Source organism: Monodon monoceros, unplaced genomic scaffold (assembly GCF_005190385.1).
Source record: "Monodon monoceros isolate NGI ecotype Baffin Bay Population unplaced genomic scaffold, NGI_Narwhal_1 Super_Scaffold_18, whole genome shotgun sequence".
In the NCBI taxonomy this organism is placed as follows: Eukaryota; Metazoa; Chordata; class Mammalia; order Artiodactyla; family Monodontidae; genus Monodon; species Monodon monoceros.
This window is the reverse complement of record NW_021703774.1, coordinates 44,675,114-44,819,292: the sequence shown is the minus strand read 5'-3', so window position 1 is coordinate 44,819,292 and position 144,179 is coordinate 44,675,114. Positions and strand designations below refer to the sequence as shown.

Below are 144,179 nucleotides of genomic sequence, written 5' to 3'. Positions count from 1 at the left end.
TGAGTCATGCCCCTACCTCAGGGTCTTTGCACATGCTATCTCTCAGTCTGGAACACTCTTACATGTATGGTCGGCATCCACTCTTACTTTACTTACTTTTCACTGTGCTCAAAATCACCTTATTAGAGAAGGCACCTACTATAGATAACAATCCAGAACTTTTGCATTCCTGATACACTTTCTTTTGATTTATTGTGAGCCTTGGCAGTTATTATTATATGTTTAATTGTTTATTGTTGATCTCACCCAATTACTTATCAGCCACATGAAGGCAGGGACTTTAGTTGTTTCGTTCACTATAATATCCCCAGCACCTCAAACAGTGCTTGACACTATTAATGAATGAATGAATGATGTTGAATCAGACTGTTACCTATCGCAGGCGTACTTGCAATTAAGATTTATCTCTCATTGCAAAAATAAATGCATCTCTCCTCTCAAGGAACTTCATGATTTAAATATGGTGAGGGTGAATGTATCCATGAAATTATCTTTTTGCGGTCTCCGACTGCCGTCATATGGATCTATCCTGAGTACTGTTTTCTCTAAGAATTCACTTCAAAATTAAAATGAATGATAAAAGGGTGACTGTATTGCATAAGTTTGGGCAGGGTTCTTTCAGGCATTAAAATGAGTTCATCATTATGGCCACTGGCTTGGCTCGAGTCCTTGTGCCACCTATGTGCTGTGGGAAGTCTTTTTTTTTTCCCCTCCACATCCTTTGGGGAAAAACCTGAAGAACTGAAAGTACAATGGCCACAGCTATTCTCTGAGAACAGACTTAGGACTGTGTCCCTTCCTTTGAAAAGCACACCACACATACCCACTCCCAATATAAATACAATAACCATGAGTCTGACTGCCATGGAGACCCAGCTGCATCACAGACCTCATGCCAGATGAACAGAAGGTTAAAAGAAGGAATCTGCTGAAGAGGCCAAAAGTTCGGTTTGCTTGTGGACTGTTTTTTTAACCTTTGCCCATTCAGCAACTGTTAGTAACTGTTTTGTCTCTCTCCTCACCCCACAGTATTGTGCAGGGTCAAGCTTCCATTAGAGAGCACCTGACTTATATTACCCTTCTTCTTTTTTGATGTTAATATGGTTGGGCTTGATTAGAGTAAACAGAACAGGAGATTTGAATGAGTTCCTGTTTCCAAGGAAAAGAGGATCTGTTGATGCCTCACCCATATCCCCTCCACTTACCCTGGAAGTCAACTGCCTGTGGTTCCCACACACTCTGATGCATTCCTGTGACTCTGCCTGATGGCTTTGTCTAGCTGCAGGACTAAGCTTGGCCGTGCTCTCTTATGCTCTAAGGAATGGAGTAGCCAACAGTGCTGAGGGCCGATGCCCCAGGTGCAGCACTCGGCCAATGAGGGATGGGAGTAGGTGAATAAAGAATTCAGCTTTCTATTCCTCCTACTCCTGAGGAATAGTTCTCAGGTATGTTCCATCCATTTTCTTAGAATGTCCCCAATAGTATTAAGCCCCAGTCACCCACAATTCATTAACTCACAATTTATTGTCTTTATCCCCTTTATGACTCAATTTCTTATTCTCTCAATGTCCATCCTGTAATCACCTCCCAAATAAGTTACTTGTACTGAAATTCTTCTTTCAGATTCTGATTTTGGGGAATACACACTGAGACAGAGGCATATTTTGCTACCTGAAATGGCTTGGGCTGAAGCTTGCTCTTGAGGAGAACAAGCACCTGGAGCTACAGTGTCTGAACTAGCAGCTGCTGCCGCCCCCTAGACATTGTCACCGAGCTGTGTGAAGCTAGATGGCAAGGCTGAGTCTGGTAACATATTTTATCACTTGGATAATAATAAGGTTACTTGGTTAGTAAATACCAAAGAAATGATACTCATTTCTTCACTTTATTGACTTAAGCATACAGGTGTAAGTTATCAATATGAATAACATAGTAATGCATGTTATCATTTGATGATCCGTTAGTTGTTTGTTATGGTTTATTATTAGTTGTCTGTAATAGTTACATTGTATGTTTGTTATGCATGTTTAAGAAATAATAGTCATTTATGAATTTAAAAAACATGTTTAGGAAGCTCCAGAAATGAGGAAGATTTTTTTTTTTTTTTTTCTCGTGGTAGGCGGGCCTCTCACTGCTGTGGCCTCTCCCGTTGCGGAGCACAGGCTCCGGATGCGTAGGCTCAGCGGCCATGGCTCACGGGCCCAGCCGCTCCGTGGCATGTGGGACCTTCCTGGACCAGAGCACGAACCCGTGTCCCCTGCATTGGCAGGCGGACTCTCTACCACTGTGCCACCAGGGAAGCCCGAGGAAGCTTTTAAAAAGAAACCCTCCAGAAATCTACATTAAGGTCCCTTTGAATCTTTGCTAAGTACTGACCTACACAGGCACAGAGTGAAATTATACAAAGCTGTTCAAAGAATGGTGGGGAGTTGTAAGCTTGCACAGGGATGAATGTGTTCAAACTCTGATCATCCACAGTGGAGGATCGTTGGGATCACCTGGGGCATTTAGTGGGGATTCCTGAGAGGTCACACCTTAGAAGTAAGTATGAAATATTCCTGGAGTAAAAACTACTTTAGCACTACTTACAAAAGCTTAAAAAGAGTTATCAAGAAGATTATTTGGGTCTTCCCTGGTAGCACAGTGGTTAAGAATCCACCTGCCAATGCAGGGGACATGGGTTCAAGCCCTGGTCTGGGAGGATCCCACATGCCATGGAGCAACTAAGCCCGTGTGCCACAACTACTGAGCCTGAGCTCTAGAGCTCGCGAGCCACAACTACTGAAGTCCACATGCCTAGAGCCCGTGCTCCGCAGCAAGAGAAGCCACCACAATGAGAAGCCCACGCACCACAACGAAGAGTAGCCCCCGCTCGCCGCAACTAGAGAAAGTCCGCACACAGCAATGAAGACCCAACGCAGCCAAAAATCAATAATTAAAACAAATTTTTTTTAAAAAAAGATTATTTTGATCTTTTAGTGACTTAAGTGTCTACAAATATAAAACCCAACCCTCTTTAAAAGAACACAATGAAATCCAGACACTTAACAATGTAAGATTTACAAAGTCCAGAACCAATAAGTTTTTTTTTTAAACTAGATGTGACAAGAAAATGGAAAACGTGTCCTCTAACCAGGAGTAAAGACAATCAGTAAAAACAGATCCATAAATTACAGTGATGCCAGAAATTACAGGGTGATAGAACAGTTATTAATGTAATATTCAAGTATATAAAGAAAGACATAAACATAGTGAGAAGAGAAATAGAACATATAAAAAAGAATCAATGAGAATGAAATTCTGGAGTGGAAAAATAAAATATTTGAAATGAAAAATTCACTGGAGGGGATTAACAACAGATTTCACACTGCAAAAGAGGAGGCTAATGACTTTGAAGACATAGCAATAGAATCTATCCAAAAAGAAACAGAGAACAATGACTTTAAAAATGAACAAAACCTCAGTGACCTGTGAGACAATATCAAGAAGTCCAAGATGCATGTAATTGGAGTCCCAGAATAAGAAGAGTGAGAGGTAGGGAAAGCAAACATATTAGAAGACTCAAGGCTGAAACATCTCCAAATTTGATTAAAACTATAAACTCACAGATCCAGTGAGCTCAGAGAACATCAAACAAAATATCACACACACACACAAATACCCACATACAGAGTCACACAAGGCACATTATAAAGTGCTGAAAACCAGTGATTAAAAAAGAAAAAAACTTAGCAGCCACCAAAGAACAAAGATAGTTTATAGAGAGAAACAAATAAGAATTATTGTATACCTCTGGGCAGAAACTGTGTAAACCAGAAGAAAATGAACTAACATCTTCAAAATACTAAAAGGGGAAAAATCCATATGCAACTAATATATTCTTCAGAGATATGGTAAAAAAAATTTTCAGACAAACAAAAGCTATGACAATTCATCAGGAGATCTATATTACAAGAAATGTTTTTAAAAATCTTGCTCATAATCAATGAATTTGGTAAAGTAGCAGGATACAAAATTAATGCACAGAAATCTCTTGCATTCCTGTACACTAATGATGAAAACTCTGAGAGAGAAATGAAGGAAACACTCCCATTTACCATTGCAACAAAAAGAAGAAAATACCTACGAATAAACCTACCTAAGGAGATAAAAGACCTGTATGCGGAAAACTATAAGACACTGATGAAAGAAATTAAAGATGATACAAACAGATGGAGAGATATACCATGTTCTTGGATTGGAAGAATCAACATTGTGAAAATGACTATACTACCCAAAGCAATCTACAGATTCAGTGCAATCCCTATCAAACTACCAATGGCATTTTTCACAGAACTAGAACAAAAAATTTCACAATTTGTATGGAAACACAAAAGACTCCGAATAGCCAAAGCAAACTTGAGAAAGAAAAACGGAGCTGGAGGAATCAGGCTCCCGGACTTCACACTATACTACAAAGCTACAGTAATCAAGAGAGTATGGCACTGGCACAAAAACAGAAATATAGATCAATGGAACAGGATAGAAAGACCAGAGATAAACCCACGCACATATGGTCAACTTATTTTTGATAAAGGAGGCAAGAATATACAATGGAGAAAAGACAGCCTGTTCAATAAGTGGTGCTGGGAAAACTGGACAGCTACATGTAAAAGAATGAAATTAGAACACTCCCTAACACCAAACACAAAAATAAACTCAAAATTGATTAAAAACCTAAATGTATCAAACTCTTAGAGGAAAACATAGGTAGAACACTATGTGACATAAATCACAGCAAGATCCTTTTTGACCCACCACCTAGAGAAATGGAAATAAAAACACAAATAAACAAATGGGACCTAATGAAACTTAAATGCTCTTGCACAGCAAAGGAAACCGTAAACAAGATGAAAAGACAACCCTCAGGATGGGAGAATATATTTGCAAACGAAGCAACTGACAAAGGATTAGTCTCCAAAACATATAAGCAGCTCATGCAGCTCAATAACAAAAAAGCAAACAACCCAATCCAAAAATGGGCAGATCTAAATAGACATTTCTCCAAAGAAGATATACAGATTGCCAACAAACACATGAAAGGATGCTCAACATCACTAATCATTAGAGAAATGCAAATCAAAACTACAATGAGGTGTCACCTCAAACCGGTCAGAATGGCCATCATCAAAAAATCTGCAACCAGTAAATGCTGGAGAGCATGTGGAGAAAAGGGAACCCTCCTGCACTGTTGGTGGGAATGTAAACTGATACAGCCACTATGGAGAACAGTATGGAGGTTCCTTAAAAAACTAAAAATAGAACTACCATACGACCCAGCAGTCCCACCACTGGGCATATACTGGATGTTTGAATGCTAAAACACCATGAATTAATACAAAAAAGACAGAAAGAGAGCAAGTAAGTAAATAAATAAGTGGTGGATGGGTGAATAGAAAAGAATAACAAAATTGTAAGTTTAAACCCAAACAAACTGAATATTTCATTCAATGTAAATTGTCCAAATGCCTTAATTAAAAGATTCTCAGATTGAATAAAAAGCAATATCCAACTATATGCTATCTATAAGAAACCCATTTTACACATAAGGGCACAGATAGGTTAAAGGAAAATAATAGAAGGTTTGATACAAAGAAACAGAAGAAAAAATAGATAAATTGGACATCAGCAAAATTTAAATTTTTCTGCTTCAAAGGACACCAGCAAGAATGTGAAAAGACAACCCACAACATGGGACAAATATTTGCAAATTGTATATCTTATAAGAGACTTATATTGAGAATATATAAATAACTGTTACAACTCAGTAATAAAAGATAAATAATCCAATTTTTAAATGATTAAAGGATCTGAATAGACATTTCTCCAAAGAAGTTATAGAAATGGCCAATAAGCACATGAAAAGATGTTCCACATCATTAGCCATCAGGGAAATGCAAATCAAAACCACAATGAGATACCATATCACTCCCACCAGCATGGCTGGAATAAAGAAGACAGATAATAACAAGTGTTGATGAGAACACAGAGAAATTGGAACCCCCATACACTGCTGGTGGGAATGTAAAATGGTCCAGCTACTCTGGAAAACAATCTGGCAGTTCCTCAAAATGTTAGACATTGAGTTACTATATGAATCAGCAGTTCTACCCCTAGGTGTATATCCAAGAGAAATGAAAACATATATCCACACTAAAACCTGTACATGACTATTTGTAACAACATTATTTATAATAGCCGAAGTGAAAACAACTCAACTATCTATCAGCTAATGAATGGATAAGTAAAATGTGAGAAATCCATATAGTGGAAGATTATCTGGCAATCAAAGGGAATGAAATAGTGATACATGCTACAACATGAATGAACCTTTATAATATGCTAAAGGAGTCAGACACAAAAGCCTACATATTGTATTATTCCATTTGTATGAAATGTGCATAATAGGAAAATCCATAGAGACAGAAAGTAAATTAGTTGTTGCCAAGGGTTGGGTGGGTAGGGAAAATGGGGGTGACTGCCAGAGGATATGTGGTTTCTTTATAAGGTGATGAAAATGCTCTAACATTGTGGGGATGGTTGCACAACTGTGACTATGCCAAAAATCACTGAATTGTACATTTTAAAATGAATTAATTGTATGGCATGTAAACTATATGTCGATAAAGCTGTTATTTAAAAAAATAAAAATGATGGGAAAAGTTATGTCAAGCAAAAACCAATAAAAGGAAGCTGAAGCAGACTTCAGAAAAAATATTACCAGGGATAAAGTGAGACATTTTATAATGATAATGAGTCAATTTACCATGAAGATATAGCAATCCTAATGCATTTGCACCTAAAAATAGGACTCCAAAATACATGAAGCAAAAGTCAACCAAACTGAAAGAGAAATAGGAAAATCCACAAATATGGTTGGAGATTTCAAATTTTCTCTCTCAGTAATTGAGAGAGCAAGTATATAAAAATTAATAAAGATATTAAAGTCCAGAGCAACTTTGTCAATTAACTTGACCTAATCAACATTTATAGAATACTCCACCTAATAACAGTAGAATACACATTCTTTTCTAGTGCATTTGGAACATTTATTAAAATAAGCCATTTTCTGGGCCATAAAACAAATCTCAATAAAGTTTAAAAGCATAGAAATCATACAAGCCATGTTTCCTATCCAAAATAGAATTAAATCAGAAATCACAGGAAGAAAGTATTTAGATATTGGAAAATAAAGCAAATATTTCTAAATGATCCATGGGTCAGAGAAGAAGTCACAAGAGAATTTAGAAAATATTTTAAATTGAATAAAAATGAAAATACAACATGTCAAAATTTGACACAGCTAAAACACTTAGCTGTTTAGTTTGTAAATCACTCTTGGAGAAAAATTTAAAGCTTTAAAAGCTTGTATTTAAAAAGGTGAAATGGCAAAAAAAATTATTTGAGCTTTCAATGTGAAAATCTAGAAAAAGCATAGTAAATTGAAATGAGTTATGGAAAATACAAGAAAACTAGAGAAAATGAGATCAAAAGGAAGTTCCTTAAAATAATCAATAAAATTGATAAACCTCTAGCTTGATATATCAAGATTAAAAAAAGGGGGGGAGGGGGCTTCCCTGGTGGCACAGTGGTTGAGAGTCCACCTGCCGATGCAGGGGACACGGGTTCGTGCCCCAGTCCGGGAAGATCCCACATGCCGCGGAGCGGCTGGGCCCGTGAGCCATGGCCACTGGGCCTGCGTGTCCGGAGCCTGTGCTCTGCAACGGGAGAGGCCGCAACAGTGAGAGGCCCGCGTACAGGGAAAAAAAAAAGGGGGGGGGGGGGTAATCACGAGAGTAGACATCACTACAGGTCCTTCAGATACTAAAAGGATAACAACAAAAAACTTTTTAGAAGGAAATATAGGAGAAAATCTTCATAGCCTTCAGATAGTCAAAGATTTTTCAGATAGTTCAAAAAATGTAAACCATAAAAGAAAAAGATAAAGTGTACTTTATCAGAATAAAAAAAAACTTCTTTCAAAGACACCATTAAGAAAATGAAAAGGCAAGCCTCAGACAGGGAAGAAAGATTTACAATGCATATATCTGACAAAAGATTTATATCCAGAATATGTAAAGAACGAACTTTTTCAAAATCATTCAGTAGGAAGAAAACAACTTTAAAATGGAGCAAGATTTGAAGTCACTTCACTCATATCAAAATGATGCAACAGTCCTCAATAAGCACATGAAAAATGCTTAACACCAATAGTAAAGAGGAAAATTAAAATTAAAACCACAATGTGATACCACTACAAATCCACTAAAATGATCCAAAATACTGACAAGTGTTGGTGCAAATGTAGAACAACTATAATTCTTGTACTGCTGGTGGGAAAGTAAAATGGCACAACCACGTTGGAAAGCAGTTTGGCAGTTTCATATAACTTAAATATACGCTATCACACAAACCAACAATTCTATTTCTAGATATTTCCTTAAGAGAAATGAAAACATGATTCACAATATACAAACGTACACAATGTACACAAATTTTCATGGCAACTATATTCATAATAGCCTAAACCTAGAAACAACCCAAAATATCCATCAACAAGTGAATGTACAAACAAATTGTGATATATTTGCACAATGGAATACTACTCAGTAGCAAACAAGAATGAGCTATTGATATATACAGCAGCATAGATGGTAAAGATAGTAATGAATATCAGTTTTTTCATCTGAGATATATCAGTGTATATATCTGAGTGTATATATCTGAGATATATCTCAGTGTATATATCTGAGATATATCAGTGTATATATCAGTATATATATCAGTATATATCTGAGATATATCAGTGTATATATCTCAATATATACATTTTATTGAGAAATAATTGACATACATCACTGTGTAAGTTTAAGGCAGACAGCACGATGGTTTGATCTACATGTATTGTGAAATGATTACCATGATAGGTTTAGCTAACATCTATCTTCTCATATAGATACAATAAAAAGAAAAGAAAGAAAAAAAGTAGGAAAATATTTTTCTCCTTGTGACGAGAACACTTAGGATTTACTCTTTTACCAACTTTTCTATATATCACACAGCAATGTTAGCTGTAGTCTTCATGTTGTACGTACATCCCTAGTATTTATTTATCTTGTAACTAGAAGTTTATACCTTTTGACCACCTTCCTCCAATTCGCCATCCCCCTACCCTCTGCCTCTGGTAACTACAAGTCAGATCTCTTTTTCTATGAGTTTGGGGGTTTTTGTTTGTTTGTTTGTTTTTTGGCTTTTTTTTTATTCCACATATAAGTGAGATCATACAGTATTTGTCTTTCTCTCTCTGACTTATTTCACTTAACATAAGGCCCTCAAGGTTCATCCACATTGTCACAAAGGGTAGGATTTCTTCCTTTTCATGGCTGAATAATATTCCATTGTATATATACACCACAACTTCTTTATCCATTCACCCATCAATGGACACTAGGTTTTTTCCATGTCTTGGCTATTGTAAATAATGCACAGCAGCATAGATAAATCTCAAAAACATTATTCTGAGTAAAAGAAGCAAGACACAAAAATGAACATCTGTTTGATTTCTTTTTAAAACTTGGTATATGCTTTGAATGTCTTTTAATCTACAGGTTACTCCTCCATCCCTCTGTTGAAGAATCTATGCCATCTTTTTATCTATGTCATTTGAACTGTAGTTTCCCATAATTTGGATTGCCTACCCATAGTGCAGTTCAACAAGACCCATATATTTCTGCAAATTGGAAGCTGGATCCAGGGGCTTGATCAGATTCAGGTTTGATATATTTTGAATCAAAGGATGGCATGTTCTTTCATCAACAAACACGTAATATCTGGTTATTGTTCTTTTATGACATTAGCAAAATGGTAATATTCTAATTCTATCATTTTACTGGCCTGAATAATTTTATAAAGAGAAGAGTCTCTTCATTTGCTATTCAGTTTTTCCAGTGGTACAGTTCTCAAAGGAAAGCAAGGATAAATGTTTGATTTTTTCCTTTTATTTAATCTGTTTTCAAGATGATTCAATTGCTTATCATCCAATTTTTAAAATATCTCTAGAAATGCATGGACTTAAAATATTTGATGGTTTCAACCCATTACAATTCTCATCCTTGTTGAAATTCAAATTGTCTTATCTTTGGAAGTAGAATACAGGAATGGAATGGAATGGAATTGAATAGAATAAAGTGGGAGCGTCTTTAAATTGGCTTCTGAGTCCTTTTGACATAACCCTAGTGGTCTTTAATAGTTTCCTTGATATCTGACATGTTGAAACATATGAAGAATATGTTATTTCTTTTAATAGGAAATGGCATTTCAAGACCACATTCTGAATACAGTTTTGCAGGATATCACTGGTTAGTCATTGCTTCAAGGCCTTTTCAGTGGATATATCTAATATATATATTAGATAGATGATAGGTAGATAGATAGATACAAAGATGATAGATAAGTAAGTAGATTGATACAAAGAAAGAATATGTTGCATGTTTATGATATTTATTCTGATATTTCCAATTAAATTCAGAAATACAGGATTTGCATTTAACCTCTTCTGGATTACATCTCTATCTCCTTTCTTCCACATTGAGAATCCTTATTCTCAACAATACAAGGGAAAATACAATTAGAACATCCCACAGTTATTCATTTGCTTTATCTCATATGACACCTAACAGTCACAAAAAGGCAATGCTAATACTATCACCACCAATTATTATTACTAAAAAACAGTTTAAATTTTTTGCATATAGAATCCTATTTTCCCTACAATTTTTTTATGCATATACATGCAACCTTTTCATATACCATCTGGGTTCATATCTGTCCTGAAGCTGATATATGGGTCTCAGTGTAAGAATGACTGCCATTCATTTAGCTCTCTTACTATCTCTCCTCATCGAGAAACAGATATGAAAAAAAAAAAAGAAACAGATGTGATTAAGATACATTTTCCTGGTGCAGTCCCACTTGGATCTCTTTTTGTTTATTATCATGCACCATTTATTGAATAAACCATCTTTTTCCCAGTGTCTCAGTGCTACCTCTATCATATATCAACTTTCCATATATGTGAGCATCTGTTTCTGAGCTCTGTTAGTCTAGTCTTGTGCCAACCCTACATGATCTTATTTACTATAGCTTTATAATAAGTATCATATCTAATAGGGCAAGTGTCTCTGGCTACAAGAAACAAATACAAATTGTTTCCAAAGAAGTAAACTTGACAAGCAAGCCCCAAAGAAATACCATAGTTAAAGTTCCATGTTCCATATACTCACCAAAATACCTCTACACACATACAAAGCATACAACTATGAATAAGATTCAAAAAAACAGCAAAACACAGAATCAGACTTATAAAGACTGATGATATTATGATTATCAGATACCAAACATACAATAAAAATAAATATGTATAAATTAATATATAGAGAGAAATAGAACTGAAAAAGGGGTTCTGGATGGATCTGTAAAAATAAAAATTATAATAGTCGAAAGTAGAATCTGGATGAATGGATTTACCATTATATTAAACACAGTTAAAGAAACAGTTATTTGGAAGGTAAAGTTGAAGAAGTTACACATAGCGTGAGACAGAGACAAAGCAAAGAGAAATATGAAAAAGAGATTAAGAAATATGGAAGAAAGACTTAGCAGGTCCAACATACATATAATCTGAGTTCTAAGAAGAAATGACAATTGGGGACATTCAGTGTTAAACGACATGAGTGAGTGTTTTCCAGAAGACCATCAATCTTCAGATTAAGGAAGCTCCCCAAGTGCCAAACAACAGAAGTAAAAAGAAATACATAACAGAGTGAAAAATTCAGAATAATAAAAACAAAGAGAAAGTAACAGATGCAGCCAAACAGGGAAAAAAAGTTGGGGGTGGAGTGGGTGGAGACACATCTGCAATGACTAACTGATAGGTGACTTCTCAGAAATGAGAGTGGAACTCAAAAGAATTGAAAATGCATTTTCAAAGTACTGTAAGAAAATAACTCTCAACCTAGAATTGAATATTTATTAATACAATCTATCAAAAATCAAGGCAAAAAAAGACACTTTCAGACACAAACCTGAGGACTTACCACCAACACATCTTCACATAAGGAACTTCTAATGAAGATACTTCATGTCAAAAGGAAGATTTGCAATACATGAAAATGGAAAGGATAAATATTGACTGTGTATAATGGTAAAGTTAATGTCTAATGTATGAGGCTAAATATCAAGAGAGAATAACATATAACTTAGGGAGGGTGATGACTGGCATGGCAGTATTCTAGTATTCTTACATGATTCAGAAGAAGATTATAATTATTAATATTGAACTCTGTTAATTATGTATGTTAAAATTTCTATGGCAATCACTAAAGGAGTAGAGATAGCTATAAATGTTAGCTATTTTTATTATTGTTATTATGGTTATAATTATTATATTCCAGTAGTATTATAGAAAGAAAGAGAAAGAGAGAGGGAGAAAGAGAGAGAAAGAATTCTGTAGTCAAATCAGTTTTGTTTAACCAAGTTAAATATATTTCCTGCTTGATTTCTGTTTTTTCTCAAGTAATGTGCTTCATAAATCCCTAGAGATTTGGAAGGTTTGCAGCGTTTCTTTTTATTATTTGACATCACTTTATCTCGTGGAATATCTATTAACATCTTGAGAAACTTGACATTCTGGGGAACACGTTTTAAGTTGAATCTGAATCCCCTTGGGCTTGGATTTGCCTGTTTAAGAGGATAATATAGCCGTATAGGCTTGAAGAGAATAACAGACTAGAATAACAAGGTCAGTTTCAGAAAGACCTTAGGTTTGGGAAAATAAGACATAAGGAAGAATTGAAAATACGATTGTCCAGTGATACCAGGAAGGGTGGGACATATTGCAGTCTGTTAAATGGAAGGAAAAAAAATAAAAGCTCTGCCTAGCAAACGGGTTGCAAAGCTTCTGCTACAAGACTGTTGGAACATCTGGGAACACTGCCAAGCAATTCTAGGGAACAGACTTGGCACTGACTGTGGCCTTGTGTTCTGTATGAAAGAAAAAAGATTAATTTATTTTATGTCATAATACGCTACCTAGAAGCCAAATTGCCAGTTAAAATTCTATTTGCAAGCAGGTGTAGGATTTCGATATAGCTTTCACCTAACATCATGGAATGCTGCTTCTCCATGATCAAACATGATGCAAGCTGTCTTTTCAACTACATTTTCAGTGTTTCAAAATGTTTAGAAAAATGGCAGGTTAGTAATGTCTGTAACTATAATTGAATCTTATGCATCTGCTCTAAATGCAGCTGTTTGGTTTATACAGTGTGGAGGAAATAAATCACCACATATAGAAAGGAGTGTTTGCTCTTATCCATCCAATTAATTTTTTCCTCTAGAAGTTAACATTTTAAACGTGTCCAAGCAAAGAGATGGGTAAAAGGTATTTGATGGTTAGTTTTTCTAATTCCATGCTATTAGGAATATAGGATGTTACCTTTTTTTAAGTCCAGAATACTTTAATTGCAATTGATGTAATGCAACCCCATTGATGCTTTTTTGTAACTCTGTGTATATACTTGTTTTCTCTGAAGACTCAAAGATATCTGCAGGCATTAATCTTCACAGTTCTCATGGTGGAAGACTACAAGGGCAAGCCAGACCTGAGCTGACCTGAAAAGATTTTGATAGGCGGAAAGATGGGAGGACTTTCATCCACTTCTCCACCACTGGAATGCCCTCAGAACTTCTCTCTTTTGCTCTCCAAATCCTAGTAAGTTCAAAGCCGGCCTCCTCCATGAAGCTTCCCTTGATACCTCCGGTCCACCTTAATCTTTTTTCCTTTTTCTGAAGGAAAAGCCCATATCTCTAGTTCTCCTCAAGGTAGCACTCAGATCTTACTGCCTTGCATTGTCCCCTAATTATCAATCTGACCTTCTCTCTAAACAATGCATTTCTTTTTTTTATTATTTTGTTGAAGTATAGTTGATTTACAGTGTTGTGTTAATTTCTGCTGTATAGTGAAGTGATTCAGTTATATGTATATACATTCTTTTTCATATTCTTTTCCATTATAGTTTATCACAGGATATTGAATAGTTTCCTGTGCTATACAGTAGGATCTTGTTGTTTATCCATCCTATATATACTAGTTTGCATATGTTAATCCCAAACTCCCACTCCATCCCTCCCCCACCTGCCCCTCCCCCTTGGCAACCACAAGTCTGCTCTCTATGTCTGTAAGTCTTTTTCTGTTTTGTAGATAAGTTCATCTGCATCATATTTTAGATTCCACATACAAGTGACATCATATGGTATTTGTCTTTCTCTTTCTGACTTACTTCACTTTGTATGATAATCTCTAGTTCCATTCATGTTGCTGCAAATGGCATTATTCCATTCTTTTCTATGGCTGAGTAGTATTCCATTGTATATATGTACCACATCTTCTTTATCCATTCATCTGTCGATGGACATTTAGGCTGTTTCCATGCCTTGGCTATTGTGTATAGTGCTGCTGTGACATAGGGGTGCATGTCTCCTTTTGAATTATAGTTTTGTGTGGATATATGCTCAGGAGTGGGATTGCTGGATCATATGGCAACTCTATTTTTAGGTTTTTTGAGGAAACTCCATACTGTTTTCCATAGGGGCTGCATCAAATTACATTCCCACCAAGAGTGCAGGAGAGTTCCCTTTTCTTCACATCCTCTCCGGTATTTGTTATTTGTAGGTTTTTTAATGATGGCCATTCTGACCCATGTGAGGTGGTACTTCACTGTAGTTTTGATTTGCATTTCTCTACGAATTCGCAATGTTAAGCATCTTTTTATGTGCCTGTTGGCCATTTGTATGTCTTCTTTGGAGAAATGTCTGTTTAGGTCTTCTGCCCATTTTTTGATTGGGTTGTTTGGTTTGTGTTGTTGTTGAGTTGTGTGAGCTGTTTGTATATTTTGGAAATTAAGCCCTTGTCAGTTGCATCATTTGCAAATATTTTCTCCCAGTCCATAGATTGTCTTTTCATTTTGTTTATGGTTTCCTTTGCTGTACAGAAGCTTGTAAGTTTGATTAGGTCTATTTTTGCTTTTATTTCTATTGCCTTGGGAGACTGACCTAAGAAAACATTGGTACGATTTATGTCAGAGAATGTTTTGCCTATTAAACAAGGAGCTTCTTGAAGTCACTTCCAGGTCCTGTGTTTCCGATTCTTGCTCAGTTCAGTGATGGGTTTACAGAGGGTAGCCCATAAATACTTATTAATAAAGTGACTGATGAAAGAACCAGAGAGTTTAATTGTTTAGGAACCAATTATTCAGGCTGCTCCCTAATGGTAGGGAGGTTTGGGGTTATCGGTGGTTTGGGGATTACTTATATGTTATCATTTTTTCATCCATTTTCAAAGAGTTTAAGGAAACACTCAGAGCTCCTGAGAGCACTTATTTCTCATCTGTGCAAATGATTGGATTAGACCATGGGCAAAATAAAGGCCTTTCCCAGGTATCCCAAGCTCTTTTTGTGACAAGGATCCTCTGGGAGGGGATGGTGGAGGAGGGAGGGCAGGGCAGGAAGTGGGGCTGAAGATCCACCTCTATTTTTGTCTCCCTCTGCCCCTTAGCCACCACACCTTGCTACATTGTTTGTTCTTCCATTCCCCCTCACAGGCCCCTGCACCTTTATGTCTTAAAGGACTGCTTCAGAGATGAGGATTTGGAAACATGTGTTTAGCACTTGTGAACTCCTCCAAGGCTTTGCAGAGTCAACAGGAGGCATTTTGATTATAGCTATTGGTTCTCAGCACACAGCAAGTTGGCAGAAAATAGAGGTTAGACCCTGTCTCTTCTTGCTGCTCGAGGGGAATCTACGCAGCCAGGGCCTGGCTAAGATTGCAGGCCTGAACCAGGGAGCACAGTCCTGAACCCTGGGGCTTTGGGACACTGTGACACCTGGGCGAGAGGCCTCCTCTACACTGAACAACGAACCCTGGAGGCTCCAGAACATGGTGCTGACTGAGGTGGAGGCCCACAGAGCCTAGAGCTGTCTGATTTATTTCTGAGGCAGCGTTTCCACAGGAATCGGGAATGATTTAGTCTCTGATCCTTAGGTGGTTTCCTTTTACATCATTTCTGCCCCTTTTGATTGTTGGCACATTTGGGGAGTTCTAGGGTCCTCAACCTTACAGGTGTGTAATTTTAATAAAAGACAATTTATTAAAATCTGAGCTTACAAAATTGGTAAATTATGGGGATGGATTATTTTTTCTACCACCAAAGGGTCTTGTGATCAAATTCAGAGTCCCTTTTATTAATCCATAATTCTCTTATTATATATAACACTACATTTGTGGGTTTCTTTTTCCTGATTTCAGAAGTAATCCGTGTTTCTAGCTAAAGTACACCTTGGTGATTAAAACCATGTTCTTTCACTTCAACAAGACCTAGATTTGAGACTAGGCTCTGCCACTTACTTCCTATGTGTTTGGATAAGTTTCTTATTGGCTCACAAATACAACATTAAAATTTTTGCACGTATTAAATGAGATAGCATACCTCAGGCGCTCAGAGCATAATAAGTGTTTGATATATTAGTGAGCAATTCTTAGTCTTTTTGTTATTAGAATATTTATACATAAAGGTTGGTTTACCCACATCTTATTTAAATGCAGCTTTTTCGAGACTTCCCTGGTGGTCCAGTGGGTAAGAATCCGTGCTCCCAATGCAGGGGGCCGGGGTTCAATCCCTGATCGGGGAACTAGATCCCGCACGCATGCCGCAACTAAGAGTTCGCATGCTGCAACTAAGAAGTCCGCAGGCTGCAACTAAAAAAAAAAGATCCCCATGCTGCAACGAAAGATCCCACATGCTGCAATGAAGATCCCGCATGCCACAACTAAGACCCAGCACAGCCTAAATAAATAAATATTAAAAAAAAAATAAATTCAGCCTTTTCTGTTTCATTTAAGTGTGAGATCTACCTTTATTGCTGTGACATGTCTGCTTAACCATTCTGTTCATTGCCCCTCCTGCCCAATGGTTTTGGTTCTCTGGCTCTGGGAGTCCCCCAAGTGCCAAAGTCCTCCTCTGACCCACCCATCACAGAATGGAGTAGAACATGGCTGCTCCCAGATCATACTGGCTAGAGACTGAGAGTGTGAAGTTAGATGGGGGTTCTCTCTAAAATAATGCTTCTCACTGTGAGGCCCATGGACCTCTCTATCAGAATCACCTAGGAATGTTTATTAATTGCAATCCCTAAGATCTTGTGCCACGGCTTTCGAAGTAGAATCTTTTGTGGGCTTCCGGGGTAGAACTCTGCATTTGTATTAATAATAAGCACCCAGGCTATTCTGATGCTAAATAAATAAAATTCTAGAACTGCTCCAGTGCAGTCTTCAAGCTTGCCCAATTCTAGAGTGGCCTGGGGGTGCTAAATAGAAGTAGAGCTTCCTGAGCCCCACCCCAGCGTTTCCAATAGAGGAGCCTGAGGATGTATATATTTTTTTAATATTTATTTATTTATTTAGCTGCATCAGGTCTTAGTTGTGGCACTAGGGATCATCATTGTGGCATGCGGGATCTTTTGTTGCGGCGCACAGGCTTCTCTCTAGGTGTGGCATGCGGGCTCTAGGGCACACGGGCTCTAGGGCGCATGGGCTTAGTTGCCCATGGCACATGGGATCTTAGTTCCCAGACCAGGGAGCGAACCCGTGACCTCTGCATTGGAAGGTGGATTCTTAACCACTGGACCACCAGGCAAGTCCCAGGATGTGTATTTTTAATAAGTAGCCCCAGATGACTGTCCGGCTGGCAAGCATAGGAATGCTGCTGTAGAATGACTGGCCAGTGACGTGATTGCTGGCGGTGGTGGTGGCGACAGTAATGGGGTTGGGTAGTGATTAGGGAGGTTTGAATGATCCAGAGAGTGACTTGGGTCAAGGGCCCATCTTTAGCTCTCTAACATCCCCTTCAGGTATGAGAGTGTGTGTCCAACCATTCCCATGGTGTTTGAGAAAGCAAAGCAAAGCCAGTGTGGAGAGAGTGAATAGTGCAAAAGTGAACAGTGAAGCTCTTGGGCAGACACCAGTAATGCCAGATGAACTGCCATGGGACCCTCGGTAAAGGAAAGAGCAGCTGCTTATCGGAACAGCCGTTCCTGGTGTTCTCTTGTAGCCTGGCTGAAGTTCCTACCAATATCTTTCCCACAAATTGCCTCCGTGCTTTAAGGCTGTCTGGGTAGGTTGGTAACCCAAGTGGCCTTAGTCAAAACAATGCCCTGCCACCAGGTGCCGGCGATTTAGTGACCCGTGACTAAGCTGCGCCTCCCTACGCTCCTCTGGGCCTCTGGGCCAGACTCTGCGGTCAGATTCATTCTCTCAGAGCCTATTCTGCCTTCTTAAGGGGCTCATGCTGGGTCAGAGCTTCTCCTCAGCAACCCCAGTCTAGTGATGACAAACTGACATGCTTTGTCTTATCTGTGGCAAGTAAAACAGTAATGCTTCAATCTCATATTTTATTGACAGACATGGCTACTGGGTTGAAAAATCTAGTTGTAAAGATGTTCTCTTGGGCTACTCATCCCCTCTCCATGGTGGTCTCCTTCCTCCCAGCAAAGCTGGACAATACTTCTCTCAGTCTGCTGCCTACCCAGTGATGGGAAGGCAACCTACAATCAGAGCAGGGTCTGCCCTTTCTCTGTCTTCATGGCCACATGGGTTCTGTACTTTTGCCCCCAACAACTTTGGGTGTGGGCCCAGCCCTTCGTGACAATACTGCTTTTTCCTTTCTCTTCTTGGAGTATCAACTGTGACCTCAGAGGGTGGTAGTAGGGCTTTGCAATGAGGACGACTCTGATACCACTGTCATCTAGTTTGTTTCATGACATTCCAGCCAGCAAACATTTAATGATGAGGGCTTCTTCCTGGCGAGATATCATAGTAGGCTCAGAGGGGCATCCAAGATAAATAGGATAAAGTACAAGCCAGAAAGAAATTCAGATGAGGAGAGCAGTGACATTCCAGTGGATGACACATGCAAGGGTCAACCATGCTATGAAAATATTAGAGTCAGGATATTAAGGAGAGAAATAATGTGGAAAATTTTTCATTGTGATGTATGTATTTATATCTTTATCTACAGAAATCTGAAATGTCAGGAAAAAGCAATGATAATGTGCATTGTATTAAGTGCTGTGTTGTCAGCTCATCTAAGCCAATTTGGTCATTCACAACTGTTGGGTTCTTTTGGCAAATAATGGTGGCCTCCAATGCTAAAGGTAGAGGAAGTGTCTAGGTCTCATTCCCAAGAAACTTGCTACCAAGTGGTCCATTACAAAGAAAACAAATCCTGCAACGCACACACAAACATTTATCAGCACACAGACACAAGGAGTCATACAATGTGCTCTTATTGGCTCCCTGCCTTGGTTCCTCTGCTAGGCCCCCTGTATGACAATTTCACTAGTGGCAGATACAGAAATATTATCTTGGGGGGATCAGCTAGTCATCAAGTCAGAATCCAACAGTAAATCCTCTGGTTAGAGATGGGACACAGGACCAAATGGGACTTCTAGGCTGGGGTATCACACTGAGAGGTATTAGGATGCTGAGTGGGACAGATTCATGCATAGGTGGAGATGTCTGTACCTTGCTAGTCACAATTGGACACTACTCAAATTGTCTTTGAAAATTATTTCTAACTCCGCTAAATGCTACTGAATAACCCCTTCACTGCTGATGGAGATAGAGATAATGGAAGCAGTCAGAGTACTCTGGAGTGTGGACTCCTCGGTGTGACTTTTAAAATCTAAGCACATCTGGACAGTTAATTCCAGGTTAGGATGTTAATCACGTACCCCTAGCATGTAGAGTAAAACCAACACACACACACACACACACACACACACACACATTTATATCACAGTACTAAGCTAAAGTATTTTCAAGTAAATTTTAGACATCATCCAAGTGGACAATGTAACAAATCTTCAATTGAGTTATCATAATAATCTCAACAAGAAGATTAAATGAGAATGACTAAGTTCACACTTAGTGAAAAATAAATACAGCTAATTACTAGTTAATTTGAACAAGCTTATCTTAACAGACAGAAGAACAAATAATACACGCTTTATTTCTGATATTCAACTCTAATTCCATTAAGGAAAATCACATCTGCCCTGCTTCTGCCTGGATCCTCATCCTTCGTCATCCAGGTTTGCTGGTTTATTCATTGTTTTCCATCTGACAGCATTTACTGAGTCTCTGCACTATGACTGGACTGGGGTTACAAAGATGAATACAAATAGTCCCTGTCCTCCAGGAGCCCACAATCCAGTGGAGAAAGCTGACTATTAAACAGGAGCCACAAGTAGTAATTCTAAGTCACAGATTCAAGATAGCAAGAATTATAACAGCCTTTTCTACGACGACATTAAATTTCTATCTTGGTCTCTCATTATGCTTATAGTGAGAAGTTTACTTCTAGCCAGTTCAGAATGATAGACAATTCAAGGTTTTCCCCTTGCCCTTCATCCTCGGGACTACATTTAGACTCCATTGGCTCCACATCAGTGGGAGGAACACCATTGTCTAACATGTGTGGGCATCTGCTCTGGGGTCTGGGCTCACATCTGACTTTCAGTGACCAATTCATGCAGGACACACTGTACCCTCCCACTCCCCGCTGAAAGTTCCCTTCAGAGCCACCGACTCACTCCCAGCTCCTTCGGTTCCCTTCTTGGATGTGGGAAGTGAAACTCTTAGAAGCTCTCCTCCCCTATATTTAAAATGCGTAACCAACAAGGACCTGCTGTATAGCACAGGGAACTCTGCTCAATGTTAGGTGGCAGCCTGGATGGGAGGGGAGTCTGGGGGAGAATGGATACATGTGTATGTATGGCCGAGTCACTTTGCTGTGCACCTGAAACTATCACAACATTGTTAGTTGGCTATACTCCAATATAAAACAAAAAGTTAAAAAAGAGAGAAAAAAAAAGAAGCTCTCCTCCCTTCCTGGGCCACCCTTACCCACCCTCAGAGTCACTCGCCAGTGGCTTTACTCACTCTTGCTTCTGCTTCCTTTTTCTCTGGTGCCAGTCCATAAAATCTTCCAAATCAGAATGAACTTTGTGCTGTAAAACATTCCTGACCTAGGCTTTTGATCTTTTAAAATATTCTCCTTTAAACAATGAACGGCCAACTTGAGTCTACTTGGGGAAACTCAAAAAGCTAATATTAACTGATTTCCTGCTCTTTGAATTTTTCATTTACCAGCCTTACTCTGAAGGGTATTGAGTAGAGACTGCCCATCTTATCTAAATGGAAGAAAGGACAGGGGTATCAGCAGAAATAGAGACGCAGATGTAGAAAACAAACGTATGGACACCAAGGGGGGAAAGTGGCGGGGGTGGTGGGATGAATTGGGAGATTGGGATTGACATATATACACTAATATGTATAAAATAGATAACTAATAAGAACCTGCTGTATAAAAAATAAATAAAATTCAAAAAAAAAAAGAAAATACTAGAGAAAGAAGTATAGGGTTTTTTTTTCCTAAATGCTTTCTCTCTATATTGGCAATTTCGGTAGAGTGGGCTCAGTAAAGGTTTTGACCGAGTGGACCCATAGGATGTCATGAGCACACAAGAGAGGGGCACTGAAGGCTAACTGGGAGGTTCCAGGAAGGCCTTGTGGGGGAAGAAATTAGCGAAGTGGATAAGTGAGTTCAAGAGGCAGAGACAGTAGCACAACAAAGAGCTATGGCCATAACGGAGAATATGTCATATTTGGGGATCTGTAGCAATTTAGCGTGGCTGGCATAAAATTTATGGTAGGATGGGAGCCTGGTAAAATATGGGATTGAACTGGTAAACTGGGCTCAGATAATGAAAAGCCATGGAAAGACACAGAAGGATTTTTTGTAAAGGAGAGTGACATTATCAAATTTACACTGTACACAGATCAATCTACCATTGGTGAGAATTGACTAAAAGGCAGGTAAACCAGTTAAAATGAGCTTTCAGGAACCAAGAAAGAGATTTTGAGCCTTTGATTTGATATAATGGCAAGAGAGGATGAAGAGAAAGAAGACAATGGAGACATAATTAGGAGATAGAATAGATGGGATTTAGCAATGGATTGGACATGTGTGAATAAGGAAGACGTAAGAATAATTCCCATGTTTTTAGTGGATGATGGTGTCATTCTCCACAGCAAAGAGGGTAAGGGAAAGAGCTGATGGAGGGGTGGGTGCGTGAGGTGGGAGGATGAAGAAAACACATCAGTGTCTGTGAGATATCCAAACAGAGTTGCCCCAGTAGGGTCAGGAGCTCAGGCAAGAACTCCGGGCTAAGGTGGGACCTGGGATTCTGTTCCACAGAGGAGGTGGCTGAAGTCCAGGGAGTGAATGAAGGTCAGCGAGAGAGAATATACACACCGTAAAGAGAAGAGGAGTAATTCCAGATTCTTAGAGATCACCAACATTTAACAGTCGATCCCTTTCATGTTTTCTCTTCTGTTTTCAAGCTGGTTTGCATCAGAATGGTAATTCTCTCATTTCAAGATTTTAATGCCAACTGCAGAGAATTCTGCGTTTCTGTTTATAATTGTTTAAAGTTCTGATTTTGAGCACAGCATCTTCAACAGCTATTTTCAACCACTTTGGAGATCTGTTTGGAAAATAGTTTTTCTCTGTTAAACCTATTGTGTGTGGAATGTCACAGCCCCCTGATAACTGGCACTTGGGATCTCCTACACTGGTCTGCCCTGTAGTAGTGGAGGGGGCAGGAGGGTTTTCATGGCTCCCAAACCTCAAGGTAAGAAAAAAGTCTAGATTTTGTGCTGCTAAAAAGACCTCCATCTTTTTTCAAAAGTCCTCATCTCTTATACTTTCTGTGTTACAGGATGAAGGGTTCCAGGTCTGTAACAGAACATTTATTAAAGTTTTGATATCACAAAACCCCACTGATAATATTTTTATGCATAGGCATATAAGATGTTTCTGTAAAAACTGTTTTCTTAGGACAACAACAAAATCCCCAAAGTTATATAAGGTAAAGACAAAGTGATTTGATCCTGAAAGGTAAGGAAATAAAATTGCTTCGATAATTATCAGTATCATGATAAAATGGTTATCATAAGACTTGAAAGTATTTTTCCATTTATCACAGCACATCTACAAGTTATTCACGGAACACCCGTGTTCCCTGGCACGCAGTATGAGAAACACTATCCTAGTGGTTTGATTGTGGTGGTGCACAGTACTATGCTCACCGAACGGGACCCCATTATCTTTAAGTTTAAAAAGGCAATTTCAGAAAAGAAGAGGGATGGCTCCAGAAAGCTGGTTAGTCCTGTCCTTCAGCCTCTACTGCCCTTGTCTTTAGCGCTGTTGGGGAAAGCAGGGCTCTGGAAGTCTATAGACAGACCCTAAAAAGACTCTGCAAAATAGGAGGCAGCTGGGCAATGCTCTGGCAGCAGCTGCAGCAGTGAAAGGTGGAGGAGCAGTCATTAGACAGGCCACCCAGAGGGTAGAGCAGCCAAGCCAGTGATTGCAACCAGCTTAGTTAGCAGCAGGCGCGACCACCACATCACAGATGTGAGAGGCAGAGAATGCTGGTGCACTGGCCTGGCCTGGCCTCATCTCCTGCTGTGCTCACACACACCAGCGGCAGCAGCCATGCTGCAGAGCTGTGTCACTCTCTCCCTCTCTGAGAACACGTGAATGTGCATGATATACTGATGAAGGATATATTTTTTAAAAAGGGTAAAATCATGCTGTCCTACAAATATAAAATGAACACGTGTCAAATATTGTGTTTAATTCAGTAAACGAATGAACCAATAAGACATTACGACTGGTTTAAAGAATTCCAAGAACCATACAGAAATAGAGCATAAGGACTTCAGAAATGAATTTACTAATAGATGCAAGATGTGTCCACCCACAGGGCAATAATCAATTAATTTGCATTTCTATGGATATGAATAATTTGTATTATTATCTGTGTTTTACAATTTACAGGGTTATAAAATAGCTCAAAGGCAGGGGAAGATGGAGAGAATCCAGATGGGTGAGCTGCTTAGACTAGTTTCTAGTTCACAGTAAGTTCAATGCAAGTTTTAGCTATCATTTATTATTGCAATAATAGTGCATTTAGAATCAGACAGGCTTGGTTTTGAATCTCATCTCAGCCACTCACTAATTGGGTGACCTTGGGCAAGGAAATTTATCTTTCTCAGCCCAGTTTTCTTATCAGTGTGCCATTATTGTGGGACTAATGAGGAATAACTAGAATAATGTTTGTAAAATACTCCATATAGGGATTAGCACAGAGTAAACATTCAATAGCGGTCATATTATTTTTATTATTAAAATTGGCAATTTTAATAGTGCTGAAACTTCTGTTTATATAACCAGCCATTGCTGTTTTCATTACCGGTGTAAATTCCTTTCGGATATAGTTAAAGTTGTAAATCATAAACAGATAAATAAACCAACCTCAAATATTGAGTCTGGCAAAATGGTACTCATCATTTCTGTACTTATTTCCAAAGCTAATTATTGAGTAGGTCTATGTTTTTGCTTTTCTTCTCTTTTTCTCTTTTCTAAAAATTAGACACCCTTGTCCTTAGACATGGAAGGGAGGTTGTCAATGCTCCTTACAAACAAAGCATACAGCACAGAAACTTTTATTAAGGATCATTTATGAAACAGATCACTCAGCATCACGAGTCATTTATTGTCATTTCAAGAAACCCGTTGACTCAGAAAATCGAATGACTGACAGGAAGCTTCAAGATTACCAATCCATCCATCTCTTTGTTTTAGAGATGGGAAACTATTATTCAGAGAGGTTAAGTATATTGTCCAATGCCACACAGCTAGCCATCAGCAGAGTTGGGACCAGAAGCCAAATCTTTTGATTCCTAGGTTAATTTCCTCTGAATCTGCCTAATTAGAGCTTCATCTAGTTGACAATAGCTAAAAACAGAAGTACTAACTTTCCTCTGCATATACTGAATTGAGAAATCAAGACCCACAGAAATGTCATGCCAGCTTCCCTACAGCACTCAGGACAGATTGGAGATGCCAGAAAAGGAGATTCCACTTGACTAGAGCTCAGCAACCATTGTCCAGGGTGGAGTGAGCGACCCACTTGTCTGCAGTGCCTCATGATTTATTAACTGCTACTGGTGCCCATAAAATATTCATCCACTCTCCTAGTCACTGCTCCACTGCATCAATAAACCATTGCTCCCCCATCTGTCTAGGTGTGCAGCTTGGGGAAGAAAAGCTTCACAAAAAATGGAAAAGAGCCCTCTTTTCGTGTTTAGCTCAGAGACAGAACACCAATGCACTTCTTAGTTTTGTTTTTTTTTTCAAAGGCAAAGTCAGGGCTGTCTTCCTGGGCTCCTGGACCAGGAGAAACCCCAGCACCTAGGTGAGGAAAGGCCAAAATAGCGAGAGGGAAGGGTGAAAGCCTTCATGAGGTTGGCTTGTTGGTTGTCACGCTCCCAGTTTCAGCCTGAGTTTATTTTTGCCCATAAGCAACAGAGCAGGGCACAGGGAACCACGGCTTGCCTATCAAGGATGCTTCCCTGACCTTGAATCGGGTTCAGTGTGAAGCCTTGAATACAGCCTCCCCTCTGTGATCAGAAGCACTGCTCACCAGGAGCAGAAAGGGTAAACTCTCTGCCCTACTTCCCTGCTCTCACTTCTTTGGCGGCTTCTTCGTGGACTTTTTTCTGCTACCCATCGTGATTGTTCCTCTTGAGCTCTCTTCTCTTCTTACTTATGTATATTCCCCATAGGTGTTTGTATCCGCAGTCATGCAGTCTCCCTCCGTAAATATCATTCACATACCTGTAGTCCAGACCTCTCTCCAGTTGCAGATACCTGTATGTCCAACTGTACCATCTATCTCTACCAGATAACCCCTTGCTTCTCAAACTCTGTAGGTCCCCAGCTGAACTTATCATCACCCTCCAATGCCCCCCTCACCTCCTCCACTCTCCAAGCCTGCTCTACCTCTAAATCTTATCTTTGAGAAAGGAATCTCCATCGTGTTACCTATACCTGGAGACCTGGGGGTCTGATCCTGATTCTCCCCTCTTTTTACCTCCATGTTTCAGTAATTACTGCTAATTTTTAATGTAAAACTTAGTGACTTAATGACACCTCACTCACATGGCTGGCAAGATGGTGCTGGTCGTCAGCAGGGAATTCACCCAGGGAATCTGAGTTCCTCTCCATTTGGGTCTCTTCCTGAGGCTCCTTGGGCTTCCTCACAGCATGGTGGCTGGGTTCCAAGAGACAAGAAGTAGAATATACAGGTCTCTTAAAGCCTGGGCCTGAAAACTGGCAAAGTGCCACTTCTGCTGTATTGTATCAATCAAACAGTCAGAGCCCACCCAGATTCAAACATAAACCCCACCTCTTGAGGGGGAGTATCAAAGAATTCAGGGCTATCTTCAATCTATTACACTCTATTTCAAACCAACTCTTGTAGTCCTCTCCCTACTTCTGTGCATTTTTACATGCTGTCCCTTTGGTCTTGAATGCTTTTCTCACCTTGTCCTATTTCCTGCTCTTTCTTCAAGATTCTGCTCAAGAGTTATAATATCTCCCCAAATCTTACTTAACCCTACTTCCTCCAGGGTGTAACATAACACACTATGTTAGCATTTGTTATTCTGTATTATAATTGTTTGTGTGTCTTTCCAATAAGACTGTGAGTGCTGTGAAGGCAGGGACTGTCTTATTCTTTTTTGTGTCTCCAGAACCAATCTTGGAGCTGGGCAGAGTAAAGGACCTCAGCAAACATTTGTTGAATGGGTAAATGTTTCCTTATTTTAACCTCTCAATGGTCCTGTAAGGTGGCAGAAATTGAGTATTATTCCTGTGTAACTGCCTGACTTCCTTATCTTAGATAAAAGAAAGAAACAATCATGACAAAGAATAATGACATAACCCAAGGTCACACAGCCTTGGAAGATAATTCAGTATAGTCAATAAGAGTTCAGTTCCCCAAAGTAAGTTGAAATCATAGACCCAGAGACAAGGTCGGGAAGGCAAAGAAAGAGCCCCACCATGAATGGACTCAGTTGTCTAGCAGAAAATGCCCCTGAGGCTTCCCACTCTATTCTGTGTTTACTAGGGGATGCAAAAGACCTCTGTCCTCTGCCAAGAAACTGAAAATGCCAAAAGAGATGGAAGATAATCTCAGAATCTGTTAAAAAAAAAAAGAGAGAGAGAGAGAGTGGATACCGTGCGGTGCTTTGTGCAAATAGGAAAGGTAGATTTAATGTAGATTCTCAAAATGACAGTGGGAGAGTGAGAGTTTGCTAGTAATTCTCAAGTGACTCTTCAGAGCAGAGAGAGACAGCTATTATCAGAAAGAGAGGCTGTGTCTAGAGGCCCAAGTGTCAGGGTCAATTGGATAATTCACTGGAGTTAAAACCTCAGCTAAGATAAAACATCCCTCAAGGACATCTGATTTTCTGTACTCTGATTTCATGCTTAACACATCCTTTCTGTTCACTAATTTGGTTTCTTACCTATTCTTTTATTAGGAAAATATCCTGTAAGGTATCAGAAATTGAGTATTATTCCTGTGTTACTGACAGTCACTAGAAAGAAACCTTCTTTCTTGTAAATTCACACATTGGTATTGCAACTTTTAAGCCAGTTTCTTAGAAAAAATTCCCTGTATACAATGGATTTTTTTTAAATAGCACAAATAATTTATATATACTTTCTCATTATAAGAGATTCAAACAATTGAAATAAATATACATGAAAGCCCCTTTCACCACGAGGCCCCCATCCCACTTCCAGTCTCAGAGATAATCATTGTTACGAGTCCAATATGCAGCCTTCAGTCCCTTTTCTATGCATTTATAGAGAGATATGTGCATATTTATGTGTCCCTTTTGATTTTTATACAAATTAGATCATAATATACATTTCCCTATTTCCCATAGCTCTATCCCATGAGCATCCTTCTACATTGGTCCACAAAGCTCTGTCTTCTTGTTTCTTATGGCCGCACTTTTTCTGGAGGAGGTATTAGTCAGTGTCCTCCAGAGAAACAGAACCAATAGGATGTATATATTAGAGAGACAGAAAGAGAGAGAGAGATTTATTATAAGAAATTAGTTCACGTGATCGTGAAGGCTGGCAAGTCCCGAGATGTTCAGGGTGAGTCGCAGCTGGAGGCCCAGGAGCATCAATGCTTTAGTTCCAGCCTGAAGGCCTACGGGCTCAAGATCCAGGAAAAGCTGATGTTTCAGTTTGAGTCCAGAGGAAGGAAAAAACCGATGTGCCAGGTAGAAGGCCATCAGGCAGGAAGAATTGTCTCTTGCTAGGGGGAGGGTTAGGCTTTTTATTTTATTCAAGCCTTCAACGGATTGGATGAGGTCCACCCACATCAGGAAGGGCAACCTGCTTTATTCGGTCTACCAATTCAGATATTAATTGTATCCAAAAACACCCTCACAGAGACACCTAGAATAATGTTTGACCAAATATCTGTGTAACTCGTGGTCCAGTCAAATTGACACATGTAATTGACCATTACATGGAATTATGTAATTATTCTACTTTTGATGATATTTAGATTCTTTCTTTCCCTCTTTCTTTCTTTCTTCTTTCTTTCTATTAGAAACACTACTGAAATAAAAATCTTTGATCATACATTTTGTGGCACGTGTGTGTGCGCAATTCTGTAGCGTATATTCCTAGAAGTGGAATTTCTGGAAGTAGTAGGAAGACTAATGACCTCCCCCAACAAAAATGTCTATGTCCTAATCCCTGGGACCTGTGAATATGTCAGGTTACATGGCAAAGGGAAACTAATGTTGCAGATGGAATTAAGATTCCTAGTCAGCTGACTTTACAATAGGGAGATTATCCTGAGTTAGCCAAGTGGGCCTAATGCCAAGGGTCAAGGGTCCTTAAAAGTGGAAGAAGAGATCAAAAGACAGAATCAGAAAGATCACAGTGTGAGATGGACTAGCCTGAAGTTGCTGTCTTTGAAGGTGGAGGAAGAGGCTCACAAGCTGAGGAATGTGGGTGCTCTCTAAAAGCTGGAAAGGACAAGGAGACAGATTCTCCCTAGAGACTCCAGTGAGGAACGTAATCCTGCCAATACCTGGATTTTAGGTCCGTGAGACCCATGTCATTCTTCTGAACTACTGTAAGATAATAAATTTGAGTTGCTTTAAGCCACTAAATTGGTAGTAATTTGAAACAGCAGCCACAGAAAACTAACATACTGGGTCCTAGGAAATACATATTTAAAAATTTGATGAATAATGAAAATGGCTTTCACCAAAAATAGCATCTTCAATTGACAATTCTATCACCATTGTAAGAGAAAGCCCATTTCCTAATACCTTCACCATCACTACATTTTATCAAGCTTTTGTATTTTTAGTAATTTAATTGGGTGAAAAATTATTATTGCTTTGTTGTTGAGATTGAAGTTCTTTTTATGTGCTTACTTCCCTATTGACAGATGGAATATTTGTCTTTCCTATTTTTAAACAAGTTAGATGATATTTTTTTCTTATTGACTCATGAGTGCTTTTTTTTAGGTATTATGACTTTTAGTCCTTTGCGTGTCATCTATGTTCAAATGTTTTCTCCCAGTTCATCACATCTATATTAACTCCAAAAATGGTATCTTGTCCTGTAGACAAACATTTCCTTCATGACTATGAGTTTTGTGTCTTCTTTAGAAAGAAAAGATACTATCTTTACTAGAAAAACTGCAGATGCCTATCTGACCCAATTAATAAACAGCTTGAGTGACTTTCAGTAAGTCCAACATTCCCTTGAGCATTAATTTTCTTATTAAACTAACAAACGTATTCATTCAAACATTATTTACTGTGAACCACTTTATGCCATGCCTAGATGCTAGCGAGACATAAGTGAATACAACATTCAAGGAATAGACAGTCTCATGGGAGGCATGGATGATTAAACGACCATAATAATAACAACAGAGAATACATGTCCTGTGATAGAGACTGTGCAAAATTCTGTGGGAATCAGTGGGAAGAGCCCCACATCCAGACCAGGAGGTTTTGTAGGGTTGGTCCAGGTAAGGTAGGAGAACAGGATGCTGGGCAGACGAAGGTGCAGGTACAGAGGCTTGGGAGCAAGAGAGAGGACCTACCAACAGGTCACAGAATAGGGGTGATGATAGTGGTGAGTTATGAGTCTGGATAGGTAGGCAGAGACTGTTACTGCCAATGTCATTCAGTTTAGCCTTTTTCCTAAGGACACTAGGAAGCCTTTGAAGTTTGAAGCAGGGGAGTGAGATATGGACCAGCATTTAATAGAGACCATTTTGGCTGTTCGGGGGAGACGGGGCTGAAAGAGAGTATAATCAGAGGCAGGGAGGTCAGTGAGGAAGGAGGCCATCGTACAGACATAGGAAGGAGATGGCAAGAGTGAAAATAAAGTAGTGGCAGAGGAGAGGCACACGCTGGACAGATTGAGAGATTTGTGTCCACCTTTTCCACCACTTATATTAGTTGTGGGTCAAGAATAACATGTCACATTTTTCCGAGTAGAAGTTCTTTATAAACTAAAAGAATCAACTTAATAATAGAACCGCAGGCAAGAGATATTTCTGAACAGAGAAGACTTTCCAGAGAGAAGTAAAAGTCACTATTTTTAAAGTGCAAAGTCATTATATATTTGGACCGTGTGTACTTTTTCCTTTGTATTTTGATTGTCTTTACGTGACTAGGTTGTATAACACAAGCTCAGCCTGTCTGCACTCCCCTCTTATTCTTTGTTGATTTTCTTCCCATGGATGGGTCAGGAAAGAATAGGGCTTATTGCCCATCTTTCCTGAGATTTCTACCATTCTCAGCCCTGCTATTGGCAACCATTCACCTCACTGCCATTCACTACCTACAAATCCTGGACCAGTGGATAAGAATCGGCTTCCAAAGGGCCAGTGAAGGTGTGAACAAGAGAGAAAAAAATTTTTCTGATATTTTCCCATCCTTTTATTCTACATGACATCACTTCTCAAAGTGACATAGGGACTTTACACTTTACTGTGACATTAAACTAGTCAAAGGGAATTACAGTAGAAGAGCAAACCATTAAAACTATAAACTAATATTTTTACCTTGCTTTAAGGGACAAGAGCTTCCCTCCTCTCCACCCTCATCCCCAGCTCTGCTTCTGTTTCCTCTTCCCAAGCAAGTGACTGGACAACATGCGGGGACAGGACACGCCCTCTGCCAGGAGTAAAGCTTTCCTTATCACACAGTATTATTCTCTCAGCTCTCTGTTTCATTCAGAAATGGAAAAAAATATTGAACAGCATTTCCCAGGCCTACTGCTGGCTAATAGCCTCAACCGCTAATGTATGAAATCCATCTCAGCCAATGTGGTACATTAAGCAGAACCCACTGGGTTAACACTGGCCCCCTTTCCTGCTCTCTCACATTGTTGGGCTTGTCCTGCTACGTGAAGAGGCTCTGTAGGATCCAAAGCTCTGCGTCTGCCTGGCAACAGTGATGGAAAAGGAATGCCATCTTGAAGCTGCCCATTGCGCTCTGGGGCTGACGTTTGGTGGGCCTTCCAAAGAAGGCTGAGTTTGTCGACACTGTGAGTTTGGTTATCACCCATTTTTCTAGGACAAAGGCCTGAGGCAGCTCCTAGTACCATTTGGCTGACACTAATTTCATCTATTTCTATTTCTCATGGTGAAAAACAGAAGCTGAGTCATTGGTGCTTTGGCGTAAAGATGTCCAATCTCACCCATGAGACATCTGGCCTTATTAAATGGCAACATGTAGAGGGTGAGGAGGGAACCAACTGGAAATCCATTCAGAAACTGTAAAAATAATCATAATAAATTTACACATCCTGTCTTATTTGATTCTTAAGTGAGGTAGGTATTTTTATCCTTATTTTAAAGATGAGAAAACAGGCTCAAAGACTTCAGAAACTTTCCCAAAGTCATATATCTTGGTGGGAGGGGGTATATAGATTTATGTGATTCTAGGCCTAAATGTTCCAATATCTTAGGCTGGATGCCATTATGTCCCTCTGCCGAGACCAAAGCGTGCCATAATCCAGGAAAGTCAGTGACCAGGTCCAGGTGAGTATTGAGTTTGGTTTTGAAGATGTAGAGAAATGAGATCTTGCAAACAGGAAAGAGTGACATTTGTTTTGGGGATGGGGGTAAGAATTTATTAAATCCTGGGCACTAAATGCATCTGATTGGGAGGTAATATTGACAGTAAAGATCTTACCAAGGAGGGAGCTCCTGCATTCATCATTGTTCTCAAGGAACTTTCATGTTTCACCTGTGATCAGGTTAGCCTCAGGCTCCAAACATGGTCTCAGACTCAAGTACAATGGTCTCCAGTACCATTAGGAAGTGGGAGCTGAGGAAAGATAGGACTGAAATGGGCTGGATGATAGAAATGTGACCTTTTGTCTTAGAGCTTGAGAGAGTAGCCAGTGTCACAACCAGGAGCATCAGCTGGGCACCGTGGGGCTATTTGCAGCTTGACAGCCTCTGTTGAATTATTGATGCTCCTCACTACCTCGGGACCTCCCCCTTGTTAACAAATCGCACTCCATATGAAAATTTAAAGAGGCAAATGAGTGCAATCTCTTGTCCTATTATTACCCTCTTCTTTTGCCATCTGAGCTCTAAGTCAATCAGCCTGATAGGCATCTCTTGGGAGATGGAACAGCTCATAGAGCCAAGCCCAGGACAAGAAAACTGAAGGCCACGAGTGAGACCGTGACCTGAGTCCTGAGTCAATTAATGGAGCCTTAGTGATGCTGAGCTGGGTGAACGCTGACTCTCTGAGTTATTGAAACACAATAGGGAAAAAAATCTGTTCCCTCCTTACTGGGATAGCAATGCCCCTGCCCCATTAGCCACATCCCTAAAATTTCCCTAAAGCAAAGGACAAAAAATTTAAGTTAAGGTTCAAATTTGGATTTTGGATGTTTTGTTTGGCCTGCAGGGTACTGTTATTTTTAAAAAATGAAAATAGTTGTCAACATTTTTTAAAGTAGGAGGTTTTACATAAATATCCAATTTTCTGACTTCTCTTGAGAAATTGGAGGACTTGGGCTTTCATTTGCTCATTGCAATACTTACTGGGGCGTATAGTAGCTGCTCCTTTAAGTGAAGGATTGGCTGTTTGCTTTTTCACAGTTCCTACCACTTGCTATGAGTGCTTGCACCTGTGACCCTTGGTCTCGAGAAAGATGGCGAACAAGTTTTTCTGTGTGCTGCCTCAAGTCTGCTAGTAGGACTGCCTGGAGTACCGTAATGGATCTGATCAGTTATGGTAGATTGCACTGCGGTTGGCAATTATCCACCTCCCCTTCCTTATGAGGATTATACATCACTGACCATTGCCTTGTGACTATGTGTGTGGATCATTCAAGCAGTGGTTTTAAGAGGCATCATGGATTATCACCAGCTCTCTGGCTCTTTCCCTCTGCCGTGGGAATAGCACACCTCATGATCCTTCAGCCTGGATCCCAGAAAGTGCAGACCAGCAGCCAACTTCCAGCTTGGAGCTGAGCCACACACTGGAACAGAGCGGCAGCCAACCCTCGGCCTTCAGTAACGTGAGTGAACAATAAATGTCACTGTAAGCCACTGAGAATTGGGGATTATCTGTTACTGCAGTAGAACTGACCAATACAGCAAGACTAGGCTTACTATGAAAGGGTACTGTGATGAATAAACAATGTTTTCCTATTTTCTGAGGAGAGAAAAATGATGGCATTAGGGAATTCTTAAACATTCATTTTAATTGTCTTTAATTTAAAAAATAATTTTAGAGGATTCTGGAAAGATCACGGCAGTGGCATCAGAAGAACTGGGTTGAGTCCCTGAACCCAGGTTTAATGACCATGTTATAAAAATTTTAATAATATTCCTTTTATTATAGAGAATTATCTTTTAAAATCTTACATGTATTAAAGTTGTATTTGTAGTTAATATCATTTTGTGATAGTAAGAGGACATTACAAAATATTTGTTCTATAAAGGGTGCCTAGCATCTGATAGAGTTTTAACCACTGCCTTATTGTGAGTATCAAATGGCGTAAACTATCTGAAAATCCTTTATCAGTATTGAGTGATTACAAATTCTAGTTCTTACTAGGTTTCTAGTGATGTGACATCTTTTTCTCATTTTACTAGGAGGCAGGTCAAGCAGTACTGTCCCCATTTGACAGATGTAAATACTGACGCAGCAAGCAGGGAAGGGACTTGAGCTAGTTAAGCGGAGCATTGAGGGAGAGCCAGTTTATCACCCCGTCTCCAGACCACCAGGAATCTGTCCTGTGCCTTACACAGAAAGGGGGCCAACGGAGAACTTTTGAACACTTATGCTAATACACAGATTTCTAGTCTAATGGTGTCAGTTATAATGAGATTTGGCCTGGGCTGGTTTCTTGGAAATAGTCAAAACCTAATTAATGTCAAGATCTACTTCCATATCTCCCTCCTACCTCCTCTGGCCTATAGTGTTGCTTCTAATTTATACTTTCAGTTTATAATGTAAATATTAACCAACCCCTTTCAATCCTTGTTTAACCTGGTCATCCTCTGAACCATCTAGTGGTAGGCATGGTAGTTATTTTTATTTAAGATAGTCAAGATTTAATTTGCACATGGATAATATTAGTTTGAAAATAACATACAAAGTTAAATACCAAGAGTTGGGATTTGTATAGTTTGGTATCATCCAGTAATTTTGGACTGTGTTTACTGTTAAAGCTCTAGATCATCCTTTTGGACATCAAGGGCATTTTGACCCATTTGGGAGGTACCTCTGTGTAACGTCCCATGGGTGGCCAGAGCGCTCTGAAGGACAGGGACCTACCTGAGCACCTAGTGCTAGCAGACACATCCCCTTTTTAGGAGATGCTGCTTTGGGGCAGAAGCTGGGTCACTGGTTAGATTTCCTCTGCTGTCAGGATCCCAGGAGTCTACTGCTGCACATTGCCCTCTGGAATCCTCAAGGATTTGGGAATGCCGTGTCAGTTGCTCAGGATTTGAGGGCAGCCAGGCTATGTGGACTGGTCCTTGCTTTGGAACCATGGTACATTTTTAATGATAACTTCCATTCCCTGTGTTCCTCCCTGACTTCAAACTACTTTATGGAAAGTAGGCTTATGATGTGGCCCCACTGGATAATAGACATCTTTCCCATTGACTTAAAATTGATTTGTTTTTTAAAAACGAGTGCACCGGATCAGAAGGAGGCAGGTCAGCAACCACCAGGTCTTGGAGATGTTTCCCAGGGGTCAAGGAGAACAGGGAAGATCTGTTGCAGATGGAAGGAGTGAGGCTAGAGGTTCTCCTCTCACACAGAAGGGAGCAGAGACCTCCAGGCTGTCTGGAGTGACGCTCAAAGTCACCAAGCACACTGACAAGCAATCTTGGCCAAGTCAAGATTGATACCAAAAGCTGCTGTTGATAGGGTCTATCCTCCAACCACCAGCCTGGGTTGATAAGTATGTTTTTAGAACATGCTTTGCTCCTTGGCTCCCTTGACAGCTCCTAACCAATGTTTTCTTATTTAATTACTTTCCATGTAATCTGCTCCTGCAGACTTGCCCTGTGTGAGAGGAGGCCCATGGGGGCTTTCACTAAGGGAAGAGAATCAGTGTAGTCTGGAAGAAAGAGCACAAGCCCATTAGAGGGCTTTTGCCATGCCAGGGGTTTGAGGACATCTAAGCTTCGTGAAGGCTGGACGTGAGGAGGTGAGGAGGGCAGAGGAAAGGAGTCACAAAATAAACTAAGTGTACTCTGGATTCCTCCAAGGACAGTTTGTATGCCTGAGAACTTGATCCCTTCTCACTGATTTTCTTTCACTGTCTAGTATTGCAAAAAAGCTTTGGCAAATCATGTAATTTCCCCACATGTTAGTCCTTCGTCTCTAAGGTAGGATTATAGCCCTGCTGCTCCTAAAATGGGGCCACAGCTGTTAAGGCTAACATGAGGTACCATTAAGTCAGCACCTAAAGTGATTAGAGGAAGGTGGTGAATGCAGGAGATTAGATGGGGGCTCTCTGGTGGTCTTGCCTACTCCTCCAGAGCTGTAGGAGCTGGAGGAAGATTGCAAACCAGGCCCACACCTCAGAGGGATTGCAATGCTGGCTGGAGGCCTCAGGAAGGAGCCTGGCCCGGTCCTGCCATCTGGAATGAGCCTGTTTCCTACTGGTTTTGATATTAATGAGGTAATTATTGTGCGTGTTTATGCACCTGTGCCTCAGCCTCTCTGCATTTCTTCTCCAAGCAATGTGGTTCCCTCTGTCCTTACCTTCCTCTAGCAGGAGGGGATTGAAAGGAAGGGAGAAAAAAAGAAAGGTTTTCCTCTCTTTAATCTTGGCTTTGACTTCTGACTTTATCTCTGGTCATAATATTTATAGTTTTTTGTTTGTTTTTGGTTTTTATTTATTTATTTTTGGCTGTGTTGGGTCTTCGTTTCTGTGAGAGAGCTTTCTCCAGTTGCGGCGAGCGGGGGCCACTCTTCATCGCGGTGCGCGGGTCTCTCACTGTCGCGGCCTCTCTTGTTGCGGAGCACAAGCTCCAGACGCGCAGGCTCAGTAGTTGTGGCTCATGGGCCCAGTTGCTCCGCGGCATGTGGAATCCCCCCAGACCAGGGCTCGAACCCGTGTCCCCTGCATTGGCAGGCAGACTTTCAACCACTGCACCACCAGGGAAGCCCTATTTATAGTTTTATTCACCATAATAGTAGCTACTAATAGAAGCTATTTAAGTTTTTGAATGTCCAGGTAAGCCCTGGCATATGGTTAGAATGGGTTAAAGGGGGTGTGCTCTGGCTATGCCTCATTATAACCCTGGAACTTTGGCCAAATGACTTAATCTTACCCATCCTCAGTTACTTCAACTAGAACAAGAGAATAATAATTAGTACCTACCTCACAGAGTTGTTATTAGGTTTCAGTGAGTCAATGTATAGCACTTAGCATGTGCCTGGCACTTCTTTAGTGCTCACTATAGTAATAGCAGTCAGAGCAAAGATGAAGTCGCTCTGGTGTCTAGAGTTATGGGTCTAGTCTATCCATTGCCTCATGGTACTTGACAAGCTAATATTGAAATGTATATGGAAGATCAAAGACAAAGGATTATAAGTTGTAATTTTGAAAAAAGAACAAAATGGGAGATTTCCCTTGCCAGAGAGCAAGACTTTTATAGTTTATAGCAATGGTGCAGATACTGGTACAGGAATAGAAGAATAGACCACTGGAATAGAGAACAACAGAAGACCATACAAAGTGAAGATTTGATAAGAGAAAGCAGGAAAAGGATGGGAAACTGGTTATCCATATAGAGAAGAATAAAAACAGATCACACACCCAAAAATCAATTCCAAGTGCATGATAAAGCTCTACATGAAAGCAAAAACATAATACTTTTTTTTTTTTTTGAGGAAGAACCATAATTTATTCAAGCACTCTTTGTTTTGTAATTTTAATTATAACATTTATAAAAATACTGTGGTGATCATCAGTGTACCTTGATCTTTGCATAAATCTGGAATTATTTTCTTAGGATTAGTTCCTTGAAGTTTCATAGATGGTTCTAAGCTAGCACCTGGCTTGATTCTTACTGATGGTCCACATGTGCTTAATGATAAATACCATTTTTTCTTTCTTTTTTTTAACTGAAATGTAGTTGATTTACAACGTTCTGTTAATTTCTGCTGTACAGCAAAGTGATTCAGTTATACATACATTCTTTATTTTTTTTTTCATTATGGTGTATCACAGAATATTGAATCTAGTTCCCTGTGCTATACAGTAAGACCTTGTTGTTTATCCATTCTATACATAATGGTTTGCATCTGCTAACCCCAAACTCCCACTCCATCCCTCTCCCACATCCCCTCCCCCTTGGCAATCACAAGTGTGTTTTCTATGTCTGTGAGTCTGTTTCTATTTCATAGATAGGTTCATTTGTGTCATATTTTAGATTCCACATATAAGTGATATCATATGGTATTTGTCTTTCTCTTTCTGACTTCACTTATTATGATAATCCCTAGGTCCACCCATGTTGCTGCAAATGGCATTATGTCAGGTTTTTTATGGCTGAGTAGTATCCCATTGTCTGTATATACCACATCTTCTTTATTCATCTGTTGATGGACATTTAGGTTGTTTCCATATCCTGGCTATTGTGAATAGTGCTGCTATGAACATAGCGGTGCATGTATCTTTTTTAATTATAGTTTTGTCCAGATATATGCCCAGGAGTGGGATTGATGGACCTTATGGCAACTCTAGTTTTTTGAGGAACCTCCATACTGCTTTCCATAGTGGCTGCACCAATTTACATTCCCACCAACGATGTAGGAGAGTTCCCTTTTCTCCACACCCTCTCCAGCATTTGTTATTTGTAGACTTCTTAATGATGGCCATTCTGAATGGTGAGAGATGGTACCTCATTGTAGTTTTGATTTTCATTTCTTGAATAATTAGCAATGTTGAGCACCTTTTCATGTGCCTATTGACCATCCATATGTCTTCTTTGGAGAAATGTCTGTTTAGGTCTTCTCCCCATTTTTTTGATTGGATTGTTTGTTTTTGTTGTTGTTGAGTTGTATGAGCTGTTTGTGCATTTTGGAAATTAAGCCTTTTTCGGTCACATCATTTGCAAATATTTCCTCCCAGTCCATAGGTTGTATTTTCTTTTTGTTTATGGTTTCCTTTGCTGTACAAAAGCTGGTAAGTTTGATTAGGTCCCATTTGTTTATTTTTGCTTTTATTTCTATTGCCTTGGGTGACTGATCTAAGAAAACATTGGTACGATTTATGTCAGAGAACGTTTTGCCTATGTTCTCTTCTATGAGTTTTATGGTGTCAAGTCGTACAAAAACATAATATTTTTAAAAGGAAATGTAGGGAAAGCATCTTTGACTTAAGAGCTAGGGACTGACTTCTTAGACAATAAATACAAAATAAAAACAATATAGAAAAATAGTGACAAATTTGACTACATTAACATTAAATCTAAAACTTCTTTTTAACGAAAGACACCATAAACAAAGATTAAAGGTAAGCCCAAGACATGGAGAAAATATTGGAAACACAGATAATTGTTAAAGGCCTAGTATACAGAATTTTAAAAGAACTACAACTCAATAAGAAAAAAAAAAGAAAGAAAACAGGCAAAATGTAAGATGATAGTCATTAATTGCCAATAAACACATGAAAAGATGCTCAAGGTCCCCCCTAACTAATAAACTACAAATTAAAACAACCAAAAGATACCACTACTCACTCATCAAGTTGACCAAAATTTTAGAAGTCTTATCATAAAAAGTGTAAGCAAGGATATGGATAGATGAAAATTCTCCCACACTGCTTTGTTCCTGGTTGCAATCACTTTGAGGCAGAGATTGCACTTCTAGGCATACAATCTAATGAAACAATAAAGGTATATAATGAAATGGGAGATTTGTAGAAGAGCACTGATTACAACATTGTTAGTAACAGAATAAAATAAGAGGAAACCACCTAAATGACCATCAAGAGTGGATAGATAAGTTATGGGATAATAATACAATGAAATATTACATAAGAATTGAAATGAATAGACTAGAATTACACGTATTAACATGGATACATCTCGAAAACATAATGTGGAATGAAAAAAAGCAAATTACAGAATAGGCGTTATAAGGTACCATTTATATAAAGTTTGAAAGCATATAAAACCGTGCTACTAGTTATTTATGGATTCACACATGGGACACATATTGTGGAGAGTAATATAAAACACGAATGGGAATGATAACCATCAAATTTATGATGATGGCTCCCTGTAGGGAAGATTTCAATTATAGTTGTAATCTTTTATTTAAAAAAAAAAAGAAAAGTAAAGCAAATCACTTAAAATGTTACGATTTGATAGAGGTAGATAGTGGGCAGACAAGTGTTCATTATGTTATTTTCTCTCACTTTGTGCATCTTTACAGAATTTTGTAATCCACTTTAAAAGATTTAAAATTGGCTTTTACTTCCAACACAAAGGAAGATGAAAGTATAATGGTTTGCTGTTACAGTGCTGATGTATATGACCTGCCATATCCTTCCAATGGCCTAGGACAACTATCCCTAGTACCTAGCACAGTGCCCAGGTCCAAAATAGCATACAATAAATGAAGATGGAAAGAATGAATGGATGAATGGGCCTGTGTTTGGAAATAGAGTATGCCTGGTCACACGTACGCTGTGCCCCTTCTATCATTAAATCACACTTGGAGAGTCATTTCCTCCCCATCCATCTCACTCAGCCTGAGTTGCCATCTAGTATAATAATTCAGGGGAATTACATTTAGGGACCATTTCTTGCAGGACGGCAAGGAGCTGCAATTCAGTCCTGTCTGTGCTCCGAATTCATTTTAGTGTTTTTTCAGCAGCGTGTGGTGCTCAGAAGAATGATCCTCTCTCAGAGCAGGACACTGCTGTCTTTCTCATATTATAACAATAATAATAACCAAGAAAACCCAAGGAAGTAAAATCACCAGGGAGGCCTTCCTCTTTAATTAAGGCGTTCTAATGAGTCACAGTCCCACCATGCATGGGACTCAATTCTCCTTTATAAATAGAAGGTTATCAGTGTGGGGTGTACTTTCAAAAGAAGCCCTGCTGCTGTTTCTCCTTCATTGCCTTGTCCTGGTGCTTCTGTCTGTACATGCACATGCACACGTGTGAAACGTATGACATCAAGAAGATCCAAACCTCTTTACTCACTCAGCCAGCTTGGAATTCTTAGATTCTTTGGGTGTCATCCAAGGAAATATAATATGGACCAGGTAGCTTAATTGGTTGGTAAGGGTGCTAATGAAGGTAAAGTCTTAGGTTCCATCCCCCAAAGCCAGAATGATGAACTCTGTTCAACAGACACAGAGAGCATCTCAAACACTGGCAAATGTAGAGTTGTTTATGTGAGAGTAGGGCCAGACAAGACAGGACGGCATGAATCATGGCAAATGTACCACCACCAGTGGAACTCAAAATTGACCTCACCCTGGTGAGTCTGTGGATTCCTTTTATGAGAAAAGGAGAATACCTTACGTGGGTAAAACCAATTAGTGACGTCCTAGCTCACTTACAAATGTGGAACTGAGAAAGTGGCCTGGGCCGAGATTCTCATCTTTATTGCTAAAGAGTAGAAAATAGAGTCCTGGTCTTTCTTACTGTCATTTTTCTGATTCTTCTGAATCTGGGGGTACATAATGAGGAAAAATGTGACAGACTCAAGCAAAGAGAAATTTGGGCTGAATCTCTGGGAAAAAAGTAATCATGGTAAAATCCATTAGACGGTGTAATAGTTTCCCAAGGGAAATGATGTAAACCTCATAGCTGCAGTCATTTAACTTTGATTGAACCATACATTTGTGAGCAGACCCCAGGGAACAATCCTGCATTGAAGAGGGGATGGGAAGGTGATAGGCCAGATGACCTAATAGAGCTTTTTCAACTTAATTTCTAGGGTTGTAGAATCCTAATTAAAACGAACTATATTGCCTGTTATGAACTCATTACATTAATATTCTGTAAGGTGTCTCCAAACAGGCCAAGGGGGTTTTATCCTTTTCTTCTTTCTGTGGAGCCAGAGTCCATGAACCACTTTAACTACATACCTGCTGCCCATGTACTGACTTCTTCCCAACAATGCTTGACAAAGCCTTTAAAAGAAATTAGAGCACATATTATGAGTTAACAGTTTCTTCAATGTAATCCAGTGGAATGAGAAGCATGCTTTAATATCCTTGAGATGAACTGTGACAATAAATATTCTTCTGGCAAATAACACAGTAGTGATTTGGCTCTGCGATGGTAGCAGTTGTCTCCACATAAGATCCAGGACTAAAATCTGATTGCTCGCATACGGCCCTGACTTTTCCCTTTAGCTTCAACTGATAGCTGAAAGGGAATGTTGATCACTGGAGAAATCTTAGCAGAGGTCTTGCCATCAAGGACCAGCCCAATTTTCCACTAATGTTAGCCTCTCTTCCTTGACTGTCCTCTTGAAATGGACTCCAGTGAGCAAGCTCAAACAAGACCACTGGTGGGCTGGCCAGGGCTGGTCTGAGAACCACCAGTGAAGGCGCACAGGGCACTGCAGCTCCCAAAGTAGTGGCAGTTTAGGGCAAGTGGAAGAGCTAGGTGGCTCCATTGTCCATTTGGTATTTCAGGTGAATGTAGCTGCAGGATAAAAAGAAAGGGTGGTAGCAGCCAGCTGGTAAGCTACTTTAACAGTCTTGTCTCATCCTGAGGATTCCCCAAAAGGTTCTTGATGAGCCACAGAATCCTACTGGCAGGGGTAGACATTGGCGTGCATCAGAGAATATCAAGCACTACCTATTTTAAATTTATAAACTGGGCTTTAATTAGCCTTCAGGGAGTTTCCGTGGAAATTGGAGAGATCACTTTGCAACAGCACAAGGGTGCACCATCAGGTAGGCGGGAGGACTGGAAAACCCCTATTCCTTCAGGAGTCAGAGGGTGTCACCTCACTATGAAATTGTCCCTGGCTCCTTCAGGCAGATCCCAGGAGCTCCCACTTCCATTATAGTATTTCTAATACATAATTGTCAGTGTGCATAGCAAATCCTACAGTCAAGGGAGAGACTGTTACTTCATCTGTTTCCCCCAGAGTATAGCTCAGTTCCTGATATAGAAGGCACTTAATGAAAATTTGTTAGGTTATTATAGTAATATCTCAGAACCTTGGTTTCTTCATTGTGAAGTGGTGTAATAATGCTAACTCAAATGGCTGTTCTCAGGATTAAACGTCAGAATAAAGTACTTAGGACAATGGCCAGCACTCAGATAACATGTAGTTCATTTCCCCACATTTTTGGTGTTGGAAGGTTATTTCTGGTTCTGATAGATAACAGGCAAAAAGTATTTTTAAAGCAGCAAAGAAACCAGAATGTTGCACACTTGAGTTTTGTGTTGCAGTGTTATTGGGTTTCTAGAATAGGTCAGCGTTTGTACTCCACTTAGCATGGTAGAGGTTATACCAGCTCCAGCCCAAGTACCTGGGTATTCAATCTTCTCCTCATCATATACCATAAATAAGGGAGATTTCTGAGATATTCAGACTTGATTCTATTTTAGATATCCATGAAATAAACTTGGAGAATGAGTAAGCAACTGTCATCAGTAATAATAAAAATGACTTTTAAGAGGTGGCCCTGTTTGTTTGTTGATCATCAGAATTTCACCTTTGTTGTACCAGAATACCTCCAGGCCCTTCCTGTAAACACCCTTAGAGGTATCTTCTTCTTTGCTTTATTTCTACAAAACAAAGAGTTCCTATAGGGTGACTTGTAAAGGAGGTTTGTATAGTCAAAATGTACCGGAGTGTGATGCTGGGTTTGCAGGGCCATCCTGGGACTGCTTGGCAGGAACTCACACATAGAATAGTCTGCTTCTAACCAAAGCCAGGTTTCCACTTTCCCACCAGCTCTGAATTTCACCTCTTACATCACTGCATGCCCTGCAGCTCAGTCCTTGCAGCTGTCCTCTGATTGCTATAGTAGGCACTGGACCCATAAGAAGCAAAGTGAAGGCTGAGAAGAGGAGGTGAACACTGCCGGAACCCAGTTGCTACTTGAAGGCATTTCCGAGGCTGATTCCCTCTAGCTCTGTTGTGAGCACAGTACCTGGCAATGGATCTGGCTCTCCACCCAGGGCCCCATGCCCGCCCTGGCCTATCATCCCTGGGTTCCCAGTTTTTCCACCGTCTCATCTCTCAGCCACGTGAAATCTGTGTTGTCCTGGAGTCAGTGAGCAACTGCCTTCTCTTTTTCCTGCTCTTACTTCCAGTTGAACTCCTGACTTTTGATATTGAATCCTCATCAACTGAATTGCCTCCTTGAAGGGCAGAAGTGCCCCTACTCCTGCTCTGTTGCCCCAGCTGCCCTCTGCTGGCCGTCAGTGGGTACTGTGGTCAACCCTTTGTCACTCCTGGCATGGAACAGGAGCTCTTTCTTTGCTCTTTCCCAATTCTCATGTTTTCTTTTCCTTCTTTTAAAAAAATGTGGTTGTACACTCAGAATTTTGCAAGTAACACTGAAACACCTCCCCTCCCCATGCTACCAATGACTGTCTCCGGGATGTGCCATAAAGCATCCGCCATGGTGTCCAGCACTGGCCAGGCACTTGGTCAAGTTGGCCCTGGTGACTGGAAGGGGACATTGCTGAACGGGCTACGGAACACTGCTTGGGTGTGGGCTTTATAAACTGGAAGGTGTTATGTCAGAGCAGGGTTTCTCAAACTTGACATGATTGACATTTGGGGCCAGATAATTCTTTGTCTTGTGGGTCTCTCCTATGCGTTGTAGGGTGTTCAGCAGCATCGCTGGCTTCCACCCTCCAGATGCCAGTAGCCCCTGTCCCAAGTTGGTTGTCCTCCCAGACAACCAAAAACATCTTCTCCAGCCACTGCCAAATGCCCCCTGGGAGCAACACAGTCACGGTTGAGAACCACTGCATTTGGGTGATGGAGGAGAAGGCCTGCCTTCCTCAGAAGGACTTCTAAACACAACACGTGCAGGTCTGTTCTCTGGGCCACTCAGTGCTTTGAAGTACGCCCTAATTGACTTTGGAGATTGACACTCAACTGCTGAATTGCTGTGGGGAGTGAGGTGGTCTCATGGAGAGCCTCTCTCGTAAAGGCTTTAGATCCATCCTCCCGCTTCCTGCCGCCTGTCCTACTCTTGCACTCAACTCTGTCAGGCCTGAGCTCTACCTTCCGAGCCTTCCTGAGCCTTACTGCACAGTCGTATCCTCCCCTCCTGTCCCTCTCTCAGCAGCCACCTCTGGTGCTCTGGGCAGCTGCAACCTCCACCTTTCTTTCCCAGGACGTCTCCTCCATCCACTTTGTCTCTCCTGTTGATGGGCTAAAAGTCTCTTGTCTGAAGGTATTTCTCCCCATTCTACATCATTGTGGGTTTATACTCATTTGTACTCCATTACAATATTGGTTATGATCTCTTAAGAGAGAAAGGGAAGTTAACCACGTGGGGCTGACCAGTCATCTTTAACCAGAAGCCATTCCTTCCACCATGTAAGAGGCCCCTTGTCTGTCTCCCTGGACCTGGGCCACACCCTGGACTTACATCTGCACAGCACGTACTTAGATTGTCTATCTTTTGTCAATCCTCCTGACTGGACTATAAGCTCTTTAATTCAAGCATCATGTCTTTTTCATCCTTAACATCTTCAGTGCTAAGGACAGAGGTGCTCACAATGCATAGGACGTGCTGAGCAAAAGATCACTGAATGCACGAATAACTTCAGTCTTGGAAAAAAATTCCTTAATTGAAAGTCAGCAGCAGTAGGCTTTCTTGAACTTTAAGAAAGCTGAGGACAAAAGGCTCTGAACATTTTGTACATGTGTCTCCTCAAGGAGCATATCTCTGCTTTAAGTTGTCAGAAGCTGCATTCAGCCTCTGGGATTTCCCAGAATCTTGGACTGGAAAGCTCCTGATCTTGTTTGTGATCTGCTGCATTCTACAGAGGGACGAAGTCCATTCCTCTGACATCCTAGCTGGCATGCCCTGCTGATACCGCTACAACACTAATGCAGATTAACGGCATACCCTGACACAGAGATGCCTTTTTCACAGTTGTGACTGATGGGATATTGATGGTGTCCCCTTAGACAGCCATCTATATATAAAGGAAGCAGGATGAGCTAAGAGAATAAAATGCAAATATCACTTTCTTTGTGTAACAGTTCCATAATATTATCTGGGAGCCAGCCCAACTTTATGGAAATCACTCAGAAGAATCAGACAAGCTTTTCCTAGGACACTTTTATATTTGCAAAACCACCATCAGTGTCAGCTTTGATTAATATTTATTGGTGTGGATCACAGCTCATTTTATAAACTCTTCCCCAGGACTATTAACAAACTCCAGAACACTTACGTTATAATTGAGGAAGCAGAGGTATGAGACGTTTGGCAACTTGCTTAAGTCCAGGGGTAAATCTTCTGTCAGGCTGAGACCGGGAGGCTCAGATCTTTAATATCCTGTTACCTCGCTGAGAAGGGCTGCTGCCCTGGGTCAGCTTTGGGGGGGGTTGCCTCACCTTGGTCCACTCATCACACGAAATGAGCCACCTGGTAACTCTCCAGGACTCGCACAAGGAGCAAGCTTCTGAAATGAAGAGGAAGCCAGCTCATTTTCCTGACACATGTCACATCTCTCACTGAAGGGAGAGACCCACTGCTGCCTGGTTGTCCGCTGGGGCATGTCACAGTCTAGATAGCATATGAAAGACAGAAAGCTCCCTTGTCATCTGCCTTTCACTCTACAGAGAGACAGCCTGGAAAGTGCTGTGAAACACCACATCACATATTAATTAGGAGGAGCATATGTAGCATTTCTAGGCCATGTGTGTCTGTGGCAGCCACACAGGAGGGAGTGAAGACGGAGCTAAACAGAGATTTGCTCAAGGTTTAAGGAGACAGATCCTAGGGTCAGATGCTGAGACTAAATCAGTAACATCATCTTGCCTGCCTTCCTGCTCCTTGCTGCTCCCCTTTGCAGCCCGGCTGGGTTCCTATCCCATCAGAAGCTTCCTGGGCGGAGGTCACCTTCTTGTCCTCTGCTCCATAGACCTATGAGACGGGCAGGGGAGCAAGGACGCATGCGCAGAGCAGTCCGGGAGCAATGCACCCACCTGGAAATGCTGCTGAATGGTGAGACGAGGCACACCCCCGTTCCCCGCCCCCACCCCTGCCTCCTCCTCCGCTCTGTGGACATGGCTTTCTGTGAGTGTTCATGAGAGGAAAGTTATCCAAAGCCAGGGACAGAAGTCGGAATCCCAATGGCTGACTGATGCCTGCCCCTTGCTAGCTGTGTGGCCTTAGGCAAGTTCCTTAACCTCTCTGAGCCTCTGAGTCCTCCTTAAAATGAGAATGGTAATACCATCTCATCTATGACGCAGGGTCCAAGGAGATACTGAGTATTGTATAGAAAGCATGCTCCACAAATATGAATGATGGTGACAATGCTTTTATATCAGTTATGTCAGGTACACCCTTAAAGTCTTAAGCTGAAGTTAAGAGACACAGGACCCCTTAGGCACCCAGCTACTGTGATTATCCATAATTATCATAACTCTGAGGATTTGCTGCCCTTCTTGTATCATTATGCCCTGTCAGCTAGAAAGACTGGGATGTGCCGATCTGTGACCCCAGCAGACTTTTTTAAGCACTTATAGTGTTTTTATCACTAGGTAGATCTTGTGGAGGACGGAAGAACAGACTGAACACAGTCCCTCCCCCTAGAGAATGAACAGTCTAGAAACTAGACAACCAGGCAAGAGTTGGAAATATAGCATCTTCTGGCCCAGCAGTATTCAACATTTTAGAAACACCATGTCCTTTTGGTCACCTAAGTGTCCAGAAAGTACATTTTATATTGATCTGCAGTGCTGTCCCCTGAATATCACAAAGTCTCTCTTGTCTTCTTAACAGAGGTGCGGAACAAAAACGTGCCTCAGATTTCTCTTAGGTCAAGAGACCTCTCACCCTCTCGCTTAAGATTCTATCTGTGGATCCTACTTCTTTCATCTTGAATTTGAATAGAACAAGTCCTTTCTCTTCCTCAGGCCCGTCGTCCGGATGCCAGTGACAGGTCACTGACCACGGCTCTTGCGTCTCCTCCTCACCAGCCCCTGTTCCCAGCTTCTTAAGCCAGTGCACCACAACACACGTATACTTTCCCCACTCTGCTTCAGAGGTGGCCCGGTTGTTCTCTATCCCTGTTAATAGCATTTGGCCTGCAAAAGCTGAGACCAAGAAAAGATTTACATAACAGTTCAAGGCAACAGAGGATTTGTCATAAGGCGGCTGGTGATTAATTGCCAAATGAACTGCACAGACAGCCTCGTTGTTACAGGAGCGGAGCCTCCTTGGGTCCTTTTTGGAAGAAAGCAGAGCATGCATTATAAACAAGCATAAATGAACAAGCTGGCTGAGAGGAAAGAGGTCGGAGTGAACAGAGGAAATCTAAGGAACTTGCCTCTGAGTGGTCAGTGACCAACTGTACCATACAGGCAGTATTGGGCCATGAAGAGTTACTGCCATTTTATTTATTTCTTTATTTTTTAATGTATTTATTGTATTTATTTATGTTCGGCTACGTTGGGTCTCCATTGCTGCACACGGGCTTTCTCTAGTTGCAGCGGCGAGCGGGGGCTACTCTTGCGGTGCGCAGGCTTCCCATTGTGGTGGCTTCTCTTGTGGCGGAGCACGGGCTCTAGGCACGTGGGCTTCAGTAGTTGTGGCTCGCGGGCTCTAGAGCACAGGCTCAGTAGTTGTGGCGCACGGGCTTAGTTGCTCCGCAGCATGTGGGATCTTCCCGGTCCAGGGATCAAACCCGTGTCCCCTGCATTGGCAGGCGGGTTCTTAACCACTGCGCCGCCAGGCAAGCTCTGCCATTTTAATAAGTCAAAACCAGTTGAATATTGATTGTTTCACATGGTTCAACTTAAACATTTTGGGGTTTGGCAAACATTTTTATGTTTACGTGAAAAGTTAATGTGGCTCTTCCTGAGGAAGAAGATAAGTCTGGAGCATATTTTTGGTATCTTATTTGGCCACTGGTACTGATGGCTAACATGTGTAGCATCCTTTCTATGTACCTTACACACCACATGGTTTGTCTCATTTCAAACTCAGGAAACCTGTGAATTAGGTAATTTTTATTCTTATTTTATATAGGAAACCGAGGCTCAGAAAAGTTCATTAACTTGACCAAAGTTATACAGTTGATAAGTGGTGGAGCTGAGACTGGGACTTGAACCCAGGACTCATCTGGTTCCAGAGTCCACATCATTAATGCAGCAGTGCTTCACAAGGATGCATCCCGCACGCTTTGCTGCCCAAACCTCAGCTGCTCAGTCAGCTCTCCTATTTATAGTCTATGTTCAAGAAACATTTTGAATCAAACTAAATACACACATTCAAAGGTTCAGTCACTGCATCTTCTTCCAAAGCACATGATTCTCACACACATATGTTTAATGCTTATGCAGACCATCTAAAACATTTCCCTTTCCCTTATGCAGTTACTAGGTATCTCTGAACCTCATGTTCTCTTCCAATAAACAAATATTTATTGAGCACATACTATGTGAAAAGCCCCATTCTTTCTGCTTCTCATGTCCTTAATCTCCTCAATTAAAAATATACACATGCACAATATTTATATGTTTGTGTGTGTATATATATATATACACACACACACACATATATATATATATATATATATATCAACACCCACTATGTGCCCGCCTCTGCACTCTGAAGACACAGAGATGAATGAATGAGGTCTCCTGCTTTCCATGAACCCAGAGTCAAGCAGAGGAAGTAAACCATAAACCCAAGCCAGTCCCTGTCCAACAGTGTGAATTGGAGCAAAATATTGATAATAGAGAAATAGATGCAGTACATAGGGTAGGATATCAGGAGATATGATAAACTAGAGGACATCCAGGGGACTTCACAGAGAGAGCTAAGCTTGACAGCTCTACAAACCCAGGACACAGTGCCAGGCATGTAGTAGGCATGCAGTACATTTTGATAAACAGAATTACATTGGCTAAACCTAAATGTGGAGTGGAACATGACATGGAATGTGGCTTGAGAGTTTCTACAGCTCTATGGATTTTTCTCTGCTGGGCAGTGGGGATTCCTAAAGAAGTTTAAATAGAAGAGCTCAGGATCAGATTTCTGGATGTGTGGCTTGTATGCGTGACATAGAAGAAGAGGTGAAAGGTGATAAATGTGCTGAAGGACACCACTGCTTGCCAACCCAGAGCCAGAGACAGGACGGCAGAGATGCATGTCATGCAGGGGACTAGGAAATGGAGAGATTCTTTCAGGGTCACCAGACTGACCTGCTGTGCCTGGTTTTCTCTAGGACTTCTCTGATTTCTTTCTTTATTTGAGTATTTACATTTATATCCTACTTTCTAAATTTGAAATGGTTTGCAATACAAGAAACATATATAATAAATTTTATTTTATTTTTTAATTAAAATTTTAAAAAATTTTTATTGAAGTATAGTTAGTTTAAAACACTGTGTTAGTTTCAGGTGTACAGAAGAGTGATTCCATTATATATATTTTTTTCAGATTCTTTTCCATTATAGGTTATCACAAGGTATTGAATACAGTTCCCTGTGCTATACAGTAAATCCTTGTTGTCTGTTTTACATATAGTAACGTGTATCTGTTAATCCCATACTCCTAATTTATCCCTCCCCCTTCCCTTTCCTCTTTGGTAACCAGAAGTTTGTTTTCTATGTCTGTGGGCCTATTTCTGTTTTGTAAATAAGTTCATTTGTATTTTTTTTCAGATTCCACATACAAGTGATATTATATGGTATGTCTTTCTCTTTCTGACTTACTTCCCTTAGTATGATAATCTCTAGGTCCATCCATGTTGCTGCAAATGGCAATATTTCATTCTCTTTTATGGCTGAGTAGTATCCCATTGTGTGTGTGTGTGTGTGTGTGTGTGTGTGTGTGTGTGTGTCTGTCTGTCTGTCTGTGTATCACATCTTCTTATAATAAATTTATTAAAATAGAAACAGATTAGGTATATATCAGAGAGCTACATTAAATATATATATCAGAAAAAGAGGCAGAGAGATTCTAAAACCACAGCCTAGGCCAACATCACTACTATTACTGAGTATTAAGTTCGGTTCTCAGCTTCCACGCAGCCAAAGCAAAAAGTACAGCACACAGCTATTTTGTCCTCATTGCGTTTTAGGAGAGACAACCTTTTTCCTGGTACTAAATTCCGAAAGGGATTTCTCAAATTGGACCTTATTCGTGATATTAATGGCAACACTGCCTTCATATTTCATCCCTGTCTGTCCTCAAACGTTGCATCTTCTGGCTGTCCCGTATGAATCTACACCCTGCACTCAAGTGCTAAAGGAAATACAACTCTCTGATTCTGCACTGTGTCTGGACCTGCTTTCCCTTAGTTACGATTTAAGACTGTATCCTCAGTTCCTGTCAGAAATGGGTGTGAACAATAACACATGAAGAATCTTTCTGTATTTACAGGAAAACTGGACACTGTCCATTGTTCATTCAACAAGTACTTACTGAGAACCCAGTCTCAGCAGGACACTGTTTTAGGCAAAGATCGTGCAGTAGGGAACCACACAGGTAAAGTTCTTGCCCTATGGAGGCTGTATATTTCTGGGAGGGCAGACAACACATAAATAAATATATTTTGTCAGGTAGTGACAGGTACTGGGAAGACACATGAAGCAGGCTAAAGGGACAGTGTGTGCTATTTTAGGGATGGCTTACTCAGGAAGCCTCCTTTACACGGCTCAGCTTTCATCCCCATGCCTTTCTATCTGACTACATCACCTTTTCCTTAGCAACAGAACACAGAGTAAACATTACAGAACCAAATACCTTTTGCCATGTTGACCACTAAGGATGGCAGGAAAATATTCTGCTACTATTTGAGGCAGAGGTTTTGGCCAAATTGCTCATAACAAAAATAACCGTTCATGCTAGCCTGGTCATTTCAATGGTAAATCTAATTTGCACCTAAGCTGTTGACTCCACGCTCTTTCTGAATTCCCTTCCAAGGTGCCAGAATAGAGTCATTTATGCAGCACTCATATGACTATGCCCTTAACATATGTTAGCTCATTGAATGAGATTCTTGGTAATCACGAAAGGAAAGAGGCAATAGGGAAGACGGTTAGAAAACTGGGTTCTTGGAGCCAGACTGCCTGGGTCTACACCTGAACCTCAAGAATTCTTCACTGGTGATCTTAGGCAAGCTATTTATCCTGTCTGAGATTGGTCTTCTTGTTCGTAAGAATAGTTAATACCTCAGAAGTTTATTGTGAGAGTAAATTAGTTAATATGTGTATGACACTTAGAACATATCTGGCATATTACAATTAATAAGTGTTGACTATTATAACTCCAATTTACAGATGAGGATATTAAGGCTCTGAGAGGTTAAGTAACTTACCTGAATTCATACAGGTAATGAGTGGCAGATTCAGAATTTAAACCTAGGTTTTTCTGACTCCAAACTCATGCTCTTCCTGTTATGACTGCCTCTGTCACCAACAATAGAAATTAAAATAATGTTTCCTATAAGAGATTTAGGTCCAAATAACAACAGCAAAACAGAATCACTCACGAGAAACTGGGGTCATGAGTTATACTGGTGAATCAATCAATCGGCAATATTTATCAAGTGCAAAGTGGATTTTGTCTTTGCCTGATTTTTCACTTTATTCCTTAATTTGTTTGTTTGTATAGCACTTACTGGGCTGCGGGAGATTCACAGGAACAGACGAAACGATCCCACTCTCAGTCTTGGGGAGGAAAGGGCAGAAAACATCTAGAAGTGAAAAACCAGTAGCGAATATGGTCAGACTCTCAAGATGGTGGGCCCAGTCACAACGGGACTAGAATAAGAAGTGAGAGCACAGTTGGTCCAGGGTGGGACTAGTCACAAAGAGTTTGATCTAGGCCCTGCAGGAAGTGACCAACATAAATCAGCCAGGGTTCTCTGAAACAATCATGTCACATTTAAGGCCTAGTGAATGAAGGGACAGTGAATAAAGTTAAGGGCAAAACATTGCAAATTCAGTGCATGTTTTGGAGGGAAGCTTTTATGTGAAGGTGCCATATTTGTAACATGTTTTTTAATCCATCAGTGTTTTTATAAGAAGAACTCTGAATTAGAAACCCTTATGCTAAAGGATTTCTTTGGTTCAGCGACTGTTATCAGTCAGGGTGAGGTCAGAAAATTTTAACAGTAAATTTAATAAAAAGAATTGTTAACCAGATATGTTGTTAACTAGGTAACTAAAAGTGTAAAAAAGAGAACTCTATAATATCATGGAGGTAGAAACTGCAGGAAGCAGCTCCCATCTCTATGCGGGGACCAGGAAAAAGGTTGGAATGATTAAAACTTAGAAGCTGGGGAGCAGGGGTCCCTAGGGGCTGGGACCCAGACCTCTGAGGAGAGGGTGCTGGCCCACACTGGTGTCTCTTTGGGGACACAAGGAGGCTGGTTCCATAAGGGTTGGAGAAATTGCAAACTGGAGTCAGCTGCTACTGCAGAAAAGTGAAGAAGCATGTCTGGACTGTTCCTCACAGGAATAAGAAGCAGACATGAGGCCAGGAAGCAGCAAGTCCCTTCCCTTTGGCAGAGCCTAACACAGAACTGGTTGGCAATACAAACAGGAACAGAATACAAGGATGAACATGGTGTCATCCCTCATCTTCAGCCTAGAAGGGAAGGGAGACATGGAAACCAGAAAGCACAATACTGTATATGTGATACCAGACAACTGAACAGGTTTGAAGGGAGCACTGAATTAGAAATGATTACTTTCAAGGGAGCAGATAGGAAAGACTTCATAGATAATTCCTGAACTGAGCCTTTAAAGGTGAGCCAGGCAGTTCTGGTCACTCAAGAGAACATTCTACACAAGAGCAGCCTGAACAAAGACATAGGAGCAGGAAGGAGGAGGGTGCCTTCACAGTTCATGAAAATAATTCAGCCTGGCTGGACTGTGGGATAAGAAATGAAGGATGTGGTAAGAGAGAAAGTTCACGAGGCAGGCAGGGGTCAGATCATGAAGACTTTTCTATGCCCACTGAATTGTTTGAACCCTATTCTAGAAGCAGTAAAAGATTTCAGCTAGGGGAGGAACATGAACAGAATTGTGTTTGAATGACAACTCCTGATTCATCATGGAGAAGGGGTTACAGGAGAGCAAAGGAGATCAGTTAGGAGACTGTTGTAATATTCCAGTTGTGCAATGGTGAGAACCTGATCGATGGTGGTAGCAGTAGGGACGTGGTGGAAGGGACAGACAGGAGAAATGCTAAGGGAGTAGAAATGAGAGAAGCAGGAACTACAGGGAGGAAACAACACAGGAGTCTGGGTTATTGGCTTAGGACACTGGATAGATGGCCGTGCCGTTCTCCAAGATGGGAGGTTAGTAGAGGTTGCTCTATGGGTGAGGGAAGAAATAAAAAGGATAAGATCATGACTTAAATTTTGTGCACATGGACATTTCAAATGAAGAGAAGAGTTCCTTAAAAGGCAGATGAGTTGATGGTGAACTCATCTTTAATAGGATGCTACGCACAGATGACATCAACTACTGCCTTCCTAAGGAAGTGTTGCTCATAAAGGAGATGGAAACCATTCAGCGATTCCAGGAAAGATCTCCAGGATCTTTGACACTTACAGAAGATGTCGTCATCATTTCCCATATTATCACTTTTCCCTTCTGTCCACATGACAATAGTGAGGCCTGTGTTGGCAATATGTCAGGTGACCACAAAGATTGACATGTGAATGGATTTGTCCCCGTGCTTAATGCCTAATTCCTTAATGTAACTTCTGACCTGAAAGCTCCTCCTAAGCAGATGTTCAGAAAATTCTTTTTAAAATATTTTACTTTGTGCCTGAAGTAAATTCAAATCTCAGGTGATGATGCTACTGCTATTCTTAAATTCTTGGACGGGACTGCTATTACTGCTGCTTTAGTGAGCTACTATAATTATTAGAGCCTACGTTTTTCCTCTTTTCATGTCTTCTGCATTGACATAGCAAGTATACACTAGAAGTAATTGAAAGCCAACACTACCATAGAATTCTTTTTAAGGGTTTCTAGAAGGCCGGCACTTGGTCTCCTTTTGCTTTTCGTTCACATCATCTTCCTTTAACATTGTTGTTTGAAAGGGAGAGGAGGGAATAATTTGAGGGCATGCAGGGGGTCTGTGGATGTCCCAGAATCAGCAGGGGCCACCTCGGCTGTCTTGTCCCTCTACCTCTGTGACTTCTCTTCACACCCATCTTCATCCACCCAAGCATTCAGCACTACTCTGCAAAGCCCAGCTCAAAAGCACCTCTTCCTCCCCAGCTACTCAAGCCCGCAGCAATTCTCTGAGCTCCTGCAACATCAGGACTGTAACTCCGATAGCCTGAAATGTCAATATTGAGCACGCTCGAGCATATTTCCATGGGCGTGATCCCTTTTCCTAAACAGAGTGCAAATCTCAGGAGAGCAGAGGCTCAGCTACCTTTTTATGTACCCTGTGTATACATTTCTTCAGTGATAGCCTTGACCCGAGTTCTCCTGGGCTAAGCCCCAGAGGTCGCCAATATTTACTTAGGGGCTCATCCCTGTCCTCTCTGCTGTTTACACTCACGCCTCCTTGTAGCAGGTCACACAGGCACTGAGTAACCTGCTTCCTCGCTTTAATCACCCCGTTTATCTCATTTATTCCTCCCCACACATGAGCTGCTTTAAAAAATTTGCACTGTACTTATTATCTCTGCTTCCCAGTAACATAACACACACACCTCCAGGTACACACCGGTTGATAAGTGGGATACACCACAGGGTCTCAGAAGGAAATCAGCCGCCATAAAAGTTAATGTGTTTTCTCAGGGCATATGCCCAGAATTGACTTGAGGACACAGGGAGAGGGAAGGGGAAGCTGGGACGAAGTGAGAGAATGGCATGGACATATGTACACTACCAAATGTCGAATAGATAGCTAGTGGGAAGCAGCCGCAGAGCACAGGGAGATCAGCTCGGTGCTTTGTGACCACCTAGAGGGGTGGGATAGGGAGGGTGGGAGGGAGACGCAAGAAAGAGGGAATATGGAGATGTATGTATATGTATAGCTGATTCACTTTGTTATACAGCAGAAACTAACACACCATTGTAAAGCAATTATTTTTCAATTTTATTTATTTTTTTATACAGCGCGTTCTTATTAGTCATCAGTTTTATACACATCAGTGTATACATGTCAATCCCAATCTCCCAGTTCATCACACCACCACCCCCTCCCCCTGCTGCTTTCCCCCCTTGGTGTCCATACGTTTGTTCTCTACATCTGTGTCTCAATTTCTGCCTTGCAAACTAGTTCATCGGTACCATTTTCTAGGTTCCACATATATGTGTTAACATAAGATATTTGTTTTTCTCTTTCTGACTTACTTCACTCTGTATGACAGTCTCTAGACGCATCCGCATCTCTACAAATGACCCAATTTCGTTCCTTTTTATGGCTGAGTAGTATTCCATTATATATATGTACCACAGCTTCTTTATCCATTCGTCTGTCAATGGGCATTTAGGATGCTTCCATGACCTGGCTCTTGTAAACAGTGCTGCAATGAACATTGGGGTGCATGTGTCTTTTTTTTTTTTGCGGTACACGGGCCTCTCACTGCTATGGCCTCTCCCGTTGCGGAGCACAGGCTACGGACGCACAGGCTCAGCAGCCATGGCTCACGGGCCCAGCCGCTCCGCAGCTTGTGGGATCTTCCCAGACCGGGGCACGAACCCGTGTCCCCTGCATCGGCAGGCGGACTCTCAGCCACTGCACCATGAGGGAAGCCCACATGTGTCTTTTTGAATTATGATTTTCTCTGGGTATATGCCCAGTGGTGGGATTGCTGGGTCATATGGTAATTCTATTTTTAGTTTTTTAAGGAACCTCCATATTATTCTCCATAGTGGCTGTATCAATTTACATTCCCACCAACAGTGCAAGAGGGTTCCCCTTTCTCCACACCCTCTCCATCATTTATTGTTTGTAGATTTTTTGATGATGGCCATTCTGACTAGTGTGAGGTGATAACCTCATTGTAGTTTTGATTTGCATTTCTCTAATGATTAGTGATGTTGAGCATCTTTTCATGTGTTTGTTGGCATCTGTATATCTTCTTTGGAGAAATGTCTATTTAGATCTTCCCATTTTTGGATTGGGTTGTTTGTTTTTTTGATATTGAGCTGCATGAGCTGCTTGTATATTTTGGAGACTCATCCTTTGTCAGTTGCTTAGTTTGCAAATATTTTCTCCCAATCTGAGGGTTGTCTTTTCATCTTGTTTATGGTTTCCTTTGCTGTGCAAAAGCTTTTAAATTTCATTAGGTCCCATTTGTTTATTGCTGTTTTTATTTCCATTACTCTAGGAGGTGGATCAAAAAAGATCTTGCTGTGATTTATGTCAAAGAGTGTTCTTCCTATGTTTTCCTCTAAGAGTTTTATAGTGTCCAGTCTTATATTTAGGTCTCTAATCCATTTTGAGTTTATTTTGGTTTCTGGTGTTAGGGAGTGTTCTAATTTCATTCTTTTACATGTAGCTGTCCAGTTTTCCCAGCGCCACTTATTGAAGAGACTGTCTTTTCTCCATCATATGTCCTTGCCTCTTTTATCAAAAATAAGTTGACCATATGTGCGTGGGTTTATCTCTGGTCTTTCTATCCTGTTCCATTGATCTATATTTCTGTTTTTGTGCCAGTGCCATACTCTCTTGATTACTGTAGCTTTGTAGTATAGTGTGAAGTCCGGGAGCCTGATTCCTCCAGCTCCGTTTTTCTTTCTCAAGTTTGCTTTGGCTATTCGGAGTCTTTTGTGTTTCCATACAAATTGTGAAATTTTTTGTTCTAGTTCTGTAAAAAGTGCCATTGGTAATTAGATAGGAATTGCATTGAATCTGTAGATTGCTTTGGGTAGTAGAGTCATTTTCACAATATTGATTCTTCCAATCCAAGAGCATGGTGTATCTCTCCATCAGTTGGTATCACCTTTAATTTCTTTCATCAGTGTCATAGTTTTCTGCATACAGGTCTTTTGTCTCCTTAGGTAGGTTTATTCCTAGGTCTTTTATTCTTTTTCTTCCAATGGTAAATGGGAGTGTTTCCTTAATTTCTCTTTCAGATTTTTCATCATTAGTGTATAGGAATGCAAGAGATTTCTGTGCATTAATTTTGTATCCTGCTACTTTACCAAATTCATTGATTAGCTCTAGTAGTTTTCTGGTAGCATCTTTAGGATTCTCTATGTATAGTATCATGTCATGTGCAAACAGTGACAGTTTTACTTCTTCTTTTCCAATTTATATTCCTTTTATTTCTTTTTCTTCTCTGATTGCCATGGCTAGGACTTCCAAAACTATGTTGAATAATAGTGGTGAGAGGGGACATCCTTGTCTCGTTCCTGATCTTAGAGGAAATGCTTTCAGTTTTTCACCATTGAGAATGATGTTTGCTGTGGGTTTGTCATATGTGGCCTTTATTATGTTGAAGTAGTTCCCTCTATGCCCACTTTCTGGAGAGTTTTTATCATAAATAGGTGTTGAATTTTGTTAAAAGCTTTTTCTGCATCTATTGAAATGATCATATGATTTTTTTTTTTTTTTTTTTTTTTTGCTACATGCGGGCCTCTCACTGTTGTGGCCTCTCCCGTTGTGGAGCACAGGCTCTGGACGCACAGGCTCAGCAGCCATGGCTCATGGACCCAGCTGCTCCACATCATATGGGATCTTCCCAGACCAGGGCACAAACCCATGTCCCCTGCATCGGCAGGCGGACTCTCAACCGCTGCACCACCAGGGAAGCCCAATCATATGATTTTTATTCTTCCATTTGTTAATATGGTGTATCACATTGATTGATTTTGTATATTGAAGAATCCTTACATCCCTGGGATAAATCCCACTTGATCATGGTGTATGATCCTTTGAATGTGTTGTTGGATTCTGCTTGCTAGTATTTTGTTGAGGATTTTTACATCTATATTCATCAGTGATATTGGTCTGTAATTTTCTTTTTTTGTAGTATCTTTGTCTGGTTTCGATATCAGGGTGATGATGGCCTCATAGAATGAGTTTGGGAATGTTCCTTCCTCTGCAATTTTCTTTTTTTGTAGTATCTTTGTCTGGTTTCGATATCAGGGTGATGATGGCCTCATAGAATGAGTTTGGGAATGTTCCTTCCTCTGCAATTTTTTGGAAGAGGTTGAGAAGGATGGGTGTTAGCTCTTCTCTAAATGTTTGATAGAATTCACCTGTGAAGCCATCTGGTTCTGGACATTTGTTTGTTGGAACTTTTTTTTTTTTTGCGATACGCGGGCCTCTCACTGTTGTGGCCTCTCCCGTTGCGGAGCACAGGCTCCGGACGCACAGGCTCAGCAGCCATGGCTCACGGGTCCAGCTGCTCTGCGGCACGTGGGATCCTCCCGGACCGGGGCACGAACCCATGTCCCCGGCATCAGCACACGTACTCTCAACCACTGCACCACCAGGGAAGCCCTGTTGGAAAACTTTTAACCACAGTTTCAATTTCATTACTTGTGATTGGTCTGTTCATATTTTCTATTTCTTCCTGATTCAGTCTTGGAGGATTATACCTTTCTAAGAATTTGTCCATTTCTTCCAGTTTGTCCATTTTATTGTCATAGAGTTGCTTGTAGTAGTCTCTTAGGATGCTTTGTATTTCTGCGGTGTCTGTTGTAACTTCTCCTTTTCATTTCTAATTTTATTGATTTGAGTCCTCTCCTTCTTTTTCTTTATGAGTCTGGCTAATGGTTTATCAATTTTGTTTATCTTCTCAAAGAACCAGCTTTTAGTTTTATTGATCTTTGCTATTGTTTTCTTTGTTTCTATTTCATTTATTTCTGCTCTAACCTTTATGATTTCTTTCCTTCTGCTAACTTTGGGTTTTGTTTGTTCTTCTTTCTCTAGTTCCTTTAGGTGTAAGGTTAGATTATTTGAGATTTTTCTTGTTGCTTGAGGTAGGCTTGTATAGCTATAAACTTCCCTCTTTGAACTGCTTTTGCTGCATCCCATAGGTTTTTTTTTGTTTGTTTGTTTGTTTTTATTTTTTTTTGCGGTACACAGGCCTCTCACTGTTGTGGCCTCTCCCATCGTGGAGCACAGGCTCCGGACGTGCAGGCCCAGCGGCCATGGCTCACGGGCCCAGCCGCTTCATGGCATGTGGGATCCTCCAGGACTGGGGCACGAATCTGTGTCCCCTCCATCGGCAGGCGGACTCTCAACCACTGCGCCACCAGGGAAGCCCCATCCCATAGGTTTTGAATCGTCGTGTTTTCATTGTCATTCGTCTCTAGGTATTTTTAAATTTCCTCTTTGATTTCTTCAGTGATCTCTTGGTTATTTACTAACATATGGTTTAGCCTCCACGTGTTTGTGTTTTTTACCTTTTTTTTCCCTGTAATTCATTTCTACTTTCATAGCATTGTGGTCAGAAAAGATGCTTGATAAAATTTCAATTTTCTTAAATTTACTGAGGCTTGATTTGTGACCAAGATGTGATCTATTCTGGAGAATGTTCCATGCACACTTGAGAAGAAAGTGTAACCTGCTGTTTTTGGATGGAATGTCCTATAAATATCAATTAAATCTATCTGGTCTATTGTGTCATTTAAAGCTTGTGTTTCCTTATTAATTTTCTGTTTGGATGATCTGTCCATTGGTGTAAGTGAGGTGTTAAAGTCCCCCTCTATTATTGTGTTACTGTCGATTTCCTCTTTTATAGCTGTTAGCAGTTGCCTTATGTATTGAGGTGCTCCTATGTTGGGTGAATATATATTTATAATTGTTATATCTTCTTCTTGGATTGATCCCTTGATCATTATGTAGTGTCCTTCCTTCTCTCTTGTAACATTCTTTATTTTAAAGTCCATGTTATCTGATATGAGTATTGCTACTCCAGCTTTCTTTTGATTTCCATTTGCATGGAATATCTTTTACCATCCCCTCACTTTCAGTCTTTATGTGTCCCTTGATCTGAAGTAGGTCTCTTGTATACAGCATGTATATGGGTCTTGTTTTTTTATCCATTCAGCAAGCCTGTGTCTTTTGGTTGGAGCATTTAATCCATTCACGTTTAAGGTAATTATTGATATGTATATTCCTATTACCACTTTCTTAATTGTTTTGCATTTGTTTTCGTAGGTCCTTTTTTTCTCTTGTGTTTCCTACTTAGAGAAGTTCCTTTAGCATTTGTTGTAGAGCTGGTTTGGTGGTGCTGAATTCTCTTAGCTTTTGCTTGTCTGTAAAGCTTTAGATTTCTCCATCGAGTCTGAATGAGATCCTTGCTGGGTAGAGTAATCTTGGTTGTAGGTTCTTCCCTTTCATCACTTTAAATATATCATGCCATTTCCTTCTGGCTTATAGAGTTTCTGCTGGGAAATCAGCTGTTAACCTTATGGGAGTTCCCATGTATGTCATTTGTCATTTTTCCCTTGCTGCTTTCAATAATTTTTCTTTGTCTTTGATATTTGCCAATTTGATTACTATGTGTCTTCGCATGTTTCTCCTTGGGTTTATCCTGTGTGGGACTCGCTGCTCTTCCTGGACTTGGGTGGCTATTTCCTTTCCCATGTTAGGGAAGTTTTTGACTATAATCTCTTCAAATATTTTCTTGGGTCCTTTCTCTCTCTCTTCTCCTTCTGGGACCCCTATAATGCGAATATTGTTGCATTTAATATTGTCCCAGGGGTCTCTTAGGCTGTCTTCATTTCTTTTCATTCTTTTTTTATTCATTCTGTTCCGCAGCAGTGAATTCCACTATTCTGTCTTCCAGGTCACTTATCCGTTCTTCTGCCTCAGTTATTCTGCTATTGATTCCTTCTAGTGTATTTTTCATTTCACTTATTGTATTGTTCATCTCTGTTTGTTTGTTCTTTAATTCTTCTAGGTCTTTGTTAAACATTTCTTGCATCTTCTCGATCTTTGTCTCCATTCTCTTTCTGAGGTCGTAGATCATCTCACTATCATTATTCTGAATTCTTTTGCTGGAAGGTTGCCTATCTCCACTTCATTTAGTTGCTTTTCTGGCGTTTTATCTTGTTCTTTCATCTGGTACATAGCCCTCTGCCTTTTCATCTTGTCTGTCTTTCTGTGAATGTGGTTTTTGTTCCACAGCCTACAGGATTGTAGTTCTTCTTGCTTCTGCTGTCTGCCCTCTGGTGGATGAGGCTATCTAACTGTAAAGCAATTATACTCCAATAAAGATGTTTAAAAAAAAAAAGTTAATGTATTTCATTCATAAAGAGAAACACTCCCCACGCACAAAGGTAGCTTGGAAATTGGAGTATTCACTTTATGACCTCATTTGTTAGTGAGAATGATGCCTTGTTTCATCTCTGAAATTTGTTTAGGATCATTAGGAAAGGGCTCCTGGGTGTCCCTCACTGACAATTTATACACTAGCCTTGCGCACACACCCTGGATATAAAGACTAAGGAAAACACAGTTTTTATTTCTTCTAGGCCATAATTTCTTGTCTCTAACCAGTTAGTACCTGAATACTCAAGTAGTTTTTATGTGCAGATTTTGCAAACATCTTTGCAAGACTGTGTTAGTTTATTATCCCCACTTTGGAAAAGGGAGCATTCTTACCAATAGTAGAAAGCAACAATTTAGGATACAGTGACTCCTTAGAAAAGTCAGTATCAGAACTGAGCTCTAATATTACACTACTGGATATTATTTTCCCGTTTAGGTAGCACCCTCTGCCCTGAAAAATTAGAATTATACTATCTTCTCCCTCTTGTGACCTGCTGGCTGTCAGAAATAGAATTTGAAAGAGCTGCTGAGAAAACATGCTTACTGAATACTGCTTCTACCTCTTCAGATGCTTTATCTCTGTCACAGAGGGTGAATGGGAGAAAAGAAAAAAAACCATATAACTTTTTACTTCAACTCCTCACCTCTAATGGTCACCTAGCCTCATCCCCCAAACCACCACTCTGCAGACACAAACACATGACATGTTACCTTTGCTTCTAACCTTGGTTTTTTAGCAACAGTATGTATTGGATGAAGTGCGTTTATCCCCCTCCATCCTGTATTTTAACTGGGTATTGTCTATGTGCCCAAGGATGTGGTAGGAGATCATTTTCGAATAAGGGGATAAAATTTGCACAATTAACTCTGCTAGTAAGGCCTTCTGGGCTACACCAACACCGTTATCAGTTTGCAGCTATTTCATGATGAGGTCAAATTTGGTAAATCTGGGGAATGTTTGAACTTCAGAGGAGGTTAATCCAGTGGCTCTGTGTTGTCCTTGATGAGCTGATTTTCTTGCCTTCCACAGGTAAGCATTGTCATAAGGCTCTTTTCTCTCATGGTGTCAACATGGTTGCTGCAGTTCCAAGCTTCAAATCCATAAAGCACACCATCCAGGAAAGAGTCCTTCTCTTTCCAAGCATTTCAATAAAGGCCACGTGGCTGTCTCTGAACCAATGGCTGTGGTTAGGGTTATGGGCTATGCTGATCAGCTTAAGCTAAGGAGAGCCCATCCCTGGCACTGTGAGTCAGATCAGTTTCTCCTGAGGTATTTACCTGTCCCTAGTACTCATCTCTTTTTCAATCATATCCTATCATCCGAGGCCAAGCCTTCTTGTATCATACCTGGTTACTTTCTAAGAATTTCCCAGCTGAACTCAGTGATGTTTCTTCTCCATTCAGTTTATTAGGTGTTACTCACACTTCTCTCCTATACTGTTACCTACTTTTCATCTTTACTTCCTCTTCTTTGACATGTTCTAGGGTTCTGTTTATTTTCCAGTACTTTTTGCAGTAGAGATTAGACCTTCTCTCCCCTACTGGCAGGATTATTCCTCAATCTCTTTTTTTTTTTCAGCAAGTTTTCCCCAGCCACCTGCTAATCCCACCTTCCCTAGGAATCCCAAAACACACTCTTCCATCCCTACTTACCCATTAAGATGTGATGCAGAAATAAAATCATGCCAGAACCCAGACAAATGGCACCAAGAGTAGATGTCCCATATTTTAGAGTTGGATGTAAACTGTATTTATACTTCCAACATGGCTATGTTACGTTTCTTCTACTTCATTACATTTGCACCTAAAATTTGACCAGCCCTGGCTCAACATCTTTTCAACAAGTGAGCAAATCAACAGGAACCCAAATCTTGAGTTCCGGGACTTGAACAAGAATCATAAATCTTACAGTGAAATCTAGTCAGTAATAATGGAATGCAACTTGGGATATGTAAATTACCTTGGTATTCAAATAGCCCTCAAGAGTTGAGATGCTTATCCATTTCTCAAGATGGAAGGTATCCTACTTAGGGTCTTAGTCTCCTCCAAGATTTGGTGATCAGATGTGAAAATCTCTGTGGTAATTGTGAATCAAATTTTGGACATTTTTCAAAATCTATTATTCTTATTATCTAGGAATTGTTCCATCCACATACTCCTCTGGTTTGGGGTCACTTCAGTCAGTGAATTTTCCCTAAGAACTCTTCCCCATTATTCCAAAAGCAGTTCTCCGAAAAATCTATTTTAGACACATAGTTAGAAATGATAGGAATCAAGGAACCCATCAAAAAGAACAGATGGTTACTTTCTGTGAGAAAAAAATCCTTTAAAAACTTCTATTCAAAGAATTAACCAAGAGAGACTGATGCATCCCCAGTTGTTGCTGAGATCTCTGTCAGCTGGTTCTTTGTTAACATTGATATCAAAGCTTTGGGTTCATTGTAAAAAAAAAAAAAAATCTGTATTAATCCATTAAGTTACAGTGTTGTCAAAAAGGGGCTCGAATGAATACGTGAGTGGATAGATGGATGGATAGGTATGCCATAAACCAAATAACCTAAAAGATTAATGATAGAATCTAGATGATGCATTTATGGGTGTTCACTGTCTATTTTCAGTTTTTCTATATGTTTGAAATTTTTTTAAATGAAATGTTGGAGAAAAACAGGACCTTGAACAACAACGAGATGAACCAGATGAGGGTGAGTTAGTACACGGACAGACTGTTGGAAGAAGCCTACAGGCAATGGTGGGGGATGGGAAATCTATATAAGCACAGGCATTATGGACTGGGGTTGGCAGTCACTAGGCAGAACAAGAGGAAGAAAACATCAAAGATTCCTGTGAGAGGCTATCAGAAGGCAGACAATAGATACAGCTAGTAGAGGATAAATTCCCTCCAATATACTCCTCTCGCTATTATTAAATTCCCCATTTCTGAATGCTCAGGCAGGAGGGAAGAGAAAGCCCTGCTCCCTGTGTCAAGTGCTCTGCCTAAATTCTCTCCTTTGCTTTTTGCTGTATGCATGAAAGCAGGTTTTAAAGTGTTTGTTTATTTGCTTTTTGCCTTCACAGCCTCCCTTCATCCCTTACCCACTTTCTAGGTAAAATCACGGGGCTCTTCTTTGGGAAACTAATGCTCGATCACTGAATGCAGACCCGGTGCCCTATCTTATCTGGTTAAAGGTGTGGACAAGTAACATGAGTAAGTGAGGCCAGAGAAGCCCCATCTCTAGGGAATTTGAGTCTTGAGCACAGTCAACCATGAATGGAAGATGGTTGAAGCTGACAACATACGAGCCTTGAAGAGTGCATTCATTAATTGCTGCTATCTGGATCCTTTAGAACTCTCTGGATTCCTGTCATTTTGGACAGTGTTGTTTCTGTTGCTTGCAAACAAAGACTCTCTAACTGGCAGAGGCAATGTAATTTCCATTTCAGCAATAAGGAAACCTATGATCAGAGGGATTAAGTGTTTTGGCTCAGGTCACCTTTTGATATCTGTAGCCAAGTCTCTCTGACTTCAAAACGTGTCTTCTTCTATACTTATTTTGCTATGCTCCCTCAAATGCTACAGACTAGGTTCTTTCCTCTTGCTTTGTTAAATATTTATTTTTTAAATTGTGGTTGGGGTTTTCAAATTACATCGACAATGTCCTCATATGCAAAAGCTCTTCTTAAAATGAGAGGTGGACACATGCTCGTAAAGAGGTCCTGCTGTATATCTCAATATCTTTCCATACATATTTGAAACCTACCATTACTTTTTTCTCTGTACTCTTTTTTTATTGAAGTATAGTTGATTTAAAATGTTGTGTTAGTTTCAGGTGTACAGCAAAGTGCTTCAGTTATACATATATATCTATTCTTTTTCAGATTCTTTTCCCTTATAGGTTATTACAAAATATTGAGTATAGTTCCCTGTGCTATACAGTAGGTCCTTGTTGTTTATCTGTTTTATGTATAGTAGTGTGTATATAGTGGGATTAACATAATCCCAAACTCCTAATTTATCCCTCCCCACTTTCCCTTTGGTAACCCTAAGTTTGTTTTCTATGTCTGTGAGTCTGTTTCTGTTTTGTAAGTAAGTTCATTTTTATCATTTTTTTTCCAGATTCCACATGTAAGTGATATCATATGATATTTGTCTTTCTCTGTCTGGCTTACTTCACTTAGTATGATCATCTCCAGGTCCATCCATGTTGCTGCAGATGGCATTATTTCATTTTTTTATGGCTGAGTAATATTCCACTCAGATGTGGCATATATACACCACATCTTCTTTATCCATTGGTCTATCAATGCGCACTTAGATTGCTTCCATGTCTTGGCCATTGTAAATAGTGCTGCAATGAACATTGGAGTGCATGTATCTTTTCAAATTATGGTTTTCTCCATATATATGCCCAGGAGTGGTATTGGTGGATCATATGGTAGCTCTATTTTAAATCTCATCTTAGCCACTTACTAGCTGGGTAAGTTTGGGAAAGCTATGTGCCAATTTGTAAATGTCAGTTTCTTGATCTCTAAAATGGAGTAACAATAGTCATGCATCTCATATAGTCGTGATAAAGATAAAATAAGCTAATTCATGTAAGGTGCCTGGGGCATAAAAAGAGCTAAGCAATGTTAGTTACTACAATGATAATGATGATGGTATCAGTCAGGGTTCTGGCAAGGAAAAGGGAGTATTTGAAGAGAGTTAAATGAAGGGTCTATTTAGAAAAGTGGGGGCCGGGTTAAGGGTTAGGATAAGAACCTCAGCAAGCTGTAAAGGAGAGCTGCCCAATGTAGGCTGGGATCTCAACCTATGTTTCTAAAATAGTGGGTGTGGCAGACACAGTCAAACGTAGCCTCACAAGGAGGGAGCCAGGAAAATAAATACCCTGCCCTTTTCCTCTCAGCTTACCCTCTATTCTCTTGCCAGTGCCTCGAATGGGCCAAACCCAGCTTGAAGCCAGAGGATGAGGAAGCGTGGTTGATGTGGTCCATAGAGGTCAATGTCTCAGGACACAAAGCTGGGTAGAGAAAGGTGGAGACGCACTTCACATGAGCATCCTTCATCTGCGTGAAAAAACATGTCTCCCCAACACAGAGCACCCCCAGCTACCATTCATTGTAGGTGATATGAATTCAGTCAAAATCTCCCCTACACCTAAAATGTTAGCCACTACCAGTGCCTTTTATGTAAGGTAGCAGGGAAATAAAGTCGAAAAAAGAAATGATTAATATAAAACATAGCTGCACAGTCCTGCTTCTGAGGCCGGTCATGAGGACTAAGTTGATAAGCATAGCTTCCTTCATTTACCACCAAACCCATGTTCTCCAGCCCCTCTACTGGGTTGGGGGGATTATATGCAAGGAAGTTTTAAGAGAATTGGGAGGCTCAAAGTTCTTGGTCTTGCCTGTGTCTGTCAAACGTTCCCATCCCACAACCCAAGTCCTCAGCAAATCAGATTTTGATGTTGCAGTTCTCAGATTCTGGATTGATCCTCACTCATATCAAACGTGCTGAAGAGGATAAGCAACGTTTTTCAAGCTTCCAGAGAGGTTTTCTACTTGGCTCTGACTGGACCTTAAAAGCTTTTAATTAGTACTTTTATCTGTGCACGTTATTTAAAGCTGACAGAAACAGCCAGCTCACACCACTATCTTAATAATTACCATTGTCACCATAGCAACTAAGGACCATTGCTAATTGATCTTTCAACACCTTGCCCTCCACCTACACTGCATCCCAACCTTCGTTACTTGTAATAATTTGAATAACATACAATGGATTATACATATTTTATTTTCCTTCATCAAGAAGGTTCTATGTTCTCATCAAATATGTTAGCAATCTGTATCAGTTTCCTATTGCTGCTATAACAAATTACCACAATCTTACTGGCTTAAGACAACACATTTATTATCTTACAGCTCTTTAGGTCAAAAGTCTGATATGGGTCTCACTGGGCTAAAATCAAGGTGTCAGCAGGGCTGCATTCTTACTGGAGACTCCATGGGAGAACGTGTGTCCTTGACTTTTCCATCTCTAGAGTCTGCATGCATTCTGTGGCTCAAGGCCCCTTCCATGTTCTAAGTCAGAAATGGCTGGTCTGTCTTTCTCACATCACATCACTCTGACACTGATTCTTCTGCTTTCTTCTTCCACTTTTCAGGGCCCTCGTGATTACATTGGGCTGACTTGGATAATCCAGGATAACCTCCCTATCTTTAGGTCAGTTGATTAGCAACCTTAATTCCATCTGCAACCTTAATTCTCTTTTGCCATATAATATAACATATTCAAAGATTCCAGGGATTAAAGTGTGGACATCTTTGGGAAGCCATTGTTCTGCCTACTGCTCGATATAACCCCGATGTACAATCTTGGAGGTCCGTTTCCTGAGGCCATTCATAGCTGTATTACTGTATCATTCTGGGTCCTCTCAGAAAGCAGGTGGCATATTCTAAAGAGAAGATTGGAGAACATTTAATGGAGGGACAGTTTATGAAGTTGTGGGCAGGATTAAAGGAATCAACAAAGGATGAGAAAGAACACTAAAGACAGTAACAGCAGAAAAGGGCAAAGACTGGGGGAAGCAGTTACCAGAACCAGGTGAAGGCTGTGGTTTTAGGTAAAGAAAGACAGCCAGTGTCAAATCAGGGTCCAGCCGGGAAGGAACTAGGGGAATAAATACCTTGCCCTCTCTCTCCTCCCACCCTCTGATCTCCCCTCACTGGCCAGTGTTGCCAGCTGGCCAAATCTGCCCAAGCCAGAAGGCAAGGGACCTGGGTTGATGTAGCCAATAAAGTCAACATCCCAAGACACAAAGCAGGTGGAGAAGGCTAAATAACTGGCCTGCAGGGACAGACAGACTATAATGTGCATATTATTTAGTTACATAATTCTTACAAGAGTGTGAATGGGACCTACTGCGCAGCAGGGCATTTGTATTTTAAAATAGCCAGCTTAGCCCAAATTAAACAACAAGTGGAATTTATGGGGAAATTCTTTTTATTTTATTGAAGTATAGTTGATTTATAATGTTGTATTCATTTCTGCTGTACAGCAAAGTGAGTCAGCTATACATATATATTCTTTTCTGTATTTTTTTCCATTATGGTTTATCACAGGATAGTGAATATTTTTCCCTGTTCTGTACAGGGAACTATACTGGGTCCTTGTTGTTTATCCATTCTATATATAATGGTTTGCACCTGCTAATCTCAAACTCCCAATCCATCCCACCCTCACCTCCTCTCCCCCTTGTCAACCACAAGTCTGTTCTCTGTATCATTCATTTGTGTCATATTTTAGATTTCACATATAAGTGATATCATATGGTATTTCTGACTTACTTCACTTAGTATGATAATCTCTAGGTCCATCCATGTTGCTCCAAATGGCATTATTTCATTCTTTTTTATGCCCGAGTAGTATTCCATTGTGTGTGTGTGTGTGTGTGTGTGTGTGTGTGTGTGTATCACATCTTTTTTTATAAGTTTTTTTTTCAAGTTGTTTTTGCATTTACTTCTCAATGCATGAGAGCTCTTTTTTTTTTTTTACATCTTTATTGGAGTAAGATTGCTTTACAGTGTTGTGCCAGTCTCCACTGCACAAAAAGGTGAATCACCCATATGCACACATACATCCCCACATCCCTTCCCTCCCGCATCTCCCCCCCCAACCTCCCCACCCCACCCCTCTAGGTGGCCGCAAAGCACCGAGCTGATCTCCCTGTGCTGTGCAACCGTCTCCCATCAGCTATCTACCTCACATTTGTAGTGTATATATGTCGATGCTACTCACTATTTACAATAGCCAGGACATGGAAGCAACCTAAGTGTCCACTGACAGATGAATGGATAAAGAAGATGTGGCACATATATACAATGGAATATTACTCAGCCATAAAAAGAAACTAAATTGAGTGATTTGTAGTGAGGCAGATGGACCTAGAGTCTATCACACCTTCTTTATCCATTCATCTGTCAACGGACATTTAGGTTGTTTCCATGTTTTGGCTATTGTAAACAATGCTGCTATGAACACTGGGGTGCATATATCTTTTCACATTATGGTTTTGTCTGGATATATGCCTGAGAGTGAGATTGCTGGGTCATATGGCAACTCTACTTTTAGTTTTTTGAGGAACCTTCATACTGTTTTCCATAGTGGCTGCATCAATTTACATTCTATGGAGAAATGTTTTTGAGCCGCAAGGCCTAAAGCAAGCCCTATCCAGTCACACTACATAATGTGTACATCTACAACTAATAAAAATAAAGAAGTACCATATAGACATAGAAATATATGGACTTGGAAGGATTTCATTCCATCACAGTGATGACAGCAGTGATTCAAAGGGTGTAGCCATGAAGGAACCATAATTTTCCTGCCATTTCACCAGGACTTTGTAAATAAACATAATGGTGGTCATCACATTCAGAACAAAATACTAGTCTGTCAATGCATACAAGTTATATATCGCTTTTTCATCTTGCCTTGGTTACCCCAGACACATCAAGCCATATTTTCCAATAACTGAGATGCAAGTATAGGTCCAAAAAACAGGGAATGCAAGGAAATTAATGAGTGTTTGTCAGTCACTCACATGCCACATGCATGAAAAAATTACAAACGAACCAAACAAAAAAATACCAACTTGGCTAAATACTGCTCAGAGAAAAGAGTTTTTTTCACAGTTGAAGAGGTTTCCAGTATGAGACAGACACAGTTGTCTGTCACAGAGGAAACAGCATTTTGGTAAATGAGAAAATTTTCCAGGGAAAAAATGCAGAAGAAATTCTTTTTCCTTCCTCAAACCATAGAAGTCTATAAATTCCTACCTCCAGAGTGTTTAGAAGAGAAGGACCTTAGAGCAATTGCTCTTCTTATTCAAAGTGAAGTTCAGGGAAGAATTACACTTCCCAAGGCTCTGCACTGCATATATACCTACAGAACAATTTCATTGGTAAAGAAATAGTGAGAGCATTTAGACATACAGTGAAGCCAAAGTAACCTCCTGCCCTTGATTTTCTAAAAGATGTTAAGAACAATTCATGCTTATTATTCGAAAACATTTAAGCAGTACAGAAAAATATAAATTTAAGAGTAAAAGTTTTCTTCTTGTCTTTCTTTTTCTCTCTTTCCCTCCCTCCATCTCTCCCTTCTATTCTCTCTCTCTCTTTCCATATCTATATCTATCGATAACTACCTGTATGTGTGTGTATACATATATGCATATATACACATAGACACTTACACATTTTAGGAGACAACTAACAGTCTGCCTAACAAACTTAAAAAAGGAATTTATAGAAGGGTATTGGTTAGCCTACATGATTATTAGGAGGGCTCAAGAGCCAGGAATAGAAAACAAGCAACACCTAAGTTTTCTCAGACAGCTGTGAACACAACCAAGTTCATGCCCCAGAAACGGTCCAGTGAAGATGATGCCGCTGCTGGTGCCACCACTGGATACTTGCCACAAACTGTCTGAATGTGCCATAACTGGACACTTACTACCCTCATTGAGTTTTCTAGCCCACTACTGTGGTACAAACAGCCACTACTCTTTCTGCATCTTTACATCATAACATTCATACCTAAAGGATGGGTAGGAGAGTTGGATTGATGAGATTCAGTCTGATTGGCTGAGTCACAGCTTCCAGAGGGAGAGGCAAGAGACTGTTTGGCTACTAGAGTGGGTGGCAGGACCCTGCTTCCTGCTGAGGGTCACACAATAGAGATCTCAAATTGGAAGAAGATTTGGCTACTGAGTAGCCCAAGAGAGACAAACATCAACTATCCAGACTCTGTCCTTTCAGTGGGCAAGGTGTCTGTCAAGAGATCCAGTTCATATCTTCCCAGTTAGCAACCCCAACAGAAAGAAAGTATCTCTCTAACAATATCCATTTGTTAAGCTCAGGAAAGATTCTGATTGACACCGTATGGGGGCTCATTCCTGCACCAATCACTGAGGTCATTAGCATGGAGCATTTTGATTGGCTCAGCCTGGGCAAACATGCCCACGTTAGTGACTGGGAGTGGTTGGGAAGGCACTGCAACTGAAAGTCATTCATAACCCAGGAAGTAGGGAGAGGCTGATTGTCCCAAGGAAGATATACTAGAAGACAAACACATAATGTACGTTTTAGGAGATCTTATAATCTTCTGGTCTATGTTTTGACTCACACTTCTTTTTTTAAATTTAGTTATTATACCTTCCTTTCTTAGTCACCCGAATATCACCATAAACCCTCAGACGTCATTATTAATGGATCTCAGATTTCATTCAGTGGTTCTTCAAAGTTGTAGATAAGACTTCAACCATGGTAGACTAACTGGTATGGGATGAGCTCTCCTTCCATAAACAACTATACAACTGTAAAATGTATGAGGCAACTGTTTTCAGACATTGGATAATAGGTGCACCAGATTGTGATCCTTGAGAAAAGGAAACTCACAAGGTGATCCCCACAGCTGCCATCTCTCTCTGCCGGGGGGCAAACTCAGAGTTTGGAGATACTGAACAGGTTAGAAACTTTAGGGCAAAGCAGGGCACTAGAGAGGAAGGAGCTGCACCAAAAGAAGACTCAAAAGTCTGGGTGAGGGCTTCCCTGGTGGCGCAGTAGTTGAGAGTCCGCCTGCCGATGCAGGGGACACAGGTTCGTGCCCCGGTCCGGGAGGATCCCACATGCTGCGGAGTGGCTGGGCCCGTGAGCCATGGCTGCTGAGCCTGTGCGTCTGGAGCCTGTGCTCCGCAATGGGAGAGGCCACAACAGTGAGAGGCCCGCGTACCGCAAAAAAAAAAAAAAAAAAAAGTCTGGGTGAGACCTTGGCTAAGGACTAGGCTGTGCATGTTCCAGGTGAGATCACGCTAGGTTTACCAGAGAGTGGTTGCTATGGGGTTGAGAGGAGAAAGGAATATTAGAGATCAAGCAGTGCTGGGAAATATTAGAGGGCTGCTCCAGCCAGAGTGTAGAGACCTCATTAATACCATGGGTATCCAGCTGAGACACCAGGAAAGCCATGCTTTAGATGTAAGGACCATGCTACAGAAAGGCCTACAATAGACCCACCCTAACAAAACCTAAAAATAAGACTTAAACAGATCTGTAGGGGCATCAGAGTTTGGAAGTTGACTCTACCCAGCTTAGAGAGTTTTAGAAAACACCTAGCACTTTCCACATATCTGCCATAACAAAGCATAAAACAAGTCCATATAGATTCAAGGTGTTCAGCTAATAATTGAGCTACCTTCTGGAACAAAAATCATGCTCTTCAGAGGAATATTACAGAATCCCAAGAATCTACAATATTGCCCACAATGTCTATTATACAATTAAAAATTACTAAAAATGCAAAGAAATAGGAAAATGTAAATCATAGTTGAGGAAAAAAGTAATCAATAAAAATTGATTAAAATATAGTTCAAATATTTGATTTGCAGACAAAGACCTAAAGCAGCAATCATAAATATTTTCAAAGATTTAAAATAAACTATGGTCTTAATGAGTGATCAGTTAGGGAATCTCAACAGAAAAGTAAAAACTATTAAGAAAGATAAAAATTCTAGAACTAAAATGTACAATACCCTGAAATAAAAAGTTCACTGGAAAAGATTCATAACTGAGCAGAGATGGCAGAAGAAATAATCAGTGAACTTGAAGACATATTAACAGAAGTTATCAAATATTAAGAATATTAAGTGAAAATATTAAAGAACACTAGTCTCAGGGGTGTATAGGATAATTTAAAACAGTCTGACATATGTGTAATTGAAATCAAAGAAGAAGAAGAAAGTGAGAAAGGTGCATAAAAAATAATTTGTAGAAGTAATGGCATGAATTTTCCCAGATTTTATGATTAACATTGACTTACAGATCCCAGAAGCACAATAAATTCCAAGCAGGCAGACTATAAAGAAAACCACACTTAGACACATCACGATCAAACTACTGGGTATGATATGTGAAGAAAAAAACTCCCAAATCTAACGAATAGTGTTAGAAAACAGACCATTGTTTCCCTGGGGCTGGGAGTGGTGGGAGAAGATTGAGTGGAAAGGAGTACAAGGGAACTTTCATAATAATAGAAATGCACTGATTGTAAGGGTAGTTAAATGCATTTGTCAAAACTCATCACACCACATGCATTTGTCAAAACTCACTTAAAATGTGTATATTTTATCATATGGAAATTATTTCTATGTAAATTTGACTCACAACACTAGAGGTAATACTTAACACTTCAAACACCCTAAGTTGATTATTTTCTGTCTTATTTTCATGGCTTTAGTCTTTATATTTTTATTCATATAAATCTGGGTTTTGTTGCTTCCTGTAAAAGAATGAGCTGGACCACAGATGAAAATTGTCGCCACTCAAATGACATATGTTATTTGCCTTTTTCTCCTTATTAAGTAGCAGACCTCAGCCTAGTCAAGTTCGCTCACACAAAATTCACCCTACTACTCTTTTTCTCCTGTCATTGAATATTGAATCTCTTAATAGAATGCCTTGGTTTCCACATATATCCATTGGATATTATATATATTACTGTTACTATATGTTAAAATGCAGATTAAATAAAATTTTACTTTTAAAATATTCATACATTACAAATGAATATGAAAGTGCTATAAAAACAACATGTGTTTATAATTTGCCATTTTGTTTCTCATGGAATTATTTAAAAAATTAAAATGCCAGTATTTTTAATGTGATGTAATCTTTCATCTCATTTTTTAAACATATGCTGAGAATTTTATCCAATGCAGACAAATTTAAGGTACTTCATGTGGGAGTAAAATGCTTTAAATTACTTAACAGCTATAATTGTTTGCAATTAGTTCTTCCCTTCCAAAGGGATGCTTTAGCTGTAGATGAAGGCAAATTCTGGTTGAGGTTTATGATGTAAAATTAATGATCAGTAATGTGCTAGAAAAAAACAGAAGAGATATAGTCTCAGTACACAAAACAATGGTACCAACTATGTCTGTGATGTTATCTTGGTCATTTCTACTAAATATTTTTTGAAAAGTTGAGCCTATAGGAATTAAACAAGGTGATATAAACAGAGAAGAACAGTACATTTGATAAAGTATCTGCTGAGGTAGAGATCTTTTATATTAAATAATACAGAGCAGGAGAAGAACGATGATAAACAATAAGGCTGACAGTAGACTGGACAGTTGTTTTTAGTCCAGGATTTGGAACCAGGCAGATAGGTTTTAAATCCTGGTTTTATTGCTTAATACCTATTTGACTTCTCTAAGTCTCAGTATCATGTTTGAAAAATAGATCTAGTAATAGCCCTTGCCTCCTAGAATTATTGTGAAAATTAAAAGAGATAATACATGCAAATTGCCTAACATAATGCATGGCACTTAGACACATTCCTTAACAGTAGACTAAAATAAAATGACCAGTATCCTTTTAATAGATTAAATCTTGGTACAGAGTGTGGCAAAGGATTTTCTTTCTGGCTTCTACAAACTTCTAAAGAGTCAAGAGATATGGAAAAGATTTCTGTCATTGTTCTTGTCAAGCTTCAAGTAGCCCAAATGCCCCAGAGGGAATCTTATACTCTAGATTTTCTGGGATCCAACCATTTATGCTGCAGAAGGAAGCTGGAGCAAGGTGAACTTCTTCTGAATAACAGGAAAATTGTCTTTATGTGCTATGATGATGATAAGAATAGCAGCCATTTCCCTAACCAAGTTGACTATTGAACCAAAAGTGAGATAAAAATTTTATATTTTTTTCCTGAGTCCTGAAAACCCTGAGTTGAGGATTAGGGAAAGGAATAAGCTTGAGGCCTGAATTTTGTCCAGATCAGTAGCATCTTCAATTAGAATGCTCTTCTAATTGTTATGTCACTACAAACTTAATGCTCACAATGTCTGCACATTTTTATTTCAGACATGAAATAATAATTTAATTATGACAGGCAATTAAAAATGGTGACTACCATTTTCTGTTCAGTAATCTGAATAGATCAGCTACTAGTAAGGAGATTGAATCAGCAATCAAAAACTTCCCAACAAACAAAACTCCAGGACCAGACCACTTTACTGGTAAATTCTACTGACTCTTCAAAGAATATATAATACCAATCCTTCTCAAACTCTTCTAAAAGATAAAAGAGGAGGGAACTCTTGCAAACTCATTTTATAAGCCCAGTATTACCCTAATACCAAAGCCACACTAGGATGCCACAAGCAAATAAAATTACAGGCCAGTATCCCTGATGAACATAGATGCAAAATCCTCAGTGAAATATTAACAAACTGAATTTAACAATATATTAACAGGATCACACATCATGATCAAGTGGGATTTATTCCAGGGATGCAAAGATGGTTCAACATCCACAAATCAGTCAATGTGATACACCACAGTAACAAAATGAAGGATGAAAATCATATGATCATCTCAATAGATGCAGAAAAAGCATTTGGTAAATTCAACATCTGTTTATGATAAAAACTCTCAACAAAGCAGATATAGAAGGAACGTAACTCAACATAATAAAGGCCATATATGACAAGACCACAGCTAATGTCATTCTCAATGGTGAAAAGCTGAAAACTTTTCCTCTAAGATCAGGAACAAGACAAAGATGTTCTGTCCAGTCTCTCCACTTTCACTCAACATAGTACTAGAAATTCTATCCAGAGCAATTAGGCAAGAAAGAGAAATAAAAGGCATCAAAATTGGAAAGGAAGAAGTAAAACTGTCACTATTTGCAGATAACATAATATTATATATAGAAAACCCTAAAGGTTACATCAAAGCACTCTTGAGGGGCTTCCCTGGTGGCACAGTGGTTGAGAGTCTGCCTGCCGATGCAGGGGACACAGGTTCGTGCCCCAGTCTGGGAAGATCCCACATGCCACAGAGCGGCTGGGCCTGTGAGCCATGGCCACTGAGCCTGTGTGTCCGGAGCCTGTGCTCTGCAACGGGAGAGGCCACAACAGTGAGAGGCCCGCGTACCACACACAAAAAAAAAAAAACACTCTTGAGGATAAATGAATTCACTAAAGTTGCAGGATACAAAATCAATATGGAAAAATCTGTTGCATTTCTATATGCAAATAATGAACTATCAGAAAGAGAAATTAAGAAAATAACTCCATTTACCATTGCATCAAAAAGAATAAAATACCTAGAAATAAATGGTTTGGTTAACAAGGAGGTGAAAGATCTGTCTATTAAAAACTACAAGACAGTAGTGAAATTGAAGAAGACACAAATAAATGAAAAGATATTACATGCTCATGGATTGGAAGAATTAATATTGTTAAAATGTCCATATAACCCAAAGCAATATACAGATTCATGCAATCCCTATCAAAATTTCAATGGCATTTTTCACAGAAATAAAACAAACTATCCCAAAATTTGTGTGAAACCATAAAAGACTCCAAATAGCCAAAACAATCTTGAGAAAGAAAAACAAACATGGAGGCATGACATGCCCTGATTTCAAACTATATTACAAAGCTATAGTAATCAACACAGTATGGTATTGGCATAAAAACAGACACATAGATCAATGGAACAGAATAGAGAGCGCAGAAATAAACCCATACATATATGGCCAATTAATTTATTATGAAGTAGGCCAGAATATACAATGGGGAAAGAACAGTTTCTTCAATAAATGTTGTTGGGAAAATTGGATACCACATGCAAAAGTATGAAACTGGGCCACTATTTTACACTAAATACAAAAAATAATTCAAAAAAGATGAAAGACTTGAACATAAGACCTGAAACCATAAAACTCCTTGAAGAAAAATATAGGCAGTAAGCTCCTTGACATAGGTCTTGGTGATGATTTTTTTAATTTGACAGCAAAAGCAACGAAAGCAAAAATGAACGAGAGTACATTATACTACAAAGCTTCTGCACAGCAATGGAAACCATCAATAAAATGAAAAGGCAACCTACTGAATGAGAGAAAATATTTCCCAATCATATATCTGATAAGTGGGTAATATTTGAAATATATAAAGAACACATACAACTCAATAGCAAAAAACTCTAATTAAAAAATAGACAGAAGATCTCAACAGATATTTTTCCAAAGAAGACATACAGATGGCCAACAGGTACATGAAAAGATGCTCTACACCATTAATCATCAGGGAAATGCAAATCAAAACCACAATGAGATATCACCTCACACCTGTTCAAATGGCTATTATCAAAAAGAAGAGAAATAACAAGTGTGGGCAAGGATGTGGAGAAAAGGGGACCCTTGTACCCTGTTGGTGGGAATTTAAATTGGTGCAGGCACTATGAAAAACAGTATGGAGGTTCCTCAAAAAATTGAAAATAGAACCACCATATGATCCAGCAATTCCACTTTGGGGTATTTATCCAAAGAAAAAGAAAACACTAACTTGAAAAGCTATACTCACCACCATGTTCATTGCAGCATTATTTACAATAGCCAAGATATGGAAACAATGTAAGTATCCATCAATGGATGAATGGATAAAGAAGATGTGGTATATATATACAATGGAATATTATTCAGCCACAAAAGTGAATGAAATCTTGCCATTTGTGACAACATGGATGACCTCAAGGGCATTATGCTAAGTGAAATACATCAGACAGAGAAAGACAAATACCATATGATCTCTCTCATATGTGGAATCAAAGAGATAGATTGCTAGATAGATAGATAGATTAGATGATAGACAGACAGATAGATAGATAGGTAGATAACCAAGGTCATAAATACAGACAACAGATTGGGGGGGGGTTGGGGGGGTTGGAGAAATGGGTGAACTTTTTTTTAGTTTAAATACATTGAATTTTAAAAATAAAGTAATAAACCAAGGGTAATAAAAAGAAAAATAAATAGTATATTTAGTACAATGATATGAAAAAACACATACATGGGGGCTTCCCTGGTGGTGCAGTGGTTGAGAGTCCGCCTGCCGATGCAGGGGACACGGGTTCGTGCCCCAGTCCGGGAAGATCCCACATGCTGCGGAGCGGCTGGGCCCGTGAGCCATGGCCGCTGAGCCTGCGCGTCCGGAGCCTGTGCCCCGCAATGGGAGAGGCCACGACAGTGAGAGGCCCGCGTACAACAACAACAACAAAAAAAAAAACAAAAAAAACCCACATACATGGAAATAAGCAACAGTGGTAAAGGTAGTTACCTAGCTAAATATGAGAATCAGCATAATATACTGTCTAATATGTATAACTTTATACTGTACAATGGTATGTAGAATAATAGCATTCTTTTTGTTTGTGGCTTCCCATTTATTACTATACGATTTTTAAAAACATGCATTATATATATATATAAATCTAGTTTAATAAATACAAAATGTATAAAGATGCAATTGAGACAATAGCAACATGAAGGAGGTGAGAAGATGCACATGTGCTGACACTTAGTGTCCAATTTAAATTAAGTTGGAATGTGAAAAAACTGACTGCTATATTTGTGTCTCCCTAAGAAACCTGACAATTTTCTTATCCATTCTGGCATATAGTGTGTGTTTGTGAGAGAGAGAGAGGGAGACAGACAGAGATTGAGATAGAGGGAGACGGAGGAGGAGGGTGCAGCAGGGGAAGAATTGAACGTGAGTCAGGCAAACTTTTGCCTCACTGAAGGGACAAAGAACCTAAAAAATTTAAAATCTACTCTTCTAGGAACTACATGTTATTAAATTGCTATGGCAACCCCTATTGCCTTAAACAATACAAGTTTAAGGCTTTTCTTTTGTTTTTAATTTTAGTTTTTTTTTTTATCAAAACAATACTTGTACTTGGTAAAAATCAAATAATATAGAGAAACTCACAAACACTGGTAGTTTCCCAGCCAGCTCTGGATATAGTCTCATCTCTTTTAATTGTTTCTGTACTTAGTTCTTTGGCTAGTAATTTCCACAAGTATTGTTACTATAATTATAAATATATACCCTGATTATCATTTATAGTCATCAACTCATGAGAAATGAAAATTTATCTCACATTATCTTATTTCCCATCATCTTCCCAACATTTAGCACTGTATTATTTTTAATTCTTCTATTAGTTACTTTTGTAACGTTAAATAATATGATTACATATTTGTTTCCATCAACCTTCCATGGGGTCATTCCAATTTGGAAAATGATCTTACCCTTCCTCTGCATACCTCCTTGGACCCCGCAGTCCACCTTCCACCAGCTATATATTATTTTTCATGGTCAAATGTTTTTTGACAATTACATGTTGTCTTAAAATTTCACCAATATTCCTGTTGTGTCCATGGATTGACTCTGAAATTTGAAAATGAAAAATTAGTGTTTACATTAGTATAGCAATGTAAATATTGTTTACTGCTTGACCAAGTAGTATATTAGGATTACTTTTCATTTTCTATAGGTTCTGTAGTTCCAGGGTTGAGCTGCTTTCAAGAGGTTCAAAGCCAAATAGATTTTCCTTTTTTCCACTATGTCATTTGCCTAAATAGACACCACATTTTGGTTTACTTCTTATTTCACCACACTTTTCTTATAGAGTTTTTGTTTCTCCCAGAGTCCTTTTTGCCCCCCTCTTATTTGATAGGAGAGGGCATTTCAGCCTTTTATTATATCCTCAATTATCTCGATCACATGTTTTATTCCATTGCCTCTTCCCTCCTGGTCCTGTCTTGTCTCTTCCTCCAATCAGGACTAGAGCTCTCTAGATCTGCTGCAGATATCCTGAAATTCCCATCTTGTTTTACTTGGTTGAACTGACTGTTTCTTGAATCATATATCTTCCCTTTTCTTTTTTATTCTAATTATGTTGGAGTACGTCCTCCAGTAACTAAGACAAGTTGCTTACAAATTACATTTTCTGAGTGTTTTCATGCTTTAATCTTCTCCCTTTGTTGCCCAGATAGAGAATTTTAGGATGAAAATAATTTTCTTTAACATCTTTAAAGCACTGCAACTTTTGTTTTCTAGCATCCAGCTGCTCTTTAGAAGACCAGTGACAGTCTGATTCTCATTCCATTGCACATGAACTGTTGTTTCTTTCTGAAAGCTCTGGGGATCTTCTCTTTTTAGTGTTCGGTGATTTTACGAAGATGTATCCAGGTGTAGGTCTTTTTAAATTCATTGTGCTGAACATGCTCAGTTTTCAGTTCTAGGAATTTCTCTTGTCTTTGTAATATAATTTTCTTCCTTATCTCACCTCCCTTTTTCTGAAGCTTTTATTAACAGGACAATGGCTTTCTTGGATTGCTCTTCTAATGTCTCATTTTAAATTTTCATATATTTAATATTTTATATCTCTTTGACTTATTCTACATTTTGAGATATTTTCTAAACTTTAATTTTCAATCCTTCAGTTGAATGCCTAATGTCGTTAATCACATTTAATATCTGAGGGCTCTTTCTTCTTCTTTGATTGTTCCATTTTGTAGACCATCTGTGGCAACTATGGAGGTGCCCTGCTCAGATATCCCTTCAAGGAGGACCTGCTGGAAGGAGTGCAGTTGACTGAGCGCCTCCAGGTGCAGTACTGTTGGGCTCCACTGTAGCATTCAACCCGAGCCCCACTTCCTGGGAAGCTCCCAGGCAACGACTGAGCACAGTGGGGACTAGAGCCTGGGTGGTCATTCGCCCCAGTGGGCTGGCTGAGACCTTCTCAGACTGCACTGCAGTCTGGAAAGGAAGCCCTTCCTTTCCAATCCTTTTTCCTTCCCCCTCTCCTTTCAAAGTTGTTAGACCTACATCACAGACTGAAGGTTCTCTCTGTCTACTCCTGTTCCCTCCCCTGTTTATCTTTCATAGGCATTACCCCCAATACATCGTTATACTTCTTACTTCTTCTTGGCTTCTGTTTCTCTGAGGAATGAAGCTGGCAGAGCATCCTAGTCTTGCTTTATGAATATACTATCTTCTCACACCTCTCTGAATATATTTTACTTATTCTTATAATGCCCAATACATCTAACAGAGTGCATTTTACCTAGTAGGCTCAAACCACACCACAGTAAACTGAAATTAACTAGGAAAAAACGATGCCCCCAACACATCAAAAAAAGAAGGGGGTACAATAGTATATGAAAGTATGGTTCTGTTCCATCTGCTGCTCCATAAAATTTTCAGATTTCATGGCAAGGTATGCTGCTACCTCATTCAAATAATCCTCAGCAGGAATCACACAGTGCCTTGCACTTCTACTTTTCCTAGTACTTGCACATGCCTTGTCTTGCTACCGGATTTTAGGATTGTTGAGGGCAGGGACCTTGTCTTCTCTTCAGTGGCCTGTAATAGTAACAGTAATAATTGCTGTTTGTTGTATGCTGAAGTATTTACCACCTTACCTTACCAGATATGGTGGTAAATACTTTACAGCCCTTGTTTCACTTAATCCACGCAAACAGTGCAATTTTGCAAAGGGATACACTAAATCTCGGACAGGTTATATAAGTGACCCGAGTTCCCCCAGTCAGGAGGAGACACACACCTGCCCCCTGCCCCCAGGATCTTTGCTCTCAGTCACATCCATGCACTGACTCTGCCTGTGCCCAGCACATAGAGGACACTCAATAGCTTCAGCTGTACACACAAATAGGTCATCAAAACATCATTTAATGTCAGGTAATACGTCCTCGATAGACTTGTGATGGGGAAGGAATACATGTGCAAAGCTAAGGAAACCTCATACATTTTGAAATGATCTTCTGGGGAAGAAGTACACTGTTTATCAATATCAAATCTTGTTTCATTTGAAGTTCCGTGATCCCATGGAGCTCTAATAATGTCACTTTTTTAATCTTTGAAATACAGATGCTGATTAGAAGGCAGAACATAACAAGTCTTTTATTTTCCCTCTTCTGTCATGCAGGGCCTCTGTGGGAGGAGAGGTAATGTGTTAACATATGCAGAACACAATCTCTTATAGAAAACCATCTCTTTACTTATCTGAGCTTCTCCTCATGCCCCTGGAGAAGTAATTAAACCAAACCATTAACCTCTTCTGGAGTAGTTAATGAGTCAGTTTTCTTTATACGAAACAAAGGTTTTAGGAAAAAGAAAATGTCATTGGTCCAGAATCAGAATAAATGAGTTTATACAGAAAATATGCACAGGAGATTTGTCAGCAACTTTTGTGATCTTTTTTCCCAATATAAAATATGAACTTTTAAAAAAAATGTCATCCTTTTTGTTCTTGGAATTCCTTTGTGCATCATACATAGCTCATCAAAGGTTGCTTGTCATGACAGTTACAGCTTTGCATTCTGCTGTTTATTAGAAGGTTAGGATTTGCCCAAGAATTGAATATGGGACTCCTCTCCTCCTCCTGGAGTTATGTAGTTATTTGGAGGCAAAATTGCTTTCTTTTTCCTCCTAATCTTTGTTAGCACCAGCCCATAATACCATAACAGGTGTATTCACCTCCCTTAACTCATCCCTTCAGAAGTTATCAGAGATTAGCAGTCATAACCCCAGAATATGAAGTGGTGATCCCAGTCTTTAGAATTGAGCCATGACTTGGACAAGGGACTGGTATGCAAAGGATGTTTGGAAACTAAGGCTGGCTAGTGTCCGGGTACTATTTCAGTTGTGGCCAACCTAAGGGGCCATGGACAACATATACACTAATGCTCTCTCATCTCCAGTTGCTGATGTTTAGCTCGTCTGTTTGAAGGTATCACATCCCCTAATCTAGAGCTAACCAGGTTGCTTTTTCCCAAACGTGACAATGCCAGCAAGACTTTAAAAATTTTAAACATTTTTATGAAAGCTGGAATTTATCTGAGGGACAAAGAGACAGTTGCCGAATGATCTGAAGTTCATTCATTCTATAAATATTTATCAGTTGCTCACCCCTTTTAAGGCAGTGGGCTGGATACCAGGGATACGGTGGAATAAGACAGACCTGGTCACTGCCATCATGGGGCAACGGCAGACAGATCATCATATAAATAGACGTGAATTGGGGTTACTCTAGGTCCTACAAGGGCAAGGTCTAGGGAGCTTTGGGAATGAGTAACAGAGGGAAGCAATAGTGCTTAGGGGAGACAGGGAAATCTCTGAGAAGGTGGCATTTAGGCTGAGGGGAGCTGAGTTAGCCAGGGAAAGAGTGAGAGACAAGAAGTCTGGCCTGTGTGAAAGCCCAGAGGTGAAAAGGAACCAGAAAGTCAGTGTGTCTTCAGAGAAGCATCTGAGGTTCTTCTTTTGGGGTCCACAGGCAGTCAATGAAGAGCAGAGACTTCTATGACCACAGAGAGCAAACCTCAGTTATGAACACCTGCGCAATATTAAGTACACGTAAATAATGAGCCACTTCCCAAGGTGCCACAGCACAGCATGGTGGTGAAACATGGACCCTCTGCCACAGACACACCTGCACTCATACCAAACAATGTGCACACGAGCTTACTCACTGCAGCCTTGTCTGTCTTAGCCAGATGAGAAACAGCCCACTGTCTCTCAGTAAGGGACTGGTTAATAAATCAAGATATGGCCACACAATGGAATAGTATGCAACTGAAAAAAAGAATGATAAACTCTCTACACACTCAAATGAAAAGATGTCCAACATTTCATATTAAGTGAAAAGGTAAGATCCAGAAAAATGTGTACCAAGCGCCACCACTTATATTTTAAAAGATTAAAAAGTAAAGAATATTCACAAGAATAAGAACACCAGCCACAGACTGGGAGAAAATCTTTGCAAAAGACATATCTGAAAAAGGACTGTTATCCAAAATATAAAGAACTAAAAAAAATTCAACAATAAGAAAATGAGGAATTCGATTTAAAAATGAGCAAAAGATCTGCAAAAACACATCATCAACATATATATACAGATGGCAAGTAAGCATATGAAAAGATTTTTAATGTCATATGTCATCAGGAAATCGCAAATTAAAACAATAATTAACAGAATCTATAAAAAATTAAGATGCTAAAAGTACAAGAAGTAGATTTCCACAAGGAATTAGAAGTAAGATTTTGTAGTAAACATCATATTTTAAAAACGAGATATGCTGTGAATGTATTTCCTATAGGAGTTTTTTCTCTTTGCTGTTCTCCCTCAGCATCTGACTAGTAAAAACATAAATAAATAAATAAATAATGAGATACCACTACACACCTATTAGAATGGCCAAAATCCAAAACACTGACAACACCAAATGCTGGCAAGGATATGGAGCAATAACAATCCTCATTCATTGCTGGTGGGAATGTAAAATGGGACAGCTACTTTGGAAGATAACTTGGCAGTTTCTTTCAAAACTAAACACGCTCTTACCATATGATCCAGCAATTTCCCTCTTTGGCATTTACCCAAATGAGCTGAAAACTAATGTTCACACCAAAAACCTGCACACAAATGTTTATAGCAGCTTATCATAATTGCCAAAATTTGAAAGTAACCAAGATGTCTTTCCATAGGTGAATCTATAAATAAACTTGTGGTACATCCAGACAATGGAATATTATTCAGCACTAAAAATAAATGAGCTCTCAAGCCATGAATAGACATGGAGAAACCTTAAGTGCATATAACTAAGTGAAAGAAACTGATATGAAAAGGCTGCATACCATATGATCTCAACTATATTAAATTCTAGAAAAAGGGAAACTCTGGAGAAGGTAAAAATATCAGTGGTTACCAGGGGTTAGGGGAAGGGAGGAATGAATAAGCAGGGCACAGGAGATTTCTAGGGCAGTGAAATTTTGTAGGGTACTAGAATCGTGGATACATATCATTATAGCTTTGTTCAAACCTACAGAATGTTCAACACTAAGAGTGAACCCTAATATAAGCTATGGACTTTGGTTAATAATGATGTGTCAATGTTGATTCATCTGTTGCAACTACTGTACCACTGTGGTGGGGGATATTGATGATGGAGGAGGCTGTGCACGTGGGTGGACAGGGGTTATGTGGGAACTCTGTATTCTCCACTCAATTGTGTTATGAACCTAAAACTACTAAAAAAAAAAAAGGTAAGCAGAAAAATAAGCAAACAAAATACAGAGTATATTTGTGTCTGGTTGTATTTGCGTGAGAAACTCTTGAAGGTACCCCCAAAACTAGTAAAAGTGGTTACTTATGATGGGGGGGGCATGAAACAGATGGGGATGGAGGTGGGAACAAGACCTTTTATTATACACCTTCTACATTCTTTTGACTTATGTGAATGTATCATTTATTCTAGAATTAAATTATGTGGCATGGGTACACTAGAGCCAGCCAACCTAGGTTTGATTCCAGACACCACCAACTGTTACTGACCAGTGTCGTAATGTTACCTTAATTCAGCGCCTGAGTTTTCTTGTGAGCAAGATGGGAGTTAATAATAGTTTCTACCTCACAGGAGTGTTTTGAGAATGCAATGAAGTAATTACATGTAAAGCCATGAAATCAGTGTCCAGCACATAGTAGGTGTTCAATAAATCACGATGATAATCATGATAATGCTGCTCTCTACAGGTATATAATTTTTCAGTTGGTATGTGTGGCTCTCTCCAGTGATTGGAATTATTGATAGATTTGTGGATGATTTTTATTTTCTTTGCTGTGCTTAAAATATTTTCCAGATTTACTATTAAGATCATGCTGGTTTAATGAAAAAAATCAATTTTTTTATAGTGATAAGAACACTTAACTTGAGATCTACCCTCTAAACACATTTTTAAATGTACAATACAGTATAGTATATTATACAGCAGATCCCTAGAACTTAATTATCTACAAAGCTGAAACTTTATACTCATTGAATAGCAATTCCTCTTTCCCCCTACCCTCAGCTCTGGCAACCGCCATTCTACTATCTGTTTCTATATGTTTGACTATTTTAGGTTATCACATGTAAGTGGAATCATGCAGTATTTGTCCTTTTGTGATTGGCTTATGTCACTCACCATAATGTCCTCAAGGTACCTCCATGTTGTTGCATAGACAGAATTTCCTTCTTTTTTAAGGCTGAATAATATTTCATTGTATGTATATACCACATTTTCTTTATCCATTCATTTGTTGATGGACATTTAAGTTGTTTCCACATATTGCCTATTGTGAACAATACTGCAATGAACATGAGAGTGCAACTATTTCTTCAAGATTCTGATTTCGATTATTTTAGATAAATACTCAGAAATGGGGTTGCTGAATCATATGGTACTTTTATTTTAATTCTTTTAGGGACTTCCATACTGTTTTCCATAGTGGCTGCACCATTTCACATTCCCAACAACAACAATGCACAAGGGTTACCTGTTCTCCACATCCTCATCACCACTTGTTATCTTTAGTTTTTGTTTTGTTTTTTTGATGATAGCCATCCTGACAGGTGTGAAGTGATATCTCACTGCGGTATTAATTTGCATTTTCCTGATGATTAGTGATGTTGAGCATCTTTTCACATACCTATTGGCCACTTGTATGTCTTCTTTGGAAAAGTATCTATTCAAGTCTTTTGCTCGTTTTTAAAACGGGGTTATTTTTATTCTTTTGAACCGTTTGTCAGATACATGGCTTGCAGATATTTTCTCCCGTTCCCTAGGTTGCCTTTTCACTCTGTTAATTGTTTCCTGTGCTGTTCAGAAACTTTTAATTTGATGTAATCCCACTTGACTATCTTTGCTTTTATTGTTTATAAATGCAAATGCAATGTCTTGAAGTTTCCCCCTTATGTTTTCTCTGAAGAATAACAGGTTCAGGTCTTCTGCTTGTCTTTATTCCATTTTGTATGATGATAATAAGTTTGTTTAAAAAAACAAACTGAAGTCTGTTCCTTCTCAGTCTTAAACACTGCCCAACTTTCACCTCTGCCCTGCTTCTGGCCCTTCTAGATCGACTGACCCACTCATTGGCTTTTATATTCTCTAGTTTTTGAGATAGTTACCCCTTCGGACTACACCCTTTTTCTTTGGTTCACTGTCGTTCACGTATAAGTCCCACTCCCGGCTTTAGGCTCCTAATTTCAGCCTTACCTCTGATCTATAGGACTATTGTTTGCATTTGTTTACTATTTGAACCTTGATTGTACTTAAACTTGGGTATGAATTCCACCCTAGCTTTGTCCCAGGAAATCACCCCTGACAAGTCACACTTTATCACAATGGCTACACCAACCCTGACCATCCCCTAAATTGGGGGAGGGGGTGGCAGGTGGGAAGTCAAGATGATTCACATTTTATGCAGAAAATATATTTATTGGCACAATAAGAGAGTTGGCATCTGGGCATGATTTCCAAACAAGTATAGAATTTATAAAAGAGTCATTTGACTTTCTAATGATAAGCATGTCTCCTTGTAAAATCATTTTACAGAAAAACAGAATGGCACAACACCAGGTTGACAGTAAAGGCAATTCTGTCAATAACGACTGGAGCTGTTCCATGCAGCATTCAAGAACTGCTTGATTCAAATAACAAATAACTTGGGCTTCCCTGGTGGCGCAGTGGTTGGGAGTCCGCCTGCCGATGCAGGGGACGCAGGTTGGTGCCCCGGTCCGGGAAGACCCCACATGCCGCGGAGCGGCTGGGCCCGTGAGCCATGGCCACTGAGCCTGCGCGTCCGGAGCCTGTGCTCCGCAACGGGAGAGGCCACAACAGTGAGAGGCCCTCGTACCACAAAAAAAAACACCAAAAACAAAAACAAATAATTTTTTTAAAACTACGTAAAATTATAGAGATGAAAGAGCCATACTATTGCCTGGAGCACTAAGGAAAGAAGGGCAATGGGGGTGCATTTCCAGCCTAAGGTGCACACTGAATTTGACAACCAGAAGTAACTTGTCCTGATGCTTGGTCCTACCCAAGGTCTCTGTATTCTGTGCATTCTCTGCATTTCCAAGAGGCAGGAAAAATGAGGTGTCATTATCGTGTTTTATGTTAACTATCGAGAGGCAGAATTTGTGCACCTGGCACATGCTTAACATTCGAAATAATTCCCTTTACATTGACATAGGAAAGAGAAAAGAAAAGGTTTTTAAAAAAGTGAATATTTCTGCTAACGTGGAAACATTTATAGCCTGGCATTTCTAGCCACTAGCCTGGAAATATCTAACTTTGTAACCCTCAATATCATTTTTATGCTTATAGAATTTTCTAGAGAATGCTTAACTTTAAACTGGTAATGTATTGTTCTTTTCCTACAGGTATATTTCCCCCTGGTATATAGGTAAACCCAGGCATTATAAAAGCAAATATACATTTTTATTTCTTCTCCTCCTCCTCTTCCTCCTCCTTTTTCTTCCTCATGAGTTGTAGAAAAAGCAGCAGAAAGTGTGCTTAATAATGAAAATCGAGATCAAGAGAATGCAAAGTCACATAAATTCAGTTTTGATACTCAGCTAATGGTAGTAGTAATAATTAGCAGTTCCAGAGTGTTCTGTAAATGGCCCTATGTGACACTTACATGTAGACTGGGTAGTTTGTTTTGCTTCACAGCTATGTCCTAAGGGTCCTCCATAAACAACGAGCAATATAAAAAAGCCACAAAAGAGAAGAGGAAAGGAAATAACATTTACCAAGTACTTAATATACACCAGCCCTGTGCTAGATGTATTATATACCTTAACTCTTTTATTCTCCTCAGGGCCCTATAAGAGGGCCACTAGTGTCCCAATGATGATGAAGATGTTGACAATGACCATGGTGGTGTTGATGGCTACAGTTATTAAGACTTTCTTTGTGCCAGGCACTAAACTATCTTCGCTGGACTGTTATTTACTTATTGAGTGCCCACACTGTGTGCCAGGTACTGTTTTAGACACTTGAGATATATCAGCGTACAAAACACACAAAAATCCTGGCTGTTGTGAAGCTATATTGGGGGGTGAGAGTGGCACTGGGGATTTCCAGGCAATATACATATATATAGGGAGCTAGAGAATATGTTAGGAGGGGAAAAGTACTTTAGAAAAATAACAGATCAGAGTACAATGGACCAAGATTTTACGTGTGGGGTTCAAGTTACAATTTAAAATCAGCTGTCCGGGGCTTCCCTGGTGGCACAGTGGTTGAGACTCTGCCTGCCGATGCAGGGGACACGGGTTCGTGCCCCGGTCTGGGAAGATCCCACATGCCGCGGAGCGGCTGGGCCCATGAGCCTATGGCCGCTGAGCCTGCGCGTCCGGAGCCTGTGCTCTGCAAAGGGAGAGGCCACAGCAGTGAGAAGCCCGCGTACCGCAAAAAAAAAAAAAAAATTCAGCTGTCGGTATTAGTGTTTGCGGCAGTAGACTTTACTGAGAACGAGCACCTTCAACTTGCAGCAGTTGAAGAGGCTGGCCATATGAATAGAATAGGACTCCATGCAGAGGGAATGGCCAATGGAAAGGATGCTTGGAGTGTCCAATGAACAGCAAGGAGGCCAGTGTGTCTGGGCAGAGGAGAGCCATACAATGGGCCAGATCCTGTAGGGCCTTGCAGGCCAATGGGAGGAATTTGACTTTTACTATGAATGAATTGATAAATCACTGGAGAGATCTGAGCAGACAATTGACATGGTCTAAGGTATATTTTTACAGAACTGTAATAGTTCTTGTGCTGAAAATAATACTCCACCTGGCAATAGTTCTCTGAGGTTTCTAGAATTCCCATCTTACAAATAAGCTGAAGAGTGGAAAAATCAAGTAACCTTAGGTGAGTGATAGAGCCAAGAATCAAACCCAAACCAAGCATTGGCTGTCTTCCAGACCTGGGCTCATTTTATGACCACCTTGAAAGAAGAGCTTCATGCCGGTTCAAGTTCATGATGACTGAAATACAGGTTTCAGGTATAGGAAGAGGTCGTCTGTCCTACCTGGCCTGGTAAATAGAAGGCAAAAAAAAAAAAAAAAAAATTAATTCAGACAATGACTACCGAGTTCCTATGTTTGTAGTTACCACGTGAAGGACTGGAGGTACAAACTCACCCGTTAGGTAGATTATGGTCTGAAAGGAGAGAAATGGATATGAACAAATATGTGCAAAAAAGTATTATAGGAATCACTTAAAAAGAATCTATAAGCTGCCGTTTAGACCAAGATGGGAGTGGTCAGTTCTAAGACGGAGCGGGTAGGCTCTTGACAGTTGTCAAAATCCTTTCTCATATTTAATGCTTTGTATTGTTAGGTTGTCCACTGGCTCTGGTTTTAGTTCAGATGGCTTAAGAAGAAAGATGTTTTCTCTCTTGAGGTACTTTCCAGGAAAAAAGCAGGTATTTCCTCATTTGAAGCTTCCTCCCTGGGTGTTGCCATTGACTAGTTTTGCGATTTCAGTCTCTTGAATTCTTCTGTCTGGGACACGTTGCAGACTGTTGGAAATCCAGAAAACAGAAGGGAACAGAAAGCTGTCTGTGCCTTTGATGTCAGTGAACTCTGCTTCATCGTGTGCGTCTGCAGGTCTGTTTCATGGCGTGTGTGTTTGTGTTAATGTGTGTGTGTGCATGCACATGCATCTCAGATTCTTGGAGAGCCCGCCAGGGCTGGGCAGCCCACCCATGGTTCTCCCCAAGGAAATTTTTTTGTTTACAAAACTTAATTGGTATCACATCACTGAGTTGGAGCGGGTGCCTCTGTTGGATAAAGCATTCATGTTCCAATTTCCTCCAAATAAACTCTTGCCTCTCCGCCACTTCTCCATCCTGCTGCCTTGGTGATTCCCTTGGACATGATTCTTCCAAAGCTCCCTTGCCAACCGTCAGAGAGGCAGTGCCATGAAAGAGAAACAGGATGGCCTGTGGACCTCTGGTCTATGCTGGGTTAGAATTCCCAATTCTGAAATTTCTGAAACTGGGTGACACTGGGAAATCCATGTAACCCTCTTCATCTGTAACTCAGACATAAAAGTACCTACTTCATAGTGTTGTCTTAAATAAGATAACCCATGCAATGGGCCTGGCTCGTAACAAAGGCTCAATGAGTGTTAGCTAGTCGTAGACTCACTTTAACAACATTGTCTTCTCACAGATGAACCGGTGGCAGTTCTGAGCACTGGGTCATGGCCTTGGTCAACAATAAGAACCATCGGTCCATCTGACCTCCAGACGGCTGGCCACTGGCTTGACTTATATTCCTGCTGGAAGGGAAGAGGGTAGAAGGTTGGAGAATCACAAGCCCCCTGCTGAGATTTCACCTCGGCTGCTTCCATCAGTAGATTCGCCCCAGGGATTGTAGAGATATTTTGTGTTCCTGGAACCTTGCTCTGGGCACCATCCCAAGAGAGCTCAGTGTTTAAAGCACTGTGTCCTCAACAGTCTGGTCTCAGACCTTACAAGACAAGATAAATTGTAGCAGCAGATGGGAGCCTTCCTTGGAGGGTTTCTAGGGAGGGCATGAGGAGACCATCGCCACAATCACCAACAGGCACTGACTTCGTCTACAGCGGTTTGCTGGGTGTCCAGTCCTTAGCATCAGCTCAGTGCCGACTTACTCCCTCTTCCACTCTGTGGTCACAGTTGCTTATACCCCATCGCTTTGACATGAGACAGCAGGGACAGACATCAGCCATAAATGTCTGAGATGGCTGCTCCCTGAAAGAGTCAATCACCGATTCATGAGCTTGAGGATGAAGCAGAATCCAAACTCCTCAGCAGAACCCACAAGTTCCACACAGACAGTGCTTTTCTGTTTTCCTAGGAGGCACCCCCAGGAAAGCAGAGTTGAGGCACCCAGATGTGGAGGCAGGGGCCGGCAGAGGGGGCTTTCTCGGGGAGTACATCCATTCTGCAAACAAGCATGCACCATCCCCGTATGCACCCCCTGCAGGCTCTGGAGTTCCCAGCCTGGAGCCTGGCTTGGGGAGGAGGAGGGCAGCAGGTGAGACAGGTACGTGGGTATGAGACAATGGGATACATGCAGTGATGGTGAACAAAATGCTCAGGGAGCACAGTGGAGGGCCTTACAGGAAGGTAGCTTGGTAGGAACTAGAAAATAAACAGATCCCCCAAGGATTTAAAAAATGCTGACTCACAAACTCCTGCAAGGGTAAAGCTTAAGCATCTTGAATTTGCTTTGTATCTTATCTGCCATGGAGTTGAAAGCATGTGATCAATGAATATGGAGGAACTGCTGCAACAGTAAATAAAAGGAAGCATTGGCTGGCAGTTGTGAGAGGTTGGGGGAGGGGTGCCCTAAATGTGGACTAACTGGCTCAGTGCTCACTAGGGATACAGTCAGCTCTCTGCCCGCCAGAATAACCTTCACCTGTCTTCATAGGTGATTCAGGCTAAATCAATTAAACTTTGGACACTAATCTGTCTAACCACAAAGTTGGAATTTGGCAGGTTACCCACTCCTCCAGAAGCATCTAGGAGGCCGGTATTCTTAGAAAGGTGCTTTGTGTTTCCAGAAAGAAAGATGTTTTGAACATCTGAGGTTTTATCCTTCGCAGGGTGTGCTCAGTAAGGGCATCATTACACTTGGGGAAGAAAACCAGACCCGAGACACGTGAGATGGGAGAACGTGTTCCAGCATGTCAGAAATAGACCAGAGAGTCGTCATCAGAAATAACCCCCAGAGCAAGCATGGCATTGGAATGGATACCTAGAATGTAGGAACACTAAAGCAATCTTCTATTTATGCTCAGATAACATCAGACCCCTCTGGGGTCATGTGTCTAACTCCAGGAGCTTCAGTCGAGAAAGGGCAGCAGAAATTGGACAGGCTTCAGAGGACAGTTGTCAAGATGATTGAAGGGCTGGAAATAATACCTACCAGAAAGGATAAGGGAGACAGATCTGGCACCAACTCGCTGTGCCATTTTAGACAAGTCACTTCAACTCTGAGGAGTTCCATTCCCTCTTCTATGAAATGAGAATGGTGGCCTGACTGAGCGCTCATGACCTCCTGGGTTTCACAGTACATTTGTAGTCCAGAAAGAGAGAAAGCTAGGCAATAACTTTCTCTTTCATTTTAATTATATGCCTATCTGTTACACATCTCCGTCTTCTTCCTTACTGGAGACAGAATAAGAGAATAAAGGTTGAGACTATAGATTCAGATATTTTGTTGAAGTAAAAGTGATGCAGTAGAGGGCTTTTCCCAAACAGGGCAGAATTCAGAAAATTAAATAGAGCTAACCTTTGAAGTTTTTGTTTAAAATAACATTTCAGTTCTCACATCTTCAGAAATTGTAAGCCAGCTCTCTCACATGGAGCCCTTTCCCCTTACCCAATCCATGCTGCCATGAGAGCTTCTAATGTCCTCCCCTTGAGTGAGGTGAGATGGGAATGGTCATTTACTTGCTCCCAAAGAGATGCCAGTAATCTGTGCCTACAGATTACTTTTTTGTAGGGTACAAAATCCATGTAAAAGCGAGAGGAGAGAAGCACCTACAGGAAAGCCTCGCCCTTCCTTTAATGACGTTCCCATAGTCAGAGACTGCCTGCTACCTGCTTTCAGCACGTAGTGGAGAGGAAGCCCAAAAGGGTGACTTGCCCCTCATGGCACTAGCCTTAGAATTCTGCCCCCAGGCTCTGCTTCCTTCTCTCCAGAGGAGCCATGGATTGGGGAGCAAGAGTAGGAGACACATGGAACAATCTGAGACAGTAGCTGGAAAACTAAACTCTAGAGCCTATGGTTCCCACTCATCACTGCCTGGGGTGTGAGGGACTCAGTCTGATCCAAAGGCGCAGGGCCATGTCGCATGGAGTGTGGAGCCCAGCATCATGGTCACACTGACCGGGGCGAGCACCCTGGGTCCCAGCGTCCAAGTGCTGATAGTACTCTCGGTCAGAATGGTTCCCAGCCTGGGCTGCATTTTGCAATCAGCTGGGGCGCTTTAAAAAAAATACTGATGCCGAGGCTTCATCTGAGATGAATTAAATCAAGATCTCTTGGATTTCAGGAGGAATTTCCTTACACTATAGACTGGACCATGAACCACTATATGCTTCCACTGGCAAATGAACTTAAAACACACAGAACATCAGAAGAATCACAGAGGAATAGAAAATCCCCAGTTTATCATATCCTATCCCTAACATATATAACACGCCTTAAAAGATCCTCTTCTTGTGGAGATGCTATGTTTGTTATGCCTATGATAAGCATGCTTTTACTCAGTACCCTTTTATTAGCTTTGATTATCTGATGTACCTGAGGAACATCTGCCCCCAACGAGTTGTCTGCAAAAAACTTGGTTGCAGGTCAGTCTTAATAGCCACTTTATTTTTTTATTTTTTTGCAGTATGCAGGCCTCTCACTGTTGTGGCCTCTCCTGTTGCAGAGCACAGGCTCCGGACGCACAGGCTCAGCAGCCATGGCTCACGGGCCCAGCCTCTCCGCGGCATGTGGGATCCTCCCAGACCGGGGCACAAACCCGTGTCCCCTGCATCGGCAGGCGGACTCTCAACCACCGCACCACCAGGGAAGCCCAATAGCCACTTTATTGCTCTTTCTCCCGACTAATGTGATTTTGTCATAGTGCCTGGCACTTAGTAGGAACTCAGTATGTTTTTGATAACTGATGGGCAATTCTTGATCTTGGCCCTGAAAATTTCAGCTCACTGGATGCTTAGATGCTATTAGGATAATTTATTCAGAACTTAGAATGATGGTAGCACTAAATCAATATTTCACATCCATAGGGGCTATTGGCTATAGTGTAGATTTACAGAATTTATTTCCATCTACAGTTTTCCTGCCCTATCTCATCTGTCAGATAAAGGGCTTCCATTTGCACTCTCACTGCAGGATATTTTCACCTTGTCTGTATATGCATCATTAAATAGTTCAAGATTAATTGCAGAAGAGATAAATAGCAATCTTTCTTGCTGTTGATGGCAAATTTCAGAGCCAGAATCTTTGATTCCCCTTAAACCTGGGTTTTTGTTGCTGTTGTTGTTATTTAACATTCCTTTGCAGCTCTCCTATAGGTGCTAGATGATGGATGGGGCAGGAGTACAATCTATCAAAGCATTCTGCTGGCATACAGATTGCAAAATCTATTTTGCCAACCATCGGTACCCACTTCAAACCTCTGTTTCTCAGCCCTATTCATCTTTGTTCAAGCTTCTGTCTCTTGAAAGGCTTCATTCACAACCACCCTCTTTGCCTCATCATCTCCTGGTCATTCTTCAAGGTACCTCCTCTCAGAAAGCCTTCCTCAGGAGGCTTTATCCTGATAATATCTACCATTGCTCCCTATAGGACCAAACTACCACTGAATTTGAGCTCCTTGAGGACAGATATCGTGCTTATTCACTTCTGAATTCACAGCATTTAGCAGATTTTAGACATTTGATAAGTTTTTAATTAATATGTACACTCAACATATAATTGTCCAGCCATCATCCAAAACTACAGTCTTCTAAGAAAAAACATTTTCTATCTCCTAAAAATAAAAACAAGTCACTGTTCTTTGCTACCCAAGTTCCCAGGCTGGAATGGTGGTTCCTCTTTGATTCGCTTCTCTTCCCATAGCAAGTCCATCGTTTCTTTGGAATATGCCCTATAGCCCCCGACTCGCCACATGATGGCCCCCGAGCCTCGGCCGTGACCTCCTCGCCTTCCTCGTGCAGCTCTGTTCAGTATTGCCTCCTCACTTGCCTCCCCTCTTGGTAGGTCTCTCTCACCCCCACCCAGTGTTGCAATCAGCTTTCATCTAATCTTCACAAAGGGAAAGGCTTGCTTTTGCTTTGCGCTTGCTCAAGAACCTATGATGGCTCCCTATTCGTGTTTGTTTTTCCCTAAAATGCTTCTTTTATTCCTTGTCTGGCTTCATTCAGACTACTTATCCTAACCCTCTTTGCTCCCGTCCTCCTTGCACCCACTCAACATAGATCGTCCACTCCAGTTCAGTGGGTTGTTTTCCGTCCCCTCCCATCGGCACGTCCAGCGCCCTCCTACCCTGCTCACTCTGACCAGCCTGCTGTGGAGCTCTGTTCAGTTCCTCACTCAGCAGGCAATGCCCTCACCTCCACTATATGCCTGAGAGCCCACCTACCTTCAAGGCTCATCCATACCCCATCTCTTCCAGGACACCCGCCCTCATCACTCCAGTCCCCACTCAACTCTTCTCTCCCTGGTTTCCTTTTACATTATTAGCTGGTACCATGACTGCTTAGAGTTCCCAAAATATTGCATATGTTTTAGTATCTTTTCCCCTACTTCATTTTAAGCTCTGAGATCATACATAACATTTCTTTGGTATTCTTCCCTTTGCCTATCACAGTGGATCCGGCAGACTTGTTGATGGTTATAATCTCTTAGTCATTGTGACTGATGGGAATGTTAGGAGAGGTCTGGTCGAAAGGTTATCAAACGCCAAGAAACAAACTCTGAACTTGTGTGGGGAAAATAAAGTTGGTCCATGTAGATTATTTTTTATGTAATTAAGATACATATTAGGCCAACTATTTAGGTGATGCTAATAATCATCATCCTAGTAAACTATAACCATTATTTCAATTTAATTGAACACACATGACAGCATTTAATGAGTGTGTTCCACGTGCCAGCATTGTGGTGAGGTAGAGCTAGAGGTTCCCAAAAGGAATAAACTGTAGGCAGCTAATAACAACACTAGGTAGACTATGGGTAAAATTATAATAGTGGTTTAAAAAAATTTAAGCATATTTTGGTTTATAGTTTATGGAAAAACTCTTGGACTCAGGGCATTGATATAGGATGTAGGAATTTTAAAGGAAGAGGTAGAACCTCACAGGATAGTAGGGAGCTAGGGGGCTGAGGGGAAGAGTGAAGTAAGGTAATAGTGCTAAGAGGAGCAAACTGAATGGAATTTGAAAGTGCAGGAAAACAGTTTTTAGAAAATGGTTGATTATATGCCATTTAGTTGGAGCATAAGGTATTGGGAAAAGGGAGGGAGTGGCAGAAAATCTGGAAAGGTAAAAAGTTTCATTGGTACCAGGATTTTTGGGTGTCAAGAGTTTGGACTTTTCCTATAAGAAAAAAGAAGCCATTGAAAGGTTTTGAGCAAAGTCCTGATTGCAAATTCTTGCAGAATTCTGTGGCATAATTCCCTTTATGATGTTGGAGAAGTAAAAGCTTGGCCTATGGCAACCAATTTCCTTTTTGCTTGAAATGCTAGACTTGAAAGAAATATGTCACATAAAGCTGAAAACTGTCGAACATCTCAGAGAGCCAGGAGTTTGCTCTCTAATGTGTGGGATTTTGCTAAATGTATAATATTTGCATGTTTCCAGCGTTGTCATAGAAGCAAATGGCATGTTTTTGAGAATGTAGCTCTCCTGTGGTGTTTCCTGGCTAGGACAGGATGTACTTTCACTTGGAGGGTTGGATATCTGGAGCCCAAACTGGGGTCGACTTGTACCTTCCAGAGTTGAAGTGATTGGAGTTGAATGGCGGCCACCATCTGCAACACAAAACATTCTTTCAGTCTTTAGCAAGAGGGTCCCACTAGTGGAAAAGTACATCAGGGAGGCTGAAGTCAAAAGGAATTCACTTTCACTGAAAATTTCATTTGCATTTATTTATTCAGACTTAATATTTGCTGGAAGTGGAAACTTGTGTTCATTTTCTTTGGATCATTAAAATGTGCTCATCTGAGCCATAAACAAAGCCAGCCGTGCCCAGATATCAACTAGAACAGCTCGATTAGTGATAATTGCATCACAGCTCCCCTGTGCATTTCACGGAAGCTCATTTGATTACAGTTACTAAAGACAATCTTGACAGATGGAGGGGATTAGACAAGTGGTTCTTAGTAGTTTCCACCCTCAGAGAGATTTGACCAGGAAAGGATGCGGTCATACAACTGCTCTCCCTCAAAAGCATTTCAACACCTCAGCTAAACTGGTGGGGAGAATAGAGTAATAGTTTAATAAATTTTTAAAAGTTTATTTTAGCTATGGTTTATGGTAATACTCCTAACAGGGGCTTAAGACAAGATACAAAATTTCGACAGGAAGAGGTAGGACTTTGTAGAGTATTGGGGAATGAGGGAAAAGGTGGAGTAGATTAATAACGCTTCAAGGAGCAAATTGCATGGGATTTGAAAGCATAGGATCAAGAAAGCAATTATATCTGGAGAAAATGTATTGTTATTGTCTGGCTTCAAGTACGAACATTTAACCTTTAAGGAACTGGTGTTACCAATCGGAGTCCCATGAATTATATTGTTAGGGCCATTTCTCAGATAACTGATAAATGAAAATCAAATTGAAGAACTCTAACAAGGCAAGGAGAGGTGAAAGAATGGGTGAGAGACGGTCCAAGGGCACATTTTGGAGAGAACCAGCCCAAAGAGTCTGGGCGTGCAGTGCTTCTAGGAATGGAGCAATTTTGAATCTTGACTTTCAGATTCTTAGCTGTAAATGCCTCACTTTACAGCCCCTCAAGTTCAAACCTGACCTGAGACACACCCTCTTTCTGTGTGATCACCCTTCAATGGTGTGCACGTAGCAGGTGCTCAAAGATCCTTCGCTGAACAAATCTTCATAGATACTTCAACCTCACACATTTAAGTGAATCTAAACCTGAATGAAGAGATCTCCATGTCTGCTTAGGATCCCTGCCCTGTTTTCAAAGGACGCAAAGGCTGAATGTCTCTCTTTGTTGATTTGTGCATAGTAGTTATCTCTTTTTTGAATGTTAGTTTTTTCCCATGTTTTTGATAAATCTGAGTTGATTGCAAAGGTAAAATAAGAACTTCCTTTCCCCAGGGCTTTATTCATTCTTCCAAATTGAGCCGGAAAACACTATTATTAATTTTACCGACACTTGGGAAAACTTTTCCCTAATATATTGCTTCTAGGGGACACTGGCAAATTCTTAAGCCTGGGTAACCAATATGAAAGATCTGGAAAGAATCAAGTATAATGAGAATGTCTGAAAGAATTTGTTCTCTTGAGCAAACTAGCCTATTTCTAATAATTTCATTATTTTTATTAACATTATTTTTTTTTGAACTTCTAAAATAAATTTGTACCATAGCCATCTCCTCTCCTTGTGGCTTTAGAAATACTATCCACCATCTATGGAGCATTGATTATGTTCTGGTCATTCAGCACAGACCTCATTTGACCCTCACAGTAACCCTATGAGAAACGTGCCGGAAACTGAGGATCAGAGAAATTAAATGACTTGGTCACATCTACTAGGGGATGGAGAAGGGGTTTGAACTCAGGACAGAATGAGGCTAAAGCCCATTTTCCTACCCTACTGTGCTACTTCTCTAAGACCTGAGGAAACTGCTTTGTACCCCAACATGAACCGAACTCCGTTAAAAATAAGCACAGAGGCCAAAGACTTATCTCTCACAGGGTAGATTGCTTGGTGCCTCCCAGAAAATTTCAGCCTAACACCCTGAGATTAGTTAGCTCTGCATCTCTGATCCATGGAGGTCTGTTTAATTCAAGTCACATGTGGGCATTTTGACTCCAATTATAACGTCAGTTCTAAATCTGTTGGTATGTCACAGAGGCACAAGTTAAAACCCAGGAAAGAACTTGAGCTGTTACTGTTCCCAAGCAGAAACATCCTTGGAAGCTTATCTGAACAGAAGGCCTATCTGAAAACTTGGAGGTTTGCCCAGCCTTGGTTTCCTGTCTAACTGCAAGTAGAGAGACCCAGACATGGAGCCAAGAGGTTCACACTTGTGGGATCAGCAATCTAAATTTGAGGATTTGGACCAGTAAAGCCAGACGCAGCCTGCAGCCAGGACCCTGCCAGCATTACCACTCCAATGGGCCCAACGGTACGAGGAAAAACTGGCAGAAGAAGATAAGAGTTATAAATGAAGTAATAATAAAACAAGGCAAATCAACCTCCCAACTGGCAGAGATGGGGAGAAAGATCCCCTCTGGATTATTTTTGTAGATTATTCTGCTATCCTTGGCATCCAAAAAGGATCTTTTGCTATCGGTGACAATGCTGGTAACTAACATGTATTGAGCACTCGCCATTTTTGTGATACTCTACTTAGCACCTTACACATATTATTGCAATGGTGAGTGATTATAATGAAAGTGGCTGAAAAGGCAAATGTGCACCTTAAGGGTTTCTACAGAGGGTTTCCTTTTGGCACAGTCTTTGCTATAAAGGAGACAACTCTGTTTTTAGAGCTGCATCACCTCAACTGCCTGCACTGTTTTCGAAATCCCAGCCCAAGGTCACCTTGAGTCAAGATGCTTCGCTGTTGCCGTGCCATGGCCATGACTGCAGGAATAACCCCATCACCTACTTTGGGAAGCAGAACCTCTGATGTACCCAAGGTCCTTTAGCAGATATTTCCGGCCACCTCCCAGTGATGCTTCCTGCTCTGGCTACACTTAACCCCACAATCAAACCATATCTCTTCCCTGCTCTACACCCTCCCTTTGCTTAGAAGAGACAGGGCAACATCTGTGAGAGAAAGGGCAACCTTTCTTTATGTGTTGTTTTCTCAGGAGGGAGGAAGATGTCCTAGATATCCACAGAAGACTTCCTGTCTCATTGGCCAAAATATAGTCATGTACCCATTTCTAAATCCAACCTTCACAGGAATGTGACTGCCATGATTATCTTAGACCCATTGGGATCTACCCCTGGAGCTGGGGGTGGGGGTGACTTCCCCAGAGTCATGTGAGCAGGGGTAGACACTGGAATAAATGGAGGTTGGGAAGGGAGAGCCGAGGGGACCAGACACTGTGTAGTAACCACCAGTGTCCTACACAGGCCTCCATATTTCACAGCTGGGACTGTCCTTCCCACCTCTGCCCCAGGGAAAGTCTTACTTTCCCTCAAGTATCACCACTCCAGGGCTGAGTCCTGCTCTTCTTAAGGAAAACAAACCCTTCCCTCTTTATTTTTCCACGCCACTCTGTACCTACCTCTATTGCAGCACTTACACCCCCATCCTCCTCCTCTTCGTCCTTCTCCTTTTTTACAGATATCTTCTTTTTACACGTATTACACATATCTCTTCCAGGCGGACTAGGAGCTCTGTGATCAAAAAAACCGTGTATTTGGGCTTCCCTGGTGGCGCAGTGGTTGAGAGTCTGCCTGCCAATGCAGGGGACACGGGTTCGTGCCCCGGTCCGGGAAGATCCCACATGCTGCAGAGCGGCTGGGCCCGTGAGCCACGGCCGCTGAGCCTGCGCGTCCGGGGCCTGTGCTCCGCAACAGGAGAAGCCGCAACAGTGAGAGGCCCGCCTACCACAAAAAACAAAAAGCAAAAAACAAAATAAAACATGTATTATTCAATGTGGTATTTCCAACACCTAGCTGGAATAAAATAGGTGCTCAATAAATGTTGGCTTGAAATTATTTCTGAATTTCCTTTACGAAAGTCTATTTCATCATTACCTAGAATGTGGGGCAGGGTGCAGAGTTGATTTAAAAAGTGGGAGAGAAGAAAAGATGACTCTGCTGTTGGTTTGTTTATTTGAATTTATTTTTTTTATTTATTTATTTTTTGCGGTACTCGGGCCTCTCACTCAACCACTGCGCCACCAGGGAAGCCCTGTTTGAATTTATTTTTAACCTGCCTAATTCAAAAAAAAGGATGTAAGGGAGCAGGGGTGCCAGCTGTCATGTACTATGCTGAATGTCACTATGCCTGTATTCCCCATAGCACACAGGAGAGGGTGGGGTACAGCGATTCAGACCTCATCCGTCTGTATTCGAATTCAAAGACTGGCATATTTCCTAACTTGCCCAAGGCTCTGGCAGGGAAAACTCAGATCCCCAAACTCAGGTCATTCTAGTGCAGCAATAACCATCTGGGTTTTCAGCAACTTGGATGGAGCCATCTGTTTTCCCAGCCCACATAAAAATATGCGCAAGAAGGGTGCAAATCAGCAAATCTACAGCTTCCAGGGGACCCAGCTGGGATGAGCCCTCCCTCTGAGGACCGCTGAAAGGTAAATCCGGCACTGGAAGACAGAGGGCCAGCAACAAGACTAAGGGACCAAGCAAATCCAGATTCTGTCATCCCTTCTTGCCTTTGCCTAGAATAGAGCCCACCTGGCTCCCTGGCCACGTGGCCATTGTGCTTGTGCGAGGGTCACCGTGGAGCATGCTGAGAGCCCGGAAAATTACCAGCAGACTCACACAGTTCCCACCGGGCCACCAGGAACTGGCCACAGAGGAACTCCCTTCTCTGGCCCTCCTGGGTCCTCTGACTGTCCAGTCAACCCTCGCGTTCTCACATAACGAGCATGGTGAGCCCAGGTGGTCGGGAACAGAGGGGTTTTTTGTGTCCTGGTCTTAGAGAAGAGACCACCTTAGCTTTTCCCACATACCCCCCTTCCATGGCTGCGGCTTCTCCTTTCCTACCACGCCACATCACAGAAGGGAATTTAGAGCCGTCTTGGCTCCCCAGCGAAGACAGAGAGCAGTGGATTCCACATGAAAAATGGAGTAAAATGGGGGTGCTGTTAGCCAGCCACCCAGGTGCAGGCGGCTTTTGGCAGCCCAGGACCTTGGCAGTTATTTAGAAGGGCCTTTCTCATGGTTATTACAGTTAATTGTCACAGAGTTACAGATTCATCCATAGGCAAAGAGCCAGCTCCAAAGCCCCAGGGAATTTCAGACGGATTAATAAGAAAAATGGCATGCACGTAAGGCAGCCGATTTTCTATAAGGAAATGATTTCATTATTTCTTTATTCCTCACTCCTGGATCCCGTGCTTGTTACATGTTCTCCTTCACATCTTGGAAGACATCTGTCCAACGGGGCTCTAGGTCAGGGGAAATTACTGTGTTCCTTGTTTTTAATTTGGCAACACACTTCCACGGTGGGACTAGTGCGTTTTTCATGACTCCTGATTCATCTCAGAAAGATGCATTTCAATCTGGCCATCTTCTAGACTCAGTGGTATTTTGCTGTTAAACCAAAATTCTGCAGAGAGACAATGATGCAGTCTTAACAAGATAGCATGAATAGCAGCATCACCATTTGCGTAAAGAAAGCCCATGTGCAGTTGGGAGCCAGAACAGTAGCTTAACTGACATCACACACAGAAACAGGGGATCTGTTAATTAGAGCTGGTGCTGAGCAAAAAGACACGTACTGAGCTTTGAATGTAACTTCCTCTTCCAGTTTCTTTTTCTCTTATTTTTGTGCTAAGGTCTCTATCATTACTCCTGAGAAGCAGGAATTATCTCACAAAGTATACTGCTCTTTGGCATCAACCCCTGCTGGTTCACTCTGTCCCACAAACCCTACTAGTCCAGCGTAGAGGGAGAGAGCTGTGTATCTGCTAAATCCCCCTCCATCGCAAATGATCAGTGCCTGGATTCATCTTTCTTTGCTGCTTGTGAATTTCCATTTCCTCTAAGCCTTCTCTCCATCACATAGCCCCAAGAAGCACAGGTTAATGAAAAAATGAAGAGCTTGACTTTATAAGTGAAACATTCTCTCAAAAAGCAGAAACTAAGCGAACTAATATCTGTGCAGGAAAAAGAAAAGTTTTTCTGAGCTGTTTAAGAGTAATGATTTAATGACCATGTTGCTACTTAAAGATATTCTTATTTTGCTCATTATTGCTATTTCCCATTTAAATTTTTCAGTGTGACTGAGGAGTCTATCATACCAAGTCCAAGCTTCTAGTATTTAAAAAATGCATGAAAATAATGCAGAAAATAACTGGCTTGCTCCCAGCACATAAACTAGTCAGGCAAGACCTGGGCAGAATAATACTTTATGGCAGTGGTTGGCTATGTGTGTTTTCTGTAGGGGCCAGAGAGTAAATATTGTATGTTTCATGGGCCATGCAGGTTCTGTTTCAACTGTTCAGCTCTGCCCTTGTTAACACAGAAGCAGCCATACCCAATACATGAATAAACGAGCATGTCTGTGTTCCAATAAAACTTTATTTTTAAAAACAAACCACAGACCAGATTTGGCCCATAGGTCATAGTTTGCTGACCTCTGCTTCATAGCAAAGCCCTAACAAATTTTCTTCTTTGGCTAAACAGTGAGTGGGAGCTTGCAAAACCAAAGCTGTTCTGAGGGGATGACACATCCCCGCATGAGATGGTAGCCAGCACACAATAACTGGGTTTCTTCCTTTTACTTTCTAACAATTAATAACTGACAATTTAACAGCTATTTTCAACTTAGAAAGTACATGTTATCTACTTGAACTGCAAATTCTGTGAGGTAATATCAACATAATGCAGATTATTTATTATCTTGGACTTCCAGTTTCTGGGAATAGCAGGTAGGTTATCCAGACCAATTATCCTATGGAAAACAACTGAAAATACAAAAGGCATCAACCTAAAAGCACCCAAGAGCTAACAAAGTAGGAAGCGACTACCAGACCTAAATGGAGACAAAATATTAAGCAAACACAGAAACAAATTTTGCCCTGATAACATGTGCTGATCCTGGCAAAATTGAACTTTCCTTTTGGTGACTTCATGGGGTGATAAGGACAGAAATCAAAGCCTCGGGCCTGTACAGGCTAGAAAATCTACTAAGAAATCACCACTACAGTAAACTTGAACCTCAAAGGAATAACCTCTGGGGTAAGAGAAAGCCAGAAGTGAAGCACCCTTCCTGCAAGTAAGCAGGTAGTTTTCACATCCTCAGGTAGATCAAGGAGCCTCAAGCCTTGAACTTGGTTTAAGGTGATAGTTCCTCCAGACATCTTTCCGAAGAAAATATAAATCATATCTAGAAGAAGATACATGTAATTTATCCTGGGCCTTGAATTACTCCTACAAACTGTTTTCCAAGCACAAGAACCTAGCATATAGTCAAGAAAACTGGCTAACAATTAAAGCATCAGGATGTCAACTAAAAACAGATTTGCCAATACTTTAGCTATTAGAGTTATCAGAGACTGGTTAGAAAGCAAGAATATTTACTGTTTTTAAAGAAAAATAAAGAGCAGGCTTGATAGCAGAAAACTATAGAAATGACAGCATAAATTTTTCTTTAAAGAACCAATTGAATATCTAAAAAGGGAAAGTGAAACAACCAAAAATTTAAAACTTAATAGAAGTTTTTAATAACAGATTAGACATATAAAAGAAAGAATCAGCTGTTAGTAGCCCCATATTTGAAAAAGAGGTGCCCAATATCCCACAATTAGCAAGTGCTTAAAAGTGACGTTTATTTTTTTGGATTGGAAGTCCCACTAACTTTTCAGTATGTGGCCAACTTTGTAGTAATACATAGTTTTATTGCTAAGGGAGAGAGGAAACCTCATCTTCTTCTCTTGCCCACCTTAAACTGATAATTTTCAATCCAGTTTTGGAGCCCCATTCTGCCTAGTAACAACAAACTCCCCATTGGGTCACCAAAACATTGATCCCTTTGTCCTATCTAGGAATTTTGGTCTTGTGATCAAATTCACTTGATCTGCCACAATGGAATTCAAGTTCTTACCTTTAGTTTCAGTTTGTTCTAGATAATGAAATGAATAAAGGACAGCCTGCTACCCATCAAAGGGCCCTTGTGTTTAATAATCAAACATAAACAAATTTGGTAATTGAGAAAAAAGCAATGAAAAAAGTGTTAATGTAATATTTCTTCATCTAAAATTATTTAAAAATCTATCCATGAGGGTGTTCGATCCACTGGTAGTCCCACTGCTCAGAGAGAGGGCTATGTAATCCTGTAGTCAAACAACCCTGGACACTGCCCTTAGCCTGATGCTCCCAAGGTCCTCTGACCCCTTCTGTAACTCACTTCACTGTGGCTGAACTCTGCCCAGATACCTTCCCAGGGATCACAGAGACTTGACCAAATCAATAGGATTAAGTTTTTTTGGCTTCTAATAATAGACTACAGTCCAAACGATACCCCTGTCCTAATTTTGTATTATAGTTTTCATGAATTGTAATTCTCTGTATATTTTAAGCCCCACAAAACTGTCAATATGCATTGTATTTACCATCTGTTCTACCTATTGCTCTTCGTTCCTTTTGGGATTTCTGGTATAACTTTCCTCCTGTCCAAAGAATTCCCTTTAGCATTTCTCTTAGTGTGGGTCTCCCGGTGATGAATTCTGTGTTTTTATTTGTCTAGAAAAACATTTATTTCACTTTCACATTTGAAAAATATTTTCACGGGGTAATCAATTCCCCGGTTGACATCTTTGTTTTTTCCTTTGCCCTTTGGAGACATTGTTGCATTGTCTTCTGGCTTTTATTTCTCTTTTGAGAAAATAGTTATAAGTCTGATTGATGTTCCTTTAAAGGTAATGAGTCAGTTTTCTCTGGATGCTCTTAAGACTTTGGTTTGCAGAAATTTTACAATCATGAGCCTAATTGTGAGTTCTTTTGTTCTTATCCAGCTTGGAATTAGTAGCACTTCTTTGATATCTTTCATTAGTTTTGGGAAAAAAATCTCAGCTATTATTTTTTTCATATATTGCTTCTGCACTATTATCTCTCTCCATTTCTTCTGTGACTCGTTTTATGTACGTTGGATCTTTTCTCCATGTTCTACATATCTCTTATGTGAGTTTCTTCATTTTTCAACCTTTTGCTCTCCGTCCTTCAATCTGAATGTTTTAACTGATTTATCATCCAATTAACAAATCCTCCTTTGTTATGTCCAATGTATGATTAAACCTTATATTTAGATCCTAATTTCAGTTATTACGTTCTTCAGTTGTAGAAATTCCACTGATGCTTTTATAGACTTTAATTCTTTAGTGAAATTCTCCCCCTTGACATCTATTTTTCTTGAATATATTAATCAGGTTTTTAAAAAATCTATGTCTCATAATCCTAATATCTAGGTTAACTATGGGTCTGTTTCTATTGTCAGATTTTGTTTAGAATTCCGTTTCTTGGTACATCTAGTTATATTTTATTGACAGTACAACATTGTTTATGAAAAACTGTAGATGTTCAGGATGATGTTATCTTTCTCCAAAGGAAATTTATCCTGTCCTCTGGCAGACAGCTATAGTAGCAAGCAATTTGTAGTCTCTGTTAGTCTTTACATACCTCTGGCATATCAACTGAGAACCTAGGGTATTTACTGGTGAAACCGAGGGTAGACATCAGTTAGATCCATTAAACTATAACTTGCTTAATAAATAATAAACTGTAAACTGCCTTCAATTTTCAAGCTCGCTGCAATTGTTTTTACAAAAACTTACATATCCTCCAAGCGTCACACAGCCTAAACAATAAGATGTTTGCCCAAGTTGTTTTTCAAGAACTTGGAGTCAGCTGTGTCCAGTTCAAGCTCCAGCCGGTTAAGACTGGTTGGGACCACCAACCCATCAACTGGGCATGTGTGAGTATCCGATTCATGACCTTTTGGTGTCAGAGGGACCAAAACTTCACCCTCAGAACATGCTAACACTGCCATTTCCTGAATATGCATCCCATGAAGAAGCATGTATCTTAGCTGTGCCTGCACAGAATGATTACCTCACCTTTTTCTTCCCTGCAGTCACCTTTCCTCAGCACGCCTCAGACCACCCTGCTTCTTTATCACATAAATATTCCAAGCCCCTCACCTTCAGGGAGGCAGATTTTAGGTTTGTTCTCCTGTCTCCTCACTTGGCTGCCTCACGAAGAAACCTTTTCTCTGTTGCAAACCTCAGCATCTCAGCTTTTGGCTTGCTGCACGTCAGGCAAATGAGCCTGGTTCTGGAACATGAGAAGTCCTCCTGAGCAGACCCTGAGCTTCAGTTTTTATCTCCTCACCCTCCTGAGACTGCTCCAAACTCCTTTTTGTTTTTAACCTGCTTTCTGCTTGACTTTTTAGCCTCTTGCTTGTACACCTTAAGAATGTGACATATGCCTCTAGATGAACACCAGAGGATCCTCTACACCTCTCTTATCTCAGGAGATCTTGGCCTCAGGTGCCATCTCCCCAGGTAGTCCTGAACTCCACCGTTTGTCTCCCTGGTTGCATAAGACTGCTGAAAGCTCTGATGGATTCTCTGCCTCTTAGCCTCTACCTTCTGTCCAATTCTCAGCTTTTCCTTCTGTGCCAAAAATTGGCCAATCCCCTGAACGTGGCACAGAGAATATTGGCCTTACCTTAGTGAGTTTCTCTCCTTCTGGGATCTTGACTCCCTGGGTCCTGGATACTTTGGCTGCTCTTTGATGTCTTGTAAAAATGTGTATTTTGTGCTTTTATATGGACTTTCTAGGTGTTTTCAACAGGAGACTTGATCTGTTGTGAGATACTCCATTATAGTCAGAAGTAGGATAAGCTTCCTATAATAGAAACATAAAATTTTTATCTCTCTGCTTTCACCTTTCTTCTTTTGTCGGTACAAGAAAATTAGGCTCTAGATTCCTTCTCGATACATTAGAATCTTCTTCCAATACCACTTAAATGTCTTATGCCTTCATTACTTTAGGGTTAACCCTACGTTGTTGATGCTTCTGAATATGCCCAGACCTTCAATAAGAGAATGTATCTGTCACATGTTTCTTGAGATGTGGGCTTCTAGTTCAATGTTAAAAAAAAAAGCACAAATTCTTTCAGAGACTAAAAGGGGATTCATTGAAGTCTGTTTAAATGGAAAATAAACTAGAAAAGGGAATGAGAGATCTCAGAGAGGTGCGGTTAAGGTGTGGCTCTTGGGTCTTAGAAGGGAACAGATGAGCAAACCACTAGCTGAGTAGCTAGTTAAGCAAAAGGGGAGGATAAGAAGTAGACGAAATTATTTCCTTATTTAGTGGCTTTTTAACACAAGCCAAATTATCACTGGAATTTTGGCAGTCAGCAGATTCCAAATGACTAGATGATCAAGTTAAGAAATCACATTTAACTCAGGTCCTGAACCGTTACCATCAACCTCTGGACATGAAGCAGTCAGGGAGTGAGGGGAAAAGAGAGGGGCTGATTTTATCAAGAACATTTTGACATACTAAAATTAGATATCAGGAAAAAAATGCCCACAGTTTTTACTTCTTGCTTGCTTTCTTCTCTCCCTATGACTCCTAGAAGTATGAAAGTCAAAACTCAAAGCAACTGAGATATTTCCATAAAAAATAACCAGTGCTATGTTACCAAATTTCCAGGTGATCTTAAGTGATGTTATCAATAAACAAATAAATCACAATTTCACCGTAATCCATAGAGAAGGACATTTACCACTTCTGTTCACCTCCTATAATTGGCACTAATACTAAATGTTCATTGAAGAAGGAGAAAAAATAAATTATTCTGCTATTTTATCTTTTAGGAATGTTAATGCACTTTCTAACACAGAGGTCCAAAGTGTCTAAACTTTTGCATTGATATACAGGGCTGTGCCCTGCTTTTTCTTTCTTAAAAATGCTGACTTCACCTCACAATTTCAATACTCTAGTGTTATTTTCTTCCAGGAGTGCAGCAAAACAAAACATATTGCCAGTAAACAGCTAATGATTTCCATGGTTGTAAGCATGCAAACAGCTATGCATTTATGGAACTAGGTATCCATTCTCTCATATCTCTGCAGGTTTGGTATGATTTTCCAGCCCAACCATGTTTCCCCCGCCATGAAATAAGACAGATAATTAGTGATCTGGGGGACTGCCTGTCAGTACTGCACAGAATCTGCAATTCTGCCTGTCTTAATGGTCATGTACAAATTAGGAATACCAAGATAGAACACTTTAACAGAAAAGAATGCATCAACTTTTCCATTCTCCAGCTCACTCCAGCCAAGTGACACTGACGGACCAGCTCTGACCAGGAGTTCAAAGCTAGTTTTTCTTTTTTAACATCTTTATCGGAGTATCATTGCTTAACAATGGTGTGCTAGTTTCTGCTTTATAACAAAGTGAATCAGCTACACATATACATATATCCCCATATCTCCTCCCTCTTGCGTCTCCCTCCCACCCTCCCTATCCCACCCCTCTAGGTGGTCACAAAGCACCCAGCTGATCTCCCTGTGCTATGTGGCTGTCAAAGCTAGATTTTTAACCCACCCTCATCTATTGACAAGCAATTGATGAGAGATCGTAAAGGCCAGTTACTCAGAGAATTTTCATGCCACTGAAGCCAATAATTGTAGCTTAAAAAGAAGTGGTGGCTTTATATTTTAATTATTAATCTCGCTTTCCGCAGATGTGCTCTGAATCTGCCCAACTACCCGTTGGCTTCAGCCAAGTGAACTATTTCCCTTGTTATGCATGCAGAATGGTAGTAAATAAAATATTTGTCCTACAAAGCATTTCTCTTATAAATATGATTTGCTAAGATCCATCAGTTTTCCTGAAGATTCGAGACAGGGAGATGTAAAAAAAAGAAAAAATACAACCAGCCTAAAGTGTGGTATGATGACAGGGCACCATCTTATTTTGTTCATTGGATCTCCATTTGGTGTTAATATTATTCCGGTTACTCTTTCACTTCAAAGCATGGAAAGGCTTAATTTTTTTTTATTAAACTTTTCCCTTCCTTAGCAGTAACTTTATTTGAGATCTAGATAGGCCTGAACTTGCCTACCCTTGTTCTCACACAGGAGTGTGAGCATCTTTTTCATGATAAGTTACCAATCATTTTGTATTAAATCAAAGTGTGCCAGGCACTCTAACATACATCACCTTCTTTAATGTAATTCAATCCTTCAATTATCTTGTAAATTAGGCATTATGATTTCCATTTTATGTGTTAGGAAACTGAGGCTCACAGAGGTTAAGAGAGGAGTTCAAAGTGACACAACTGAAAGCAGCTAACGACAAATCAAACCTCATTCCATGATGCCAGTGCCAATGCTCTATCTCAGAGTATTTGGCTTGCTTTATGAAGACAATCAGAAAGAGAGTTGATATTACTAAAATGATGCCCTTATCCCTAAGTTTTTAGCACAATTTTGAGCTATACTGTCTTTTATTTGAATTGGACCTCTTCTTCTATTAAAAATCAAAACTAATGCCAAATGCTCCATTATCATTAGACTATTCAGAAAAGGCTGGCTTAGGCTTCTGTTTCACCTTTTGTCAATTTAAGAATAAATTAAGCATATCTGCTATTGAGCTTTCAAATTCAGAAGTCAAAGGAGGTAAGAAACCCAAAATGATCTCTGGAAGCTAACAGAAACTCTCTTAGCCTACCATAGATTATCCATCTCCCTTGTTTTGTTAGGGACCGTTTCTTCCTGCTTCCTCTTCCCACAACTGAGCAGTTTTGCTTTTTCTTAGATGTTCCTACGTATGGAGGTAGGAGTATTTCAAACTCAGTGAAAACTAGCCCTTTAAAGAAAGTACCGTGTAGAAGAGAAAGTGGGCTTTGTCACAGACAGACTTGGCATCAAATTCTTTACGTGACGAAGAAGAGTAGACTGTAAGAATAGGCAAGCTAGTGACCTCTGTGCCTTGGTTTCCTGATGATCTTTGCCCTACAGAGTTTTTGCTGAATGAGATGACATTAACTTAATATCTGAGATAGCAGGACCCCTTTACTGTAAAATTTACTCCATTTGCCTGTGTTAGTTCATCTCAAGGTGGCTCATTTTCTATGAAGCAATTTTCTCCACTGCTGTTCTTTCTGGCCTGGACAGGTGATTTTATTATTATTATTGTGGTGGTGGTGGTGGTGGTGATGGTGGTGATGGTGAAACACACATAACCTGAAATTTGCTATTTTAACAATTTTTAAGTCTACAGTTCAGTGGTATTTAGTACATTCACGTCGTTATACGATCACCACCATCCGCCTCCAGAACTTTTTCATCTTCCCACACTGAACCTCTGTACCCACTACACAGCAACTCCCCATGTCTTTCTCCCCTCAGCCACTGGCAGTCATCATTCTACTTTTTGTCTCTGCAAGTCTGACTACTCCAGGTACCTCAGGTAAGTGGAATCTCACAGTATTCCTTATTTCCCTCAGCACAATGTCCTCAAGCTTCATTCATGGTGTAGCACGTGTGAGAATTTCCTTTCTTCTTAGGGCTGAATAATATTCCATTGTATATATGTACCACGTTCTCCTTATACATTCGTCTGGACTGATAATTTTGATCGTACGGATGCTTGGGCAGAAAAAATGTGATGGAGACCATCTTCTTTCAGAAAGGATGTATAGCTCATTCTGGGGGTTGGAGAGTTTGAGAAGAGAGGACCCCCCGCCCAGGAAAACTAGTGTGGGGTGGATTGTCCTCAGCATCTCCCCTTCACTTTCTCCTCTTACTATTCAGTACTTTTTGTTTATTATCCTTTCCTGGCTCTGTATTTTTTGCATCATTTAAGTAGCAACAGCCTAAATTAGGAGGATAGGATTAACGTATACACACTACTAAATATAAAAGAGATAACCAACAAGGACCTACTGCATAGCACAGGGAACAATACTCAATGTTTTGTAATAACCTATAAGGGAAAAGAGTCTGAAAAAAAAAAATCACTGTGCAGTACACCTGAAACTGACATTGTAAATCAACTGTACTTCAATTTAAAAGAAAAGAGCAATCGTCTAACCCAAACCCTAAGCTCACGCTTTTATTCCAACACTAACTTAGGAAGTCACCCGTTGTGAGGACAAGGTAAATAATATTTACTGTGAGTTTAAAAGTCTTCCTGAAACAAAGCTTTGGCTATCGATGGCTCAGGATTTTTATGGCTGTGAGATTAGGAAAGAACCCGTTTTCATTCATCGGTTTCTCTGTCTCCCTCCTCTCCTTCCTCTCTATCTTTCTCTCCCTTGCCCCTCTTTCATTTCCCACCTTCAAGATATTTGTTTTGCTATCATGATACATTTGAGTCTATGTTCTTTCCCTGAAATGGCTGCAAAGAAACATAGTACTAGCCTAACTAAATAATTTTCTAGTTCAAAAATATTCCTAAGAAATTCTCCCTTTTTTGTTCATTTCATTTTGTATCTCTAGATCTCCAAATCTTAGGAGGAAGAGAATAGTGAAATGCTAAATACCGCAGAACGATGTTGTGTAGTTTAATGGGAATTTGAAATAATGGAAAATCTGGTACAAATACAATCCACTTACGCCAAACTTCCAGGTTTGTCCTCAAGACGTATATCTTTTTAAAGAATTGTTTCAACCCCAAACCTGCTGTAGGTAAGAAGAGCACACAGAACATCCATCTTCCTCTTTAGAAAATGCAGAGATATAAATCAATCTTAGTTTCTTGCCTTCAGAACACTGTGAAAAATCACTGTGGGAAATGCGTGTTCTTCCCAACCTAGGCAGCTCTCTAATTCTCTCTTTAAAAAAGGGAATGAGTGATTTTGATCAGAAGGTCTTTAAAGCCCAACTCCCAAAGCAAAACTTTTTATAATCAAACTGTCCCTAGAAACACATCTACCACAAACACTGAATGGTTTGAAGCCATAAAAAGAATTGTAGAATTTTAGAGATGGAAGGATCTTGGTCCAAACCTCTAAATGGAAGCTTCTCTTCTAGTTTACAGAATGGAAGAGGTAGCGCCATAAGAGTAGGAACTGTGGCTTGTGTGACCCATGATCGCTGTAGGATGCTAGGAGTAGGATCAGTGTATTTGGACAGCATGAAGGTGGAGGAAAGAAAGGGAGAGAGAGGGAGGAAGGAAGGAAAGAGGGACAGGAAGGTAAATAGTATTTATTACATGTTATATACATTATTTTGGGCCAAGAGCTTTCACTGTTTAGATTAACTAATTGAATTATCCCAGCAAACCACTAATGAAGATATTAATATCCCACACTTAGAGTTGAAGAAGTTCAAGTTCAAAGAATGTAAACTCATGTAATTCTAGCACATTGGAGAAAGGAGGCAGTGATACAAGAGGCAGAATTCCTCTTGAAGGGGACACAGGGTGAGAGAAAGGCAGAGAGGAAGTGTGTGCAGACCCACACTTATTGAATGCTTCTACCTTTGACTACAGTACTGAAATGACATCATAGCCATGCCCATGAGTTCAAAGACCCTGAATTAATACTGACTGAAATTAATTCCCTCCTTCTTTGTCAGATATGGCGAGAGAAAGGTGATAGTAGGACTTATAATATTTTCCTTTCTACAAGTTCTAGTATACCGCTAATGTCTCCGTGAACCCCTCACCAATTGCAGTGCATAGTGCATTATAGAAACATAGGAGGAAATGGCCTAATGCCAATATATAACGCTAAAAAGAAGAAAAACATCACTTTGATCTAAGCAGTGTTTGTACCCCAAGGTGTGAGTTTTGGTTATTCTGATTTCAGCTCCTAGAGCAATGGGTGCTACGACCAGTTGGCCTAATAACTCATCTCAGGAGAAGAGAAAAGACCCCTGAAGCACCCTGTGTCTGATGTGTAAGCAGGCCTTTGCTGACACATTATTTAAATAAGTTAGGAAAAGTGAAGGGCTCTCAAATTCACCAGCATCCCTGGCCTCAAGGCACACAAATCTCTTTTCAGCGTCTTAAATGTAAGGTTCTTAGGCTCCAGGCAGACTTCTCTGGCAAATCATTTAACTTCTGCGTGTCTCAGTTTCCTCCACAATAACGTGAAAAAGCGAGGCTGGTCTCTAGGGCACATGCCAGCTCCAGCTTTCTGGGCTCCTGTGATTCCCCATGTATGGAGTGTCATCTGTGTACAGAGTATTGGATTCACTCTTGAATTTTCTGTACCAGTGGAAAGATTTATACACAAATTTTCATCACCATCATAATCATCCCAGTAAGTTTCAGAGAGTAGGCTAAGAATTATTTCTATTTCTATTTCTGATTCTCACTATAATCCTTAAAATAGGCATTATTACCTCCAATATACTGATGAAAAAAATTGCACTAGTTCAAGAGTTATTTGATATTAGTGATTAATTTGGGGTGCTGTAGAAATGCTGTAAGATATTTTCAAAGTTGATTCACCAAAAAGGATTTTTGTTTGTTTGCTTTGTTTTGTTTTTTGCTTAATTCTTTTTAGTTAAGATTATTTCCTTAGGCTGGACATACAAGAGAATAATTGTATTTTCAAACATACGAAGATCGACTCTTCTTCAAGGCAGCAGAAATCTCACTCTATCTATCAGGTAAATTCCTGTTTGTGGAATTTAACTTTCCACAAACAGAATGAACCACTTCTTCCTTGGTGTCCTTTCTGGACGCTGAACATATTTCTGTCACAGCGCCGTAACACTTTATCGAATTGAATCACTACATGCCTATCTCTCACCAGATTTTACCTGTGAATCCTTAAGCTAATTACTTTTACATTTATTGGAAGAGAATTTTTTATCTTAATTGTTCTATCAGTTCAATAGTACCTGATATATAATAGGCACATAAAAAATCCTGAGTGAATGAAACGTTGATAACTGAGCTTTCACTGTGTTGTGTAAATTGAAACTACAAGCAAAAAATGTCTGTGTTTTATCTTTTCTCTATTTGCATCAGAGTAGTAGGTTGGCAGGGAAAATTCCCTCAAGCACCCTTTCCTTTCCTGGGCCCCCCACTCTCTATAAAATATTCTTGTAAGTACTCTCCCTTTTAGTTCGGGAAATTTTCTCCAGCCTACTTAACTTCAAACCATCTAGCTCAGATGTGCAGAATTCTGCTTCATCCCTACCCTGTGTCCTGTCTCTTCACCTATCGCCTCCCTATTGACAGCTAGTTGGATGGTTAAGTGTTGCTCTACAGTTTACATTGACAAGATCATAAACATTGGAGATGAAGATGGTTACCATGATTTGTCGGTTTATACTGTTATTTCTTGATTGATCAACATTAGCAATAGATTAGTTATTGGCTCTCTGCTAAAGTAGGCTATAATGTACCTCTTGTCCTTCCATACCTGTGATTGTTAATTTCACATGTCAACTTGACTGGGCCATGGGATAACCAGATACCTGATTAACCATTATTTCTGGGGCTTCCCTGGTGGTGCAGTGCTTGAGAATCCACCTGCCAATGCAGGGGACACGGGTTCGAGCCCTGGTCTGGGAAGATGCCACATGCCACGGAGCAACTAAGCCCGTGCGCCACAACTACTGAGCCTGCGTGCCAAAACTACTGAAGCCCGTGTGTCTAGAGCCCGCGCTCTGTAACAAGAGAAGCCACCGCAAGGAGAAGCCTGTGCACCGCAACGAAAAGTAGCCCCCGCTCGCCGCAACTAGAGAAAAGCCCGTGCGCAGCAACAAAGACCCAATGCAGGCAAAAATAAATAAATTAATAAATTTATTTTTAAAAAAACAACCATTATTTAAAAAAAAACAACCAAATAAATAAATTAATAAATTTATTTTAAAAAAACAACCATTTATTTTAAAAAAACAACCATTATTTAATTTATTTTAAAAAAAACAACCATTATGTGTCTACGAGGCTGTTTCTAGAAGATATTAGCATTTGAGTTGGTGGCTTGAGTAAAGCTGATGCCCTCCCCAATGTGGGTGGCCATCAGCCAATCTGTTGAGGGACTGAATAGAACATAAAGGCAGAGGAACGCTGGATTCGCCCTCCCCCTGCCTGAGGGCTTGAGTTGAGACCTTGGTTTTCTCCTGCTCTCAATGCTCCTCGTTCTCAGGCCTTCAGACTACATCACCTGCTTTCCTGGGTCTCCCACTTGGCAGACAGCAGATTTGGGGACTTCTCAGCCTCCATAATTGCATGAGCCAATACCTCACAATAAACCTTTCTCTAGGATATACATTATATATATATATATATATATATATATATATATATATATATATATACACATACAGGTTTATATTTCCTCTATTGGATACATCTAAACTTATTTTTCCATCAGTATTCTTTCTTAGTTTATGCCCTCAATTTGTTGAGGAGCACATCTTCAAGTAACTTCCTAAGAAGGGTACATGGGAGGTAGATTTTCAATATAGTGGTATATTTGAATATGTTTTATTATTGAACTGATCCTTTGGTTGAGAATTCTGCTCTAGATTGAAAAAAAAATTTCCCTCATACTTCAAAGACCTTGATCCATTTTATTTTAGCAACACTGTTATTGTTGAAAATTTTGATGCCAATCTGGATCTACCCATTTGTGTGTGCCCTCTCTCCTACCCCTTCGTTCCTGCCCCTGCTGTGGGAAACCTTATGACCTCACATCCAGAATTTCACACAGGTAAGTCTAGGTGTGTATCATCATCCACTAACTCTTCTTGGCATCCAGTAGGCTCTTTTTTTAATAGGAAATTTGTGATTCTCTAGTGTCTCAAATGTCACCATCTGACCACCCAACTGTTTTTGTCCGTAGCACATATCAATCTCTAAAATATGGAATAATTTCCTTTCCTATTTTTCCTCTTCCATCACTAGAATGTAAGCTCCAAGAGGGCAGGAATTTTGGTCTTTTTTGATCACTATTGCATGCCAAGAACTGTGCCCAGCATCGAGTGGGTATTTAATAAATACTTGTTAAGTAAATCTTTGTTTCATATTTAAGAAAGGAGCAATAAAAGCCGCATCTGCATATGTAGGTCTCGTCAACAGGCAGACTTCACTTTTTTTTTTAATTGTATTTTACTTTTTATACAGCAGGTTCTTATTAGTCATCCATTTTATGCACATCAGTGTATACATGTCAATCCCAGTCTCCCAATTCATCACACCACCACCACCATCCCCCTGCTTTCCCCCCTTGGTGTCCATACGTTTGTTCTCTACATCTGTGTCTCTATTTCTGCCTTGCAAACTGGTTCATCTGTACCATGTTTCTAGATTCCACATGTATACGTTACTATACGATATTTGTTTTTCTCTTTCTGACTTGCTTCACACTCACGTTCAGATTGAGTGAATGGGCAGCTGACCATGCGGAGAGCCAACGATTACACTGGGAACTCTCAGATGAGAGACTGGAGAAGAATTTACACTAGGGTGCAAACACCAAAGTTATTTCCAGAGAGTTCATTCTGAAAAGCAATTGTGGTAAAAAATTTTACTTAGAGTATTGAATAAGTATCTTTAAAAATAACATGCTGGGGGGAGGCTGCAGGTAGAGAAAGAGAGAATAGAAATCAGAAGTAACTCCACTTAAATAGATGGTAGGATTATTGGTGATCATTTTTTATCTCTGTATTCTCCAATATTTTTCCGATTTTCTATGTATTATAGAAATATACAAAAATTAACAAACTGTGTTTACAAGATGCTCTAGTGAGGATTATCCCTATGATTTCTGTATGATATGAACTGTTCATGTCAGTATCTATTCAGTACTTCCTCTTCATTCCAAGTTACTACCTGATTCTCTTCAGTTTTTTCCATGTCTTTTAATTCTTTAACCATTTGGAAATACCACTTTAATTTAGACATAGGTTTATTTAGAAGTCTTCTATTTGATACAGTTGTTATCATTTTTGCTACCTAGGCAACAAAGCATGATTCTGTCACTAACATCTTTTCATTTTTAGCAAAATGAAATCTTAAACTCTTTTAACAAACTTGTAAAAAATCAAAGCCAAACTTAAATATATTCCTTTCTCTTAAAGAATAAAATGGGGAGTGGGGATAAGTATAAGGGACTGCATATATGACTGTGTTTCTTGGTGAAAGCAGAACAGGTTTGGAAAGAGAGAGAGAAGGGTGTATGTTTCAAAATAAAAGAAAAAACGTCCGGAAATATCAACAAAATCCACTTCTAATTTCCAAAGTTTGATTAATTTCTTGAAGAGGATACTAACTGACTACACATATTGTACCTTAAATACACATAGACCCACATACGCTATTTTTTTTATTATGGAAGCAATGCATCTTATTATAGAAAACAAGAAGTATTAAAAATGCAAATAAAGATTCCAACTGAAATAGCCTACCCTAAATTCTAGGTATAACTTCTCTTGGATGCACTTTTGAATGCTACACTTTTACTTTAAAATTATATTGTGAGGGACTTCCCTGGTGGTCCAGCGGTTAAAACTCCGCCCTTCCAATGCAGGGGGCATTGGTTCAATCCCTGGTTGGGGAACTAAGATCCCACATGCTGTGTGGCCAAAAAGAAGACAAACAAACAAATTATATTGTGAACATTTACATATAATTAAAGTTCTTCAAAACCAGAATTTTTCAGAATCATCAATATACCATAGCCTACCATTCCAATACAATTTTTTGTTGAACTTATTTCCAGTTTTTGACATTATAAATAGAAAGTAAATAATATCCCTGTGCAAAAAGCATTGTCCACATCTCTTTTTCATTTCTAATGACAGAATTCTAGAAGAATTCCTGGGCCAAGTGACCAGAGGTTTTTGCGCTCCTGAAACATACTGCCAAATACATCCCCAGGAAGATGGTAACACTAGACATTCCTTCCAGGTTACCTAACAGTATCCACCACCTGACCATCTCTCACCCTGAGTTGGCAATTAAATAGGTAAAATGATGTTTAATAAAATAGAAAATTAATAGCACAGCGAACTCTACCCAATACTCTGTAATGACCTATATGGGAAAATAATCTAAAAAAAGAATGGATATACATATATGTATAACTGATTCACTTTGCTGTATACCTGAAACTAACATAATATTGTAAATCAACTATACCCCAATAAAACTTTTTAAAATAAAATGATGTTTAGATTTGTGAGATTATCAGGAAAGTTGAACTTTCCCCCATCTTTACTGACCCCTCATAATTCCTCCATAAATTACCCTTGTCTTTTTATCCATTATTTCTATGGAAGTGTCAGTAATTTTCTTACAGATTTATAAAAACTCTAGAAACAAATGTTACCTCTTTGTCTATCATCAGTGGCAAACATTTTTCCAACTTTGTCATTTTATTATTTCCCATGTTATTTTTCTTTTTTGTTTAAGAAATGATAGTTTTGATAGACAGCATTTAAAACTTTGTCACCCATTCTATTGATTCTGTCCTTTGGTGAAAGTTTCTTCCTCCTGAGAGTCATTTTTATTTGCTTCTAATATTTGTGTTGTTTTATTTGCTATATACATTGTTTTATATAGACATCACTGGAATTGATTACTGTGTGTGACATATGGGATAAGGTAAGGACTTAGACTAATATTTTCCATATTCCATTTATTGACTTCCATTTATTGACATCCCTTCCTTTGTTTTGATGTCAACTTTATAGCATCTCAAGCCATTGTACGTAATAGGGAGCTTTCTTTTTTGAGGGCTAGTCTCTTTTATGGATCCATACTTGTGCAAGTACCACTCTTCACCGTAGCTTTGCAATATATCTTCTATCTGGTAGAACAAGTTGCACCCTGCCTCATTAGCTTTCCTTTCCAAATTTTCATTTGCTATTCTTATGTATTTATTCTTCCAGAAAAACTCCCAAAGGAAAATCCCATTGAGAATGTATTGAGTTGCATTAAACCTAAAAATTAATGTGGGTAAACTTGATATATTTATAATAGTCCACACAGACACACTCTATGGCTTCCTGTTTATTTAAGCCTTACTTTATGTTTGTTGGTCTAATTCTGTGGTATTTTTCACAAAGGTCTGACATATCTTTTTATTAAGCTTATATTTCTGGGTGTTTTATATTCCTGTCACTATTGTAAAAGAGATTTTTCCCTCATTATATTTTCTGATTGTGTCTGGTGCGTTTGAAATCCATCGACACATATTCATTCATCTTGCTGAACTCACTGCTAATTATTTTTTAGCTGATTCTCTAGGGTTTTCTAGGTATATGATGATATCTGCAAACAATGATAACTTTGTTCTCTTTTTTCTAGTAATCACACTTCTTATTTTTGTTCTGCTGTGACCAAAACTTATAAAATAATAATTAACTGTAGGGAGAATAGCAGACATTCTTGGTTTGTTCCTGATGTTAATGGAAATGTCTCCATTGGTATTTTTGCAATAAATTATATGAGCTGTCAGTGTAAAACATTTTTTAATGTGTTAAGGAATTATTCCTTTATTCATAAATAACAAAAATATTTTTCCCATCAGAAATGATTGTAATACTTTACTAATGCCTTTCAAAATTTAATGATCATATGTTTTTTTATTTGACCTCTCAGTATGATATAACAATAAATATTATAATATTAAACTAAACTGATAGTTTCTGCTTGGTCGTGGTAGATTATTCTTTTCAAATATTTCTTTTCAGTCCCATTGGCTAGTATTTAGAATTTTTTTTATTTTATTTTATTTTATTTATTTATTTTTGGCTGCATTGGGTCTTCGTTGCTGTGCATGGGCTTTCTCTAGTTGTGTCGAATGGGGGCTACTCTCTTCCTTGTGGTGCATGGGCTTCTCATTGCAGTGGCTTCTCTTATTGCGGAGCACGGGCTCTAGGCATGCAGGTTTCAGTACCTGTAGCACGAGGGCTCAGTAGTTGTGGCTCACGGGCTTACTTGCTCTGTGACATGTGGGATCTTCCCAGACCAGGGCTCGAACCCATGTCCCTTGCATTGGCAGGCAGATTCTTAACCACTGTGCCACCAGGGAAGCCCTAGAATTTTTAAATATATAAGTTCTTTCCTTTTTATCCTGTCTTTGTTAGGTTTTATTATTAATAATAATAATGGCAGTTGTGATAATTTTGTAAGCTCATACCATGTTCCAAACACTACATTTTCTCCTATATTTTCTTACAACATTTACCAATGAGATACAGCATTATCTATATTTTGCAGATAAGGAACTGAGGCTAAGATCATACAGCTCGAGGGAGGAGCCTGCCTCTCCAGGCTGTGCTCCTTAGTTTTGAAGAGTTAAAAATGAGTTAGGTAGCTTTCCATGCTCTGGAATAGACTACATAGAATAGGAAAAATCTGTTCCTTGAAAGAATGAAAAGACCGATCCATATGTGTACAGGAGGCAAAATGATGCTGTGAAAGTTCATGGGCTTTGAAACCAGATAAATGCTGGTTTGAATTCCAGCTCTGTCCATCACTTAGCACTCAATACATAGAAACTATGGTCATTATAAAAACATCTTGTCCCTAAGCCTTCTATGACAACCTTTTCATTTATGCCTGGGTCTTTTCCTAATATTTTTTTTCTATAACACCCTGTTGCCCCAAGAAATCATTTATTTCATCTGGATAATGAAATGTATTTTTTCATCGTCATAGGTACTACTCTCTTATGGTCTTAAAATCTCCATATCTTTTGTTATATTCCTGTTGGTCTTTGGTATTTAATTGTGTGCTCCCTTTTTGTCTCAGCTAGATTTTCTAAGTATCTATCTGTTGTTTTTATTAAATAAACTTTTAATTTTAGAGTAGTGAAGTAAGCTGAATAATATCCCCACAAAGATGTCAATGTCCTAATCTCCAGAACCTGTGAATGTTATCTTATAGGGCAATCACATAACTTTGCGGATGTGATTAAATTAAGGATTTTATGATGAGGAGGTTATTCTGGATTATCTGAGTGCGCCCTGTGTGATCACAGGGTCCTTAAAAGAGCGGCCCAGGAAGATCAGACAGAGGAGAAGGCAACATGACAACAGAAGGAGAGTTTGGAGTGATGCAGCCACAAGTAAATGAATGCTGGCAGTCTCTCGAAGCCAGGAAAGACAAGGAACAAAATTGCCTCTGGGGCCTCCAGAAGGAACCAACCCTGCCGGCTCCTTGATTTTAGCCCCCCTAAAACTCATTTTGGACTTCTGACCTCCAAAACTTCTTAAATTTGCATTATTTTTAGCCAATAAATCTGTGATAATTTGTTACAGTAGCAATAGGACACTAACACAAAGTTTTAGATTAACAGAAAAGTGGCAAAGATACTACAGAATTTCCATATGCCCCAACCAATTTTCCCCTATTGTTACTATCTTACATTAGGATGGTACATTTGTCGCAATTAATGTTGATACCTTATTAACTAAAGTCCATACTTTTTTCAAATTTCCTTAGTTTTTTACTTAGTGTCCTTTTTCTGTTCCAGGAGCGCATCCAGGATACCACGTTACGTTTAGTTGCCGTGTCTCCTTTGGCTGCTCTTGGCTGTGACAGTTTCTCAGACAGACCATGTTTTGAATGACCTTGACAGTCTGAAGAATACTGATCAGGTATTATTTAGCATGCCCCTCAGTTGGGATTTAACAGCTGTTTTTCTCATGACTAGCCTGGGATTATGAGTTTTGGGGACAAGGACCACAGAGATAAAGTGCCACTCTCATCACATCACTCAAGGATACATATTGACAACATGACCCATCATTGTTGCTGTTGACCTTGATCATCTGGCTGAAGTAGTGTTTGTCAGTTTCTCTACCATAAAGTTACTCTTTTCCCTTCCTTTGTTTAGTGTTTTTAAAATAAGGAGCTTTTAAAATTTGTCAGTTCCACTGTTTTTTTGTTTTATAAGTAATTAATGTCTCCTTTATGTTGATTAATTACTTCTGTTATGCTTGTGGCTCCTTTTTTTCTTTTTCTAACTTCTTAAGTCTTAGTTTGACTTATTTTTATTCTTTTTTAAAAAATACATAAATCATTTAAGGATACATATCTCCAGTTGGCAAGGAGTTATTTGTTTAAATGTTTAAACATTTATTATTGAGTTCTATGTTTATAGCATAGTGGTAAAAGAGTAATTTTATATAACTTTTGCCTTTTTGAACTTCGTTTTTATTCTGTTCTATTGTATGATTACTTTCTGTGCTTTCTGTATTTCCACGAATACTACGAAAGAAGTTATATTTTCTGTTTGCAAGGTATAAACTAAACTCTAAATTTTGCAGTGGGTAGGAACATATTTGTTTTGATTACCACTGAATACTCAGCTTCTCAAACAGGGCCTAATACACAGTACGACTTCACTAAATAATGACTTAGTAAATGACTACAAAATTTTGACACTCTCAGTTGTGACAAACAGAAATGTCTCCAGACATGGCCAACTGTCCCCTTGTGAACAAAATCACCGAGTGAACCACTGCTCTAAGATGGTAAGATTGTCCACATACGAAACACAAGTGAATCTGCTCAAAAAGTATCAGAATTAATATTTGAATTCAGCAAAGTTAGTTGATAGATTAAAAATATCAATATTAAAATAAACTACATTTCTATATAGCAGTAATAAACCTTTAGAAAATATAATTTTAAAATAAAGAAGATGAATGATAGCAATAAAAATTAGAAAGAATAAATCTAATAAAAGATATGCAAGGGCTTTAGGAAGAAAATTACAAAAATGTAATGAAAGATATTAAAGACATAAGAACAGAGAAATTTACAATAATCCTGTATGAGAAGATTCATTGTCATTGAGGTGTCATTTCTTCCCAAACTGATCTATAAATGCAGTGCAATTCCAATCAAAAGCCAATAGGGAGTTTTCATGGGATTTGACAAACTGATTCTAATTGGGGAACATGGAATAAAGATAGCTAAAGCACTTTTGCAGAAAACTAATTTGGGCACCTTGCTATATCATATATCAAAGTTTACTCTAAAGCTATAGTAATCAAGAATGTAGGCAGAGCTAGGCAAATAGAACCAGGAAACAGAATAGATATTTTATTTATAGACCTGCACATATATGGAAACTTGATATATGACAGAGGAGGCTTTCTAAACAGTAGGCAAATGATATAACATGCTGAGATAACTGACCTTATATTTTGAAAAATTATTTTCATTTGTTTATTTATTATCTGTCTTTTCCCACTGCAAAGGAAGCTCCATGAGGGCAGTGATTTGATCCACTTCCTCCACAGTTGTGTTTCAATGTTGCCTTGGATAACTACTGTTCAGTTACATTGTAACTCATCAACATAAATATTTTGCTTTTGCTTTTGAGTCTTCGTGGCTTCTGGTCTCAAATATTCCCTTGTATTGTGGGAATCCCAAAGAACAGAGTGGTCCACATTTAGTTCTCCTCCACAGCTTTCTGACTGGGCACTTTATGCTACTGAGCAGTTATGCCCACCTGCGGGTCCTTTGGCCTGGCTGGCTAGAGCATGGCGGTCATCAGGCCCGCCCCAGACTGAGCCCCTAAATGGGTCAGTCACTTCTCACAGATGAAAGACATTCACAATCACACAAGGTGCCCTCATCCAGGCCCCTCTCTCCCATGTACGGGTCTAAGAGAGTTTGCCTAAGAGAACCAGGTGATATTAGTAGCTCAGGGCAAATCCATTAACCCTCCAGGAAAATTGAATAAATCTGCATGCCTCTCAGACATTATTCACTCATTTACCATGAATCTGTGAGCTCTATTACTTGCCAGACACTACCCAATCGTTAATACTTCTGACTCCAAGAGTTCTGTTTTCTATTACAGGGTCTGAGCACCTCAGCCAGCTGACATATCAAGTTCAAGATCTAAAGCCATAAGTAGTGGCACAGGGATGTGGCAAAAGTCTTGAAATGGCTCTCTGAGTCTTTCAAGTGGACTATAAACACCTAGCATTCAAGGTTCTCCTTCATCTTGACCCAACAAACCCCCTCTGCACACTGCACACAGGCCCCTCACACTCCAATCTCTCCATCCCCTCACTACCCAGCAAACATGCCAGCATCCCTCCTGACTCTGGCTCCATGCTTCTGCTCTGGCTACCCTCTCAGTCTACAAAACCCTCCGTGTCCTCTGTGCCCATCCAAATTCTTCTTTCCTCCAGGACCCAGGTGCTTTGATCAGTGTGTGCCCCATTGAATGTAGGGCACTCTGATGGCCCTGGTCCTGAGTGTGGAGGCTCGTGACCCCGCCTAGACGTCTGTCTGGGATTGCTCTTCCAGTGCCTCATGGGTTGGTCTCAAGATGATATCGAGTGAAATTCCACTCCAGGAAAGAAACCTCTGCATTTTATAGTATAGGAAACTATTGCATGGAGTGATTGAGTGACTCATTCTAGGAAACAAACTAGAAATAGGAGGTAGCTGGGCACAGTGGAAAACACTTGGTTCTCTAAAGTTAGAAACACCTGACTGTGAATCGTGCTTTGTCAATTTACTAGCTGAGTGACCCCAAGCAAATTACTTCACCTTCCTGAACCACTTTTTCTTTATGTATAAATCGGGAAGGATAATATCTTCTTTGCAAGATTGTTGTGAAGGTAAGAGATAAAGTACATAAAATACCGGACATACGAAATTTAACTGCAGGTTTCCATTCTTTCTTAATTTTATTACACTGTCTCTTTCTACAAGACCAACCTCCTTGAAAGTATGTTCTATGTTGTATCAGTGCCCTATAGGCTCCATAACACCAGCGCCGTTCAGAGCATACCGTGGGGCTATCAGAAATACATTTTTAAGTTTAAAAAAAAAAAAAAAAGGTTGTTTTCTGAAAGAACAATATTAACTTAAATGAACAATAAGTTGAAACCTACTCTCTTGTTTTTTTCCATTCTTATTGCTCTGGTATGCTCTTATCTTTTACATATATTCCCATATGTGACAAAATATTATGTAAACAAAGAAAATGTTAGTAATGAATGAGATTTATAAGAGAGTAGTGTTCTTGAACAAGATTTGGTTTTAATCCATGAAAAATAATGAATTATTCCCAATGTTAATTTATATTTTTGTATAAAACCCCCAGATATCAGAACTGAAAAGGTTTCCTGAACCATGCCAGAGGGTAGCTTCTAAGTTTAGAAGTTTAGTGTGCTCTGGCACAATGCCACTTACAGGGTGAGAAAAGTTCATGATTTCCCATTGTGTGAAGTCACATGTACAAAGTCCTTTTGTCCAAGTGGCCCTGTCATGTGACATCATTAAATATTTTTCACTTGGCCTTCTAATCACGTCCAAAATGTCATACCCCTAGAAGCAATTCGATGTATGAATAAATGGAAATTTGAGGTGAGAATCAAAGGGGTCACCAGAATTATACTGTGACTAGTGAACCAAACGCAGACATCTCCAAGTTTACTTAAAACATGTACAAAGTGAGAAAAATTCAAATTAAGAGCTAAAGTCATATCAGGGTTAAGAGGTAAAAATAGCAGATGGGTCAGGTTATTGGAGGACAAAGAGTGAAGGAGATTCTTTTGTTTGCGAATAGAGTTTGAATCAGGATGGAGTTCATAGCATTTGAGGACTTGTTCATTTTTCCAAAAGGAAACAAAAGCAAACTGATGATTTAGTAGAAAATAGAAGACAAAAGAATTGGAATTTAACTTCTCACATGACATGAATACAAACATGCAACATTTTTCATACTTTGAAAAATCACCAAGGGTTATTTGGCAGGAATATTATTTTTAAATTCCTGCTTTAAGCTATTCATTTTTACCTTCTGAAGCAGTCTTTGTCTCTTACACCAGACGCGATCCCCCTATCGCTGTTAAATCACATGAACCCACAAAAGCCTGTGTCTGCTTGTTTCATTCTACAGATTCTCAATCAGCCTTCATGAATGCTTGTTTTGACACTGCGCTGTTAGCAATTCTGTGTGCACTCCCCAGGCTCCTCCTTTCCTTCAATAACAAATCTTCATTAGACTTCAATTTTTCAGCCATTTAAACACTGGCTACACATTTTAGAATATTATCTAGCTCATCTATTTGCCAAAATTATATGGTAACTTTTTCAATAAAAGATACAATTGTTGTGACACAGCTCCACAATTTCTACATGTTAAAACAATATTCTTTTAACAACAATATTAGCACGCATTTGAAAAATTATTGGACGGGAGGAGTGTTGTTTTCTTTAAGGATTTCTTGAGAAGGAGCCACATACCAAGTCTGTATTACACTCTCTAACAGAAATAAAGGAGATGAAAAGAAATTGTAAGTGGATGAGCTATTCCTCCAGTGGTGTTAATTATGGAAATGAATTCTGGGGCCCCTGATGAAAGCTTTTTTTCCCTTGCTTTCCTGCCTAGAAGGGTTAATAGAGCTAAGGCCACTTTAAGAGTTGAGCAAAGGAAACACAGCCCAGGTCTTCCACAAATCTCTAAAGGGCTTCCAACATCCAGAATCATCTAGTTCTTTGCCATTACCCAGGAGTCTCAGGGAACACTGATCTTCCTTTCATGGTGCCCTTGTGAATACTGGTCTTATTGATTTAAAACTGATGGCACTGGAATTTCTAAAGAAAGTGGTGCTCTGGATAGGGAAAGTGACACTTTTTGAAGCTGCACAAATTTCAAAGAAGACTGAGAAAACATCAGTTGACCATCTCAAAAAATGATTTTTAAGAGGTTTATGGAGATTATGGGGGGACTAGAGACCCCAGTATCTCCCACACTTGCATACACTGGCTTTTCTTCCTCTTTACATATTTCTCCTTAATAATGAACCTCCCACCTCCCTGGCAATCAGCCAAACTGAAAAAGCCTACTGCACCATACTTTGAAGAATATTTCATACTGTATTAATGCAAAGGAAATTCCAGGAATCATGTACTTTTGTAGAGTTCTGCTTTCCCTAACTTTAAAGAAAATACCTTTTATTTTTCTCCTTGGATTCACTATGTGGAGCTAAGACCAATGTGATGCTTTCAATATTTGATATGTGAATCTAATAATATGAATTTTCATTGCCCATTATAGTTTACAATGCGCTTCCTTTTATATAACATTGTTTCTCAAACAGAGCTAATCATAGATGTCATGGGGGAATAGAAGATCAAAGAATAAAGAGCATCAATTTATTTTTCCTGCTGGTAAGACATTTAAAATGTTATTTTGTATTAAAACAAATACACATCTATTTTAAGTATAATGCATAATTCACATGAATTTCTCAGATGAGACTTCAAAGACATGTCATGACTAAAATTTGCAGCTACAAGATTTGCCCGTGGTCTGCTAAGAGCATTAAGGGTGCTGGGTGGAAATTTGAGTAGGATAGGTAAACATTTTTCTTATTTTATTCCCCCATGCCAAAAAAATGTACAGTAAATAACATGTTTGTCCATTTACCAAACTAAACTTAGCTTAGAAAACTAAGGCTTGGAAGGTTCAGAAATTCTCCAAATCAATTTCCCACTTTCTACTTGACAGGGCCCTTTCTGGCTGCTTCTCCACGAGTGAGACCTCAGTTTACAATGGTTTCGCTGGTATGGAAGGCTGGATAGTAGCCTTCTCAAAACTTCCACATCCCAATACCCAGAACCTGTGAATACATTACCTTACAATTATCTTATTTTTCTGATGAGCAAACTGCAGCATGGAAAATATTAAAAGCATGACCAAAAAACATGAATATACACTCTACAAAAGAATATTAAAGTGTCAGTGGGCATATAAAAAGATCCTCAGCACCCTGGTCATCAGAAAAATGCAAATTAAAATAATAATAAGGTACCTACATATGCATTAGAATGGCTAAAGACAATATTAAGTGTTGACAAGGCTATTGAGCAACTGGTGCTCTCATATATTATTGATATGGGGTGTAATATGATAAAAATCACTATGAAAACATTTTCACAGTTTCTTGTATGGTAAGCATATACTTAGTGACACCCAGCATTCCCACTCCTAGGAATTTACTGAAGAGAAATAAAAACATATGTCCACACGGATATTTGTTATTTTATTATTATTAAATACACAAAACAAAAGTTCCTAGCAGCTTTTTTCACAATAACTTAGATTGGAAATAACTCATAAGTCCATCAATAGATGAGTGGACAAATTCTGGTATATCGATATAATGGAATACTTCTGAACAATGAACAGGGATAGTGAAACACGCAAAACATGCATGAATCTCAGAAACATGCTAAGTAAAAGAAGTCAGATACGAAAGAGTACATACTGAATGATTCCATTTACTCTAGAAGAGACAAATCTAATCTATAGTGATAGGAAAGCAGATCAATGATTGCTTGGGTTGGAGGTTTCCAGGTTAACTCGAAAGCAGTACAAGGAAGCATTTTAGGGTGATGGAAATGTTCTTTATCTTGATAGTGTTGGTAGTTATACAGGTATATAAATTTGACAAAATTTGTAGAAATTAACCCTTAAAATGAGAACACTTCACTGCATATAAATTATACCTCAATAAAATTGATTTTTAAACAATTTACAGAGTCACACAGCTAAAGTCATAAGGCTTGGATTTGAAACCAGGCCGTCCAACTCTAGAGTCTGTGCTCTCACCACTAGATAATACTGCCTCTCAGGGCTATTCAGGTACCATCAACGCAAACAATTGTCCCTAACTGTGTGGATTAAAATTCCTTGACACTCCTCCCACCAAGAGATGGAGTCTAGTTCTCCTTCCTGTGAATGTGGGCTGGCCTGTGAGCACCTTGACCAATACAGTAAAGTAGAAATGGCACTATTCCAGTTCTGAGATACCCTTTAAGAGGCTGGCAGCTTCTACATTGGTCTCTTAGAACTCTGAGATGCCTTACAAGGGGCCAAAATATCCTGCTTGAGAGCCTACATGGCTCAGAGCCCTGAAACTTCATAGAGTGGGAGAGGGCTCCAGCCGAGCCCAGCTTCCTGCCATTCTCCAAAAGACACAAAGTATATGAGTGAAAATGTCTTAGACCCTCCAGACCAGACAACCCCTGCATGAATACTACTGAATGACCCCACACAACATCATATGGGGCAGTAGAATTGCCCAGCTGAGCCCTGCCTGAATTCCTGACGCACAGAATCATGAGATATAATTTAGAAGCTATTGTTTTAAACATTAAGTTTTGGGTACTCTGTCGTGCAGCAGTTAACTGGAAAACTGATCGAAGGGCATTATTCCCTTTTTGTTGCTGCTGGGGGTTTTCAGTGCTTCATGGAAACCTCTCTCTCTAGCATTCCAGATATGCTACTATAATTGTCCCACTCATGGGCTCAATAAAGGATGAAGAGCTGAATTATGGAGGTCCATCATCACTTGTTACAGCAAGTCTATAAATAAAGAGAAATGTGAAATTAGAACCACCAGGACGCCCTGCTCAGCTACTGCATTAGGGCTACTGATGGTTCTTCATTGTATTTACGGTAAGGTATAGGTGATCTGTAGCACTCCTAACCCCAAAATTAAACAACTTCAAGCTTTTGTGCAGTAACTAGATACTTATATAATTGTTCTATGAAAGGTAACCTTTTCTGAAACACTGCATAATTTACTGGATACAGAGAAGCCATTGGATGCAGCAGAATGAAGATTATTTTCTGAAATATTGGACAATGTGTGACTTCAGCCTCTGTGCTAATGCAGTATGATAAATGCAAAGTACTGAGGCTTCACTCTACGGGCTTAGCTATAAAATGCCAGCTGTCCCTAAGCACCAATCGCTTGCCACTCAAGAACACTCAGTGTAAAGAATAGACCTGTGCCCAAACTGGCAGAGAAGCCCTTGTGGGTACTGCAGATGCAAGAATTGTCCGGACTATGCTAATGCCATTCAGCTAAAAATGCTTCCACTTGTTATAATTTCTGAGTGTATTCTCCTGAAATCAAAGTTTTAAATTCATTTGTTTGGTTGTGTGTGTGTGTGTGTGTGTGTGTGTGTGTGTGTGTATACAACAACCCAGACTCTTTATCTACAATCTGAAAAAACAATATTGAATGCTAATGCTTAAATGATCTGCCACTACTATTAGTAATGCCAGGTCACGTCCCTCCTGGCATAAAAGACCCTACGAGCCACTAACTGAAAGCTACTTACCACAGCTGAAAAATTCTGACATGATCTCCCCACTGCCAACCTCTTTCACCTGACGTTGTCTTTCCCTTCCCTGTTCTCTAGTCACAGGGGCCTTTATTAAGCACTTATTATGTGCCAGGTTCTGTGGCAAGTTCTTTAGATGTATTATCTGATTTAATATTCATAACAGCCCTGGGAAGCAGATTCTATTGCAATGTTACAGATAAACAAATTAAGACCTAGAAATTGTGTATCTTGGCCAAGGTGACATAAATATTGGGAGTTAGAGCCAGATATTTAACTCTCTATAGACTGATTCAATCCCCAAGTGTGTATCTTCCTTGAATTCAGACCATATATCAAACTGCCTTATTGATCTCGCCACTTGAATGTCTAATAGACATCTCAAACTTAACATGCTAAGTGATCCAACTCAGAAATTTTGTGTTGGCAAGGATGTGGAGAAAAAAGGAACACTTGTATACTGCTGGTGGGAATGTAAATTGGTGCGGCCACTGTGGAAAACATTATGGAGGGTCCTCAAAAAATTAAAAATAGAACTACCATATGATCCAGCAATTCCACTCCTGGGTACATACCCAGAAAAAATGAAAACACTAATTTGGAAAGATACATATTCCCCAATGTTCACAGCAGCACTATTTACAATTGTCAAGATATGGAAGCAACCCAAGTGTCCATCAACAGATGAATAGACAAGGAAGATACACACATATAATGTGTACCATATAATGGTACACACATATAACGGAATATTACTCAGCCATAAAAAGAAATGAAATATTGCCATTTGAAGCAACTTGGATGGACCTAGAGAATATTATGCTTAGTGAAATAAATCAGATAAATACTATATAATATCGCTTACATATGGAATCTAAAAAATAATACAAATGAATGTATATACAAGACAGAAACAGACTCACAGACATAGGAGAAAAACTTGTGATTACCAAAGGAGCGGGGAGAGGGACAAATTAGGAGTATAGGATTAACAGACACAAACTACTATACATAAAATAGATAAACACAAGGATTTATTTTGTAGCACAGAGAATTACACCCAATATTTTGTAATAACCTATAATGAAATATAATCTGCAAAAAAAAAACTTATTATCACTTAGCTGTACACCTGAAACCAACACAGTATTGTAAATCAACTATACTTCAATTAAAGAAAAAAGCACATGGACCAAAAAAAAAGAAAAAGCAAAGTTTTGGTTTCCCCTTTTTATCCCCATCTTCCCAGCCTCAGTCAATGGCACCACCCAGTTGCCAAGGACAAAAGCTTACATGTCATTTTTCATTTCTCTCCTTCCCTCAACACCAACATTCAATTTCTCAGCAGCTCCTGTTAGGTTTCTATCCAAAATGTAACCTGAATCTGCCTACTTCTCTCATCTCTATTGCTACAAGACTAATCTGAGCCATCTTCAACCTCCTACCTGAGATGAGAGTCTCCTGCCTGGCTGCCCTGCATCCTCTCATTTGGTCATCCTGCAGTGGCCATAATGGTCACTATGAAGAGGTACCACTCACTTCTTAAGACCCTCCCATGATTTCTTCCCACTGCACGTAGAATGAGAACTAAACTCCTCTCTACAGCCTTCAAAATTACTTGATCTGGCATCCCTGCCACTTTTCAACCTCTCATTGCTTGTCATTGTCTTTTTTTATTGTTGCTGCTGTTGTTTGGGAAGGGGAACTCAAAAACTGAGAGCTGTGTCAATCATACTCCTTAATACATGGTGCATTATCATCTTTGATCAACATAGATCCCTCACTTGTTTGTTAGTTGGTTGGCTTATTTCCTTTTGTCCAAATTCCCCACTTGCACTTCCTCTTCCTAATGTGTTTCATTTTTATGTCTTATTATAAATTGTGTATTGATGTTTTATGTACATATATTTCTAATTTATGTAAATGATACTGTGTAATAAATCACATTCTCCTTCTTTTCAAATCCAGTGCTATGTTTTGAAGATACGTTTATGCTGCATGTTGCATGTTGCCTCTAGTCTGTCCTCTCATTTCTGTATATTACTCTCTGGTCCATCCATCACTTTTTGACTATCTGTCCCCTGGGGAGTGGACACCCAGGTTAGCCTGGCTCCCACTCTGGACGACCACAAACAATAAGCATCCCATTATTGTGGACTTATGTGAGAATTGCTTTTGCAATATATTTCAGAGTGGAGTGGCTGGGTAATTGTGTATATTTAATTTGAAAATATACTGCCAAATTGCTCTCCAGAATGCTACAGCCTATGTTGCCCCCAGCAATGCATAACAGCACCATAATCCCTGACCCAGTGTTCCTGCCAACCTAGGCATTATCCCGCTTTCTGAATTTCATCACTCAAATAATGGAAAGTTTATGATAGCTAATGACTTTGAACATCTTATATGTATTATAGCACTTTAGGTCTCCTCTTATGGAAATTGCCTGTTCATGGCCTTTGCCTATTTTTCCCACTAGGATTATGTGTTTTTCTTGCTGATTTTTGCAAAAGCTCCCTTCTAATGCTGGATATAATTCCCTGAATGATGTTAGACAATGAAAATATTTTCTCCCAAAGTGTCATCTGTCTGTTAACTTTATCAATGTTATTTCTTGTTAAGTAGCAATTTTTTGCTTTGATAAAATTGAATTCACCTTTCTTTCCTTCATGATTTATGTTTCTGAATATTTTTAGGAAGTCCTTTCTCACCACCAAGATGCAGGTAATAAGGCTTTTAGTTTTTCCCTTCCAGGGCTTGCAGCTCTTTTTTCCCATTTCTTATTGCTTGGAAAAGCCCTCCAGTTTATGTTACATAGTAGCAATAATAGCATTTTTTTCTTGTTCCCAGTTTTAAAGTAACTACATCTTCAGTTTTTCCACAAGTATAGCTTTTGTTGTGAGTTTTCAGTTAAAGTGAGTCCCTACAGTTCCTTGTCTTCTGATAGACTTACCATAAACAGGTATTGACTTATTTATGTTTTATCAAATGATTTTTCTACATCAATTGAGATTAATAATATTTTAATAAACAATTATAAATGTTTTACGTTAGTCTACTCATGTGGTGAATTATGTTGATAAACTCTTCTAACGTTAAACCATCCCTTCATTCCAGGGATAAGAAGGATAACTAATCTTTTATATAGAGTTTGACATTTATGATCATAAGTAAAACAGACCTATCATTTTCTTATGTGTATTTTTTTTGTGTTATTCCGATCTACTTCCGAAGTCATTACACTGGCCTCACAGAAAGATCTGCTCAATTCATTTCCTATGTTCTGTAAGTACTTATATAAGATAGAAATTGACTGTTCCTCCAAATGTTGCTAATACTAATGTAAAAAACCATCTGTACTTGAGATCTGAGGGGACGGTTTGTCTTTTAGACACCCTTTTAGCTAGTAGTTATTGATATTTAAGTATTAAGTACTATTGATATTTAACTGGTATATCTAAGTTATCCATTTCTTCTTGTGCCAATTTTGACATCTTGTAATTTCTTGGCATTTGTCTATTACATATAGGTTTTCAAATGCTATAATACTCTTTTCTTATTTTTTTAAATCTTTCTTGAGACTGACCTTATTTCTGCTTTTTAATTTTGATTCTTATTTGCATTCTCTCCCTTTTACCTTTTATTAAGTGAATATTTTACTGAAGTATAACATACACACAGAAAACTATATCTCATAGGTGTGTAGCCCTATGAATTTTTGTGAGGCATATATTTTGGAATAGGAATGGTGGATCAAGCATACATATGTACACAAAAACACAGGTACAAAAATTATTATAGCAATATAATTTGTAACTGCCAAAAGTTAAAATAACCTAAATGGTCATCAATGATAGGCTAGATAAAGAAACATTAGTATGTTCACATCATGGAATACTATGCAGCAATAAAAAATATAAACCACTACCACACACAAAAACATGGAAAAATACACAAACGTAATGTTGGACCAAAGAAACCAGTTACAAGTGGGGATATACAATATGATCTCATTTATATAAAATTCAAAATAGGCAAAAGTAAATTCTGGTTTTGGGGGTCAGAACAATGGTTAACTTTGGGTGGTCAGGGACTGAGGGGGGCTTCAGGGAGGGATCTGGGGTGCTGATATTGTTCTATATTGTGATCTGGGTAGTAGTCACAGATGTGTTCACTTTGTAAAAATTCTGTGAACTACATGTACTTATGATTTATGCACTTTTCTATGTATATAATATACTTTAATAAAATATTTACAAAAGAGACACCGACTGTCACAGTGGAATAATTACAAACCCTAGGAGTAACCCACACATGGTAGAACGTTTCAAACAAAGCGATTTCAAGAGGTTAAAAATAAAGACTTGTCAGAGTTACAAGACAAATACATACAAATAAGCAAACAAACAAAAGGAGTGGTAATATTAAAATTAGGCAAGGTGGAAAGTAAGGTTAAAAGTACTGAACGGGATACAGATGAATATAATGTGATGGTTAAAAAGCACAATATTTATCAAGAAGTCATGATGGTCAAAAGCTTTCTTACGCCTAATAAAATAAGAGCTACATACATAAAGCAAGTCTTCTAGAACCTACTTAAAAGGCAATTAGAGGGCTTCCCTGGTGGCGCAGTGGTTGAGAGTCTGCCTGCCAATGCAGGGGACGTGGGTTCAAGCCCTGGTCCGGGAAGATCCCACATGCTACGGAGCAGCTAAGCCTGTGTGCCACAACTACTAAGCCTCTGCTCTGGAGCCCACGAGCCACAACTACTGAGCCCATGTGCCACAACTACTGAAGCCTGCACGCCTAGAGCCCGTGCTCTGCAACAAGAGAAGCCACCCAATGAGAAGCCTGTGCACCGCAACGAAGAGTAGCCCCCGCTTGACGCAACTAGAGAAAGCCTGCACGCAGCAACAAAGACCCAATGCAGCCAAAATTAAAGTAAATAAATAAATAAAATAAATAATTTTTTTTAAAATGCAGTTAGAGAGGGAGAAGTCAGCATACTTCTTTTGGAATCAGAGAATCTGGTACTCAAAGACAAGGAGAGACTGAACAGTGTATCAACAAATTCAAATTAATAAATCTTTAGAATAAATTTGGAAATCTCAAGTAGAAATATACAGTCTTCATATACCATTAAATATTTACAGAAATCAATAATATAAATATCCAAAAACTGTATAAATTAAGTTTATTAATAACCCATAAAATTAAGAATAAATAATGAAATGTTGAGCCAAAGTAGAAAATATTAGCGACTTGGAAAGTAAAAACATATTTTTAAATAGCCATTAGGTTAAGAAGATCTCAAAGCTAAAATGATAAACTCTATAGAAAGCAATAGAAAAGGAAAACACTTCATACATGAACTTATGGTACACAAAGATGTATTCAGAGTTAAAAAATAATAATGCATAGTCACAATGCCTTTATTATTTTAAGTAAGAAAAATAAAAGATGAAGAAAAATTTGCTGTCTATCTAGGAAATTTTAAAAGATTATTAAAACTTTTTTTTATTTTGCAATTTAGGAAGAGAGAATTTATAGAGAAAAATATTGAACCTAACAAAATAAGAAACAAAATTTAGTAGAATGATTAATGAAGCCAAATGCTGGTATTTCAAAAGAACCAATAAAATACACAACCTATTGCAAACTTGATAAAGAAAATAAAAGAGAAAGTAAAAATATGAAAAATTAGGGATGAAAAAAGAGACAAATTACAATGTAAGAGAGTTTTTAAAAAATTAAGAGACAGAATTATATGAAACTCCATGGCAACAAATTTGCAAATCTAGAGGAAATGGATAATTTCTCAGTAAAATAAAAATGACCAAAATTAACCCAAGAGGAAGGCACGAAAAATTTTGAATAGACCAATTACCACAGAAGACATTGGAAAGATCAAAAAGATCTTCCACTGAAAATGTTACCTACTGGTTTCATAGCTGAAATCTATCTAACCTTTAAAGAACAGCTAGTTCCTATATCTTTTAAATGATTCCAGGCCATAGAAAAAAATACAGAGGTTCCTGATACATTTTACAAAGTCTGCACAACTTTAACACCAAAACTTTGAAGAAGAAATAGATGACTGTAATCTCACTTATGTATATAAATGCAAAAAAATCTTTTTTAAAAAAGCAAATAGAATCTAGCAGGATAACTAAAGAATAAAACAACACAAATAGGATTTATTCAAAAAATGCAAAGGTTGTTGCACATTAGGAAGTCTATCAAAGTAATTTGTTAGAGCAAAAAGGGAAAAATTTGATCATATCAAAGACACAAAGAAGGCATTTAATAAATTCAACAATCATTCCTATAACACTCCAGGTAGGGGGTGGGACTTCCAGAAGGCCTGAGTGAGAAGCTCAGAAAATACTATCCCCCCAAAACAATGAGAAAACATAACAAAATTGTCAAAAACAATCACTTCAAACTCTAGAAATTAACCAAAGCATAAAACAAATTTAAAAGTATTATTTACTCCTGGTTACATTCCTTGTTGTGAAATCTCTTTTGTCTGATATTAATATAATCACTCCAGCATTCTTCAGATCAGTTTTTTTTTCTTTTCTATTTTTATTCTCTTTGTATCTTTCTATGCAATGTGGACTTCTTGTAGAAATCTCATGTCATTTATGTGTAATGCAATTAGTAATATGGTTGGGTTTAAATATACCCTTTTGCTATTTGTTTTCTATCTGTTCCGTCTATCCTTTGCCCCTTTTTTCTCTCTTTCTTACATTAAAAAAAAAATTTTAGTATTCCATTTTATCCACCATTGACTTATTGATATACTTCTTTTGTAGCAGTTGCTCTACAGTTTATAACATACATCTTTATCTTATCTTCTACCTTCCAATAATTTTCTAACACTTCCTACATATTTTAAGAACCTTACAACAGTATACTCCTACTTCTCCCCTCAAACACATTTTTGTCATATATTTTAGTTCTGCATATGTTATAAACCTCTCAATACATGCTTATTTTCTTTAAACAGTCAATTATCTTTTAAAGAGATTTTAAACGTGAGAGAAATGTATCTCTGTTTAACCACATATTTAACATTTTCAGTGCTTTCTATTCTTTTGTGTAGATCCAAACTTCTTCTAGTATTATATTCTTCTCCCTGAAGAACTTCTTTTAACATTGTTTATAGCATAAGCCTGCAGGAAATAAATATTCTCAGTTTTTACTCACCTTTAAAAAACTTGTATTTAACTTTCATTTTTGAAAGAGAGGTTTGTAGTTTATAGGATTCTAGGTTGACACTTTTTTCCTTTGACAATTTAAAAATACCACTTTATTGTCCTCTGGCTCTGACAAGAAGTCTGTTGTCTTCCTTATCTTTGTTCTTCTCTCTATATTGTGGTTCCCCAGGCCCCTGTCTGCATTTACAATTTTCTACTTATCAACAATTTGGTCATGACGTGCCTGGGTGTGACTTTCTTTGTATTTAATCTGTGGCTCATTGAGTTTCTTATATGTGCAACTTTAGAGTATTGATCAAATTTAGACATTTTTCAGCCATTACTACTTCAAATTTTTTTTTTCTCCTCCTCCATTCTAGGATTCCAGTTACACAAATTTTAGACTGCTTGGTATTGCCTCACTACAGTGATGTTTTGTTCAATTTGCCCTCAGTTATTTTTTTCCCCTTCTGCCTTTTATTTGAAGTTATGTCTTTTTCCTGTGGTGTCTAAGCTACTGTTAATCCCATTCAGTGTGATTTTCATTTCAGGTATTGCATGGAGAAAAATAAAGTAGGGAATGGAGATAGAAGCCAGGTGGGTATTTGAAATACGGCCATCAGGGAAAATCTTACTGATAAGGTGAGATTTGAGCAAAGTCCTGAAGAAGGTGAGGTCAGGAGATTCAAGTCTTCATCATCCTCCAAAGCTTTTTCTATTATACTTTTAGCACCTTTTCCTACTTAACCTGTTCTTTTCCTCTAATACAGTAAGGATAGTTTTCCATTATCTTCTGTATGTTCCTTCTTGTCTCAGAGTCTGTTTAATTATGTTCTTTTGTACTTGTCTCTCTCCTGTCTTCTTTTCCCTTATTATTTTTATTTTATTTATTTATTTTTTTTTTGCGGTACACGGGCCTCTCACTGCTGTGGCCTCTCCCGTTGCGGAGCACAGGCTCCGGACGCACAGGCTCAGCGGCCATGGCTCACGGGCCCAGCCGCTCCGCGGCATGTGGGATCTTCCCGGACCGGGGCACGAACCCGTGTCCCCTGCATCGGCAGGCGGACTCTCAACCACTGCGCCACCAGGGAAGCCCTTCCCTTATTATTGATTCCTTTTGCTGCTTCTCTTGTGGCTTCTACATCTATAATGGTTTTATTTTACTCTTTCATCCTTTCCAAAACTTTGACTACTCACTCTTCATCTCCTTTCACCTTATATTTGAATACTTTTATCTCCTCTTTAGTTTCTTACTTCTAGGGACCACATTTTTTTAATTTAATTGTGATCAGGGGGAAACATTCTGTGGTGTAAGTCTTCATATGGTGAATATCCTTTACCTGATTTTTGCTTGTCATGTACTTTTTTCTTTGTGGATGCTTTTTGGTTATTACTCAACTTTGAATGAGATCAGTTCCTCCTGGAGCAATTACTTACAAAAGCTTGTGCAGGAATGGTTCATGAGCTGAATAGAGACAGAAGGCAGCTTGGGCTTAGGACTTTCTCACACCTTCCTACCATGTACGTGCCAACACTGCCTGTTCTCAAAGTTTAATGTTCTGGAGCCACTTTGGGGGTAAGCAGAAAGTTCACTTGTCTCCAGTATGCAATGTTTTTTTTTTTAAATGATGATTTAGTAATTATTGTTCCTCGTTATTTTATTATCATCAGTAGCTGAACTGATTGTCACTTATGCTTGTTCACTCATCTACCCTATCAAACTGACAGCTTCTTCTTGTAGAAATGGCAGGTCCACTCAGATTATCATTCAACCCCTCATCTCTTGCCTCTCTCTGGTGTTAAGTCAGGTTTCGGATACTCCCACAACTCCACCTCCACCCTGCTAGATCTACTGATACAAGAAAGTAAATAATGGTTTGGCTCTCAGCATGGCCTACTTTGAAAAAAAGCATGTGCTTCCCAAGTCTGTCAAGGTATGTGCCCACCCTTGCTGGGTCCCATTATTTGGTCCACATATTACTATATTGACAGCTACTCCTCGTAGACTGTTGTTCCCTGGCTTTGCTCCTTCCTTATTTCATATTCTTCTCTGTGGTTTGCTATTGTTGTTTTGGTATTGTTGGTTTCACCGAGCAGAGTAAAAGAGAAGCTTTGATTCCAATCTTTAATTGGAAGTCTCAACAGTTTATTTTAATGTAATTCAACTCAATAAATATTGCGTGCCATGAGGAAAAAGGGTCTGTGCTCAATGCCAAGGAGAGTAAAAAGATAGAGGTAGAAACCCATAGCAAGCATCTGAAAAACACAAGTAATCCCATTCTTTTGGAACACAAGTGAAAAGAAAGAAATCCACATCTATCACTATAGTGGCAATAGGACTGTTGTTTCAGCAGAAAAGTCTTTGCAACTTTGCCTTAAGCGAAATAGTCCAGTTTCTGTTCTGGGAACCCTCAGAACTATCCTAATAATAACGGTGCTTGGAATTATTAATAAATGATGCTGAACCGTCTAAATAATTATGGTAACTAATATTCAGTATGTTTTTTGGTCGGTCCTTTCAGAACCATGTGGGCCACTTAACAAAATAGAATTTCATGAAAAAAAAGACCAAATTTAGGATAAACACTTCTCTGAAGTGGTTCCTTGCCTAGCTAGGAATGTGTGCCTAGCTAGGAGTGTGCCTGTACCCAGCAGGCTGAAAATATTGATCACTCTTCTGTGGTAATTAAGCCAAAAAAGACTTTGTGTCTCTTCAGGAGGCCAGGTAAAAAATAAATGGGATCAAGGGGCTTTGGGGACCCTGATGATGCTGCAGGCAAGGAAATGGATTTAAATACCACTAAGCAGGAAAGGGAGTTGGTGGCCACTTTTTATTCTCCTTAAATCTGGGAGTATTGGGACCAAAAATTAAACTGCAAGATTTCACGAGGTTAAATTGCTCCTCCTGTCTGCCCCAAATCATGACAAAAAGCCTTCACCTCAAAGAACTGGTAAATGACTCTCAAAGCATTTCCTCATTCATTTACCGCCCCCCCCCCCCCGCCCCGATCTTCCTGTCCATTCCCTTTTCTCTGTCTCCTCTGTATTCACCAGCAACCATATTCTTCTCAGTCTCTGGGCTCTGGGAAGAAACCAATGAAGCTCTGACCTGCTATTTGTAAAACAGATCTTACAAGGTGAACAACGGGCTTTTTGTTCTGTTTCTGAGTCTTGTGGGATGTCCTACAGATGGACTAGCTATGGGAGCCCTTGAACTGGAGAGGAACCTGGGATGAAAAAGCTTAAGCCCTGCTGACCTAACATCAGCTCTTGGCTTTCAAAAATGTTAGCATAAGCCCTTGTCAAATTTGTGATAGATGGTTCTGGATTAGAAATAACTACATGTAAGTAGATTTCTAGAGAATGTATTTGATTAACACATTAGCGGTAATAACTAGATGGATCTTATTGGGAGAGATGGATGGAAGGGAATTGACAATTATAGAGCTAAAACCTCTTATGGAACAATGGTTCTCTGAAATGTGGTCCCCAGACCAGCAGCTTCAGCATCACCTGGAAACTTGTTAGAAATGCAAATTCTCAGGCCTCTCTTCAGACCTAGTGAGTCAGAAATTTTGTGGGTGGGGCCCAACAATCTGTTTTAACAAGCCATCCATTCTGATGTACGTTAAAATTTGAGAACCAGCACACTAGGGGAAGAAAAAGAACTCAAGGTATAGATCAATAGTTTTCAAAGTTTCTCTAGCATCAGAATCACCTGGAGAGCTTATTAAAACAAGGATCAATGGACCCTACTCTAAGAGTTTCTGATTAAGTAGGGCTGGGTAGGGGGGAAGATGCTTTGCATGTTAACAAGTTCCTAGATGTTATTGTTGCAGCTGGTCCAGAGACCACACTTTGAGAACCACTGGTCTACACAAAAAAGGTGAGTAAGTGCAAGACTTCCTTGGCTCCAGGTTAAAAAAGGATTTTCTGGACTGAGGAGTTGGGGTCGGTGTGGGGTGGGAAGAGAAGTGATCACTGCACACACGTGTCAGTGATTTATACAGAGAAAGGCTCGGCCTGCTTTGGGCTCTGGGGAGGCAGCAAGGCCTTGGAAGTCAGGGGGTTCGTTTCACTCACCAAGGTTTCTGCTGTCCGTGTGTGAGAGAGATAGGAAAGTAGTAGAAAGAGCCAGCAGTCCAGAAAGGACCAAGGAGACAATCTTCAAAGTGGCCTGCATGAACCAAGCATCAAGGACCAACCATGATGGTGACAGGTCAGTAGACACCTACGGGGAGAAATCAGTTTGTAGAGCAGATCCCCCTCCTCAGACCCTGACTACCTAGCTCCTCCAGAAGCCTCCAGAACTCACTCATGAACTGAGGAAAAGTGGTGACATTTCCAAATGGACTTAGAGCGTCTTCACCACCATGTAGTGATAGGACCAACACCGTCCCTAAAAGGGTGAAGGAAGCGGGGGTCAGGGTACAACCGAGATAGTATATTTGAAAGGGTCCATTCTGTTAGCATCTCTCATAGCCTCTCTGAGATACTCTCTTTTTTTGGAGTATAATTGCTTTACAATGTTGCGTTAGTTTCTGCTGTACAATAAAGTGAATCAGCTATGTGTGTACGTATAGCCCCTCCCTCTTGGAACTCCCTCCCCTCCCATCCCACCCATCTAGGCCATCACAGAGCACCAAACTAAGCTCCCTGTGCTATACAGCAGATTCCCACTAGCTAT

General features: G+C 39.6%; 1 long non-coding RNA gene across 1 annotated transcript; it reads left to right on the top strand.

Moving 5' to 3' along the window:
- Positions 1 to 32,107: 32,107 nt before the first annotated feature.
- Positions 32,108 to 123,966, top strand: LOC114898266. The gene is made up of 3 exons (XR_003794314.1): positions 32,108 to 32,169; positions 33,247 to 33,668; positions 123,649 to 123,966. It is a non-coding gene; the product is annotated as an uncharacterized LOC114898266 (long non-coding RNA).
- Positions 123,967 to 144,179: the final 20,213 nt, after the last annotated feature.